Raw genomic sequence first — 144,179 nt, 5'->3', positions numbered from 1 at the left:
AGGGTATTAAATGACATGCTATTGTGATCTTCATATTCTTTTCTTTACAGGAATCTTCAAGGACCAGCATAATGGGAACTTCACTTGGGAACACATCCCTATGACCGTTAAAATTCACGAGGCCAGTATGTCTCTACATTTCTTTTAAATTTATTGTTGTTGATCTTTTTCTTGTTGAAATGCAATTGACCCTTGAACAACATGAGTTTGAACTGTGTAGGTTCACTTACACACAGATTTTTTTTCCAATAAATTCAAACTATAGTATTATGTGATCCATGGTTGGTTGACTCTATGGATGTGGAACCATGGATGTGGAGGGTTGACTGTAAAGCCATATGTGGATTTTCAATTGCATGGGATCAGTGCCCTAACCCCCATATTTTTCAAGGGTCAAATATATAGTTGATGTACAATATTATGTTAGTTTTAGATATACTGCATAATGATTCGATGTTTGTATACATTATGATTGGAGAAGGAAATGGCAGCCCACTCCAGTATTCTTGTCAAGAAAATCCCATGGACAGGAACCTGGTGGACTATGGTCGACAGGATCCATAGAATCGCAAAGAGTCAGGCACAGCTGAGTGACTGAACACACACATACATGCATTATGAGGTGATCACCATAGTTTGGTAAATGCCTGTCCCATACAAAGTTATTATATTATTATTGGCCATATTCCTTATGCTGTATATGATATTCCTGTACTTATTATTATATAACTGGAGATTTGTGTCTCTCAATTCTCTTCACCTATTTTGCTAACTTCTCATCCCCTCCTTTCAGGCTACCACTCATTTGTTCTTTGTGTCTCTGACTCTGATTTTTTTTTCATTTATTTTTCCTTTAAGATTCCACATGTAAGATTATACAATATTTGTCTTTCTCTGAGTTATTTCAAATAGCGTAATACTCTCTAGATCCATCCATGTGATTGCAAATGGCAAAAATTTTCATATTTTTGTGGCTAATATATTATATATTCCCACAAACCTTGCCCAGGGGTTCCTTTTTCTCCCCATCCTTGCCAACACTTATATTGTTTTTTGGATAATAGCCTTTGTATCATGTGGGAGGTGGTATATCATTGTGGTTTTGATTTGCATTTCTCTGGTGGTTAGTGATGTTGAAATGTCTTTTCATGTATCTGTTGATCATCCATATGTATTTTTTGGAAAAGTGTCTATTCAGGTGCTTTGTCTATTTTAAGTGGGTTGTATGATTTTCTATTTGAATTCTTTATTTATTTTGGATATTAATCCTTATTGGATTTATCCCATTCAGAGACTGCCTTTTTGTTTGCTGATAGTTTCCATTGCTGTGCAAAAGCTTTTAACTTGATATAGTCCCATTTGTCTATTTTTGCTTTTATTTCCTTTGCCTTAGGAGACATATTAAAAAAATATTGCTAAGACTGACGTCAAAGAGAGTACGGTCTATGTCTTCTAGAAGTTTTATGATTTCAAGTTTTACATTTAGGTCTTTTATTCATTTTGAGTTAATTTCTGTATTGGGTCTGAGAAAGTAGTCCAATTTGATTCTTTACAGGTAGTTGTTCAGTTTTCCCAACACCATTTATTAAAGAGGCTATCTTTCCCCTATTGTATATTCTTGCCTCCTTTGTCATAGATGAATTGACTGTATAAATGTAGGTTCATTTCTGGACACTCTATTCTGTTCCACTGATCTATTTATCTGTTTCTGTGTCATGCTGTTTGATTAGTGTAACTCTGTAGTATATAGTAAATCCCCTACCTATGTCACTTTGCTTTGAAGACCTGGTGGAATTGGAGGCTCAGAGAAAGGATGAAGAGAGACACCATGGAAGAAGTAACTGAAGAAATGAAGAGATTCACAACACAAGAAATGGTAAGAGGATTTATTTATCTTTTATTTGAGGAGGTAATGTTAGTTTTTCTAGGACCCAAAAATGTCATTTTTAGGACCCAGATGTAGAATGGTACATGAAATTTGAAGCAGCTGTTCAGAATGCAATCCAGTGCAACTGTGTCACGTATAATGAGAAAAAAGATCTGCTACCCAGACATCACTGGATCACTTTTTCAAGAGTGTAGATAGAATTGAATCCAGCATGGGACCAGAACTTGTATCATCAACATCAGGTGTGAGTGAAACTGCAGCTTGCCCTCCATCCCGTATTGCCAGTGATCCTTTAGCTCTACCATCTTCCACCTCCTTTCCCTCCTCTAGTGAGTAACTCTCCTTGCCTGTTCACTTAAAGCCAACCCCTAAATGCCGGTTATTGTACTGTCCTACTGTACTTTTCAAGGTATTTCACCATAATATTAACAATGTTCTATTTTTTAAATTTGTTTTATCTATTATTTGTATGAAAATTATTATAAACCTATTACAGTACAGTACTATATAGCTGATTGTGTCAGTGGGGTACTTAGGCAACTTTGTTGGAGTTACAGACAAACTGAATTTACAAATGTGCTCTCAGAACACAACTCATTCATATGCAGAGGACTTACTGTAGCCTGACATCAGGGAACATGACACCTCCAGCTTTACTCTTCTTTCTCAAAATTGTTTTGCCTATTTGGGGTCTTTTTTGTTCTTCCCTGGTAGCTCAGATGGTAAAGCATCTGCCTACAATGCTGGAGACCTGGGTTCAGTCTCTAGGTTGGGAAGATCTCCTGGAGAAGGAAATAGCAACCCACTTCAGTGGGTTTTTCTTGCCTGGAAAATCCCATGGATGGAGGAGTCTGGTAGGCTACTGTCCATGTAAAGAGTCGGACACAAATGAGTGCCTTCCCTTTTTCACTTTTCTTTTGTGTTCTTATAAACATTTTATAATTCTTTGTTTTGGTTTTGTGAAAAAAATGCTGTTGATATTTTGATAGGGATTGCATTTAATCTGTAGATTGCCTTGGGTAGTATGATCATTTTAACAGTATTAATTCTTCCAATCCATAGGAAGAGAATATCTTTTCATCTTGTTGTGTTATCTTTAATTACTTTAATCAATTCTCATAGTTTTCAAAAGTACAGATTTTTCTGCTCAGCTTGGGTAATTTCCAATACTCTCTTCCAGCTTGCTAATCCATTTCTCTAAATCAGTTCATCTCCTGTAGATTCCTTCTAGAGGATTTTTTAATTTCAGTTATTGTATTCTTTGGCTCTATTTGATTCTTTATATTTTTTAATACTTTTAAAAAATTCTCACTGTGCTCAACCATTTTTTAAATTAATATAAATTTATTTATTTTAATTGGAGGTTAATTACTTTACAATATTGTATTGGTTTTGCCATACATCAACATGAATCTCCTGAGTTCACTGGGCATCTTTGAGATCATTTCCAGGAACTCTTTATTGGGTTGATTATTTATCTCCACTTCATTTTTTTTTTTAAGATTATGACTTAATCCTTTGTTTGGGACACATTCTTCTGTCAACTCATTTTGCCTACTTCTCTGTGTTTATTTGTATCCATTATTAGTTTGGTGGTGTTTTGCAATCTTGGAGAAGTGACCCTATGTAGAAGACATCTACTGGGGCCCAGAAGCACACTACCCTCCAGTCACCAGAGCTATATGCTCTAGGAGGGTCCCCTGTGTGGGCTCTGTGGCTCTGGTAGGGTTAACTATTGTGGGTATGCTGATAGGCAGGGCTGGTCCCTGGCCTCATTTGCTGCCATGCCCTGCCTTGTGCAGTGTCTGCTGGCCCTTTTGGTCAGCAGGACCAGTCCTGTGGCAGCTGGCCTTGGCAGCCAAGAGGGCCAGGTCTGGTGCTGGTTCACCAGTGGATGGGGCCAAGTCCCTGCTAGGTTGCCTCACGTCCTGGATGTTCTGGGACTGGGTGAGGGTCTGCTGGTGGGCAGGTAAGCCTTCAGCCCTAATAAGACAGAGGGAGGACTCCAAAATGGTGCTGGTCAGCACCAGTGTCTTTGTAGCAGAATAGGCTCCCCAAAATGTTTGCTGTCAGCTTTCAAGTCTCCAGGAGGAGCCCCACTGGCCTTCTGCCTCTCTGGAAGGATCTCCAAGATCATCAAGTGGGTCTGACTCAGGCTTCTTTCAAACTAGTGCCTCTTTGCTGGGTCTCAGAGCACATGAGATTTTGTGTGCAGCACTTAAGAGTGGAGCTTGGGGAATTCCCTGGTTGACCAGTGGTTAACAATCTGTCTGCCATTGCAGGGGACATGGATTTGATTCCTGGTCCAGAGAGCTAAGATCCCACATGTCACAGGGAAACTAAGCCCACATGCTACAACTCCTGAAATCCATGCACCCTAGAGCCCCTGCTGCAAGAAGAGAAGCCACCACTGTGAGAAGCTCATGAACTGCAACTAGAGAGTACAGCTGCTTGCTACAGCTAGAGAAAGCCCATGCTCAGCAACAAAGTAATAGTGAAGCAAAAACCAAAGGTCAGGAAGCAACAGTTAGAACTGGACATGGAACAACAGACTGGTTCCAAATAGGAAAAGGAGTATGTCAAGGCTGTATATTGTCACCCTACTTATTTAACTTATATGCAGAGTACATCATGAGAAACGCTGGGCTGGAGGAAACACAAGCTGGAATCAAGATTGCCGGGAGAAGTATCAATAACCTCAGATATGCAGATGACACCACCCTTATGGCAGAAAGTGAAGAGGAACTAAAAGCTTCTTGATGAAAGTGAAAGAGGAGAGTGAAAAAGTTGGCTTAAAGCTCAACATTTCAGAAAACAAAGATCATGGCATCTGGCCCCATCACTTCATGGTAAATAGATGGGCAAACAGTGGAAACAGTGTCAGACTTTATTTTTTTGGGCTCCAAAATCACTTCAGATGGTGATTGCAGCCAGGAAATTAAAAGATGCTTACTCCTTAGAAGGAAGGTTATGACCAACCTAGATAGCATATTAAAGAGCAGAGACATTCCTTTGCTAACAAATGTCTGTCTAGTCAAGGCTATGGTTTTTCCAGTGGTCATGTATGAATATGAGAGTTGGACTGTGAAGAAAGCTGAGTGCTGAAGAATTGATGCTTTTTGCACCCAACATAGGAGCACCGCAATATGTAAGACAAATGCTAACAAGTATGAAAGGGGAAATTAACAAAATAACACAATAATAATGGGAGACTTTAATCCCCCACTCACACCTATGGACAGATCAACTAAAAAGAAAATTAACAAAGAAATGCAAACTTTAAATGATACAACAGACCAGTTAGACCTAATTGATATCTATAAGACATTTCACTCCAAAACAATGAATTTCATCTTTTTCTCAAGTGCTCACGGAACCTTCTCCAGGATAGATCACATCCTGGGCCATAAATCTACCCTTGGTAAATTCAAAAAAATCAAAATCATTCCAAGCATCTTTTCTGACCATAATGCATTAAGATTAGATCTCAATTACAGGAGAAAAACTATTAAAAATTCCAACATATGGAGGCTGAACAACACGCTTCTGAATAACCAACAAATCACAGAAGCAATCAAAAAAGAAATCAAAATATGCGTAGAAATGAATGAAAAGGAAAACACAACAACCAAAAACCTGTGGGACACTATAAAAGCCGTGCTAAGAGGAAAGTTCATAGCAATACAGGCATACTTCAAGAAACAATGAAAAAGTCAAATAAATAACCTAACTCTACACCTAAAGCAGCTAGAAAAGGAAGAAATGGAGAACCCCAGAGTTAGCAGAAGGAAAGAAATCTTAAAAATTAGGGCAGAAATAAATGCAAAAGAAACAAAAGAGACCATAGCAAAAATCAGCAAAGCCAAAAGCTGGTTCTTTGAAAGGATAAATAAAATTGACAAACCATTAGCCAGACTCATCAAGAAGCAAAGGGAGAAAAATCAAATCAATAAAATTAGAAATGAAAATGGAGAGATCACAACAGACAACACAGAAATACAAAAGATCATAAGAGACTACTATCAGCAATTATATGCCAATAAAATGGACAACGTGGAAGAAATGGACAAATTCTTAGAAAAGTGCAACTTTCCAAAACTGAGCCAAGAAGAAATAGAAAATCTTAACAGACCCATCACAAGCACGAAAATTGAAACTGTAATCAGAAAACTTCCAGCAAACAAAAGCCCAGGTCCAGATGGCTTCACAGCTGAATTCTACTAAAAATTTCGAGAAGAGCTAACACCTATCCTACTCAAACTCTTCCAGAAAATTGCAGAGGAAGGTAAACTTCCAAACTCATTCTCTGAGGCCACCATTACCCTAACACCAAAACCTGACAAAGAAGCCACAAAAAAAGAAAACTACAGGCCAATATCACTGATGAACATAGATGCAAAAATCCTCAACAAAGTTCTAGCAATCAGAATCCAACAGCACATTAAAAAGATCATACTCGATGACCAAGTGGGCTTTATCCCAGGGATGCAAGGATTATTCAATACCCGCAAATCAATCGATGTAATTCACAACATTAACAAATTGAAAAATAAAAGCCATATGATTATCTCAATAGATGCAGAGAAGGCCTTTGACAAAATTCAACATCCATTTATGATAAAAACTCTCCAGAAAGCAGGAATAGAAGGAACATACCTCAACATAATAAAAGCTATATATGACAAACCCACAGCAAACATTATCCTCAATGGTGAAAAATTGAAAGCATTTCCCCTAAAGTCAGGAACAAGACAAGGGTGCCCACTTTCACCACTACTATTCAACATAGTTCTGGAAGTTTTGGCCACAGCAATCAGAGCAGAAAAAGAAATAAAAGGAATCCAAATTGAAAAAGAAGAAGTAAAACTCTCACTGTTTGCAGATGACATGATCCTCTACATGGAAAACCCTAAAGACTCCACCAGAAAATTACTAGAGCTAATCAATGAATATAGTAAAGTTGCAGGATATAAAATCAACACACAGAAATCCCTTGCTCTCCTATACACTAATAATGAGAAAGTAGAAAAAGTAATTAAGGAAACAATTCTGTTCACCATTGCAACAAAAAGAATAAAATACTTAGGAATATATCTACCTAAAGAAACAAAAGACCTATATATAGAAAACTATAAAACACTGATGAAATAAATCAAAGAGGACACTAATAGATGGAGAAGTATACCATGCTCATGGATCAGAAGAATCAATATAGTGAAAATGAGTATACTACCCAAAGCAATCTACAGATTCAATGAAATCCCTATCAAGCTACCAGCGGTATTTTTCACAGAACTAGAACAAATAATTTCACAATTTGTATGGAAATACAAAAATCCTCGAATTGCCAAAGCAATCTTGAGAAAGAAGAATGGAACTGGAGGAATCAACTTGCCTGACTTCAGGCTCTACTACAAAGCCACAGTCATCACGACAGTATGGTACTGGCACAAAGACAGACATATAGATCAATGGAACAAAATAGAAAGCCCAGAGATCAATCCACACACATATGGACACCTTAACTTCGACAAAGGAGGCAAGAATATTCAATGGAGTAACGACAATCTCTTTAACAAGTGGTGCTGGGAAAACGGGTCAACCACTTGTAAAAGGATGAAACTAGATCACTTTCTAACACCACACACAAAAATAAACTCAAAATGGATTAAAGATCTAAATGTAAGACCAGAAACTATAAAACTCCTAGAGGAGAACATAGGCAAAACACTCTCAAACATAAATCACAGCAGGATCCTCTATGATACACCTCCCAGAATTCTGGAAATAAAAGCAAAAATAAACAAATGGGATCTAATTAAAATTAAAAGCTTCTGCGCAACAAAGGGAACTATAAGCAAGGTGAAAAGACAGCCTTCTGAATGGGAGAAAATAATAGCAAATGAAGCAACTGACAAACAACTAATCTCAAAAATATACAAACAACTTATGCAGCTCAACTCCAGAAAAATAAATGACCCAGTCAAAAAATGGGCCAAAGAACTAAATAGATATTTCTCCAGAGAAGATATACAGATGGCTAACAAACACATGATAAGATGCTCAATGTCACTCATTATTAGAGAAATGCAAATCAAGACCACAATGAGGTACCACTTCACACCAGTCAGAATGGCTGTGATCCAAAAGTCTGCAAGCAATAAATGCTGGAGAGGATGTGGAGAAAAGGGAACCCTTTTACACTGTTTTTGGGAATGCAAACCAGTACAGCCACTATGGAGAACAGTGTGGAGATTCCTTAAAAAATTGCGAATAGAACTGCCTTATGACCCAGCAATCCCACTTCTGGGCATACACACCGAGGAAACCAGAATTGAAAGAGACACATGTACCCCAATGTTCATCGCAGCACTGTTTATAATAGCCAGGACATGGAAACAACCTAGATGTCCATCAGCAGATGAATGGATAAGAAAGCTGTGGTACATATACACAATGGAGTATTACTCAGCCGTTAAAAAGAATTCATTTGAATCAGTTCTGATGAGATGGATGAAACTGGAGCCGATTATACAGAGTGAAGTAAGCCAGAAAGAAAAACACCAATACAGTATACTAACACATATATATGGAATTTAGGAAGATGGCAATGACGACCCTGTATGCAAGACAGGGAAAGAGATACAGATGTGTATAACGGACTTTTGGACTCAGAGGGAGAGGGAGAGGGTGGGATGATTTGGGAGAATGACATTCTAACATGTATACTATCATGTGAATTGAATCGCCAGTCTATGTCTGACGCAGGATGCAGCATGCTTGGGGCTGGTGCATGGGGATGACCCAGAAAGATGTTATGGGGAGGGAGGTGGGAGGGGGGTTCATGTTTGGGAATGCATGTAAGAATTAAAGATTTTAAAATAAAAAAAAAAAAAGTAAAAATTGAAAAAAAAAAAAAAAAAAAAAAACTGCCTTATGACCCAGCAATCCCATTGCTGGGCATACACACTGAGGAAACCAGAATAGAAAAGAGACACATATACCCCAATGTTCATCACAGCACTGTTTATATTAGCCAGGACATGTAAACAACCTAGATATCCATCAGCAGATGAATGGATAAGACAGCTGTAGTACATATACACAATGGAGTATTACTCAGCTATTAAAAAGAATACATTTGAATCAGTTCTAATGAGATGGATGAAACTAGAGCCAATTATACAGAGTGAAGTAAGCCAGAAAGAAAAATGCCAATACAGTATACTAACACATATATATGGAATTTAGAAAGATGGTAATGATAACCCTGTATGCAAGACAGCAAAAGAGACACAGATGTGTATAGAGGACTTTTGGACTCAGAGGGAGAGGGAGAGGGTGGGATGATATGGGAGAACGGCATTGAAACATGTATACTATCATGTAAGAAATGAATCACCAGTCTATGTTCGATGCAGGATGCAGGATGCTTGGGGCTGGTGCTCGGGGATGATCTGGAGGGATGATGTGGGGTGGGAGGTGGGAGGAGGGTTCATGTTTGAGAGCTCATATACACCCATGGCGGATTCATGTCAATGTATGCCAAAACCAGTACAGTATTGTAAAGTAAAATAAAGTAAAAATAAAAATTAAAAAAAAAAATAAATAAACTGTGGTGTTGGAGAAGACTCTTGAGAGTCCCTTGGACTTCAAGGAGATGCAACCAGTCCATTCTAAAGGAGATCAGTCCTGGGTGTTCTTTGGAAAGAATGATGCTAAAGCTAAAACTCCTGTACTTTGGCCACCTCATTCAAAGAGTTGCCTCATTGGGAAAGACTGATGCTGGGAGGGACTGGGGGCAGGATGAGAAGGGGACGACAGGATGAGATGGCTGGATGATATCACCAACTCAATGGACATGGGTTTGGATGAACTCTGGGAGTTGGTGATGGACAGGGAGGCCTGGGGTGCTGCAGTTCACGGGGTTGCAAAGAGTCAGACACGACTGAGCGACTGAAATGAACTGAACTGAACTTTATATATATATGTATACATATATATAGAAAGAGAGAGAGACACAGAGAGAGGCATCTGTTTCCTACAACCATCTGACTCCCAGATGCAATCCCCAAGACCGTCAAAGCAGATGTTCTAGGGGTTCATCTTCCCAGTGCAAGACCCCTTGAGTAGGGAACCGAACATGGGGCTCAATTCACTCACTCCTTCGGGAGAACCTCTGAAGTTATAATTATCCTCCTGTTGTCGGTTGCCCAGCTGGAGGTGTGAGTCTTGACTAATCAGCCTCTCTGTGCCTCGTATCCATCTCACTGTTGTTCCTTCTTAACGTCTTTAGTTGTAGACTTTTATTTCTGCTAGCCTTCTGGTCATTCTTATGGATATTTGCACTGCACATAGCTGTAATTTGGTGTGCCATGGGAGGAGGTGAGCTCAGTGTCTTCCTACTCTGCCATCTGGCTACACCTCTGTCTCTCTACCTTTTTTAAATGGACAGCAGCTAACACTGGGTCATGGGAGAGAGGGCAGGGCCTGGGGACAAAATGTGATTGGCCTTGTCTCTTTGAATTTGGGCATGTGTCCTCCACATCTTACATCCTTCACATCTGCTCTTGATTGTTGTGTAATTTACTGTAAAGCCCTGGAGTGGCATAGCTGTGTGAAGGGTAAGAATTAGGGTTGGTTTGTGGCTGCTGATTGGCAGGCCATCCATCACACTGAGGGGAAATTGCTCTTTTAAGTAGAACTAGTGAATTGTTTTTGGCCTGGATCTAAGTCAGGCAGCCTCTTGGAACATTGACAGAGTGTGCAGCCCTGGGCTGGATCCATCATCGGTCATTCATTGCTGCCGAAAGTGTCACACTTTGCAAATATGCCATGGACAGGCCATTTGACAAGTAGGGAAAAGCAGTCATGGTGCCTTCATGTTGGCTTCCTAACAAAGATGTTCCAGGGCCTTCTGGCTGCTAACTGACTCATCTGGTTATGCTCAGTGTCACGCTGGGTCCAGTTTCTTTTAAGATGGCCAATAGCCGTTCAGTCACTCTCTCGTTCTCCAATTTATTCACACAATGGTCCCTAATCGGTTGATTTTTGCCCTTCAAGGGACATTTGGCAATGTCTAGAGACAGTTTTGACTGTCACAACTGGAAGGTGCCATAGCATCTAGTGAGTAGAGGCCAGATATGTTTAAACACATACAATGCACGGGGCAGCCCCCACAACAAGCATTATCTGGGCCAGATTGTCAACAATGCCCAAGCTGGAAAAGTGCATTCATCCACTGAAGGGTCAACAAACAATGATTAGGTGCCAGTGATGGCCAAGAACTAGCCAACACAGAAGGTACCTTCATCTAGCTCAAGAGTTTTGAGGAACTCCCAGCCTCAGTGTCCCTGTAGCTACTCAGACCCAGTAATTCTCATTCTAATATTGGCTCCCTGGCCAAATGGGAAGTCAGCCCAGGCGCAGATGGTGTCAGGCAGGTGCAGGTGGGCCCAGGTGTGGAGGCTGACCTTGGAGTAAAAGAGTACTAAAGTAGTAGAGAACCATGGAGTGCAGGATTTTGGCCGTGCCTGAGGGGGAAGCATGGCGTGGAGGCTAATTAACTCAGAAGTCAGGATTTAGTCCTGCCCCACCCCTTGCTGGCTACGTGGTTCTGGAAATGTTGCTTCACTCTTAGTTTTCTTACCTATAAAATGGGGACTTTGAAAACACTGCATGTCTGGTGTTGTTATGAGGATCACACACACTAGTACATGTGGAGATGTTGCAATATCTCAAAGAAATTGGGGCTTCTTTTCCCCATAAAGCTGGGGATGTGAGTATTTAGTAACATTCTGACCCCATCCTTTCTGAAGCTGAGTTCTTCCTTAGAATGTTGTCATTTGCACTTTCATTTGTTTCCTTTGGACTGTGTGAGTGGGAAATCAAATGATCTACTGGAGGCCCAGACTTACCTCCTGTGTTTCCCTTTGGCTCCAAACCCCTTGGCAGGAAGACCCTGCCCTGTCAGTTGGAATCTGAGGAAGAAGGAAAACTCAGGGATATGGATCCCATCTTTGTTTAAAACTTTGATATTTTGTTGATCATGGAGTTTTTGCATCAGTTAAGATTAAAAATTGCACTAAAATAGCATGTATCAGACTTCCCTGATGGCTCAGTGGTAAAGAATCTGCCTACCCATGCAGGAGACATGGGTTTGATCCCTGGTCCCAAGAACATCCCTCATGCCGAGGGACAACTAAGTCCATCTACCACAACTACTGAGCCTGTGCTCTAGAGTCTGAAAACTGCAACTACTGAAGCCTGCTCGCCTAGAGCCCATTCTCTGCAACAAGAGAAGCCCTCATATGGTGACTAGAGAGTAGCCCTCATTCACCTGCTGCTGCTGCTGCTGCTGCTAAGTCGCTTCAGTCATGTCCGACTCTGTGCGTTCCACAGACGGCAGCCTACTAGGCTCTCCCATCCCTGGGATTCTCCAGGAAAGAACACTGGAGTGGGTTGCCATTTCCTTCTCCAATGCATGAAACTGAAAAGCAAAAGTGAAGTCGTTCAGTCGTGCCCGACTCTTAGCAACCCCATGGACTGCATGCAGCCTACCAGGCTCCTCCGTCCATGGGATTTTCCAGGCAGAGTACTGGAGTGGGGTGCCATTGCCTTCTCCGAGCCCTCACTCACCACAACTAGGGAAAAGCCTGAGCAACAATGAAGATCCAGCACAGCCAAAAATAAATAAATTAATTAAAAATATCATTTATCTGTATTACTGAGATTTTTGACATCCCTGAATTTTGCTCCTAGGGCAAGTGGCTCACTCGCTTCACCTGGTTCAAGTTCTGTCAAAGGCATCCAGCAGGTGGGTCTTCCCTCACTGTAACTGCTCCCCGTATCCGCCCACCTCCCTCTTCCTCTCAGCTTCACCATGACCTGGCTCTGTCTTCACCTACATCTTCCCTGTCATTATTTCCCTTACTCTCCCCATGCCCACTCCATCTCTAATCTTTTTTTTTTTTTAATACAACCATTTGTATTTATATTTGTTTATTTAATTGACTGCCCTGCATGGCATTTGGGATCTTAGTTCCCTGATCAGGGATTAAACCCACGCCTCCTGCACTGGAAGCTCAGTCTTTTTATATATATATATATATTTATTTATTTATTTTAATTGGAAGCTAATTACTTTACAGTATTATAGTGGTTTTGCCATACCTTGACATGAATCTGCCACAGGTGTACATGTGTTCCCCATCCTGAACCCCCCTTCCCACCTCTCTCCCCATCCCATCCCTCTGGGTCATCCCAGTGCACCAGCCCCGAGAACTGTGTCTCATGCATCGAACCTGGACTGGCTATCCATTTCACATATGATAATATACATGTTTCAGTGCTATTCTCCCAAATCATCCCACCCTTGCTCTCTCCCACAGAGTCCAAAAGACTATTCTATATATTTGTGTTTCTTTTCCTGTCTCGCATATAGGGTTATCATTACCATCTTTCTAAATTCCATTTATATGCGTTAGTATACTGTATTGGTGTTTTTCTTTCTGGTTTACTTCACTCTGTATAATAGGCTCCAGTTTCATCTACCTCATTAGAACTGATTCAAACGTATTCTTTTTAATGGCTGAGTAATATTCCATTGTGTATATGTACCACAGCTTTCTTATTCATTCATCTGCTGATGGACATCTAGGTTGCTTCCATGTCCTGGCTATTATAAACAGTGCTGCAATGAACATTGGGGTACATGTGTCTCTTTCAATTCTGGTTTTCTTGGTGTGTATGCCCAGCAATGGGATTGCTGGGTCATAAGGCAGTTCTATTTCCAGTTTTTTTTCAGGAATCTCCACACTGTTCTCCATAGTGGCTGTACTGGTTTGCATTCCCACCAACAGTGTAAGAGGGTTCCCTCTTCTCCACACCCTCTCCAGCATTTATTGCTTGTAGACTTTTGGATCGCAGCCATTCTGACTGGAGTGAAATGGTACCTCATTGTGGTTTTGATTTGTATTTCTCTGATAATGAGTGATGTTGAGCATCTTTTCATGTGTTTGTTAGCCATCTGTATGTCTTCTTTGGAGAAGTGTCTGTTTAGTTCTTTGGACCATTTTTTGATTGTGTCATTTATTTTTCTGGAATTGAGCTGCAGGAGTCGGGAAGCACAGTCTTAACCACTGGACGAGGAGGGCAGTCCCCCATTCTCCAATCTTAATGGAATCCAAACCCAAGTGTGCAGCATCCTGTGTGATGGTAGGAAAGACAAAGCTTGGGAGAGTGTGTGGCTGGGGGAACCTCGACAGAGCTGCTTCAGGATACCTGTTGGAGAATGCTAATCAACCTGGAGAGCCCACTGCCATCTTGTGGGAACCATGGGGCTCCTGCCTTCAGAACCTGGAATTCTTAGGCTGCTTTGTTGGCTGGAGACCAAAGTGACCATTGACGTGTGCCTTGCTCTGTATCCCTCACATCTCTGTTGCAGGGGATCCACAGTCCAGGATCTGGAGGTGCCTTACCAGGGAGTAGAACTAAGCTGCTGGCATCATGGAATGTTCCTTCCCACTTTCAGGCAGCAGAGTCTGATGTACAGGTCTCACCCCCCGCTCCCAGTGCAGACAGAGAATCTTTCACATGCCAGTAGGTCCTATTTGCTCATTTCCACAGCACTGGCTGGTCTGGGTGATCTTAGCAGAGGGATGGCCTTCTTCTGGCATCAAGTTCTGGGGGAAAGGACTGCCAGCAGAAGGGGAACTAAGAGCCCGCTCCCGACAGTGATGGCCTCACTGGAAAAATCACATTGGAGCCAGGACTTTGTAGCCACTTCAGACCCTAGGCACCTCATAGAGGGTTACTGCCTAGGGTGAGCTTCAGAGCCTTGTTGACAATAAGCTCTGTGTTTAATATGACCAGTCTATTCCTTGCCAGTTGAAGGAGCTGGAGGAGTCCTATTAAGTCTGGCAGGTGAAAGTACCAAGGAACACATCAGTGGTAGTGGAGACAAGCTTCCCATGGGGTCTTGGTCTGGTGCTGCTTTGCTCCACTCTTTGCTGGAGAGGGGCCAGCTGGTGCCAAGGCTCCTGCCTGTTAGCTCAGTCCAATCCACCTGCCCTGTGAAGAGGCCCAGCTTCGGCCACACCAGAGTGTTCACTTGGAATAAATGGTATTTACCCACTGGCCGAAGATCATAGGCCAGGACTCTGTGCTTCTCCCCCTAGCCCACTGGATTTGGATCCTCTCTGAACCACATCCCAGGCCATTCCTCTTTCCTCTGAGTGCCCAGTTGTCCAGCTGAGGGTTTTGTGTCTCTCATTTACCTACAGCTGTAGTCTCCTGACCTGGTTTCACTGTGTCACCTCATCCTCTTTCTAAAGGGTAATTCTGATCTTGGCCTCAAACTCTTGGCTTGATCACACAGTGAAGTCCCCAGGTGGTAGTCCAGCTCCTGACAGCCTCTCCAGCCTCATCTCTGGATGATCTGGCAACACTGAGCCAGGTGTGGTTCTCTGCCTAGTCTGTCTTTCTCCTATTCCATGTGTTTTCTTTTTACTTTTCTGACGGCATCACTTGTAGCACAAAGCTTTTAATTTTGAAATAGTCCAGTTTATCTATTTTTTCTTTTGTTGCTTGTGTTTTCCTGTGCCATATCTTTAAAAATTGCCTAATCCAAGGTTATGAAGATTTACACTTATGCTTTTAAAAAGGGGTTTATAATTTTATTTTTTACACTTCAGGTTTATAAGAGATTTTGATTTAATTTTTGTGTATAATAAAAGGAAGGGGTACAAATTTATTCTTTTGCATGTGGAAATCCATTTCTAGGGCTGTTTGTTGAAGAGACTATATTTTGCCAATTGAACTGTCATGGCATCCTTGTTGAAAATCACTTCACCATGAATGGAAGGTTTATTTTATTTATAGACTCTCAATTCTTTTCCATTGATCTACATGTCTGTCCTTATGCTAATAACCCACTATCTTGTTTACTGTAGCTTTGTAGTAAGTTCTGAAATCAAAAGTGTGACTTTTTCAACTTTATTCTTTTTTAAGATAGTTTTGGCTAATCTGGTTCCTTTGCATTTTTGTATGGATATTTTTATGAGCTGAATTGTCTCCTGTCCACACTTGTCCTTCCTGCCCAACCTGTGTGTTGAAACTCTAACCCCCGATCGCACTATACTGGGAGATAGGGCCTTTAAGGAAGTAATTAAGGTTAAATGAGGTCGTAAGAATGAGGCCCTAATCCAGGGGGCTTTGCTGGTGGCTAAGTGGTAAAGAACCAACCTGCAATACAGGAGCCACTGGTTTAATTGCTGGGTCAGAAATATCCCCTGGAAAAGGAAATGACAACCCATTCCAGTATTCTTGCCTGGGAAATCCTATGAACAGAGGAGCCTGGTGGGTTACATTTCATGGGGTCACAAGAGTCGGACATGACTTAGTGACCAACCACCACCAGCATCTAATCCAATAGTATTGGTGTCCTTATAAGAACAGAAAGGGGCACCAAAGGTCTCTCTCTCTCTCTTTGCACACAAAGGAGAGGCCATGTGAGGACACAGTGAGAAGACAACCATTTGCAAGCCAGGAAGAGAACCCTCATCAGAAACTGAATTTGCCAGCACCTTGATCATGGACTTCTATCTGTGAATAAATGTTGCTTAAGCTAGGCAGTTGTGGCATTTTGTTACGGCAGCTCTGGAAGACTAATACACTGCCTTTTGATTTGAGTATTTTATTAATGTACATGTCAGTTGTCATTGAACTGGTTGGACTTCTGTCTGCTATTTTACTCTTTTATTTTATATCTCATGTCCATGGCCCAGGGCTGGTATCTTGCTTAACAATAATGGGATCCAGACTCTTCCTTTTGCACTTTAATATCTTCCAAGATGCCTGGTCCAGCTCCATCCCCCAGGTCCACATTCTAGTCAGTGGGAAAAGTGGGGAGGGGGAAGGAGAGTACAGATGCTTCTTTTTAAGACAGTACCTGAATGTTGCGATGTTACATTGGTTAGATCTTGGCCACAGCTAACTGCAAGAAGGGTAGGGTACCAGCTAAAACTCAGGGGTTTTGTTATTTAAGAAGGAAGGTATTGATTCAATGGCAGTCAGTGTCATACCCAGTGTGTGCCAGATATTGTGCAGCCTCTGGGGATTCTTGACTGAGCAAAACTACTTGAGCCCTTTCCTGGAGCACCAGCTAGAACTATCCATTTTAGAAATTACCCCAAGAACTGCATGTTTGTGGGCCTGCTCTGGGTCTGTTTCTTACTTAGTACCCGGAAACGGACATTCACAAGGCTACGGTTTTGGAAGAGATGGGACGAAAATCATGTCCTTCCAATAATTTCCTTTCCACTGCATTTGTCATAGCAGAAGTAAAAATATATACCCAAGCTCACAGGGCACCTGTGGGCTTGATTCAGAGGAATGGAGAGAAAGAGTGAACTTGTGTTGAGAACCTACTCTGCATCAGGCCCTGACTCCTTGGTCTCTCATCCCATCCCTGCCTCTCCCTCCACAAACACACACAGAGTTGAGAAGTAGCTACCATTGTCCTTATTTCACCAAAGAAAAGCCAGAGATTCAGAGGTTAAACTGAGTGTGCAGAGGTGGAGCAGGAGTGCAGTGCAGACCCTGCTTGTCTGGGCTGTAGGTGTCTGGAGCTGTCTGGGGTGAGGTGCGTGTGAGACAGTGGGTGACATGTGTAATGCCATCTGTATCTGGTGTGTGTGTTGGGGAGTGGGGTGAAGAGAGGTGGGAGCAGGGGCCTCAACTATGTGCACTCACTGTCAACTTTTCTAATGCTTTGAATAAATAACAGGCTGATTAAATTCAGAAAGATTAAGTTGGGAGGGAGCATAAACACCAGCGAGAATAAAGTGAAGAATTCAGCGGAATCTCAGAGGTTATGAAAATGGACTGAAAACAACAAAGTGAAATTCAAGCTTAAAAGCAGATTTGATGAGAGACTTACAAGGTGCCAGGGGTGATAGAAGTGGCAGCAGGGAATCTTATCCAAGTCTTGATTTGAGCCCACAATAGCCAACAAATGCCAGCCAGGCATTATGATGGGTTGACATCATGGGCAGGAAGGACAGATGCCACTGCAGCCCCAGGCAAGTTCTCTGCTTTCTCAGAGATGGACACCTGGAGAGCCTCATGTGCGCTCATGGACCTGGGAAGATGAAACAGGGAGCAAGATCTCACATGTTAGTCAGGAACTAAAGGATACCAGTGGAGAGGTGATTGTCCAAGGAAATGAAAATATATGCAGATTTCAGAAGTCCCGATTAATCTTTCTACTCAGATGGTTGGGGGAGAGGGGAAGATTGTGGTGCGATGGGTTGACACAGAGCCTGGTTTTGACCTCACATAGTTATTAAATCTTTCTGTTTCTTAGTTTCTAATCTGTCCAATGGAGGCTGTGAGGCAGAAGGGAAGATGAGTCTGGGCTGCTAGTGGAACCTCTCTATGGAGCTGGAGGAAGGCGAGAAAGGAGCTCTAGAGGGTAGAAGCAATAGTACCCACTGGCCTTCTGTTTGGGCTGGAGCAAGAAGAGCAGATTGTCTTGTTTAGGTTCCCCAGAAGCAGACCCTGAGGCAAAGTTCTGTGAGCCTAAGCAACACTAGCTGGAAGTAGGGAAGTGAGACCAGGAAGGGAGGGAGTCTTGGTTATCAAGCAGTTTAGCACTCTGGGCAGTTGGATTTGTTCCCACTGGAGCGCTTTGTTCTCAGTGCAGAATGCTCTCCTCAGGATTACCCAGCTCCAGGCACAAGGGAGCCTGGGTATATATATGTCAACTCCTATTTGTTGAGGGCTGTCCTCCAGAGGTCAATTCCCCAGCACCCTTGTGCTCTGGCACTGAGAAAAAACCTCTAGGCTGCCCTCAGGATGCAGAAGCTGGTTGCTGGGATTGGCCAGGAAGCCCTAAAGTGGCAAGAGAAGAGGACCTGTGTGTGTGTATGTGTGGTAGGGGGACAGGTGGAGTGTGCAGCACTGGAGAGGGCAGAGGGCAGGTGTCTGGGGGATTTGTCCTAAGGTCACAGTAGATACCTGGCCAAGGACACATGATGGGGACCATGATGTCCTCCTGTTCAATGGGAGAAAAATGAGGGTGTATCTTTGGAGAGAAACTGGATACTGTGAGTGATGACTTGTGTGTCTACTTCACTGGGAAAATTAGACTCAGAAAAAATTGTCAAAAGTGAGCATCTCTCACTGGCCCAGCCACAGCTAGGCATTCCAGTTGTCCTGGGAAACTAGTGCTGTGGTTAAGAGGACACACCTCAGGATACCTAAGTGGCTCTGGCACATCCAAGGTGTGTGCCTCGATCATATCATTCCACTTATTGATGTCTCTGGTTCCTAATCTGCAGTATGGATTAATGACAGTCTTTACTTTCGAGAGTTTTTGTGAGAATAGAGGTGTAATCATAAAGCCTTTAGAAGAGAGCTTGGTGCAAGATAGAATTTCCTCAGGCATTTGCTATTGTCATTCAATAGCGTGGTGGAGACCATTCAGGAGATTGAAGCCCAGTGATTTCATCCCAGAAGGTGCAGGCACAGAAGTCAGCTCTGCGGTTGGGGAAGCTGTCTGGGCATGGGTGGCTTGGGCCAGGCGGCAAAGGCTTCGGGGAAAGGCTGTGAGCACATGACAGGGTGGTGCTCCTGCTCGTCACTGGGAGGGACTCTGACCTGACGGGTGCAGCCTTGCCTTGCTTTGAGTGATGTGCTTGCTGCCTCACATGGGAGGAGGGAGTGGAGGAAGCAGAGGGGGTGGGCTTCATCATTGCACAGGGGGCTTCACGGAGAAACGGCAGAGAAGAGGGGTTTTTGTGGTAGAAGAAACAAGGCAAAGGAAATAGCTGGAACTGACTCTCAGGGGCTCTTCTAGAACCCGACTGTGAGGAGGGCCATGGAGGCCCTGTGGGTCTGCAAGGCTTCTTTAGAAGTGAAAGCTTGGTCTGGCTCTGATGACAGGCTGTGAGTACACCAGCATGGCTCAGCAGAGCATTGTCTGGTAAGTTTTCTTTCTCCTTCCATCATTATTTTCAGCCACTCTCAGACTCCCCCCTCCTCTGTCCCTAAATGACATCTTATGTGGATCTTTTAGATTTCTAATCAATTCAATGATTCTCAGTCCGTGAGAGCAGTTGAAATTCCAGTCTGAGCCTGACAGAGGTCCCCTCCTCTGCTGTCTTGCAGGCTCCAGGCCTGAGTGCCAAGAGAGGGGGTAGGTGTGGGTGGAGGCAGTCCTCCTTTGTCCCTTCTCCTCCTCCATCGCTGCACATGGGATGCCTGATTCTGGGGTGGCTTCTCCCTCAGGAGGACCTTTGGGGTTGGGGAGGGGGAGAATGTCAAGAATTGTGAAGGATTTGAACTTTTTGTCATCATCACAAGCTAACATTAATTGTCAATTAAGTGGATGTTGATAAAAGACACGAGACTCCTGGGTCAGAGATAAAGGACAGTGTATCACTTGTAACAGTGGTAATAGCCAGAGTATCAACCCTTTTGTGCCTGTTCCCCGAGCCCCAGTTTTCACAGGAGACTGTGAAGAGGACCAAATGGCCCCTGTATATACAGTGGGTTGCATAACAGGAGAGGAATCCTGAGCTCAGAGCATCCAAATCTTTTATAATGGGGAGTAACTGTGCCTGCCCCCTGCTCTACTGTGAGATATTCTCTATCTTACTGGTCAATAAGAATGCCTGCCTTTGCTCTGGAGGACTGCTATTTTTATCTATCAAGGCTGTTCTGTACCTAAACATCCTTGAAAAGAAAGATTGTTATTGTTGTTTAGTCACTAACTGATTTCTGACTCTTTACGACCCCATGGCCTGCAACACACCAGGCTTCCCTGTCCTTCACTGTCTCCCAGAGTTTGCTCAGATTTTTGTCCATGGAGTTAGTGATGCCATCCAACCATCTCATCCTTTGCTGCCCCTCTTCTCCCTTTGCCTTCAATCTTTCCCAGCATCAGGGTCTTTTCCAATGATTCGGCTCTTAGCAAAAGGTGGCCGAAGTATTGCAGCTTCAGCATCAGTCCTTCCAATGAATATTCAGGGTTGATTTCCTTTAGGTTTGACAGATTTGATCTCCTTGCAGTCCAAGGGACTCTCAAGAGTCTTCTCCAGCACTATCACTATTTTCACTATCTTGCAAAGATAGCCTAGAACAAAAGAGTCAGAAAGCACCTCATTTTCTAGATAGGCTGAGATATGAGCCATCCATGTGTCTCCTGTGTGGCATCAAATGTACAGCAGCTTGAGTACTGTCCCAGGATGGGCTGCCTGGACATAGCTGGGTCTGGTTTCATCTTCTGCTTCTGGACTGCAGAGCTGTGGTGGGCTTTACATCCATGGTGTGTGGGGTTTCCTAGGGAAGGTATCTGCCTGGCTCTGGCCCTCTCCATCTCCAGGACTCCCAGAGAGAGTACAGCCATGCCTTCCTTCATCCTGCCAGGGTCCACATCCCAACCCCTTTTAGGGTGGGGTTTTACCTGCCTGGGCCAGCAGCCACCTGGTATTCTGCAGAGCCCTGGATCCTCTCCTCTCAACCCTAAGATTTCCCAACATGAATTCTGGGTGCTGCCAGAGTCTTTTCTGTCTCCCGAAAAGCATAGATACCTGGGACTGGGAGAGGGGATTTTGTATTCTCAATGTGTTATTTTTAGATCCCTTTGTGCTGTCATCATCGTAAACTTCAGGGAGTATCTTCGCTTTAGAAATCTTCAAGTGAGAAATGAGTCTTGGTTTCTACGTCCATGCATACACGTGTGTGTGCATGTATGCTCAGTAATGTCTGACTCAGGCTCCTCTGTCCGTGGAATTTTCCAAGCAAGAATATTGGAGTGGAGTGCCATTTCCTCCTCCAGGGGATTTTTTCCCAACCCAGGGATCAAACCCACTTCTCTTGTGTCTCTTGCATTGGCAGGCAGATTCTTTATCACTGGAGCCACCTGAAAAGCCTTTCCATGTCTACATTTAGCTCCAAAGTCTGGGGCACTCATCAAGCTTCCCCAGAACTGTGCTAGGACCCTGTTTTTTAAGGGATAGCTCTAGAGGGGCCCCCAAGCTTCTGCCTCACCAAGCTCCTAGCCAGGCACTCAGGTGCCAGGCTCTTTCTCTAGGGGAGGCCTCCGTCTGTGAGAGGTTCTCTTGGAAACTCCTCCTTAACTCTTTTGCTTTTCTGAGGAGGTAGGCAGTGGCTGTAGGCATTGTGTCCCTCCATGATCCCTGTTCATCTTGATTACTATGTGGTACCCTACTTTTTCCCTTCCTCCTCACACAGAGTCAGGGGAGTTGGCAGTTAGTCATGAAATGACTGTCCCACAACCAATGACTGGTTGGATGACCTGGCTTCTGTATTCAGCCAGGATGGGCACAGGCATGGCCTAAAGGTCTGGGGCCTGAGAAGACAGACCTGTGGCAGGTGTGCAAGTAATTGTTTCAATAAAATCACTGAAGAAGAGGAAATCTCCCTCCTGAAACATCCCCATTTTGTGGGAGGGGTTGGGGGAAAACTAGGTCAAGCGATGGTCCCTGAACACCAGGAAGCCACCTTCCACGGAAATTACCTGCCTTGGAAATTGGGTCATGCTTGCACTGTTGGGACCTGGGAGCTCCCCAAGCTCATCTACTCAGTCCTGCCCCCCAACTCCCCTCCCAGCAGCAGTGAGTGTCCAAGGCTGGACTATTTTTAGCCACTTTATCAGCTGGTCATGTTCAGAGGCTTCTAGAACTGCAAAGGTCTGGCCCAGCCTACTCCCAGGCCTTGGAGAGTTGGTGGACTCGACCTCACCATGTAAATGGGGTCTCAGAGTGAGCCTACTGAGGAGCTGAGTGCCGCACTATCCCCCAGACTTAAGCACACAGCTGATCAGCATCTTCCTAATGGAAACCTCCAGAAGCCCCAGATCCTGAACCAGCCTGTGATGCACTCCGTGCCATGGATGCACTCATGTACAATGTGCTCACTTCTACTATATCCCACACTGCGTCTGCCTCCAGTTAATCCAGACCATCCAGAGCTTCCTATATCTGCCAGGCTGTACCTGAGCACACACTGGAATGCCCTTCCTTCTACCTGCCTGTCACAAACATTTCTATTCACAAACGCTGTTCAGACATCCTATTTTCTGACTACTTCATCCAAGCATCACACACTGAAAGAATGTGTTTAAATGTGAGTCTCCCCTGTTAGGCTGAGGCTCCTCAAGGCCTTAAGCCAGAGCTTGGCATGTCATAGGGACCCTAAAACATATATATCAGGCAGACCTTACAAAGACCATCTGTAGAGTGAGTATGGTGATCTCTAGGGTGTTGGGAATTCACGAGTTTGTGGAAAATACATACTTTCCTTAGCATGGGAGAGCTTCTTCCTGCTGCAGCATTGGTTTCTGGTCCCAGCAGAGTTCCTGGCGGACAGCTTCTGTAAAGGGAAGGAGGATGGGGCCTCTGTCAGGTTTAGTGTAAGCGAGTTCCAAGAATTTCAGGGTTGAGCAAAGAAAAAGGTATGACCACAAGGTGGCAGTAAAACACACAAATTTGGTTTGGAAGACAGTTTGGCAGGTTTTTTTATTTATTTATTTTTTTTCCCCACACTGTTGGTGTTCTCAAGGCAAAAATACTGAAGTGGTTTGCCATTCCCTTCTCCAATGGACCACATTTTGTCAGAGAATTGATGCTTTTGAACTGTGGTGTTGGAGAAGACTCTTGAGAGTCCCTTGGACTGCAAGGAGATCCAACCAGTCCATTCTAAAGGAAATCAGTCCTGAATGTTCATTGGAAGGACTGATGTTGGAGCTGAAACTCCAATACTTTGGCCACCTGATGCGAACAGCTGAACTCATTTGAAAATTCCCTGATTCTGGGAAAGATTGAAGGCGAGAAGAGAAGGGGATGACGGAGGATGAGATGGTTGGATGGCATCACTAACTCAATGGACATGAGTTTGAGTAAGCTCCGGGAGTTGGTGATGGACAGGGAGGCCTGGCGTGCTGCAGTCCATGGGGTTGCGAAGAGTCAGACACGACTGGGCAGCTGAACTGAACTGAACTTGATATGTTTTTCTGTGAGAATGTTTGACACGGGTTTGCCTCTGAAGATGTTTCTGGCACTAGGGGGACTCCCCTGCAAACCTCCCCACTCCCTGCCACCCCGAAAAAGAAGGCAAGGAAACTCCTGAGAGGGAGATAGGGAGGGAGTTTATGTTCTAGGTGGTGTTGCCCAGCAGTCTGGAAATCAGAGAGATCCAAAGGGCAGCGGAGTCTTGAGATGGTTATAACTTGGGGTTTAACTTATTATGGCCAGCAGATGGTAAGTGCAATTTTACCCAGTGAAAGGAGTGCAAAGGAGACAGGCTCTAAATGGCTAAAAATTCTGCTCGCTTGGATAGTGTTTGAAACAATTGGAGGTACAAAAATGTGAGTTACACACAGGTGGGCTTTTGAGCGAATGGGTCACAGCATGCTGTGAAGAAGTACATAATATAGGGGCCAAAATTCAGAAGCCATCTTTGGCTCATTTAGATAACACTTGGAGGGGAGGGGGAAGGACTCAGTGGAGGTCTGCATTGTCTGTTCTTGGTCTTAAATATTCTGCAGACTACCTTGATGTGGTCCAGGGAATCCCTGTGTTTATTTACCTTGTATTTCTCTTTTTTTTTTTTTACTGAAGTATAGTTGATTTACCACTTTATGTTAGTTCAGGTGTACTCCATATTGCATCAATATTTTTGTAGATTATACTCCATTTAAAGTTACTACAAAATACTTTTTGGATTTCAGGACATTTCAACACATATTAACTGAGCTTCTACTGTGTGCCTGGCATGAAGAAATGCAACAATGAGTAAGATACAATGCCATCTCTCAAAGAGCTCACAACTAGTGACAGTAACAGACCACAGGTAGTCTGTGTGATGCATGATATCCATAAGGAAGGAGCAAATGGCAATCTTGGGCAGCAGGGGGATCCAAGATCGTGCAGGGCCTGGGCATTGCAGAATTTAGAATGTAGAGCTGATGGGCTCAGACAGAGCTGTCTCAGTTCAGAGGGGGCTGGTTGACTCTGCTGGCTTTTAGCGTCGTAGTCTGTATCCTATGCCAAACCGCTTCCCCGCGTCCCCCTCCCCCCCCACCTCATAATCAAGGGGGAGGGCCTGGAATGTGGAGCCTGTTGTTTCCTGTTAGTTGCATCACAGCTATGCATTCTTTTGCAAACCACTTTTCCTTAACGACTCTCAGGGTCCATTTCTGTAAACTTGGGTTAAAAATCTGCTTTATCTGCATAACCTTTAAATGATGGCACATCCCAGGGCTGATGCTTGGCCATTTCTCCCTTTATAGTCTCTCCCAAGGTGAAGTCTGGTCTCAAAGCTCAAAGTGTCATTTTTGTGCTGACAGTCCTCAAATTTGTATCTTCAGCCCTGAGTCCCTGGCCTCACCCTTGAGTTCTAGACTTATATGTCCAACTATGTTCAGGTTCATAATTCCTTATCCTGCACTTGGTACCGGGTGTGTTTTGGAATCTAGAGCCTTTAAATTGTAGAGAGGAGAAGGAAATGGCAACCCAGTCCAGTACTCTTGTCTGGAAAATTCCATGGATGGAGGAGCCTGGTGGGCTACACAGTCCATGGGGTCACAAAGAGTTGGAGATGCCTTAGTGACTTCACTAATGCCCCCCACAAGATGGGTTATAGCATCCTGTAACCAAACATATTGATATTTCTGCAGCAAAATATGAATATTCACCCTAAGTGGCATAAAAAATCTGTAAATAACCTCATTTTATATCATGTCAGAATTTGCTAGTAAATGAATTATTGAAGCACCTTTTGTATTTCAGAGTTTTTTGGAATTTGGAATTGCAGATAAGGCTGTGTGGACCTGTACTTTCTCTCCATTTATTGTTTGATAGGCAATCCAAACTTAACACACTCAGAATGTGACTTTTGATTTTACCCACCCCACTCCACTCTGGGAAGCAGGGGTGGGGAGAGGGTGGCGAAAAAACCAGGCTGGGCTGGGGGTGGTGCTGTGTGAGTGAGGGAGGGAATCGGGAGGACATTACAAGCAAAGACACTGTGTCTGGGAGTGTCGTGTTGCACGAGCATGGCTGGGCTGGGCAGCTGGGTCTGGGGTGTTTCCTGGGGTGGCCACAAGCAGATGCAACCAGAGGGATAAAGGCTGACAAGGAGCTGGATGTCCTTGGGGCAGGGCCAGGTGATGAACCAAGTACCAGGCTGTGGCCTGGAGTTTAATCCAGTATTTAGAGCTGAGAATAAGACCTTTTGGAAAAAATAAAAGCAAATATGGATGATGTGAACAGGTGCAGGGCATGTCAGGATTGGGGCAGGGTGGAGGTAGGCAGAGGGCTTTACTTCCTGGGTGCATGGGGGCTCAGCAAGTCTGGAGGTGCTGTTTGGATTAAAGCCCAGGGGAAGCTGGGTTGAGCAGATCAAGGTGAATGGGGAAGTGGATATCTGGAGGATGTGAGAGGGTCCTACAGTGGAACCATGAGCTGCTAGCTGGAGGGATCCTTTCTCAGAGGGTGGACATGGTAGTCAGAAGGGGCCCAAGAGCCAGTTGGGGAATTGTGGGGGAAAAGACCCCCATAAAAAATCAAGACTCATGCCTTTATGAGAACTGCATTGCAAGAAAGAGAAGAGGATGCCCACCACCCAGCCCCGAAGGCTACCACAGCCCCCATCGTAAACACAGAAAAATTATTGGTTTAGGATTAGCAGACTTCAGGGAAGTAATTAGAAAGAGGTACTGTGACATACTTTGAAATGAGTCCTAGTACTTCTTTAGCAAGACATTGATGACCTATAAACAGGGATAGTGGGGTTTGTACCTGGAGCAGAGGGCTGAGGTTGCAGTTTGGAGCATGTGTTTGGAGCCCTGTCTCAGGAAGAGGGTGGTGGTCTCATAAGGGTCCATGACAAATGCAGGAGAGCATACACTTCCTTACAGACCCGCAGCAGGAGGAACTCTCTCTGAAGGATACAGATGCCCAAGCCCAAGGCTCACTCTGAATAACTCCACCCACTCTCTCCTGTCCAATTAGAAAATGAGAAGACCCAGCATGTGGGTCACGGTGGCCCCGTGCTCTGGCCTGAGGCTGCCTCTGCCCCCTCTGAACTCAGGGAGACCCCAGCAACCACTGCCAGAGAGTCAGCCGTGATCTCTGCTGCCTCAGCAAAGCCCCAGTCACCACAGAGAACACAGCTCTTCCCTGGAGGCTGCATGTCACTGGTGTATAAATGGGCCGTCACACCCCATCAGTCCTGGGTACAGCTATGTGTTGTGTTTATCATCCACTTCTGGAATTCTCTCTCTCTCTCTCTGCAACCCCATCCTTCCTGCCTTCCAAGGCTATTCCAGGTCTGGAACCCTTAAAATCAATCTGCACAACCACAACTCCATTGGTGCTGGGGCAAAATTGATTGCCTCGCCCATGTTCCTGGCTTATAGCTCTTTCCTGCCTGTCAGGAACAATTTAGAATCTGGTCTTTGGCCTACATTTGCTCAGCTCTTCCCTCCCCTGTGCTGGGGGGAGGGCTTTCCTTCCCCAGGTAGATACTCTGGCTCCAGAAGAGCAAAGTCAGTAAAGCTGGGAGAAGATAAGCAAACTGTAGATTCAACCTGGGTGGGTTTAATTCATGGCAAATCATGCCTAAGGAGTGGGGGAGATGGGGAAGTGATGACAGGGAGGAGAAGAGGAAGGTTCGCTCTGGGGGATGGAGAAGAGGAGGAGTAGGAGTAATAGGGTGACTCATGTTGAATTTGGAGCCTGATATTCCACAAGGCAAGAAATTAAAATAACTTCCCATTTCACTTAGTTCTGGTTTCTGAGCTCTGGTTCTTGGATGAGGCCATTTGGGCCTCTGAGTTCCTTAGAGTTGCCATCATGTCTGATTCTTTAAGTGCTGGGCTAGCTAGACTTGTCCTAACCAGACAGTGTGTTGCTGAGGGTAGGAATCATGCTTCACCTTGTCTACCTCAGGGAGAGACCGAGACTTCTGAGAATCTTGCAAAGGCTAGTGATGTCTAGAACAGACTCTGTGACCCTTCTGTTCCCTGGTTGGGCTCAGCATCCCCCAACCGATCCAGGGCACCAGCATTCAGTGGCATAGATCTTCTGAGCTAGAAATCTTTTTGTTTGGCAGTTCTGCTTTTGAACTGTGGTGTTGGAGAAGACTCTTGAGAGTCCCTTGGACTGCAAGGAGATCCAACCAGTCCATCCTAAAGGAGATCAGTCTGGGTGTTCATTGGAGGGACTGATGTTGAAGCTGAAACTCCAACACTTTGGTCACCTGATGTGGAGAACTGACTCATTTGAAAAGACCCTGATGCTGGGAAAGATTGAGGGCAGGAGGAGAAGGGGATGATAGAGGATGAGATGGTTGGATGGCATCACCAACACAATAGACATGAGTTTGGGTGGACTCCAGGAGTTGGTGATGGACAGTAGGGCTGGCATGCTGCGGTTCATGGGGTAGCAAAGAGTCAGACACCACTGAGCGACTGAACTGAACTGAGAGCTGTAAGTGATTCTAGAAATCAGGCTCACTTGATTTGAGAACAGTGTTGGAGATGGTGTTATGGACCCAATGTGTGTGTCCTCCCCAAATTCCTATGTTGAAGACCTAACCCTCAGCAGGATGGTTATTAGGAGAAGGGGCCTTTGAGAGGTAGTCAGGTATAGATGAGGCCATGACGGTGGGGCCCCCTCAAGTGGCTTAGTGTCCTTTTAAGAAGGAAAAAAGCCCAGAGCCCACTCTTCCCACCATGTCAGGACATAATCAGAAGCCACATATCTGTAAACTGTTAAGAAGATCCTCACCAGTCAGTGAATCTGCCAAGGCCTTAATTTTGAACTTCCCAGCCTCCAGAACTGCGAGAAATCATTGTTTGTGTAATCAACTCGATTCCTGGTATTTTTATTTTAGTCACCCAGTTTACTAAGACAGATGGCCTGAGGCCAAGAATTGGGAAGATGGTTCCATCCTCTTCTGGTTACTGAGAGATTACCACTCCTCTTGCTACTCCTCCTCTGTCTCTCCTCTACCTTGAGACAAACACTCAGGACAGGTTCGGGGGACCCAGAGTTGGGTCAATCTCAGGATTGTCCTTTGGGCTCATTAGGCAAAGATGGGAATCAGCTAGACCTGCCTGGGGGCTCCAGTAGGGGCCCAGGGCTTGAAAACATTCCCCACCATCCTCCTGCCAGGACATGGGCATATCAGCTCCTTTATGAGCATTAGCTTTAGGGACCCAGCTGGAGAGTGGCAGAGTCTACAGCGTGGGACTGTCTGAGCCTGATATACCTACTTTGAGGCTGCTGCCTCACTTTGCCTCTGTTACTTGAAGTCTGTTTATGCTAAATGGGTTTTCTCACTTTGTGAGGATCTTTAAAAGTCTGGAGTACAACAGAGAGATGGTTCCTGATTCCTTATTACCACTAACTCAGCCTACCTTAGGAAGGCTGTGGGGTAGGGCTGTGACTCTGGGGTCTGCGAAGGGCCAGTCTTTGATCCCACATCCCTGGAACTTCCTTTGCCAGGGGGAATCTCTGCTTTGCTACATCTTGCCCTGGTAATAAAAACCAAGCACCGCCAAAGGAAATCAAGAAGCAGCAGTCATGAAGTCTATGTGTGAGATTTATGAAGAAGATAGTTGCAGTCTTCTAGGGGCTTCCCTGATGGCTCAAATGTTACACCTATGGCTAATTCATGTTGCCATACATGTTGATGTATGGCAGAAATAAAACTAATATTGTACAGCAATTATCCTTCAATTTGTTATTGTTGTTCTTCAGTCTCTCAGTTGTGTCCAGCACTTTGCGACTCTATGAATGGCAGCATGCCAGGCTTCCCTGTCCTTCACTGTCTCCTAGAGTTTGCTCAACTCTTGTTCTTTGAGTCAGTGATGCCATCCAACCATCTCTTCCTCTGTAGTCCCCTTCTCTTCCTGCCTTCAATCTTTTCCAGCATCAGGGTCTTTCCCAATGAATCAGCTCTTTGCATCAGGTGGACAAAGTATTGGAGCTTCAGTATCAGTTCTTCCAATGAGTATTCATGTTTGATTTCCTTTAGGATTTTCTGGTTTGATCTCCTTGCACTCCAAGGGGCTCTCAAGAATCGTCTCCACTGATGTTATGGGCCGTGTGGGCTCACTTCCAAGGTGGTTCCTCTGTTTAACTTCTTCTGTTTGCTGGTTTTTAGGCTCACTAGTTCAGTCGCGCTGTGGGGAGGGGGATGCTGCAAACAAATAGCACTGTCGTGTACACAGTATCTCTGCCCCGCTTGACCTGTCCTTTCTCGCGGCGCACAAACCGCTCCGGCTCTACGATGCTCAGCCGGGAACCGTCTGGGGCCGGCCCTAGGCTGCGTGCACTTCCCCGGTCCAAGCCACTCAGGTTCGGCCCTCAGGCAGCCCTCAGAGGCACAAATGCGGCTGGGACTGCGCTTTGTGCCCTTCCCAGGTCCGAGTAGCTCAGGGGTTTGGCGAGCGCGATCGCCGGGGCTTGTCACCTTTTCCGCCGCTGCCGCTCAGCTCTCTGGGTGGACCGCTGGCGCACCCCGTGAGGCAGACTGTGACTGTCCAGCACCCCCAGAAGTCTTAGCAAAGGAGCCTGCTTGCAGTTAGGTAAGTAAAGTCTCTCCGGGTCTGCAATTGCCCCTTTCCAGTCCTTTCGGCTCTGGCTGCCTGTCCCCGGCGGGGAATGGTCTGCAGCCGGCTTTTTCTGTTCCGTCCTTTGTTCTGTGCTGGGTCCTGGCGGTGTCTTATGTTTGAGCTTTTCGCATGGTAGCTATCCCACAGTCTGGGTTGCTAGCCCAAGTTAGATCGTTCTGGTGGAGCGTGGGGCGTTCGTGCCCGATTCTTGCAAAGCTCTGCAGCCCGCGCCTCCCGCGCGTCCCTGCCCTGCCCCCACTTCCCAATGGCGGATGCAGGCGTCTGTGCTGCTTTTCCGCTGGGGGAGTTACTGGTGGGCTTGTAATCTCTTGGTTTTAATTATTTATCTATTTTTCCTTCCTGTTATGTTGCCTCTGTGTTTCCAAGGCTCGCCACAGACTCGGCAGGGAGAGTGTTTCCTGGTGCTTGGAAACCTCTCTTCTTAAAATTCCCTTCCCGGGACAGGCTTCCCTTCCCAGGACGGAGCTCCCTCCCCACCTCCTTTGTCTCCTTTTTCGTCTTTTATATTTTTTCCTACCTGATTTTGAAGACAATGGTCTGCTTTTCTGGTTGCCTGATGTCCTCTGCCAGCCTACAGAAGTTGTTTTGCGGAGTTTGCTCGGCGTTGAAATGTTCTTTTGAGGAATTTGTGAGGGAGAACGTGATCTTCCCGTCCTATTCCTCCGCCATCAGGCTCTACTACAAAGCCACAGTCATCAAGACAGTATGGTACTGGCACAAAGACAGACATATAGATCAATGGAACAAAATAGAAAGCCCAGAGATAAATCCACACATATGGACACCTTATCTTTGACAAAGGAGGCAAGAATATACAATGGAGTAAAGACAATCTCTTTAACAAGTGGTGCTGGGAAAACTGGTCAACCACTTGTAAAAGAATGAAACTAGATCACTTTCTAACACCGCACACAAAAATAAACTCAAAATGGATTAAAGATCTAAATGTAAGATCAGAAACTATAAAACTCCTAGAGGAGAACATAGGCAAAACACTCTCAGACATAAATCACAGCAGGATCCTCTATGATCCACCTCCCAGAATTCTGGAAATAAAAGCAAAAATAAACAAATGGGATCTAATTAAAATTAAAAGCTTCTGCACAACAAAGGAAAATATAAGCAAGGTGAAAAGACAGCCTTCTGAATGGGAGAAAATAATAGCAAATGAAGCAACTGACAAACAACTAATTTCAAAAATATACAAGCAACTTCTGCAGCTCAACTCCAGAAAATAAACGACCCAATCAAAAAATGGGCCAAAGAACTAAATAGACATTTCTCCAAAGAAGACATACGGATGGCTAACAAACACATGAAAAGATGCTCAACTTCACTCATTATTAGAGAAATGCAAATCAAAACCACAATGAGGTACCACTTCACACCAGTCAGAATGGCTGCGATCCAAAAATCTGCAAGCAATAAATGCTGGAGAGGGTGTGGAGAAAAGGGAACCCTCCTACACTGTTGGTGGGAATGCAAACTAGTACAGCCACTATGGAAAACAGTGTGGAGATTCCTTAAAAATTGCAAATAGAACTACCTTATGACCCAGCAATCAGAAGAGACACATGTACCCCAATGTTCATCGCAGCACTGTTTATAATAGCCAGGACATGGAAACAACCTAGATGTCCATCAGCAGATGAATGGATAAGAAAGCTGTGGTACATATACACAATGGAGTATTACTCAGCCGTTAAAAGAATTCATTTGAATCAGTAAGCCAGAAAGAAAAACACCAATACAGTATACTAACACATATATATGGAATTTAGGAAGATGGCAATGACGACCCTGTATGCAAGACAGGGAAAGAGACACAGATGTGTATAACGGACTTTTGGACTCAGAGGGAGAGGGAGAGGGTGGGATGATTTGGGAGAATGGCATTCTAACATGTATACTATCATGTGAATTGAATCGCCAGTCTATGTCTGACGCAGGATGCAGCATGCTTGGGGCTGGTGCATGGGGATGACCCAGAAAGATGTTATGGGGAGGGAGGTGGGAGGGAGGTTCATGTTTGGGAATGCATGTAAGATTTAAACGATTTTAAAATTTAAAAATAAAAAAAAAAAAAAAGAATCGTCTCCAATACCACATTTTGAAAGCATCAATTCTTCAGCACCCAGCCTTTTTTATGGTCCTATTCTCACATTCATCCATGACTACTGGAAAAACCATAGTTTTGACTATATGGACCTTTGTCAGCAAAGTAAAGTCTTGGCTTTTTAATACACTGTCTAAGTTTGTCATAGTATTTCTTCCAAGGAGCAAGTGTCTTTTAATTTCATGACTGCAGTCACCATCCACAGTGATTTTGGAGGCCAAGAAAATAAAATCTGTCACTGTTTCCATTATTTTCCCATCTATTTCCCATGAAGTGATGGGACTGGATGCCATGATCTTAGCTTTCTGAATGTTGCATTTTAAGCCAGCTTTTTCACTCACCTCTTTCACTGTCATCAAGAGGCTCTTTAGTTCTTTGCTTTCTGCTATTAGGGTGGTATCATCTGTGTATCTGAGGTTATTGATATTTCTCTGGCAATCTTAATTCCAGCTTGTGCTTCATCCAGAGCAGCATTTCACATGATGTGCTCTGCATTTAAGTTAAATAAGCAGGGAGACAATATACAGCCTTTCCGTACTCCTTTCCCAATTGTGAACCTGTCCATGTTCCATGTTCTTCAATAAAAAATAAATTAAAAAGAAAAGAATCTGTCTGCAATGCAGGAGACTGGGTTCAATCACTGGTTAGGGATAATCCCCTGGAGAAGAGAATGGCTACCCATTCTAGTATTCTTGCCTGGAAAATCCCATGGACAGAGGAGCCTGGTGGGTTACATTTCATGGGGTCACAAAGAGTCGAAGACGACTGAGTAACTAACAGATTCTTTCACTTTAATTTAGCTGCAATCTACATTACATTTAAGTTGTGACCTTTTACATTCTGTCATTCCTCCAGCCCAGGTTCCTCTAATGAGCTTCTGTCTCTTTCATTTTTCTTTTGTTTTCCCCAGATCCCTGCATGATGGACTGTTTGACTTCTATCTCTCCAGCAGGGTCCAGCCCCACTCACCCTCCAGGAATCAGTCCCTTATGCATGTCTGGAGCACATCCTCCAAGTCTGCCCTGCCACCATTGGTCTCTCACCGCATTAGAATGCATCTTGAGCTTGGGTACTCAGGCTTCAGAATCATTTTTCATTGAACAGAAGAGTCTCTGTCAGCTCTGGAAACCATGGTAGCATCTCCTTCTGTGGGGATCACTTGAGTGCCCAGAGAGTGCTGGAGAGAGGAGATAGGGTGGGGAAGACTCGTAGGGAACTCCCACAAAGCCCCAGGGGATTTTCCATCCTATTTCATTTTAATCTGATGATAACACTGTTCGCATTTTAGAGATGAATTGGGATATGGAGAAACTCTAAGAACATTTTGGGCTCCAAAGCTGGACAGGTCTGATGAAACCACAATCTTTCATTTCCTAGATAGGAAGCAAGAAATTGATCTTTCCAAGCCTCAGTTTTCCTACCTGTTAGATGAGGCCATAGTACAGAGCTCACAGAATGTTGAAGGATGCAGTAGGGGATTCCTGCTATGATGGTACCAGGGCATAAAACCTGTGGCATGGGCACATAATTGTTTATTGTCATATTCTCAGTCTTCCTCATATATTCCCTTAAATGTCAGCCTTCAAGAATCCATTGAGAAAGCAGTAGAAAGGACACCTAAACCTGAAGACTACCCCTGTGTGGTGCCTTTGTCTTGTCAGAGATTTTCTCATAAAAGCTTCAAATGTAGCCACTTTACAGATGAGGAAACTGAATTCTAGTTTTAACAATGAATTAATAGCAGACTTGGGCCTCAGAAAAATGCTCTGGCTCTGATCCCTCTGACTTCACAAAATTTGTGTTTAACAGGTGCCTAGTAGATACTAGCTGAATGACTGTGGCAATTCCAAACAGTGATTCTTAACATGTTATCACTGGACCAAAGACATTGGCATCCCCCAGGAATCAGTTTAAAGTGCAGTCTCTTGGGTCCCATCCCAAACCTAGTCGATCAGAAACTCTAGGGGTTGGGCCCAGCCATAAGTATTCTTAAAAGTCAGTAACAGAGGAATAATAAAGAAGATGTACATATATACAATAGAATGTTTCTCAGCCATAAAATGAATGAAACAAATAGGACCTAATTAAACTTAAAAGTTTTTACACAACAAAGAAAATCATAAACAAGATGAAAAGGACAACCCCCAGAATGGAAGAAATATTTACAAACAAAGCAGCTGACAAAAGATTGAGCTCCAAAATATATAAGCAGCTCATGCAGCTCAATATTTAAAAAAAAATGAAAAAATGAGTAGAAGACCTAAACAGACATTTCTTTAAAGAAGATATACAGATGCCAACAAACACATGGAAAATGCTCATATTGCTCATTATCAGAGGAATGCAAATCAAAACTAAAATGAAGTGTCAACTCATACCAGTCAGAATGGCCATAATCAAAAAATCTACAAATAAATTTTGGAGAGGATGTGGAGAGAAGAGAACCTTCTTGCACTGTTGGTGGGACTATAAATTGATACAATTGATACAAAGAACAGTATGGAGTTTCTTGAAAAACTAAAAATAAAACTACCATATGACCCAGAAATCCCACTACTGGGTATATGCCCTGAGAAAACCATAATTCAAAAGGACACATGTGCTCCAATGTTCACTGCAGCACTATTTACAATAGTCTGGACATGGAAGCAACCTAGATGTCCATCAACAGATGAATGGATAAAGAAGATGTGGTATATGTATAAAATGGAATATTACTCAGCCATATAAAGGAATGAAATTGGGTCATTTGTAGTGGTGTGGACGAACCTAGAGTCTGTCATACAAAGTGAAGCAAGTCAGGAAGAGAAAAACAAATATTGCATATTAACGAATATATATGGAATCTAGAAAAATGGTACTGATGAACCTATTTGTAGGACAAGAATAGAGATGCAGATGTAGAGACCCAACTCGTGGATGTGGGGGGTGGAGGAGGAAGGAGATGGTGGGATGAATTGAAAGAGTGTCAGTGACATATATACACTGCCTTGTGTAAAGTAGATAGCAAGTGGAAATCTGCTGTAGAGCACAGGGAGCTCACTGCAGTGCTCTGTGGTGACCTAAAGAAGCCGAATGGGGGAATGGGAGGGAAGCTCTAGAGGAAGGGAATATATGTATACATATATACATATACTTAAACTGAGTTACAAACTGGAATCAAGATTGCTGGGAGAAATATCAACGACCTCAGATATGCAGATGATACCATTCTAATGGAGAAAGCAAAGAGGAACTAAAGAGCCTCTGATGATGATGAAAGAGGAGAGTGAAAAAGCTGGCTTAAAAATCAACATTCAAAAACTAAGATCATGGCATCCAGTCCCATCACTTCATGGCAAATAGAAGGAGAAAAAGTGGAATCAGTGACAGATTTTCTATTTAGGGGCTCCAAAATCACTGCAGATGGTGACTGCAGCCATGAAATTAGACTTGCTTCTTGGAAGGAAGGCCACAACCTTCTAGGCCAAACCTAGACAGCATATAAAAAACAGAGACCTCACTTTGCTGACAAAGGTCCATATAGTCAGAGCTATGGTTTTCCCAGTAGTTATGTACAGATGTGGGAGTTGGACCATAAAAGAAGGCTGAGTACAGTCCTAAGGGAGATCAGTCCTGAAAACTCATTGGAAGGACTGATGCTGAAACTGAAGCTCCAATACTTTGGCCACCTGATGTGAAGAGTTCACTGGACTCATTGGAAAAGACCCTGATGTTAGGAAAGATTGAAGGCAGAAGGAAAAGACAGCAGAGGATGAGATGGCTGGACAGCATCACCAGTTCAATGAACTTGGGTGAACTCCAGGAGACAGTGAGGGACAGACAGGCCTGGCCTGCTGCAATCCATGAGGTCACAAAGAGTCAGACATGACTTAGTGCCTGAACAACAACAACATAACTGATTCACGGTGTAGTACAGCAGAAATCAATACAACATTGTAAAGATATTATACTCCAACTAAAAAAAAGATATCACAGTTAGGGGTGGGGGTTAGACAAAAGTAGTCAAAAAGTACAAACTTCCAGTTACAAAATAAAAGTGTACTAGCAACTGTCTTTCTCTTTTTGACTTAGTTCACATAGTATAATAATCTCTAGATGTATCTGTGTCACAGCAAATGGCATTATTTCATTTTTTATGACCAAGTAGTATTCCATTGTATATATGTACCATGTCTTCTTCATTCATTCATCAGTCAATGAATGTTTAGATTGTTTACATGTCTTGGTTATTGTCAATAGTGGTGCTATGAACATAGGGATGGGGTGCATGTATTTTTCTCTGGATATATGCCCAGGAGTAAGATTGCTAGAACATATGGAAGCTACAGTTTTGGTTTTTGAAGGAACCTCCATACTGTTTTCCATAGTGGCTGTACCAATTTACATTCCCACCAACAGTGTAGGAGGGTTCCTTTTCTCTACACCCTCTTCAGCATTTGTTATTTGTAGACTGAAAAATTATTGTAATAAATGATTTATCCAGGAATCTGTGCTTAATCACAGGGCATCAGTGCCCATGGCCCTGCTGTAAAATCTCTGTGCAAGCTCTGCCGGTGATGGTGAGGGACAGGCTGGACACACCGAGTGATGCCTGCCTCTTGCTGGCGAGAGAATAGCCTGAGCTGGGGGTGACACACATGTGACGTTCCTGGACATTCTTGGTCCAGCAGGGGACATCGAGCACAGCAGGACAGCCCCAGCAAGACCTCCTGCCCTTGGCCCTGGAATGGGTGCCTTGGTTGGCCAGTTGGCTGCCTCACCTTGCCCTGTAAGAGAATCTTCCTTGTCTGTTTCTGCAGACACCTAGGGCTGTTGCAACTAAGTTACCATGAAGTGGGAGGCTTAAAAGGACGAGAATCTAGTCTTTCACAGTATGGGAGCCTGAAGTCCAAACTCAAGGTGTGGGAGGGCCTCACTCCCTCTGGAGGTGCTGGAGCAGAAGGCTTCCCTGCCTCCTCTAGCTCCTGGTGCTGTCAGTATTTCTCAGCTTCCTTGGCTGGAGGCCATATCACGCCAGTCTCTGCCTCACTCCTCCTGTTGCTTTCTCCTCTGTGTCTGTCTCCTCTTCTCTCTCTCTCTCATGTGTCTCATTAGGATGCTTGTCACTGGACTTAGGGTCTTCCAAAATAATCTAGGATGTCTCTTTATCTTAAGATCCTTACCTTTAACTTCATGTGCAAAGGCCTTTTCTCCAAATAAGGTAACCCTTGAAGGAAATGGCAACCCACTCCAGTACTCTTGGCTGGAAAATCCCATGGATGGAGGAGCCTGGTAGGCTACAGTCCATGGGGTCACAAAGAGTCAGACATGACTGAGCGACTTGTCTTTCTGGAGCTAGGCCGTGGACATATCATTTTGGGGGCCACTGTTCAGCCCATTGGTGGGGGACTAGGGGAGGACTTCCCTGTTGAGTGCTGCATTACTCTAGGCTGCTGACTCTGACTGGTGTGTGTTACACAACCTCCAGTTTGCTCTAAGGCTTGAGCAATCAGAGCCTACTATTTGCAAGAACTGGAGTCTCCTTGGCAACATGATTCCCTTATATGACTTTGATTGAAGGCAAATCTATTACAATTATTAAGCACAGTGGCCTGATAATCAACACAGAGAAACTTGTTGCCATGGTCCTTTAACCTGGATTCAGCCTTAGTACTTTTATCTTGGTCCCCAAATTATTTCTTCTATCTTGACAGTGTTGTGCTGGATAGACCCACTTCTGGATCCTCTGGCTGGTTCTCTACAAAGGGATCAATAAAAATGGTGAGTATAGTCTGAGGAATGGTTAAAAAAGATACGGTACATATACACAGTGGAATATAACTCAGCCATCAAAGAACAAGATAAAGCCATTTGCAGCAATATAGATAGATCTGGAGATTGTCATACTGAGTGAAGTAAGTCAGACACAGAAAGACAAGTATCATGATATCACTTATCTGTAGAATCTAAAAAAAGGGTACAAATGAACTTATTTACAAAACAAGAGTAGTCATGGGTGTGGAAAACAAACTTATGGTTACCAGGTGATAAAACGGGGATGTATTGAGAGACTGGGATTTATGTATACACACTACACTACTATATATAAAATAGGTAACTTATAAGCACCTACTGTATAGCACAAAGAACTCTCCCAGTACTCTGTAATGGTCTATATGGGAAAAGAGTCTTAAAAAAAAAAAAAAAAGAGTGAATGTATGTATATGTATAACTGATTCACTTTGCTGTAGACCTGAAACTAACACAAAATTTTAAATCAATTATACTCCAATAAAATCTTTTGGAAAATGGTAGGATGGGAGGTGGGAAGAGACTCAAGTGAGTGCGAGAGACCCAGAAGTCAGCCTTATCCCAGTCCTCTGGCTTCTCCTGTGTCTCAACCAGACTTGTCACTAAATCTTTTCTATCCTCTGTCTTTGGTGTTTCTAACATTGATTTAGAGATGGAGAATCTGGCTTTTGCAAACTTGCCAGCAACATGATTACCTGATTCTCAGCCATCTGGGATTGTTGGCTGTGAGCACAAAGGACTTCTCAGTAAGCTATCTGATGTATTCTTTCTGCTTTTGAATGGACCATCTGGACCAAAGCTTGTGTGTGAAGGGTTGGGGAGGACAGGGGAGGTAGTACACTGAAGGCAGTGAGCAATATACCAACATTCTGGTATTTTGGAATCAGGTGCCCTGAAGTTCCATTCCTGGTAGACTAGTGATCTAAGTCCTAAGATATATTCAGCAACAGTTTAATCATTTGCTTTGCAACAACATAAGGAAAACCGCCAACTTCCTATGTGGACAAGAAAGAATCCTCACTGTCACTCACCTCATTTAGACTTGTCTCATCCCACATTTTTAGGGTTTGTCTCATAGCACCTCACTTACAGAAACCCATTTCTGTGCTAGAATCCTTGATTGTAGGGATAGAACTTTAATACTAAGTAGCTTAAGAAGGCAGTTTATTGGTGATGTCTAGAGGCAGTATTAATTTCAGGCATGGCTGGATCCAGGGACTCTTATATTCTAGTCTTAAATATTATGCTCCAGATAAAATGACTGCTTGTTGAGCATAAATATGATAAAGTCCCATTTTACTTTTTAAATTGAGATAAAATTTATATCCTGAAAACTACACAAGTCATAATTGTGTAATCCACTGTGTCGTGACTAATGCCTCTACTTGAAGACATAAAAAATTCCATCATTCCAGAAAGTTCCCTCATGTCCCTTTCTAATCAGTCTTCACCTGCTGTAGGCAATCCCTCTTCCAACTTCTACTACCATAGATCAGCTTTGCTTTTTCTTGGACTTCATGTAAATGGAAGCTTACAGTATGCATTCTCTTGTGCCTAGCTTCTTTCATTAAATAAAATGTTTTTGAGATTCTTCCTCACTGTTTCATCTATGAATATACCACACTTTAAAAAAATTTTCCCATTGATTAGCAAATCTGAGTTATTTTAAGCTTTTGTATATTTTGATTAAAATTTCAAGAAAAATATTTTACAAATCTTTTGGTGAATACTTAGGAGGAGAATTATAGTGTCATACAAATGCAGGTGTAGAAAAAAATTCCAGAGTAATCTACAAAGTGGTTTTTACTACTGTGTAGTCCCACCTACAACATGTGAAAGTTTCAGTTGTCCACATGCTCACCAACCTGTGGTGTTGTCAGTCCTTCACTTTTAGCCACTGTAATGGGTATAGAGTAGTGTTTCACGGTTTTAATTTCCACTCCCTTGAATAAATGATCTTTAATATTTTTATGTATTTATTTACAATCTGAATATCTTCTTCTGTGAACTATCTGCTCAAGGCTTTTAGCTATTTTTTAGTTATCTTTTTGTATTGATTTGTAGAGCTCTAAAAATGCATTCTGGATATAAATCCTTTCTTATATCTGTCTTGTGAGTATTTCCCCCAGTCTATGGCTTGCTTTTTCATTTTCTGAATAGTTTCTTTGGATTAACAAATATTTAAAAATTTTAATGAAGTCTCAATTCATTTTCTTTCCTTTTTGTTTAATAAATTTTGCATCTTTTCTAAGAAATGTTTGTATATCCCAAAGCTGAGAACATATTTTCCTAAAAATGTTAAATTTAAACTATTTTTTAAGTTTGTAATCCATCTCAATGTGTGTGTGTTGTGTGTGTGTGTGTACATGTTGTGTGAAGTAGCGATTGAGATTTTTTTTCCATATATTGATCCAGTTCCAGCACTAATTTTTGAAGAGAATTTCCATTAAGCTCATCTGGCATCTTTGTCAAAAATCAATTGACTATGATTGTGTGATTCTATACTGCCTATTCTGTTCCACTGAGCTATCTTTGCATAAATATATGCTACAATGTCTTATTTACTGTGTGTGCATGCATGCTAAGTCTCTTCAGTTGTATTCGACTCTGTGCAACCCTATGTACTGTTGCCAGTGCCAGGCTCTTTGTCAGTGGGATTCTCTAAGAAAGATACTGGGGTGGGTTGCCATTCCTTCCTCCAGCTTAATTACTGTAGCTTTATAATAAATCTTGAAATCAGATGATGTGAGTCACCCAATCTTTGTCATTTGTTTCAAGACTGTTTTGGTTCCTCCAGGTTCTTTTCATTTCCAAATAAATTTTTTTGAAAAGATGTCAATTTCTACCAAAAACATTTAAATTTTTATTTAAATTGCATTGAATCTATTGATTGATTTAGTGAATTGACATTTTAACAATACAGACTCTATCAAATCATGGCATAGTATATTTTTGCTGTTTATTTAGTCTTCAGTTTTTCCCAGCGATGTTTTATAGTTTTATTGTAGAGGTTTGGGGCGTTCATTGTTATATTTATACTTCTTTTAACTTTTTTGATTTTTTTTGTAAATGGCATGTTTCTCAAACTAAATTTTCAATTTTCTTCTGCCAATATATAGAAATGCAACTGATTTTGACTTTGTACCTTGTGATTGATAAGTTTAGGTGTTTAAGTATTTTGTAGGTTGCTTAGGATTTCCTTCTAATAATCACAAAACCCTGAAAATACAGTTCTGCTTCTTGTTTCCAATTTTTATGGTATTTCTCTTTCTTGTGTAATGATTGCATTAGAAAAATCATCATAAAATTATATGGATTTAGAATTATCTTTTGGGGGTGTTTTTTATTATAAGTTAAATTTTTAAAATAAATATAGGTGTGATTATCAGCAGGAGAAAGAAATGGCAGCCCACTCCAGTATTCTTGCCTGGAGAATCCCAGGGACAGAGGAGCCTGGTGGGCTGCCAGGGGTTGCACAGAGTCAGACACGACTGAAGCAGCAGCAGCGGTTATCAGCCTCCAAGATGGCCATCAGTGACCTTCACCTCCTGGTGTTCACAGCTCTGTTTACTCCCCTCCAGTATTTTACTGTGGTGGGTCTGTGTGACTAATTGCATATGGCAGATTTGATGGTATGTCCACTTAGGAAGAGATGATAAAGCACAGTAGTTTCTATCTATCATTTGCCCTGGGGAAAGCCAGGAGCGATGTTGTAAGGACACTCAAGCAGTTGTAGAGATGCCCATGTGACAAAGAATAGAGACTTCCTGCCCACAGTCAGTGAGCAGCTGAGGCCGGCCAACAGTCATATGAATAGTCAAGTTTTGAAATGCCTGCAGCCCTGACTGACAACTTGACTGAAACCTTGTGAGAGGTCCTGAATGAGAACCACCTGGACCTGAGTGAGGCTACACCTGAGCCCTTCACCCTCAGAAATTTCTGAGATGCATTCTTTTTTTTTTTTTTTTTTTTGCCTTAATCTTCTAACTTTTGGGATAACTTTTATTATGCAGAAATAAATAACAAAATAGAGCTATTCAGATTTTCATTTTTTTCTTGTGTCAGTTTTGATTTTTTTCAAGGAATTTGCTTATTTCATCAAAGCTGTCAAATTTGCAAAAAATTGTTCATAGTATTTTGTTGGTTTCTTTTAATGTCTGTAGGATCTGTACTGGTATTCCTTCTTTCATTTTTTGACATTTAAAAAGTTACATTTTCTTTTTTTCCAATAGAGTTATAGACTTTTAATCTTTTAAAGACTATCTCTTGGTTTCATTATAATTTTTCTGTTTTGTCTATTTTCAATTTTATTGATTTCTGTTTATAACCTCCTTTATCTATTCACTCTGTTTTTACTTTGCTTCTCTTTTTTTGAGTTTAAGGTGGAAACTTAGAACACTGAAATAATACTTTTCTTCTTTTCTAATATAAGCAATTACAACTATAAATTTGTTTCTAAGCATCGCTTTAGCTATCTGTGTTCCACAAATACTATTTGATATGTTGTGTTTTTATCATTATTTAATTAAATTTCACTCATGATTTTTTTTTAACACATGGACTACTTAGTAATATATTGTTTATTTTCAAAATCTTTGGAATTTGTAGATTTTTTTGCTATTAATTTCTGAATTAATCATGTTATGGATGCAAGACACTTTCTGTAAGATTTTAATATTTTGACATTTATCAAGATATGTTTACATTTTTAGTCCTGAGATGTGGTCCATTTTGAAGAACATTCCTTGTGTCCTGAAAAGTAATGTGTATTCTTTAGTCTTCAAATGTCAGTTAGGTCAAGTTGATTGAGAGAGTTGTTTAAAATTTTTGTATCCTTATAATTTTATTTTATTTTTAAGTCAACTGTGCTGTGCTTAGTCGCTCGGTTGTATCTGACTCTTCGCGACCTCATAGACTGTAGCCCATCAGGCTCCTCTGTCCGTGGGGATTCTCCAGGCAAGAATACTGGAGTGGATTGCCATGCCTTCATCCAGGAGATATTCCCAAGACAAGGATAGAACCCAGGTCTCTAGCATTGCAAGTGAATTCTTTACTATCTGAGCCACCATGGAAGCCCTAAAGTCAATTGCTGAAAAGTGATATTACAGCCTCAACTATGATTGTAAATTTATTTATTTCTATACTAATTCTGTCAGATTTTAGCTTATACATATTGAAGCTCCATTATTAGGAAATTATAACATTAACAATTTTCTTGTCTCCCTAATGAACTGCCTAATTAACTTCTTAATGAACTCACAGAAAGTCACTATTTATCTTTGGCAATGATTCCTGTCTTGAGGTCTATTTTGTATGATATTAATATAGCTTTACCAGTTTTCTTACACTTATTGTTTGCTCAGTCTATTTTTCCATCATATTACTTTAACTTGCTTCCTTGTGGTATACTATAGCGGTTGTGTTTCAGCCTTCTCTTTTTCTATTTGTTTTTCATTTCTTTCTTCCTTACCTCTTATTCCCCTTTTAACTTTTTGAAGATTAATTGTATGTAACATGGATTTTATTTTCCCTGGTAGCTTTTTAAGATTCTCTCCTAATTCTTAATTTTTGATGGTTTGCCTCTCATGTATCTAGGTAAAATTTCCTTTGTCTTCATCCTTCTCAGGATTCACTAAACTTCTTGGACATCCAGATTGATGTTCAAATTCTTTTTTCCTGTCCCATCTTTCTCTCTCCTTTTGAGACTAAATATATATATGTTAAGCTGCTTGATATTTTCCCATAGGTCATCAAGGATGTGTTTATTACTACTTTTCAATGTTTTCTCCGTTATTAAAGTTGGACTTTTATTGATCTGTTTTCAAGTTCACTTCTCCCTTCATTGACAGTTTCCAATCAGCTGTTAAATCCATCCAATAATCTTTGCATTTTTAGAGATTATACTTTTTGTTTCAAGGTTTCCGTTTGTTTCCTTTTTACAGTCTTCACTTCTCTGCTGAGGTTCCCAATTTGTTCACTCATGTCAATATTTTCCTCTGTGTTTTTAAGTATACTACTATTAGTTGTTTTAAACTCTACTAAGTCCATCATCTGGGTCATTTTAGGATCTGTTTCTATTGGCTTATTTTTCGTTGATTATGGCTTACTTTTCCCTAGTTCCTCACATGTTTAGTAATTTCTATTGAAAACTAGACACTGGGATGCTATAGGTATCTGAATTATATTTTATTCTATAGTCAAAGAGTATAAAGTAATTTTGATTATTGGTGTCCATGATATTTTTCTAGAGGGACCTAGGAATAGGAAATAAGGAATAGGAATAATATGATCAGGTAAAGTTTTTATGAATTGATACTTAACCAAAGACCTGGAGGATGAGAAGTAAATATGCAAGAATAAAAAATATAATCTTTATGAAGGGATTATATAAGAGATTGATAGCCAGGATTTTTTTCAGTTTCAGTAGCTGTTCTCTGAAATGTTATTCAGTTGCATCAAACTATTTTACAGAGTGAAAAACTTATTTAATTATTTATGGTACATCCTTCAACTAATTTGTTCCTTGAAATTCATTAAGAAGCAATGTCACTCAACTTTACAAATTTTATAACTTTATTTGAAATGTTATCAAAGCTTGAATGTGTGATTATAAACTACTTCAAAGAACTTTGAGGTGAACATCCTTATGACCTTACTCTTCAGCAGTGTTTTTCAAACTGTGGTTCATAAATAGTGGGCACTAAAGTCGATGTGGTGGACTGTGACTAAAAAGGTGATATAGTTCAGTTCAGTTCAGTCACTCAGTCGTGTCTGACTCTTTGCAACCCCATGAATCGCATAGAAAATAAGTGAAGCCGGTGGCTCAGAGATAAAGAATCCGCCTGCAGTGCAGGAGATGCAAGAGATGCTGGCTAGATCCCTGGGTGGAAGATCCCCTGGAGAAGGAAATGGCAACCAACCCCAGTATTCTTGCTCGGAAAATCCCACAGATGGAGGAGCCTGGCAGGCTACAGTCCATAGGGTCACAAAGAGTCAGTCAGACACAACTGAATGACTAAACACAGAAACACACAGAATAGAAAATACTAGATACATTTCATGTAATGATGAATATTGTTTTGTGATACTTTGTTTTGTAGTGTGTGTATGCCTGTGTGTTTTGAACTATGATCTAAAATGTATTTCTTAGATTGATTACTAAAGTTCTGAAAAATAATGCACCATGTTATAGAACTATGCAGCTTTCTATGTCATGGGATAATCAGGAACAAACCAAGATAACAGGGCACTAAAATCTATTCATTCATATTGTAATCTAGATGTGATCTCAGAAGGGAGGGAGGGGTGTGGAGAGGATGGGCATTTAGTAAGCTATTTATTCATTCTCTTATCCCTCCATCTACTTATTCATTTGATAAGCTCTTATTGAGTTCTATCACTGATCAATCATAGTGCTAACATTAAAGGATATAAGAAAGAAAGAAAAAGGAAAAGATCGAAGAAAGAAATGATAGTTTCTCTAAGGAATTTCATAGTTTAGATGGCAGAGAGCAAAGTAGACAGATATTATGTTATAGTGTGATTAATCCTATGGTACAGACATTGTAGAAATGCCTATGTGTTCCTGGATGGGAGTCTTGAAGGACTTCCAGGCAGAGTTGATGCCTATGGTAACTACTAAAGTTTAAATAGGTATGTCTTAGTCAATTCAGGCTACTATAACAAGATATGGTAGACTGGTGGCTTAAGCAACAGAAATTTATTTCTCACGGTTCTGGGGACTTGGAAGTCTGAGATCAGGGTACCAGCAGATCCTATGTCTGGTTGTGACCCTTTTCTCTGTTTGTTGTATGCTCGTATGATAAGGATCAGTCAGTTCAGTTCAGTTCAGTCGCTCGGTCGTGTCCGACTGTTTACAACCCCGTGAATCGCAGCACACCAGGCCTCCCTGTCCATCACAACTCCCAGAGTTCTTTCAGACTCACGTGCATCGAGTCGGTGATGCCATCCAGCCATCTCATCCTCTGTCATCCCCTTCTCCTCCTGCTCCCAATCCCTCCCAGCATCAGAGTCTTTTTCAATGAGTCAACTCTTCGCGTGAGGTGTCCAAAGTATTGGAGTTTCAGCTTTAGCATCATTCCTTCCAAAGAACACCCAGGGCTGATCTCCTTTAGAATGGACTGGTTGGATCTCCTTGCAGTCCAAGGGACTCTCAAGAGTCTTCTCCAACACCACAGTTCAAAAGCTTCAATTCTTATGCGCTCAGCCTTCTTCACAGTCCAACTCTCACATCCATACATGACTACTGGAAAAACCATAGCCTTGACTAGACAGACATTTGTTGGCAAAGTAATGTCTCTGCTTTTGAATATGCTATCTAGTTTGGTCATAACTTTCCTTCCAAGGAGTAAGTGTCTTTTAATTTCATGGCTGCAGTCACCATCTGCAGTGATTTTGGAGCCCAAAAAGATAAAGTCTGACACTGTTTCCACTGTTTCCCCATCTATTTCCCATGAAGTGATGGGACCAGATGCCGTGATCTTCATTTTCTGAATGTCGAGCTTTAAGCCAACTTTTTCACTCTCCTCTTTCACTTTCATCAAGAGGCTCTTTAGTTCCTCTTCACTTTCTGCCATAAGGGTGGTGTCACCTGCATATCTGAGGTTATTGATATTTCTCCTGGCAATCTTGATTCCAGCTTATGCTTCTTCCAGGCCAGTGTTTCTCATGATGTGCTCTGCATATAAGTTAAATAAGCAGGGTGACAATATACAGCCTTGACGTACTCCTTTTCCTATTTGGATGGTGAGCTCTAATCTCTTTCTATTCTTTTTTTTTTTTCTTCTGCACTATGCAGCATGTGGAATCTTAGTTCTTGGAGCAGAGATCAAATTCCAGCCCCCTGCAGTGAAAGCAGGGAGTCTTAACCACTGGACTGCCAGGGAACATTCCATCATGGGGGCTCCACCTTCATGACCTCATCTAAACCTAATTACATATCAAATGTCCCACTTCCTAGGGGATTAGTTTTTGACATATGAATTTTGAGAGGACACAAACACGCAGTTCATACCAAGAAATTTTCAGGCAAAGAAGATGGGAAAGTATGTTCTACAAAGATGGAGTGATACCTGCATAGCACAGAAGCAAGAGGGAGAAAAGAGTTTAGGGGGCCAGGCACAAATGTGAGTGGAGAATGTGGGACATCTGAGACTAAAAAAAGCGATGGAGAAACTTGACCTTTATGATAGATTGTGATTTTAAAAAATCAGAGTAGAAATAATAGAAACAATTGGTGGTGGCCAGCCTAGAAGCATGGAAGTTGGTGCAGAGGATACCGGAGGGGACTCTAGTCCTAGGCTGGAAAGAAGGATGTATTTGAGGGAATCTGAGCAAGTGTAATTTAAGAATCACATGACTGATAGGATGAGTACAAGGGTGCATGAGAACAAGATGCCTAAGAGGACTTCTCGACCACTATGTGTGGTCTCAGGGGATGTTAGTGCCATTCTCTGAGAACACATATAGGAGAAGTAAGAAGTTTAGGAGGAAATGTCATCTGTTGAACTGGGTGCTGGCACCCAACCAGTTGAAGAAGCCCAGAGGACAGATGGACTCCCAGGCATGAATGGATTTCAGAGGCATGAATTTTGGAATTCACATCAAACAGTTAGAGTTTGGAGTATCAACATGGCTAGCCCTGTCCAGACTTCAGGAGTCAGTCAGCTGGAGAAAATGGGGAAGCCCATAAATCATCATAGATAAAAGAACAATTTTTCAGGCCCTTATTTACAGTGGTTTTAGTGTGCTACATTTCTAGGGAAATATATGTTCTTGTCACCCAACTGCAAGAGAAGTAAATGAGCTTGAATCACACGAGTAAGTTTAAATGCCAGCCTGAAATTTAGTAAGCTACTTTGCACCTTCCTCATCCCCGTCTTCTTCCTCATTAAAAGGGTGCCATTTTCCCTGTGTTTTGGGGTATAGATTAAAACAAGGCTGGTTGTGAATTAAGAAAAAAGAATGACACAGTCAAAGAAAAGAGACATTCTTATTATGAGAGTGGATATTCAGTGATCCTTGCTAAATATCACATCCTGTTGGAAACCTGGAGAAAAGCCAGGTGATGGAGAATTTGGGTCTCCACTTATCCTCAGTTAGCCCCTGACCTGGAGAAGGCAATGGCAACTCACTCCAGTACTCTTGCCTGGAAAATCCCATGGACAGAGGAGCCTGGTAGGCTGCGGTCCATGGGGTCGCTAAGGTCGGACACAACTGAGTGACTTCACTTTCACTGTTCACTTTCATGCATTGGAGAAGAAAATGGCAACCCACTCCAGTGTTCTTGCCTGGAGAATCCAGGGAAGGGGGAGCCTGTTGGGCTGCCATCTATGGGGTCGCACAGAGTCGGACACGACTGAAGCGACTTAGCAGCAGCAGCAGCCTCTGACCTAGAAATTGCTAGGATTTTAGGGGCTACAGCTATTACATGAGACTCTTGTATGTTAGCTACTTTGGGGCAGGGTTTTGTCTTTCTTATTTACCACTGTATTCCCAAGCCTGAGTGCCATGCCTGTGGCATAATAAGTGAATGAGCTGGACACCATTCTATAGTGATTAGCAATCTGGTTTGAGTCTTGACCTTAGATTCCTTCTCTAAAAACAGAGCTGCTGTGAGGATTAAATGAGATAGAATGCAATGTGCTTGGTAATGGGCTTGGCATAGGGTAACCATACAATAATTCAAGATGTTGCTGTCATTATTGTTGTTGTTTTTATTGTTATTGTCTGTTCTTTGTAGGTCTCCACAATAAGCTGGTTGATCAATCAGGTGAAACGCTCTACATTTCAGCTTCTTCCTTTGTGAAATGGCAATTGTTATTGTTGGCTTGCCTATCTCTGGGTTGGTTATTGATTATAAAATGATAGATGAATGGACACAGATTGGATCTTACTGTCTTACTCTTGAGAGAATGGTGATTCAGAGGGATCAAGGAACTTAGAGTGAGTGGCACAGCCAAATGAGATATGAATGAGAGAATATTCTGGAAGGTAAAATTCATAAGCAAAAACTAATAAAATATTAACACGGCGTCGTGGAGTCCAAAGGGCATGGGCTTTAGACTCATGCTGGCTTCATTGACAATTCCAACTTCTCCTGTGCTGGGTACATGAGCGTAGGCTTCTCATGGATGTTTCCTGGACCGCACATGAAAACAAGAGTGTGAGGCTGAGTCACTGGCGGCTGTGAAGATAAAAGAGAGGAGGGTGTGTGGAAAGGCCAAGTGAAACCCCTCACACAGCAGGTGTTCGTCTGTACTGTTGCTAGTTTATGATACAACTAACAAGGGAGCAGACTGGGCTATGAATATGGGTCTACTGGCAGCAATTTTAAGTCTCTCTTTCATTGAGAAAAATTGTGTGTCACATGGAGAAACCTGGGGTGCCTTTAGCACAGGGGGATCAATGTCAGAATTGTGGGCCAAGGATGCAGGGATGCTGTCGTCCCCTAAAACCACCTCACCTCCAGCAGAGGGGCTTTGGCCAAAGCCACTGTGCAGGAAGGACCCTTAAGAACATCTGTATTAAGTATCCGCACCCTCCACATCTGACCCATCTCAAAGCTGCTGTGCAGTCAGTTTTATAATGCCTAAGGGCACCCAGATGTCAGCCAAATACCAGACTGGACTCTGAGTCATTCCGCTTGGATTCATATCCCAGCTCTGCAGCTTCATAGCTGCACCTCAGTTTCCTCATCTGTACTGTGGGTTCAGCAATAGAACATATCTTATGGGTTAATGTTTCAAAACATGTGACCTGGGAATCAATATGCAAATATTTGGTATTTATGGGGGCTTCCCAGGTGACTCAGTGGTAAAGAATCTGCATACCAGTGCAGGAGACACAGGAGATGTGGGTTCGATCCCTGGGTTGCAAAGATCCCCTGAAGGAGGAAATGACAACCCACTCCAGTATCCTTGCCTAAAAAATCCCATGGACAGAGGAGCCTGGTGAGTTACAGTCTGTGGGGTTGCAAAGAGTTGAACATGACTGAGCTGCTAAGCTTGCACAGTATTTATGACTGTTGCTGTCAAAAGGTGGTTAGAAGAACAGCATTCCTGGTGTAAAGAGACTTTCAGCCGCATCATTCTGTGATAGGGCCTGCCACTTCTCCATCCACCTGGATGTTTGTTAATAGTGGGCATCAGAAGGGCACAAGGGTTCTCAGTGCCCAAGGCAACTGGCTGATAAGTGGTAAACCAGGACTCTCCCCAAGGTCTGCTTTTTTGGAAATTCAGTCTACTTGTGACATCTTAATATTTTGTGTAACCTACAGTCAGGAGGATGACTGTCACCCCCAAAGTTTGTCTCTGCAGACAGAGCCCAGCCACCTGAAGGTTTTGAGCCTCCATTTAGTGAGAACCTCAGGAGGCTGCATTCATGGAGGCTGGCCCCCAGTTGCCAATCTTTTTGGTTTGTAGATGTCAGTGAGTTGCCAACTCTCCATTGAGGAATACCATCATCTCCAATGCCCTCACACTGGCAGTATCAGCAAGAAGTGGGCTGGAGGGTTGGGATGGATGGTTGTGAATAACCCCCTGGGCTGGAGTGGGTCTGAATCCAGCTGGGGCCCAGAGCATCTGAGTTCAGTAAACCTTTGCTGCATGGGGACAGGCCGGTGGTGTGTCCTTCCCAGCAGCACATCTGGCCATGACCCAGCTCACCTTGAGATGGGCCTGGCAGGCTGAGGAAAACACGTGCTATGTGCCGGGCATCTCATGCTTCCCTCCTGGAGGGAAACTCAGAAATCTCTTTCTTGTCCTCCCTACTTCACAGGCTCTGTAGGGGTCCTAGTGTCTCTGCTGACATCTGAGTGACAGCTCAGGTACCATTCCTCACCCTCACCTCCAGGGTGGGCAGTTTGGGGGGTGAAGTTTGCTCTTTGAGTTTCTCTCCATATTCCAAGTAAGGTCCTGCAAGGTCTGTGGGGCTCCTGTTCCCACTGTGGTGAGGAGCTTTCGAGAGCTCACCATCCATACCATCACGATGAACCAGAGGCCCCAGATCAAAGAAGAACTGCCTATGAGAACACCCCAGAACCAGCATCAATCTGCAAATAGGGCCCCTCCACAGGATAGGAGCTGCTGAGCTCTAGGCAGCAATTCAGAGACCTCAGAGTCAGGAAGCAGTTAATTTGCAATGTGATAAGGAATAAAAGAACTATTAATAATGTGCTTTGCCAACTTGATTCTGGCCCCATTAAACTTTTCCTTACCTTATTTCACACTCCATTTCCAAAGCACCCTCTTTTTCTCTCTCCCCACCTTTAATGGTTCTAGCAAAACTGGGCCCAAATGAAGTCTGGCAGCATAAATTTAAGACAGTGTCTGGCTGACGTGAACAGAAGCTCTCATGTTCAGGAGAATTCTTGGGGTGGCTGGAGACATAAATCTAGCTTCCAGACTGTCCAGTGGATTCTGCAGGCAGGCAGGGGGAGCTGAGAGTGCCTTGCTGTGACAGTCATGAGCAATGGCACCTCAGCAGTTCCCAGGCTACTCAAGTGTGAAACAGCTCATCCCAAGGGCAGGTCATGCATTTCTTCCCTCGTTTTTTCATTCACATCATCCACTGGCCCTGGACCTACTGTATGTTTCATATTCCTTATAGGTGGGTGTCCCCTCCCTTCATCCTTCATTGCAGATGAAGACGCTGAATGAAGCTCGTTGGGTATCAGTGACTCACTTGAGCTCACCTGACCTGAGGGAGCAGTGAAGGAATAAGAAGAAATCCGTTCTATTCCTCCCCAATACCATCTTTAATTGTTTTTGGTGAAATTTCCCTCCTTTGCAACATCATGAACTCAATGAATTGTCTTTAGTTGGTAAGACACATGCTCGCTCTACCCTGGAATTCACTTCCTGGTCTGTCCCCAGGCACTTCCTGGTTGTGTGTATAGAGCTGTTCTTCACCTGTCCCACCTGTGATTTTTGTCCACCATGGTGTTGAATCAAATCTGGGTCCCCCTGGCTTCATTGTGAAGTCATATAGCTAGGACCTGAGGCTCTAGAGTCCCTGTTTGGGGCTCAGAGTGACATGAGGCAGGTATGGGGCCCAATCAATTTGGTTTCAAACCTGCCGAGCTAAGCTGGGCCTGGGGTGGGTAGATTCAGGCCTGGGGCAAAGATGGGGAAAATAATAGGAGAGCAAAAAGAGGCCTGTGTGGGAAGGAATGAGTGGAGTGGAAAGAAAGCTCAGATTCTCTATGTACAACTCCAGGGCTTCCTGCGGCCCTTCCTGGTCAAAGGTAACTGCTTGGTCATTCCTGGGTCTGACCTCTACTTGGACTAAATTTGGACACTCTAAACTCTGAGGCCTCAGTTTGATGCTGGGATTTTTTTTTTGTTATCAATGCTCTTCCTTTTGTCTTATTTGCTCATTCTCTTCTCACCTTTCAATATCCTCTTAGGTTTCCTTTCCCTTGACATTACCCTTCAAAGTGGTGTGGCTGTTTGAGGCAAATCTTGGTGTTTCTAATGCTAGTGATGATATTACTATTGATTTTTGTGTCACTGTTGGTAGTGGTGATGGAGGGGATAGCAGTGTTATTTTTGGTGCAGGTGTTGGTGGTATTCTTGTGGGTGGGGTGTGTGTTGGTTTGGTGTTGGTGGTAGAGGTAACAGTGGTAATGGTGTCGCTAGTGGTGATTGTGGTAGTGTTGATGGTGTTGGTGGTAATGGTGATGGTGATATTACTGTTGGTGGCTATGGTGGTGGTATGGTTATAATGCTGCTGGTGGTGGTGGTATTGTTGGTAATAGTGACAAGGTGGGTAGTGGTGATGGTTATGATGATGGTGGTCATTGTAGTGATGAGTGCTGAGCCTCTGAAAGCATAGAGGCTTTGGAATCAGATAGACATGTGGGCCAATACTGACTGCTGTGAATTATTTAGTGTCTCTGAACCTCTGTTTCTGCATCTATAAAGTGAGGATAATAATGAGATGGGCTGAGACTTGAGACCCTGCTTCAGTGCTTACATCAGGGCACACCTCTCCACCAGCAACAAAATACAACAAAACTATATGGGACTAAAAATAACTGTGCTGTGAGGCAAATTCTCAACAAAAGATACAAAGACACCAAAAAAACACAACTGCCACTTTCAAAGAGCCTGGAGCAAAAACAGGGTGTCAGGAACAAAAACAGAGTGTTAAGAGCAAAAACAGGGTACTGTGCATGCCCCTTGCATACAACACCACCATGGACCTAAGCCACCCCTCCAGCCTGACACTTGGACACATCTCAAACTCACCCAACATTGGGGATAAGTGAGGGAACCTGTTTATTCTTGCTACAATCTGCTGCAGCAGGGGCCCCAGTAAAGCCTTGCCTGAATTTCTTGTCTGGCCTCTCAGTTCAGTTCAGTTGCTCAGTAGTGTCTGATTGTTTGTTGACCCCATGGACTGCAGCATGCCAGGCCTCCCTGTCCATTGCCAACTCCTGGAGGATGGACTTTAGGATGGGCTGGTTGAATCTCCTTCCAGTCCAAGGGACTCCCAAGAATCTTCTCCAACACCACAGTTCAAAAGCATCAATTCTTTGGAGCTCAGCTTCGTTTATAATCCAACTCTTACACCCATACTTGACTACTGGAAAAACCATAGCTTTGACTAGATGGACCTTTGTCAGCAAAGTAATGTCTCTGCTTTTTAATATGCTGTCTAGGTTGCTCATAACTTTTCTTCCCAGGAGCAAGTGTCTTTTAATTTCGTGGTTGCAGTCTGCAGTCACCATCTGCAGTGATTTTGGAGCCCCCCAAAATAAAGTCTCTCACTGTTTCCACTGTTTCCCCATGTATTTGTCATGAAGTGATGGGACCAGATGCCATGATCTTAGTTTTCTGAATGTTGAGTTTTAAGCCAACTTTTTCACCCTCTTCTTTCACTTTCATCAGGAGGCTGTTTAGTTCTTCTTTGCTTTCTGCCATAAGGGTGGCGTCATCTGCATAACTGAGGTTATTGATATTCTCCTGGCAATCATGATTCCAGCTAGTGCTTCATTCAGCCCAACGTTTCTCATGATGTACTCTGCATATAAGTTAAATAAACAGTGACAATATACAGCCTTGACATACTACTTTCCCTGTTTGGAACCAGTTTGTTGTTCCATGTCCAGTTCTAACTGTTGCTTCCTGACCTGTATACAGATTTCTCAAGAGGCAGGTCAGGTGGTCTGGTATTCCCATCTCTTTCAGAATTTTCCAGTTTGTTATGGTCCACACAGTCAAAGCCTTTGGCATAGTCAATAAAGCAGAAAGTAGATATCTTTCTGGAACTCTCTTTCTTTTTCAATGATCCAGTGGATGTTGGCAATTTGATCTCTGGTTCCTCTGCCTTTTCTAAATGCAGCTTGAACATCTGAAAGTTCATGTACTGTTGAAGCCTGGCTTGGAGAATTTTGAGCATTACTTTACTAGTGTGTGAGATGAGTGCAATTATGCAGTAGTTTGAGCATTCTTTGTCATTGCCTTTCTTTGGGGTTGAAATGAAAATTGATCTTTTCCAGTCCTGTGGCCAGTGCTGAGTTTTCCAAGTTTGTTGGCATATTGAGTGCAGCACTTTCACAGCATCATCTTTTAGGATTTGAAATAGCTCCACTGGAATTCCATCACCTCCACTAGCTTTGTTTGTAGTGATGCTTCCTAAGGCCTCCTTGACTTCACATTCCAGAACGTCTGGCTCTAGGTCTGGCCTCTAGTCATTTTCTAATGTTTGGGAAAGGTCAAGAACCCTGGTCAGTATCAATAATATGTGATGTCATGAGAATTAAGGATAGTGTGTATGTTCTACCCACTCCCCCAAAAGTCTGAGGACTCCTTGTCCTTCTCCCTGGGTATGAGGGCCTGGGCAATGTCAGTATCCTTCAGGCAAGAGATGACCTCAAGATTAATAAGAAGCCATTGAGCCTCTTTGGCCAGGGGTTTGGCAATCATGTTCTAGTGTGACCTTGACTACTCTCATTCCCATAAAAGACCATCTTAAGATGTGAATCAGTTCAGTTCAGTTTGGTCGTTCAGTCGTGTCCGAGTCTTTACAACTCTGTTTGAGAGCAAGGTCCAGTTTTTCTACCACTCATATTACCCTACAGTGAATGGTGCAATGTCATGTCTAGCCCAGAAGTCAACCATGTTGCTCCACAACCTTGAGATCAAATAGACTTGTCTCATTCTCTCAACCCCATGACTTGGGGTGACTCTCCAGGACTTTTGGATTTCCCTGCATCTTACTCTGTCTTGGGCCCCTGGTCTTTATAGTCCATCTCTGCATGATAATGTCAGGTAAGGAAACTGCCCCTCCAAGTGCCACAGAGGATCCACTCCCACAATATGTTTGGGAACAAAGTAGACCTCATGGCTGGTAGCCCTCAGTGAATTACCTAAACATCCTTACTGGTCATTTCTGTTCCTCAATACAACACCCTCTTGGCTGCCTCCATCCATCTCTCACCATAGGGCCTTCTCCCACTGACACATTGCCCTGCAGAATCTGGCATCTCCTGCTTGTTCCCTTTCCTCCATCATGCGGACTACCAGTTCCGTTCCTCCATCTTCAACTGATCAAGGCCCATCTGTATGGAACACAGCTAGTTTTATCAGTGACAGAAGACCCTTCCCTTATTGATTATACCTAGATGGCTAGGAGTTAAACTGAAGCCTCTCTCTTAGAGGACAAGGATTCTGTCCATCCCTGCCCTTTCCTCTCAGGTTCTGCCAACACCCCAGGCCTCACTGAGCTGGCTACTTCCTAGGACTTCCTCCAACCAGGCCTCTTTCCATCCTGAAGACTTTTGTCTTTAAGGAGAGTAAAAAGCTGGCTCAGGTGTGACGTGGAGTCAAGGCTATTAGTCCCCGAATCCCCTGCATCAGACCCTTCTTGGTTGCTCAGTCCCACTGCTGTGGTTCTCCCCCAGCCCATTCAGTAAACACACATGACAAGGCCCTGCACTACTCCTCTGGAAGCCTTGTGTGCCAGAGGAAGGCACCTCCGGCCAACACAGAAGTATTTACATCTAGCCCATTATTGACTCTCTGCTTAATCAGGCCTTTAGGGTGGCCGTTTCTGAAGCCAACAGAGCTGCATCTCTCAATGACTTTACTTCCCTAGAAACCTCAGATACCTCTCTGTGCATTTCCCAACCCTAGCTGGTCCTCTCTTTAGAAGAGGTGGTAATGATGGTGATAGTGATGATGAAAGAGAAAGTGAAGGTTGCTCAGTCGAGTTCAACTCTTTGTGACCCCATGGACTGTACAGTCCATGGACTTCTCCAGGCCAGAATACTGGAGTGGGTAGCTGTTCCCTTCTCTGGGGCATCTTCCAAACCCAGGGATCAAACCCAGGCCTCCCCAATTGCAGGCAGATTCTTTACCAGCTGAGCTACCAGGGAAGCCCCAATGATGATGACCACTATTTAATCATCACCTGCTCATCCTAGCAATTTATTTAATCCTCACAGCAACTTTGCTGCCCTGGTAGTGGCACTTTACAAGTAGGAGACTGAAGCCCAGAGAGGTACAGGGTGTTGCCTTAGTCTTGGAGTTGAAAACTGGTAGAGTCAGGCATCCAAACCAGGTCCTTTTGAGTCTGGAACCCTGCTGGCTCTTCACTTTCACAGACCACAGCAGACTGAGCCTCTCCAAGTTCATGGGTCAGGGGATCAGGATTGCTTAAAGCAATCTGTGGTTTACTAACCCTAATCCCTTTAAGATTTCCTGGATTCAAAACAAAATTAAAATGATATATGGAATATTTTGCTCCTTTCTAAAGTATATAAACCCAGAGTGGAAGTGTTGGGGGATTTTTTCTGCAGGTTTGAGGGAAGGGACCAACATTTACTCAGAGTCCACGTTTTGACATATGCTTTTTGGGTATTGCAAAATGTCATCCTTGCATTGGGCCTAAAGTCTAGTTTTTTGTCCCTGTCTTACAAATGAGCCAACTGAGCTTCAGGAAGCAGTATCTTTCATGTCGGTGCTGTGACTCCAGAGTCTGTGTGTTCATCATTGCCTTGCTGTGCTGCACCTTCTAAAGTGGATGTAAGAACTCCTGCACTGAGGACTGAGAGGATGGGTACTCCCACTGATGCCTGTGCCGGATTTCCCGGAATGGGGGCACAGCGATGGCACCATTGCTGCTGTTTGGAAGGAGGACACCTGCTCAGAGATTCAAGGCATTGGCTGTAGTCCACTCTGGGGGACTCAGTCTTTGAACCCTGTGTCCTTTCCTCTGTCTGTTTTCCTTTCTTTGGGGCTTTTCTTTTTCTCTCAGTCTCATGGCAAACAGACAAATGACAAAGACGCTGACTCTCGTCTGTGGCTTCTCATATCAGGTCTCAGGAACATGCTTCAGTAGCCAAGTGGTCTCTCACACTTTCCCTATACCTGCTCCTGATTCCTCCTCCTCTTGTCCAGCCACCTGGTTACACAGTAGAGCCAGGCGGGAAACAAGATAGGCGATGTGCATATAATCCCACTTCCCAAGAAGGGGAGGAGGAGTCACCATCTCTCCATCAGCTGCTTAGGGAACACTCCATGTTCCAATGACCTACTGTTGCAACAGAAACTACCCCAGACTAGGGGCTTAAAGCAGCACTTGTTTTACTCTGCTCATGATCTGAGGGTCAGCAGTTTGGTTCTGCTCCATGCGGCCATGACTGGTGGGATTCAGCTGGCAGCTGAAGGTCCCAGGAAGGTTTTACTTACATGGCTGGTGCCTGGCAGAGTGTGGGGTGTGAGGTGTAGTGTAGGGGACTGTCTGGGCTTAGCTAGGCCCCTTCTCTTCTCTGTGGAGTTACAGGGCCTCTCCAAGTGGTGCCCCTATCCAGGTAGCAGGATTTCTTACATGCAGACTCAGGGCTCCAGTGAGTGTCCCAAGAGATGAGATATTGAGGTTGCCAGTCTCAAATCCTAGGCCTGGAAACTGACACAGCATCACTTTGACACATTTAACTGATGAAGGCATTCACAGAACCCATCAATTCCAGGGGGACAAACAAAGTCACACCTCATGAAAGAAGAAACATAGAATTTGTGGGCATTTTAATCCACCACAACACTGAAAAATATATCAGGTGCTCACATGCCTCTCAGGGTCTTGCTTTTCATATGTTCCCTTATCCTGACACCAGCCAAGCGTCTCCTTGTACTTGTGAGATGGGAGTGTCCTTATTGATAGTATGAGGAATAAGATAGTCAAAACTGCTTTCGCATGCAGATTCACAACTCAGAAATCTGTTTGCCCTTAATGGGGTGTGCAGAGGTAGCATGGACGAATAATTTAAATTTCTCACTATGGTTGTTTAGGACGTTGTACTTGATATTTCAAATTCAACTCAAAAAAAAAAAAAGTGACTGGAAATATTGAGGACTAAAAATCCATTGATTTTTTTCTTTTGAGAATGACTTCCATCCTTCCTTTCTGTCTTCCTTTATTGTTTTCTATTGAAGTATAGTTGGCATAATATTATGTTAGATTCAGGAGTCCATTCTCTTCTTTTTATAAAAAATTATTTTATTGCAGTATATTGATTTGCAGTATTTTGTTAATTTCTTCTGCATTCAGTCACTTCTTAATAATCTCCTTTGAATCCACCATTTCTGTAAGTATTCAAATCTTCAAAGATTTCTATTACTTTATTGCCATTCTCTCTGTTTGCCACTTTCATAGGCAAAAGCTATATCATCATTTCATTTCATTCCAAACCATTCCGTCCAAATTAGCCCATTCCATCTCTGCTTTTCCAGCCAGCCAAGTTCAACAAACCCCATTCCAGCTATTCCACACCATCCACCTCTAGAGGTTCCATTGGACCTAGGTTTCTCTGTTTGTGGGGTGGTGATGTGACTTGGAGACTTCTTATTGCACCACATCAGCTGGCATATGCTGTCTTGTTGTTTTCTTTCCTGCTGGTGGATTTGTGTTATCAGCCTGAACCATCTTTACAATGTTCCTTATCACACTTTATCTTATGATTTCAGCATCCATTCATAGCCATTACCTAGATTCACTATTTCATTAGGAGTTGCAAAATGGTGCTCTTAAAATTCCCTCAAACCTGTTGCACTTACTAGCAGGCATTCTTTAATAAAGAGCGATTTATGAATATTTGTTACTTTATGAAATATTCATTACTCTAAACTTCAGTTTACACAGGAAGGATAGAAAAATGCTTGGTTCTTGGCTTTTATCATTTTTTAGAAAAATGACTTCATTTCCTTGCAGCCTCCTACAGGGATCAATGAGGTTTTTTGTTTGTTTTTGTAAAATGATGAACTCAGATTTAAAAAAAATCTTAATCGACAACCAAAATTCACTAATTATTGGAAAGAGGATACAAGAAAACAGTAGGCACAGGGCCAGTACTACAACATTGGTCTCTTGCATTGATTTGCATCATCAAATGCAGTTTCAAAAAAACAAGTCCCTTTTTCTGAACTGGGTCATGTTTCAGAGTGACAGATAAGATATAATGATGTGTGAAGTACAAGTCAGTGCAAAGAAAGCCACTTATATTTTGTACTTGGTATTTATATTTCATGATTCACTTAGGTTAAGAGCTTACATGACTATATCTTATTCTTTGGCCTGCTCTATCCCATGAATCCATAATCCCATATTTATTTATAATAAACAACATAGATAGCTCAAATATATACTGCTAAAAAATTCTTTTATTGTGACTTTCTTATTGTTCTACTGAGAAATCCTATCAAAGCCCATATGGGGATGGCTAGACAAAGTCAAAGGAGAGTAGCAAGTTTGGGAGTTGCTGTTGACACCATTCTTTTTATATCACAAGGAAGTTAGGTCAGATTTTTTGGATTCAAATTCAGTCTCCACTGCCTGTGAGCTGTGTGACTTTGCATAAGTTGTAGAACTCCTAAAAGCCTTCATGACTCATCTGAGGAGTGGGATAAAATCTAGTTCATGGAGTTCATGATAATCAAATAAGACAGTCTTGTAAGATCACTTATCACAGTGACTTCTATAGATGCATAAAAAACACGGGTACCAGCCTTGAGGGTAAACACTTGATAATACATAGCCATACTGGTTCAGCAACATACTAAATAAATTTATAGGTACAACAGAAGGTTAGTTCTGTCTGTTTCATTTTCACAGATGTATTCCATCCCCTGGGATAGTGACCAAGTACAGAGCAGAGATTCGATAAGCATTTCTTGCATGTATGAGTGAATGAATGAATGAATACATATAACTTTGTAACAGAAAGTAGGGTATGGCTGCTTGCCACTCAAAAGTCAATAAAGTGGGAAGTCTGGTAGAAGGAAAGTTTGCTTTATTTTGAATGAGAGCAACCAGTAGGGTAGGTGGACCCCTGTCCAAAGGCCAACTCTCCTCAGGTGACAATCAGTGGGTGTGAGCTTTTATAGGCTGAGGAAAGGGGCTACATGTAGGAACAGCACAGTCATCCCTGACAGTCATCCTAAAATTAGACATAGGCAGTCTCATCAGTGTCATCTTGATTATTTTAAGTACAGTTAGTCTTCAGTTCCATGATCATTATTTTTTCATTTCCTTGAGGCCATTTCTCAGAATTGTGGCAGCTTATGTCCTGGTTACAGTCTGGTCATCATGTAGTTAACTTCTTCCACTTGATAAGGGTTTCAGCATCTATAAGACTGTTAATAGGACATAGCTGAGAGTATTATCTCTAGGCCTTGAGCAGGAACTAAATGTCCTTGACTATGCTTAATGACTATATTATTATTCTGTGGTTTCCTTTGACTGTTTTCCTTTGTTTCTGCATTTTCTCCTTCTTTGGTTAAACTTATTTTTTGGCTAAAGTTTTTCCAGAGATGAAAGGCAGGCAGAAGACATGAAGAGCAAGGATCATAGGCTCCTGCTCCATTTCAACTTGGGTACAATGTGAAGTGAAGTGAAAGTCGCTCAGTTGTGTCCAACTGTCCATGACCCCATGTATACAGTCTATGGAATTCTCCAGGCCAGAACACTGGAGTGGGTGGCCTTTCCCTTCTTCAGGGGATCTCTCCCAATGCAGGGATTGAACCCAGGTCTCCCACATTGCAGGTGGATTCTTTACCAGCTGAGCCACAAGAGAAGCTCTTGGGTACAATGGCTTCATCCAATTGTCTGTATTCCTTTCCAGAATACCTACCACCTTGAAATTAAATGATTACTTGATTTTTACACAGGTTTTTACATTTTGCCATGTATGGATGCATTCAGACTTTTTTTCCTTTCTTCACTATGGTAAATACACATAACATAAAGTTCCCCATTTTAAAGTGTACACTGCAGTGATATTTAGCACATTCATAATGTTGTGAAACCATCATCACTATTCAGTTTCAGAGCCTCCTTACTGTCATCAGTGGAAACCCCCTGCTCATTAAACCATGACTCCTTACTTCCCCTGCCTCCTGTCAGCCCCCAAGCAACCACAGTTCTGCTTTCTGTCTGTGTGATTTGCTTACTCTGGGCCTTTTCCATTACAGAATCAGACCAGCCAGTCCTAAAGGAAATCAACCTGAATACTCATTGGAAGGACTGTTGTCGAAGCTGAAGCTCCAATACTTTGGCCGCTTGATGCGAAGAGCCAACTCACTGGAAAAGACCCTGATGCTGGGCAAGATTGAAGGCAGGAGGAGAAGCGGGCAGGAGAGAATGAGATGGTTGGATGGCATCACCGATTCAATGGACATGAACTTGGACAGACTCCTGGAGATCATAAGGACAGGAAGGCCTGATGTGTTCCAGTCCATGGGGTCACAGAGTCAGACACGACTTGGCAACTGAACAACAACAGTATGTGAACTTTCATGTTTGACTTCTTATTAGTAAGTTATTTGAGAATAGTTTTAGATTTACAAAAAAGTTGAAGAGACATACAGAGAATTCTCATATACTCTGCATTCTGTGATGGATGTTTTGTAACATGTATTTCATGTATTCAATTCATTCCAGAGTTTATTCCTCTTTGAGGCTTGGATTGCCCCCATCTTTGGCTAGTAGGAACCCTCATAAGTTGACTTCTTGTCTTTTTCTGATGACATGTTTATGAACTTAAATGTAATGTCTTTTATGATAACATCTAGAAGCCAACTGTGAATTGGAAACTGTGGTTTGGGTGGGGAAGGAGAGTTGACTGGAGGGATAAACTTTAGATAAGTTAAAAAAAAAAGGATGCTAATTCAATTTCTAGGGAAAATAACATTTTATGCTCTAGAGTTTTGAACTCTGACAGGTTGGCTTCCACTGGGCCTGAGATTTCATCCTTATTAATAAACCTAGGCTGGCTTCCCTCCTCCCCTGTTCTGTGCCCATATGAGGAGCCAGACCCTGCTGGATTTTCTCTGCCCATGATAAGTGTTGCCTTTTCTCAGAGCTCATCAGCCTCAGGCCCTTGGGCTTATAAGAAAGAACTGCAGGGCGCCAGGTTTCTCTGCTTCATTGGGAAGAACTGCTGCAGTTTCCCACGTGCAGCATTGGGGAAAGCAGATCCAAACTAATCTGCCTGGTGAGCATTGCCCAGCCCTGTCTGTGGAGTGAAGACGAGCCAGAGGAGGAGGATGCCAACACAGGAGGATGATGCCAACAGAGGAGGATGATGCCAACAGAAGAGGATGATGCCAACAGAGGAGGTGCCTGTGCAGGAATGTGCTTTGTGTTGCAATTTTGCAGTTACTTCCTCCTTTGATCCCCACTATAAGAACTTTTAAGTGTCTTTGAATAGCGAAAGATAGGCAGTGTAGGGTAAGAGGTGAGGATGGCCCAGTCTTTGTCTGCAAGGAGTTTGCAAGGAAAGGGTTAAGCAGCACTGCCAAGCCATCTAATAGTGGTTGTTGGAGGACAAGATCCATATCGTGGGTTGGGCTATATGGGAGGAGGTCAGAGAGGGAGGCTGAATCACTATTGTAATCAGCATCCCCAGGAGCAAGACTCTGCTAGGCTGTGGTGTGCATCCACACATTGATGCCTGGGGAAGCATTTCTAGGTCCCTGGTGTGCATATACGACCGTTGATCTCTACCCAGAACAATCAGCAATGATGTTAGCAGAGACGTCATGGATTAAAGAGATCACCTGTATATTCATGGGGACAGTGAGTAAGCAGGAAGGTGCAATGGCCAGCATGCGCTTTGGGGCCCAATCATGACCCTAGACAGCCCTCCAAGTCGTCCCAGTCAAAGGGAAACTCCTCTTCTCTCTCCGATTGTTTTGAGAATGCAGTGAGAACATGAATGAGCCTGGCTCCAGGCAGGTGCTCCATAATGCTGGTGGCCATCAGTAGAAGTTTGTTGAATACACCTAAGAGTAATGATGTGGCACAGCCGGTTCCCTTCAAGTGAAGCATCTTGGGTGAGATATCCATGGTCACTGTGACAAGAGAGATGCACAGTGCATCTAAACATGCAGCTCAAGACCACGAGAGACACAGGGGAAGAGGAGAAGGTCTGCACACAATGCGAGGTCCCTAGACTCTGCTGCAGGCTCTGCTCTCCAGCTTTGGGGTTCCAGTGGTATGGGGGCTATGTGCCCACGGATTTCTGGGAACTGTGGACCTTGTGCCCCCACCTGGTGATGGTGAAACCAAAACGAAGAGAAATCTTTGGTTGGCCTTCCCTGGAAGGCAGAAGCTCATCCAGCACCTAATGCTGATCCACCAATGACCTGATAGACCCACATATGGAGGCCTGTGCAAGAAGCTCTCCCATCATTCCAGTGAAGCAGGAAACAGCCATGTGAAGGTGATTCATATAAGATGATATATAACTAGGGTTTCTTAGAAGAGGGAGTCCTGAGCTGTGTAGGATTTGTATGGAGTCAGCAGAGAGGAAAGACATTCTAGGTATATGACATGAAAATGCACTGGACTTGGATCAGGAGACCTGGCTTGTATCTTGGCTGCACAACTTACTAGCTGTGTGACCTTGCTTGAGTCACTTAACCTCACTGAGCCTTGGTTTCTTCATCTGTACTATGGACATGATAATTCATTCTGATAATGGTTGTCTTCAGGATTAAATGAGATTGGCTTTAAAGAGCATCCTGGTCAGTGCCTGGGACCTAGAAAGCACTCAGGAAATGGCAACTCTGTGGGAAACAAAGCACAGGGAGAAAGCAGGGCGCCACTCAGGGACCTTGGGCAGGACCTACTAGTGGGCTTCTGAAACTACATTTAAAAGTTTGTGTATCAGCTCTCCTTTTCTGGAGTGAAGATATCATAGATTTTTAAAAAAGTAATAATTAAAAACATGTTTATTTTTGGCTGTGCTAAGTCTTTGTTGCTGTGCGAGGGCTTTCTCTAGTTGTGGTGAGCGGGGGTTACTCTCTAGTTGCAGTGCTCAGACTTCTTACTGCTGTAACTTCTCTTGCTGCAGAGCATGCGATCCAGGGCGTGCAGGCTTCAGTAGGTGTGGTATGCAGGCTCTAGAGCAGTGGTCCCCAACCTTTTTGGCACCAGGGACTGTGCCAAAAGACTATGGGTGGTGGGGGGAGGATGGTTCAGGCAGTGCGACTGATGGGGAGCAGTAGATGACACTTCCACTCACCTCCTGCTGACCCGGTTCATAACAGGCACAGACAGGTACCATGGGTGGCACACAGGCTCAGTGGTTGCAACTCATGGGATCTAGAGCGTGGGTTCAATAGTTGTGGCACATGGACTTAGTTGCTCACAGCATGTCAAGTCTCCCGAATCAGGGATCAACCCAGGTCCCCTGCATTGGCAGGCAGATTCTTAACCAGTGGACTGTCTGGGAAATGATGATTTCGTAGATTTATCAGATTCTCAAGAGTCTGTAACCAGAAAAGATATAGAACCATCAATGTAGAGCTTTAGACTTTCCAAGGTATAACTTCCCATTAACTCATTTGAACACACATGAGTCCCATGTGATAAGTTGAGCAGTTATTACTATTATTTATGTTTGATGGTTGAAATAACGGTCTTAGGGTCCCAGGACCATGGCAGTCACTGAACTCTTGTGGGTAGCGTCTTCACCATCTTTCCCTTTTCCCCTTCTCAAGAGTTTCAGATTCCCATTGGAGTTTCATGTGCTTTCATAAAAGCAGGCTATTTCCCAAGACTGAGTGAGTTCAGGGCCCAGGAATGTTGAACAGCACATTCAAGCTCAGTGGCTGCTGATTGGTCCAAGCATGAACATGAGACCCAGTGGTCCAACTAGAGTGAATCCTCCAATTGTAACCATAAATTCTTGGACATGTATTTTATCTTTCTTTGGACTATATGTAGGTAAGACAGTCAGTTCAGTCACTCAGTCATGTCCGGCTCTTTGCAACGCCATGGACTGCAGAACACCAGGCTTCCCTGTGCATCACCAGCTCCCGGAGTTTACTCAGACTCATACCCATCGAGTTGGTGATGCCATCCAACCATCTCATCCTCTGTCATCCCCTTCTCCTCCTGCCCTCAGTCTTTCCCAGCATCAGGGTCTCTTACAATGAGTCAGCTCTTCACATCAGGTGGCCAAATTATTGGAGTTTCAGCTTCAGCATCAGTCCTTCCAATGAATATTCAGGACTGATTTCCTTTAGGATGGACTCGTTGGATCTCCTTGCTGTCCAAGGGACTCTCAAGAGTCTTCTCCAACACCACAGTTCAAAAGCATCACTTCTTTGGTGCTTAGCTTTCTTTATAGCCCAACTCTCACATCCATATGTGATTATTGGAAAAACCATATCTTTGACTAGATGGACCTTTGTTGGCAAATAATGTCTCTGCTTTTTAATATGCTTTCAAGGTTGGTCATAACTTTTCTTCCAAGGAGCAAGCATCTTTTAATTTCATGGCTGCAGTCACCATCTGCAGTGATTTTGGAGCCCAAAAAAATAAAGTCTGACACTGTTTCCACTGTTTCCCATCTATTTCCCATGAAGTGATGGGACCAGATGCCATGATTTTAGTTTTCTGAATGTTGAATTTTAAGCCAACTTTTTCACTCTCCTCTTTCACTTTCATCAAGAACCTCTTTAGTTCTTTGCTTTCTGCCATAAGGGTGGTGTTATCTGTATATCTGAGGTTATTGATATTTCTCCTGGAAATCTTGATTCCAGCTTGTGCTTCATCCACCCCAGCTTGTGCTTTCTCATGAGGTGCTCTGCATATAAGTTAAATAAGCAGGGTGACAATATACAGCCTTGATGTACTCCTTTCCCAATTTGGAACCAGTCTGTTCCATGTCCAGTTCTAACTGTTGCTTCCTGACCTGAATACAGATTTCTCAGGAGGCAGGTAAGGTGGTCTGGTATTCCCATATTTTGAAGAATTTTCCACAGTTAGTTTTTATCTACACAGTTAAAGGCTTATTCAATAAAGCAGAAGTAGATGTTTTTCTGGAAGTCTCTTGCTTCTTCGAAGATCCAACAGACATTGGCAATTTGATCTCTGGTTCCTCTGCCTTTTCTAAATCCAATTTGAACATCTGGAAGTTCTTGGTTCACATACTATTGAAGCCTGGCTTGGAAAATTCTGAGCATTATGTTGCTAGCATGTGAGATAAGTGCAACTGTGTGGTAGTTTGAGCATTCTTTGGCATTGCTTTTCTTTGGGATTGGAATGAAAACTGACCTTTTCCAGTCCTGTGGCCACTGCTGAGTTTTCCAAATTTGCTGACATATTGAGTGCAACACTCTCACAGCATCATCTTTTAGGATTTGAAATAGCTCAACTGGAATTCCATCACCTCCACTAGCTTTGTTTGTAGTGAGGCTTCCTAAGGCCCACTTGACTTTGCACTCCAGGATGTCTGGCTCTAGGTGAGTGATGATACCATCTTGCTTGTCTGGGTCATGAAGCTCTATTTTGTATAGTTCTGTGTATTCCATATGTAGGTAAAGGGGTTGCTATAGTCACTTTATTCCCATGAGCAAAGGGGTCTTGGGAGGCAAGTTGGCCCAGAGGAAGTAGAGAATCACAGAGAACAGTTTGTCTGAATTAACTCTGGGCTTCTTCATATATCATGAATTATACATTTTCTATTATTTGCAACCCAAACCTTCCAGTCAATATAGGTGCCTCAACCAAGGTCATTCAAGGCATTGTTGACAAAACTAGGTCAAGAATCCCACATTTTCTGGTTCTCATTAACAACCATTTAGCTCAACCCTTCACCAGTTGGCCATGACCTTCCCCAGATTTGTTGACATCTTTACTTGCCTCAGCTCTTGAGAGAGAAGTTCCTATGAATTTTCTTCTTGATGGGAAAACAACTTCTTTCAAATTTAGGTTCTAAAATCCTACATGGCTTCTCCTACAAATTCCAAGAAAGAACTTACATAACTAAGATTTGGAGAACTCATCTACCCCTTCCAGCAACTCCTGACCTTTCCAAGTTTAGACAGAAGGGATTAGCAGAGTTACTATTCTGCCCACACTCTGCTCTCTCCTCCATTAAATGCACAACTAGTGCCCTCTGTGGGCAAGTCCCATGCTGGTTGTGGACTGCAGAAAGCATATACAGTGCTTCCACCAATGAAAGACTTCCTACAGTTGGTAAGCACATAGAATGCTTAGTGAATGCAAGTGTGAGAAGGTAGAAACTGCTCATTCAGACGGATGAGGTGTGTCCTCAGGGATCTGCCAGCACCTGGTTAGCACCTGGCCCTGCTGGCGAGCCAAAGTCCACACACAGCTGTGGAAAAGCCCTTGCATATCTGCACCATGTGCTGTAATGGACTGATGTAGCTTCAACTTGGGCAGGACTTTGGCTGGAGCGATGGAACCTTGGGCAAGTGCATGAAGTGCTCAGAACCTTAGTTTTCCATATAATAAATATATACACTCCCTTCACATTGCTCTTGTGTTTACTAAGATAATGTCAGTGAATGCATGTTTTACTAGCAGCCAGGAAATGCTTTATAGATATAAATAACATTTTCTGTGTTACCCTTATAGCACTATGCCCCCATCCAAATTCATAAAAAAAAGAATATCTTCCCCTTAAAACTGTAGACTGAACATTATTAGGAAAGAAAATCATCATTTCTTACATCACCCCTCCCCTAAATCACAAAGTTTAACCCCAGGGATATATTAGCATGCTGTGTGTCTTTAGGATCATACTGTCTGCCATTTCTGCAGTTGATATGGGGCCAGCTGAGGGGAGGAATGAGCTGACTTGCCCTAAACCTGGCTCTGTGTTTATCAGTTGCTGTGTGATCCTGGGCAATACACTTTACCACTCTGAGCCTCGGTTTCCTCTTCCATAAAATGGAGATAATTTTTACTTATTGCTATGATTTTGGCAAAGGTTTTGCTAGAGTTGGGTAGAGGTCAGCTTTTTCCAAAGCAGCAATCTCGCTGGGTCAGATGTATGTTTCTTTGTTTGTGTTGTCTGTTCTCTTAGATGTGAATGCATATTCTACCCATTGGGGCACTTTGGGATTGATTAGGAGCAAAGGAACATGAAAAAAAAGAGCTCAAACAAATAGTAGCACCAGGCCCCAGGAGAAGTCCAGCCACATTGGTGACTCTCAGGCGGCCAGCATGGCTTCGAGAGTTATGAGCTCTTCACCTGCCAGGTATTAATAAGAGCATGGCTTCCCCCAGGACTGGCTGCTTTTCCAGGGCCTGTGGGCAGCAGCAGGCTCAAGTAGGACATGGGGCCTGAAAAGAAGAGATATCCTCCCAGGCATTGCCAATAGTGTGGTGTTAGCTAAGGCCCCGGGGGAGTGATGGGCAGGGAAACAGACTGAGATGGAGGTCTCTGTGTAGGTAGTGCTCTCGAGCAGAGGAGAGTGTGGTCAGATATAGGGGAGAGCTCAGCTGAGTACAGCCCCAACAGAGGCCTGAACAGATCCATGGAGATACTCTGAGGCTGGGCTGGCCCTTCAGAAATGCCCCTAATTGAGGAAAGGGGGCCTTTGTACCCTAAGTTGTTGGACGCGATATGGACTTTCTCCAGGGAGGGAATCATCTTGGGGGAGACAGAACCTTCTGGCAATACTCCAAAAGGATCTTGGCTGTGAACCCCGTTAAGTGAAGACATTGGTCAGCATTCAGGATCTGGGGGTGCTCTCACTGCCTACTGCTGTGACATGGAGCCTGAACTGAATCTGGCAGAGCTGTCGTTCAGGGTCCCTGAGTGCCTGTGTCTTCTTAACTCTCACAGGAGATGGGGCAGAGGATGGAAGGCACATGCCACTCTGATCCCCAGTGAGGTTATCCCTTTAACTTTGTAAATATCCAGTGAAAGGATAAGCCTGTCATAAAGAAAAGAAACTGCAGTGAATGTTCTGGGAAACTAGCCAAGGAGGAAACTGCTGGAAGAAAACTTGCTGGTGTCCAGGGATTGCCATATTGGGGCTTACCCCAGATGGCCAGGCATGGGGACCCACACATGAACCCTTCCCTTTACCTCTTGTTACTCATAAGATAGATAGTAACCTGTGCTTGGCAGACCCAGCCATTGAGTTTCTTCTGATGTTAGTTTCCATTGCTTAACCCCACTCTTCTTTATTTAATTTATCTAGTATTTGTTTATATCTCACTGTGGAAGGTAAGCTTTTAGTACAGAAACATTAGGCTCTGTGTCTATCTCCCCTCTCCTACCATCTCAATAAAGTTAAATTATAATTTCAAGTTAAATCAATATTCTCTTGTTTGATACTATGATTATGTAAATATTGTTCATAACTGATGTTAGTTAGGTTGCATAATTACATTTCATTTCTCGTGCAGTGTTTAACTTTTCTGAGAGCTAATTACTGACTTAAAAATGGATTAGTTTTATATGTATTTGTGACTCACTCTTCCCATACCTGTGGGCTATCTGCAAGCCTCTCTCAATATGGTCTGGCAATTAGGTACTCTGTTAGTTTTTGGCAACTTCCCTCTTGGAGCCCTCCATCCTCAAACATCCATCTGGACAGGTTGTTACAGGCCACCTACACAGCTGTTTCTCAGAGACTCCTCTTCACTATCCTTATCTGAGCTTTACAAAGGTCTGAGAAAGTGTTTGAGATGTGAGAAAAAAAAAAATTATTGGCTCCTAAAATAAAATTGCAAATTAGAAATAAACAAACATTTAATTAAATTGCATGCTATCGTGTCAACTAGTCAATTGCAACTCAACTCAGCTCATTCCTCTAAGCAGCACTCTGATCCAAGCTGCACACATGGCTGGATCCTGAGAGGTCCCTGAAGATACCCATAATGCAGTTCTCCATTTCCTTCTTGGGGATGGAGCTTCTGTAGCAAACAAAATGGTTTGCATGGCACTGATTCAAACCAATGTTTGCAGAAAAGTTTAAACCAAAGAGAAGCCCAGACTTTTGGGAATTATCTTCTTGCTATTCTCATATCTAACTCCTTGGTTCATTTTCTCACCTGCCAGTGTAACCACTCTTAGTTCTCTGGTGTGATCCACCATGCAGTTTCTAAGATGACTGACTATTTTCTAGCTCCATCCTTTATCTTTCCTCCTTGGACAAGGGATTCTATAGATGATCTCATAGGTGTCATCTTTGTTGACTGAAGTGGTCTCCAGTTCCTCCTAGGTTTAGCTCCTCCTTCAGCCCCAAGGTAGATCAAGAAGGCAATTTTTCCTGTTTTTCATTCCAATAAGGGTATATTGTCACATGGTTCTGGTCATCTTCCCTTCACTCTCCAGATTCATTTTCTACCCTTCTTTACAATGCTTTCAGTCATAGGAAGCTGGCCTGTACCAACTGCCCAATCCCGTCTCTCCTGCCCTCTGCTTCCAGTTGGATTTGGCTAATGGGGGCTCTGCAGGAGATCTGCAGGCAGGATCAGAGTGAGGGCAGGGCTGCTGCTATCAAGTTGACCTCTTAAACAGATCTTTGGCTCTCGAAGTTTCTCCCTCCTCTTGCCAGCTAACCATGTAGCTTTTCTAATGTGAAAAAAAGACACAGGCATGAGTCTTTCTGACTATGTAGAGGCTAAACCTCAGGAAAGAGAAATGTCATATTCTTTCCGTAACTTAATTTTTATTTTATGTCTCCATTTTGCTGAGAATATACATATATGATTTAAGTCAAATTGGTCTTCCTTTATTTTCCTTGGGTTTGGACCTAATTTGGGGTGTTATAAGTTTGGTAGTTAAAAGATCTCAGTGTTATTTGCTCATAGCAGACTTTATTGAGATGCATGTAGTCCTAGCCTTAGTGGTCAGTCTACTTTGACTAGTCATTGGCTAGTGACTCAGTACTGAGTCACACCATGTTGTCTAGGTTATTTCAGGCCTCCTTTGCTACCCTAAACATAACATATTATGTTGAATTTACCTTGGGGCTGTGCCTAGGAAAGGGGACAGATTGTCTGCTCAGTTCTTGACTATCTCAACCCTAGTTGAGGGTTTTGTTATTTTTCACGCAGAAAGGAGCTTTATTTCTAAGGGACTTCAGAAATGTCAACTCTCAACCTTTCCCCCTATACTGTGAAACTCTTCACTAGTTTGAGAAGTAGAGAATGGGAAACCCTGATTCATGTCTTCCTGGATGTTCCTACTGTATATGCCCTGAGCTCTTTCTCTTCTGGGTGGGACTGTAGATTTTGGAAAGTCAAAATCCAGATATGAGCTGAATTCTTCAGGAGAAAAGTTGGAGGGATTAGGAAGACCAAGAAACATACTCAAGGGAAAAATAAATTATTCTTTAAAAGTTCCCTCCTGCTTCCACCCCACCCCTGACTGTGCCTCTTGGGTAATATGAGGGATAACAGCTAAGAAGTGGTAAGAAATCATTGGCTGAACACTCTACGCCTTAGAAGAGGAGAAATGGAGAGTGGAGGTTCTGGAAGGGCCCCTGGGGAGATGAAGGACTGGTTTTTTGGAACTCAGCTCTATCGTGGGGCTGCCAGAAACATCCACCAAGAATGAGGTCCTAGGTTGGAATTGGGTAGGACTGAGGTATACTTGAGAGGCCAGGAATAGGGAAAGCAGAGGGCAGTGACATCTGTACCTGAAAGAATGAGAAGACAGCTTGTTATCAAGTTTGAAGACTGAGCCCAAAGCCCTGAAAAAGGGGCAACACCATCCCACCAACTTTTATGGAGGTCTTGTGACATGCTGGGCCCTAACTGTTGCTCATTTAGTTTTCCCAATTGCTCAGTGCATACTGTGCAATATTATCCCCACTTCTTTGGTGAGAAAACTAAGAACAAAGAGCTTGGTTCCCTAACCAGGATCACCAAGCTGTAACATATGACTGCAGTTCTATCTGGTTCTAAACTTGGGTCTCAATTATTCCCAACTACCTGCTCTGATTAGTGCAGCAGAGAAATGGAGAGACTGAGTCAGTGACAGCTTCAAGAATGAGGTGACAGTGATAAGAATAGTGCCAATAAATGTTAATGTTAATGTTAAAGACTAAACGTCATTAGTCTTAATGCCTTCTCCAAATCCTCACTTCCCTGTACATTTTTGGAAGCAAAGACTGAGTCACTCAGTTAGGAGGGTGTCTTGCACAAGGCAAACTAAACAATTACCACTACTGCAACTGCCCTCCATTTGAGTTCAATTAAGGCATGAATTCTTCAGTACATGCTTGCTCTTAGCTATACCAGGACTTTATTCAAAAGTCACTCTAGGGTTGATCTTCAAAAGAATTCTGTTTTATGAGAAGAGCTCATATAACTCAAATTAAAAAAACACACAAATAAAAGACAAATAATCTTCAAAATAATGGGCAGAAGATCTAAATTCACATTTCTCCAAAAAAGACATACAGATGGCCAACAGGCACATGAAAACATGGTCAATCTAACTAATTATTAGAGAAATGCAAATAAAAACTATCACCTCACACCAGTCAAAATGACCACCATCAAAAAAGTCTACAAATGATAAATGCTGAAGAAAAGGGAACTCTCCTACATTGTTGGTAGGAATGTAAAGTGGTGCAGCCACTATGGAAAATAATACGGAGTTTCCTTAAAAAACTAAAAATAGAACTAATATATGATCCAGCAGTCTCACTCTTCAAACATATATCTGGAAAAGACAGAAACTGATTTGAAAAGATACATGCACCCCAATGTTCATAGCAGTACTATTTACAATAGCTAAGATGTGGAAGCAATCTGAATATCCATTGACAAATGAATGGATAAAGAAGATGCGGTATATATGTACAACACAATATTAACCAGCCATAAAAAAGAATGAAATAATGATATTTGCAGAAACATGATTGAACCCAAAGATTATCATACTAAGTAAAGTAAGCCAAATAAAGAAAGACATATAATATGATATCACTTATATTCGGAATCTAGAAAATATCTTAATGAACTTATTTGCAAAATAGAAACGGACTTATTGACATAGAAAACAAACTCATTTCTACCAAAAGGGAAAGAAGGTGAAGGATAAATTAGGAGTTTGGGATTAACAGATACACAGTACAAAAAGCAGACAAACAAGGACCTACTGTATCATATAGGGAACTATATTCAATATCTTGTAACAGCCTGTGTGGAAAAGAATCTTGTAAAAGCCTAATAAAAAAGAATCAGGTGTATATATATATATATATATCTGAATTTCTTGACTGTATCACTGAAACTAACAGCATTGTAAATTAAGAATACTTCAATAAAAAAAGAATTCTATTGAATTAGACATTGGAAAAATGATGGAAGAGGCAGCTCCAAGCTGTCGTTCCCTTACATAAGCTTTAAAACCAAGTGAAAACTTAAGGAACCAACTGTACTGGAATTCTAGGAAAAAAAAAATGATTACATACAGAAACTAAGTGAATACTAAATTAAGAAAAAGGCAACTTAAAAATGTTCTTGTATTAAAAAAAAAAAAAACACCTGTCAAAACACTAGCTAACCACAAGCTAAAGAAAAGAGACTTCATCGACCACACAAGACAGATAATGCAGCCTGCAAAAAAAACTGTTGAAAAGTAACTTACAGAGACTACAACAATCAGGAAAAGTTAGCAAATGCTAAGGTAAGCCCTGGGATTTCTTTGGAGGAAATGATGCTGAAGCTGAAACTCCAGTACTTTGGCCAACTCATGTGAAGAGTTGACTCATTGGATAAGACTCTGATGCTAGGAGGGATTGGGGGCAAGAGGAGAAGGGGACAACAGAGGATGAGATGGCTCGATGGCATCACTGAATCGATGGGCGTGAGTCTGAGTAAACTCCAGGAGTTGGTGATAGACAGGAAGGCCTGGCATGCTGCAGTTCATGGGGTCGCAAAGAGTTGGACACGACTGAGCGACTGAACTGAATTGAACTGAACTGAACTGAAGGTAAAGGGAGAATTTAATTTGCAAAGTTACTGTATTATAATACTCAAATTTCTGGTGTTCAACAACAACAACAATCAACAAAAAAATCAGAAGGCATACAAAGAAACAGGAACAAATATTCCATCAAAGAATAAAATAAGTAGTAAGAAACCATCCCAGAGGAAGATTAGACATTGAACTTACTAGACAAAGAATTTTGTGTGTGTGTCTGTCCATATCAATTTTATTTGTTTATTTATTTCCTCTTTTTATTATTACTATTTTTTCTACTCTACAATATTGTATTGGTTTTGCCATACATTGACATGAATCCACCATGGGTGTACATGTGTTCCCCATCCTGAATCCCTCTCCCACCTCCCTCCCCATCTCATCTCTCTGTGTCATCACAGTGCACCAGACCAGAGCACCCTGTATCATGCATGGAACCTGGACTAGTGATTTGTTTCACATATGATAATTTACATGTTTCAATGCCATTCTCCCATATCATCCCACCCTTGCCCTCTCCCACAGAGTCCAAAAGACTGTTCTATACATCTGTGTCTCTTTTGCTGTCTCTCATACAGGGTTATCGTTACCATCTTTCTAAATTCCATATATATGCATTAGTATACTGTATTGGTGTTTTTCTTTCTGGCTTACTTCACTCTGTATAATAGGCTCCAGTTTCATCCACCTCATTAGAAACTGATTCAAATGCATTCTTTTTAATGGCTGAGTAATATTCCATTGTTTATATATACCACAGCTTTCTTATCCATTCATCTGCTGATGGACTTCTATGTTGCTTCCATGTCCTGGCTATTATAAACAGTGCTGCAATGAACATTGGGGTACATGTGTCTCTTTCAATTCTGCTTTCCTCAGTGTGTATGCCCAGAGGTGGGATTGCTAGGTCATATGGCAGTTCTGTTTCCTGTTTTTTCAGGAATCTCCATACTGTTCTCCATAGTGGCTGTACTAGCTTGCATTCCCACCAACAGTGTAAGAGGGTTCCCTTCTCACCACACCCTCTCCGGCATTTATTGCTTGTAGATTTTTGGATTGCAGCCATTCTGACTGGCATGAAATGGTACCTTATTGTGGTTTTGGTTTGCATTTCTCTGATAATCAGTGACACTGAGCATCTTTTCATGTGTTTGCTAGCCATCTGTATGTCTTCTTTGGAGAAATGTCTGTTTAGTTCTTTGGCCCACTTTTTGATTGGGTCGTTTGTTTTCCTGGAATTGAGCTGCAGGAGTTGCTTGTATATTTTTGAGATTAATTCTTTGTCTGTTGGTTCGTTTGCTATTATTTTCTCCCATTCAGAAGGCTGTCTTTTAACCTTGCTTATAGTTTCCTTTGCTGTGCAGAAGCTTTTAATTTTAATTAGGTCCCATTTATTTTTGCTTTAATTTCCAATATTCTGGGAGATGGGTCATTGAGAATCCTGCTGTGGTTTATGTCAGAGAGTGTTTTGCCTGTTTTCCTCTAGGAGTTTTATAGATTCTGGTCTTACTTTTAGATCTTTAATCCATTTTGAGTTTATTTTTGTGTGTGGTGTTAGAAAGTGTTCTAGTTTCATCCTTTTACAAGTGGTTGACCAGTTTTCCCAGCACCACTTGTTAAAGAGATTGTCTTTTCTCCATTGTATATTCTTGCCTCCTTTGTCAAAGATAAGGTGTCCATTGGTCCATAGGTATCTCTGGGCTTTCTATTTTGTGCCATTGATCTATATGTCTGTCTTTGTGCCAGTACCATACTGCCTTGATGACTGTGGCTTTGTAGTAGAGCCTGAAGTCAAGCAGGTTGATTCCTCCAGTTCCATTCTTCTTTATCAAGATTGCTTTGGCTATTCAAGGTTTTTTGTATTTCCATACAAATTGTGAAACTATTTGTTCTAGCTCTGTGAAAAATACCGTTGGTAGTTTGATAGGGATTGCATTGAATCAATAGATTGCTTTGGTTAGTATATTCATTTTCACTATATTGATTCTTCTGATCCATGAACATGGCATATTTCTCCATCTATTAGTGTCCTCTTTGATTTCTTTCACCAGTGTTATATAGTTTTCTATATATAGGTCTTTTGTTTCTTTGGGTAGATATATTCTTAAGAGGAACCAGAGATCAAACTGCCAACATCTGCTGGATCATGGAAAAGGAAGAGAGTTCCAGAAAAACATCTATTTTTGTTTTATTGACTATGCCAAAGCCTTTTACTGTGCAGATCACAATAAACTGTGGAAAATTCTGAAAGAGATGGGAATACCAGATCACCTGACCTGCCTCTTGAGAAACCTATATGCAGGTCAGGAAGCAAAAGTTTGAACTGGACATGGAACAACAGACTGGCTCCAAATAGGAAAAGGAGTACGTCAAGGCTGTATATTGTCACCCTGCTTATTTAACTTCTATGCAGAGTACATCATGAGAAGCACTGGGCTGGAAGAAGCACAAGCTGGAATCAAGATTGCCAGGAGAAATATCAATAACCTCAGATATGCAGATGGCACCACCCTTATGGCAGAAAGTGAAGAGGAACTAAAAAGCCTCTTGGCGAAAGTGAGAGTAGAGTGAAAAAGTTGGCTTAAAGCTCAACATTCAGAAAATGAAGATCATGGCATCTGCTTCCATCACTTCATGGGAAATAGATGGGGAAACAGTGGAAACAGTGTCAGACTTTATTTTTGGGGGGCTCCAAAATCACTGCAGATGGTGACTGCAGCCATGAAATTAAAAGATGCTTACTCCTTGGAAGGAAAGTTATGACCAACCTAGATAGCATATTGAAAAGCAGAGACATTACTTCCCCAACAAAGGTCCATCTAGTCAAGGCAATTGTTTTTCTAGCGGTCATGTATGGATGTGAGAGTTGGACTGTGAAGAAAGCTGAGCGCCGAAGAACTGATGCTTTTGAACTGTGGTGTTGGAGAAGACTCTTGAGAGTTCCTTGGGTTGCAAGGAGATCCAACCAGTCCATTCTAAAGGAAATCAGTCCTGGGTGTTCACTGGAAGGACTGATGCTAAAGCTGAAACTCCAATACTTTGGCCACCTCATGTGAAGAGGTGGAAAGTCATTGGAAAAGACTCTGATGCTGGGAGGGATTGGGGGCAGGAGGAGAAGGGGATGACAGAGAGATGAAATGGCTGGATGGCATCACCAACTCAATGGACATGAGTTTGAGTGAACTCTGGGAGTTGGTGATGGACAGGGAGGCCTGGTGTGCTTCAGTTCATGGGGTCGCAAAGAGTTGGACCCGACTGAACTGAACTGATTCCTAAGTATTTTATTCTTTTCACTCCAATGGTGAATGGAATTGTTTCCTTAATTTCTCTTTCTGTTTTCTCATTGTTAGTGTATAGGAATACAAGGGATTTCTGTGTGTTGATATTATAATCTGCAACTTTACTATATTCCTTGATTAGGTCTAGTAATTTTCTGGTGGAGTCTTTAGGGTTTTCTATGTAGTGGATCATGTCATCTGCAAACAGTGAGAGTTTTACCTCTTCTTTTCCAATCTGGATTCCTTTTATTTCTTTTTCTGCTCTGATTGCTGTGTCCAAAACTTCCAAAACTATGTTGAATAGTAGTGGTGAGAGTGGGCACCCTTGTCTTGTTCCTGACTTTAGGGGAAATGCTTTCAATTTTTCACCATTGAGGGTAATGTTTGCTGTGAGTTTGTCATATATCGCTTTTATTATGATGAGGTTTGTTCCTTCTATTCCTGCTTTCTAGAGGGTTTTTATCATAAATGGATGTTGAATTTTGTCAAAGGCTTTCTCTGCATGTATTGAGATAATCATTTTTCAATTTGTTAATGTGGTGTATTACATTGATTGATTTGTGGATATTGAAGAATCCTTGCCTCCCTGGGGTAAAGCCCACTTGGTCATGATGTGTGATCTTTTTAATATGTTGTTGGATTCTGTTTGCTAGAATTTTGTTAAAGATTTTTGCATCTATGTTCATCAGTGATATTGGCCTGTAGTTTTCTTTTTTTCTAGCATCTTTTGACAAAGACTTTTAAACAACTGTCTTAAAATATGCTCCAGAGTAAATAGAAAAATATGGACAAAGACTTTCAAAAAATCAAAAAGTGAAGTAAGAAAAATGAGAATATCAATAATGACATATAAACTAGTCAATAAAAAAAAAAAAAACAAATTCTGGAGGTGACAAGTACAATGACTAAAAAGAAAACAAACTAGTAGAGTTCAACAGCAGATTTCACCAGGCAAAAGAAAGTATCAGTAAATTTGAAGATGGGAAAATTGAAATCATCAGCTATGTGGAACAAGAGGAAAAATAACAAAGAAATACGAACAGAGCCTAAGGGATATATGAGACACTATCAGGGACAACAATATATCATGGAAGTCCCAGAAGGAAAAGACAAAGAGAAAGGAACACAACGAATATTTCACGAAATGATGTTTTCTTTGTCAAACATTGTCAAGAAAGTGAAATGATAAATTACAGAATGGAAGAAGGTATTTAAGAATCAGAAAAGTGTTTACTGTCTAGAATTTATAAAGAACTCCTACAACTCAACAACAAGGCAAATAACACTAGTTGTTGGTAAAAACAATTGGGAAAAATGAGTACATGATTTGGATAGACATTTCTTAAAAGAATATATATAAATGGTTAATATATATCTCATGAAAAACTGCTCAACATCATTAGTCATTGCATGCATGCATGATAAATCCCTTCAGTTGTGTCCAACTCTCATCAGGTTCCCTATCCATGGGATTCTGCAGGCAAGAATATTGGAGTGGGTTGCCATGACCTCCTCCAGGGGATCTTCTTGACCCAGGAATCAAACTGGCATCTCTTAAGTCCCCTGCATTGGCAGGCAGGTTCTTTATCATTAGTGCCACCTGGGAAGTCGCATTAGTCATTGCTGCTGCTGCTGCTGCTGCTGCTGCTGCTCAGTTACTTCAGTCGTGTCCGACTCTGTGAGACCCCATAACCCCACCAGGCTCCCCCATCTCTGGGATTCTCCAGGCAAGAACACTGGAGTAGGTTTCCATTTCCTTCTCCAATGTATGAAAGTGAAAAGTGAAAGTGAAGTCGCTCAGTCGTGTCTGACTCTTAGCAACCCCATGGACTGCAGCCTACCAGGCTCCTCCACCCATGGGATTTTCCAGGCAAGAGTACTGGAGTGGGGTGCCATTGCCTTCTGGGAAATACAAATCAGAAACACTTTAAGTTGCCACTTCATTCCCATTAAAATGTCTATAATTTAAGAAAAAAAAACAAGTATTGATGAAGATATGGAGAAACTGAAACATTTATACACTACAGGATGGGAATGTATGTTGATTTAGCCACTGTGGAAAACAGGTTGGCAGTTCTACAGAAAGCTAAATGTAGGATTGCCCTATGGCTCAGCAATTCTACTTTTAGGTATATACCCCAAGTAATTGAAAACAGGAACTCATTCAGATACTTGTATGCCAATGCTCGTTGCAGCATTATTTCCAATGGCCAACAAGTGGAAACAATTCAAGTGTCCAACAACAGAGGAATGGGAAAGCTAAATGGGGTGTATACAAACAATGGAATATTTTTCAGCTATAAAAGGAATTGAGTTCTAATGCATGTCAAGACATAGATGAATCTTGGAAACATACTAAGTGAAATAAGCAAGACAAAAAAGGATGAGTATTATATAATTCCACTTATATGAAATAGCAACATGAAACAGATTAGAGTTCACGAGGGGCTGGGAGATTGCTTGATGATTACAGTTTCTCTCTGGGATGATGAAATATTTTTGGAAGTATATAGTAGTGATGATTGCAGAATACTGTGAATTTAATGAATGTCACTGAACTCTACACTGAAGAAATGGTTAAAATGGCAAATTTTATGTTTTATATATATATTATCATGATTTAAACAATTAAAAAATAAAAGAAAAATACATCAGGAACATTGTTTCTTCCTTTTTCCCACTACATGTTCAGTTTGTTTCAGGAGTCTAATCCTCCTTAGTCTATCCACATAATTAGCATCCAGGACCAGACAAGGGAAAGAGCTGTCCAATCACATGGTCCCATCTCCCTTTCCCTTTGCCTATGATTGGCTTTGGAAGACAGGTTTAAGCTAATAAGTGCAGAGGATTATTTAACGACTGTTATGGGTGCGGCAGCATTGGTCAGGTAGCCTAAATGGCCCAATCAGACTGAAAAGAAGAATATTCATTCTATTGTTAAGAGGTTCATTTTCTTTCTCCTTTCTTCCTGACAAATATTGAGTGGGGTGTATTGCATTTTCTACCTAAATGCTTCGTGATGGAGATATAGTGTGGGGTAGGACTAGTTTTTTGAAGAGTGAATAATCTTTTCTCTTCTATTCCTCCACACCTCACTATGAATATTCTAAAGACAATCAAGGTCATCCATGTTTGGGATCTGTAGCACGTAGTTTTCACTGTATATTCTACTCTGCCCGAGCCAAAGGAAAAGCGTAACTGAGACTCTTGTGAGGGACATGTTTTCCAGCCACCCCCCTGCCTCCCCGGCCCCCACTCCTGCTGAGATGGGGCCTGTTATTTCCCTGCTGCTGAGGAAGGCGAGATCACTTCTTTCTGGAGCCTTGGGGAGCCTCTCCAACACAGCTGAAATCCAGAGTTCCTGTAAAGTAAGTCACAGGCACTTTGGGGAAATGGCCTGCTCATTTGTTTTGACATTGAAGAATAAAATGCAGAGGGAGAAAACAGAGGGAATACTGGCTTTGTTGTTGTGACAACCTCATATGCCAAGTGCCACAGTACATGCCTCAGTTGAGCTTCCTGCTGTGTGATTGATTCTACCTGCCTAGTTCTCCCCTGGGTCCCCTCCATTGGAGACAGGCCAGCAGGGTCTGTCTGGGCATGCTTATCTGGATGTGTATTTGTTTTTTCATTTCCTCTATCTTCACTGTGGGGAAAATGGCAAGAAGGCTCACATCCTCACCGTTCTGTCCCAGTGTTTCTCATTCCATTGATGTTACTAGTGAACAATGGAGCTGCCACTCATGGCTATCTCTCTGACATCAATCAGCTTCCCTGGGGGAAAAAAAAATGTATTATTGAATAAATAATGTGAGGATAACTGAGTAGCCATGTAGGGAAAAAGTAAAGCTAGAACAACAATCCAACTTTACCACAAAATAAATTTCACATGGGCAAGAGTTTTAAACAGAATGGAATAAAACCATGAAACAACACAAAGAAAGTATGCTAACAAACTGGAACACTGTGACAAAGTGGACACATTTTAAAACAGTTATAAAATGCTATGATTGAAAGAAATATGAAACTCTAACATTCCCACAGACTCTAAATAAAGAGAAAGGATAGTTAAATACCTCCTTTCCCCCAAAAGACCCAAGACCAGATAATTTTTGAGTTCTGCTAAGCTATCAATGACAAGACATTTCTTATCTCATACCATTATTCCAGAAAGTAGAAAAGGATATCAAGACACTCATAGTTTAACCACAATTCCAAAACTGCACAAGTACAAAGTGAGAAAATTGTAGGCTCATTTCACTTTTAGAATAAACAGAAATCTTAATTTCATTTTGGAATCAAATTCAACATACATTAACAAGTTCATTCAACATGCTCAATGAAGGTTTTTCTCAAGGGTGTAAATAAAATGAAACAAACCTCTCAATGTAATTATATCAATATAGGCAGGAAAAAATTGATAAAGTCCAGAACATCATTATTTTCTAATTTAAAAATGCATGAATGGATAATATACTCACAAAAATATATATAAATCATAAATGTGTTGATCAGATAATTTTCATAAACTGAAAAGCATCCATGCAACCAGCACCCGCAGCCCTAAATGTCATCATTGCATCTCTTTCTTTCAGCTCTGACAAGGGCAATACTTAATGTCCTTGTTTTGTTCAGTTTAGCCATTCTAATAAGTTGAAAACCATTCAACAATGAAAAACATTTTAGCAAGGTATTGTATCAGGAAAAAAACTTCCTTAATTTGGTGGAGTTTATAAACCAAAAGCCTACAACAAACACTATACTTAATGCAGAAATTTTAGATCCATTTCCTTTAGAGTCAAGAAGAAATTAAGAATGACCTCTTTTCTTGCCAGATTTTACATGGTATTGATGGTTCTGGAAAATACCATCAGATAAAAAAAGAATAAAATTTATAAAAATTGGAAAGATTGCATAAAATTCTTACAGATAATTTTCTACATAGAAAACACACCAGAATAAATAGAAAATAATTAAATCTAAGATGAGCACTCCTTGAGGTTGTTAGATATTAATACAAGGACAATTTATAAAATATCAGTAGCATTTATCTTCAATGTCAAGAAAATTCAAGTTAAACAAAGGACTGAAAGGTATGTGGATTCTACTTGGGCTGTTACTTATGGAAGAGCATATTTCTCCTCTGGACACTCTCTGAGCCTTATGCCTACTCCTGGGTATTAATATTGTCTGCCCAGGGACTGAATAATCCAGTTTCTCACTGGACAAAAGTCACAACTTCCATCTCAGTGCATACATCAGCAGCATCCCATCAGGACCTGTGAGTTCACAGCAGGCACCTGTCAAGGTGAATGCATATTTTTCCCACAGTATTTTTGTGGTTTTTCCAAATGGCCACCTTTTAGCCAGGAACATTTTTAGTTGGGAAGCTTAGTCTGGGCAATAGGACCTACTGTCCTTTCTGATCCTCAGTGTCCCATGAAGTAGCCCTCTGTTAGCATACAGATAACCAAAGTGGCAGCCTCATTTTTCTTTTCAATTTTATGATGCTTGTAGGTCACCTTTGATCAGCCAGGGCCTAGAACTGAATTTCAGTTGTTCCTAGGGATCTGATGCTGTTCTTTGAACATGCTGATAAATGCCAAGATTTAAAATGGGCCTTGGAAAAAGATGCACAATAAATACTTAATTCAAGCTGAGACACAGGCATCAGATGTATTTATCTGGGCAGTAAAATATTTAAATGCCATGCTGCTAAGCTGCTGGTGCACATGGATGACATACTTTTTTATGTCCACAAAGGGGGAAAAAAAAAAAAAGACCCCAAGGACTTCAAACTGATTGTTTACCTGAGCCTAGAAGAGTGAAAAGAGATGAGCAAAACTTCTGTGGGCATGTAGAATTGTTTCTACTGATGCATTAAAGCGACACAGCTCATAACAGCTTTTTGCAGAGCTCACCTGCTTAGGGGTGATGGGAGGACTGATGAGGAGGAAATTTCTGCATGATAGGGAAGCCTCAGCAGCAGTCAAGTGTTTCAAATCATTAGTGCTGCAACTTTGAACTGGTTCAAAATTAGCCTTAATTATTAACCTTCTTTAATATTTCAGAGTATCTATAATAAAAGAACCATGGTGCATTTAATTTATAGTTATGCAGTCAGAGTCTGTTAGACCTGAAAAGGGCTCTGATCATCTTAGGCAGCTGCTGGCTCATGAGCTTTTATCTTTCTCAGGATAACTGATAGAGGCTGCTGTTTCTCTCTGTAGCAGTGCTCTTGATGGCAGTGTTTCTCGTGGTTGAATTGTGGGAGTGAGCCATGGGGAAAGGGTGGCCTTACTGTCGTTCAGTCACAAAGTCATGTCTAACTCTTTGTGACCCCATGAAGTGCAGCATGCCAGGCTTCCCTGTCCTCCACTATCTCCCAGAGTTTGCTCAAACTCATGTCTGTTGAGTCAGTGATGCCACCCAGCTATCTCTTCCTGATTGGGTTGCTTGTGAGTTACAAAGTCTCTGTTGTGTTGAATTTGAAAAATGCCCCATTTAGGAGATCTCAAATGAAAAAAGAATTCATTCAGAATTAATCCATCATTTATTTTATTTATTGATGTTTCTCAGTACACAAGCAAGGGACAATGGACCAATGTTTGGTAACTTCATCATTAACTCCTTCCCTGAATTCCAAATGCACGGTGTATGTCCAACAGACATCTCAAAATTACTTTGGCTGAAACAGGACTCGATTTATTCTCTCCATTCATCCAGTCTACTCCTCCACGAGTATTTACCACTGCAAGAAAGGATATTTACCACTATAAGAAAGAATATCACAGTTTTTAGTGGAGACTGCATGGATGGTGGTCTATGCCATGAGCTGCTGAAATATTTGGTAATAGTACCACCTGTGATATCTCAAAAATAGACAATTACCCAAGTAATTAAACACTCCTAGTTTAAAGGAAACAATTCATAAAGCAGAATGCTAATAGTGTGTGTTGGCTGCTGTTGGCTGAAAATAAAAGATACTGGAGTCAAAAAATCTAGGGACTGCTGCAGTTGGATGAGGCAATGGATTTTCAGTTCTAAACAGTAAAAATTGAGAAATGCTTGCGCAAAAGAGGCAGTTAGAACTCAGGCTCAAAAGAGGCAGTTAGAACTAGAACTAGGACCAAAGCAAGGATTTGCTCATCACATCCACTATTTAAGACATCTGAATGGAGTTAAGATGATGATCCATAACACTTTTTAATTGGCCAAAAGAATCCATGGAAAAGCACCAAGTGTTAGATACCTGAAGTTAAGAAGGGTGGGTGGAAGGCATTTCTCAAGAAAGCTCATGTGACAATGGTGCATGGAGTTGATTAGAATTAAATTGGTTTTGCCATACATTGACATGAATCCACCACGGGTGTACATGCATTCCCAAACATGAACCCCCTCCCACCTCCCTCCCCACAGCATCCCTCTGGGTCATCCCTGTGCACCAGCCCCAAGCATGGATGTAGTCAGTGAGAACATCAGACAAGGAAGGTCCTCCCCAAAGGGCAGAGCCAAGGGTCCCTGAAGCCCCTCCTCTGGAACAGAGGTAGGACCTGGTTAAGGAACTGTCTCCTTTCTGGGTAAGGGGTTCCCTTTAAGACTATCCAGCAGGATTTCAGAATCCCAGTGGGTCAGTGTGGCCATATGTTTTCCACTCTCCCTGTTTCCTAGTGGAAGCATGTTGCTTCAATTCCTGTTCCTCTACTGTGTGTCTGTGCATTGGAGGAGGAAGGACAGATTTTATTTTGGGTTAATGGATCCTGGATCTAGAGGAGCCATGTCTGGACTCCATGTGCTGATGGCCCCATATTATTACCTGGTGTAGAGACTCTTACAGGAGCCTGGAGTTTGTGTCTGGAAGGGGCCCCTAAATTTTCATTTGCCTCATGTGGTCTAAACACAATCCTTGAATAAATGAATGAAGGGCTAAGTGAATTAATGACTGGGTTTCTTGAAGCCTGCTCCATGGACCTGGGAAAATGAAAATGAATGTGTAGGCCCAGGAGGGACTGACATCAAAGGAAGTAGAGTGTGGGGGACAAAGTATCAGAACACAGAGACAGAAAAGTTGGGTATAAGCAGGATTGTGGCTAATGGGAGCCAGTTTGTATCATCCAGAGGTGGCAGCCATGGGATCCTCATGGACAGGGCTCACTGGCTCATAGGTCCAACATCCTTCTTTCCTTGCAGTACCAGATTCTTCTAAAGGCCTTGTCAACCACCCACCAAGGGGCAGAGGGTGGCTTCCCAGCCATGATGTGTAGCAGGAGGCAGGGTAAGATTAAGTGGTTGCAGGAGAGGGTATGACCTTTGAGGACTCTCCTAGAGCCAAGTTGTGACTTGGCCTGTGGCTTATGGACCCACTCTGCTGACTTGTGTGTGAAACCTGTCAATCCTATGAGATGACTCACTCTAGGGCTGTACATACCTGATGACTCCCATGCTGGTGATTCACACCAAGATGACACACACCAGTGACTCACACTTAGGAACAACTTACCCAGGATCTCTCAGTACAGAAGTCGTCTGAGCGTTAGTTTGTTTTTTGTTTGTTTTATTTTTTTCTTTTCTATTATAGTACCTCATTGCCTTGTAACTCAGTTGGTAAAGAATCTGCCTACAGTGCAAGAGACCCAGGTTTGAGTCCCAGGTTGGGAAGGGTCCCTGGAGAAGGAAATGGCGACCAACTCCAGTATTCTTGCCTAGAGAATCCCATGGACAGATGAGCCTGACAGGCTATAGTCCATAGCGCCACAAGAGTCAGACACAACTTAGTGACTAAACCACCGCCACCACCTCGTTGCCTATCTATAGTCTATATATAATAGTTTGCATCCGCTAATCCCAAGCTCCCACTTCATCCCTCCTCCACCCCTGCCTTGGCAGCCAAGTCTGTTTTCTATGTCTGTGAGTTTGTTTCTATTTTGAAGGTAAGGTCATTTGTGTCATAGTCTAGATTCTGCACATAAGTGATGTCACATGGTATTTGTTTTTCTCTTTCTGAGCTCCTTTACTTAGTACAATAATCTCAAGTTACATCCACATTGTTGCAAATGGCATTATTTTGTTCTTTTTTATGACTGAGTAGTATTCTACTATATATATATATATATATGTATATACACATATATACATATATATACATATATATATACCCCACATCTTCTTTATCCATTCATTTGTCAATTAAACACTTAGGTTGTTTCCATGTCTTAGCTATTGTGAACAGTGTCTGAACTTTATTTTGATGTGGTGTGAAGCATTGCCTTTTCTGGGTTTTCTTGGTGATGGACATTGTGGCCGCCACTCACAGTGATGAGCAGTGGACCACAGCCTAGACAGTTCTGAATTGCCCGCTTCATTTTCATTCCTGGCATTACTGGTCCTCCAATAAGGACCTTTGTAAAAAACATTGTCTGGGCCTGAACTATCTGCTTGAATTGTAACCCAGGGAAGAAAGGAAGTGGGGGCTAATGATCCTAAGCCACAGGAACCCCCTCCAATCAGGCATGGGGTGTTCTGGAAAGCCCTAGGAGATCTTCAGTGAGAGACTCTAGGATGATTTATCATGTGAGTACTCCAGTGGCCAGGTACCTTGGGAAGTTCATGAGATGGAGAGCTCGTAGAAGGGATCAGAGAAGCCTGCTTCACACAGTCCTCTGGATTATCTCCTATAAGTTCAAATTCTCAAGAAACCTCCACATCAGGCAAGGCCAAGCTGAGCTTTGGAGTCAGACAGGCCTGGGCTCATGGCTCTACCCTTATCTAGTTGATTGGAGGCTCTGCAAGGTCATGTGGGCCTCTCACCTAATTTTTACCACCTCCAATTATATTTCAATTACATGGTTATGGAAAGATTGTGTGAAAAGTGCTGGATACAGAGCATATACTCAGCAACTGCCCTAGGGTAAAGGAGGAAGTGTTAAAGGCCCCATTTCAGGGATCATAGGATGCGGGCCTTGAGCAGATCTTAAAAGTTCTCATCACACACACACAAATTGTGGTGGTCATTTCACAACGTGTACAAATATTGAATCATGTTGTATACTTGAAACTAATATAATGTTACCTGTGGGATGTATTGGATCCTAAAACTAGAAGTTCAGGGCAAGAGGGCTCAGATATTCAGACAAGGCCAAGTGGCTCAGAGGATGTCACCAGGAGGCTCTTCGCACTTGGCAGCTTGGCCTTCCTTTGGGTATACTTTTCCCAGGCACATGACATACATGGTCCTCATAGCCCCAGCCCTGGTAGATTCTGAGCACCTGTGACTCCTCTACCCAGTGACCATGGAGCCCTGCCCAGGAGATGCTCCACATATCAGCTCTGCCGCAGTGGCGATCACTCTGATTGGCCAGCTCAGATCACATGTCTGCTGCATAGGCAGGAAAGGCAGCTGGGGATCCATTTGTGCTCAGAGGCTGGGGGAGGAAGTGCTGTCCCACAAGCTGGGCCCCACACTTTGGGACAGGAATCTTACAATCACAGTCACATCTTCAGAAAAGGGAACAAGTGACTTGGGAACATTTCCATGTGCTCGGGACCCAGTAAGATATTTAAAGGAAGACAGAGACGCTTGATGGAGTAGAGGTGTCTTTCCTATTACCTAGACACTTGAAGAGAAGAGGAACACAGAATTTAGGGGCAGGAGAGAAAGAGACCAGGTTGAGAAACAGAAAATTGAGATTTTTCTAAAACATCCAGGTGAACTCTGTAAAAATACCCCCATGCAACCCTGAGAAATGTCCTCAGAGCCCAGCAATCCCGAGACCACAATTTAAAACTTTCCGCTCTAGTTCTGTGGTTTCTAGTACTTAATGTTAAAGACTGAGTTTGAGTTTGCATTTCGCAAATTGCTTCCTGCCTCATTTTGCTTTTCCACAGTGACTCAGGGAATTGCCCTCCTTATGTAGTATCTTATGGTGGCTGGTTTCCTTCCATCTTTTTTAAATAATGCATTTCCACTTAGTTTCAGCTGTCTTCTGGGATTAATTAGTGACTGCACAAGTTACATGAGGCTTAGGTGGCCAGTACCTCTTGACAGATGGCTCCGGAAAAAAAAAAGGGAAATTATTGCAGAGATGGTAATTGTGATTTTATGAATGTGAGAAGTTTATGAAATGCCTTCAGGGTTGAAGCTCCTACCTAAGTTCTGGGGGCCTCTGAGCCCCATGGCTGGGCAGAGGCCATTTACCCTCCTTCTGAACTCTGGTTGGAAATGGTATTTCCTATAATATGGAAGACAAGGAAAAAAAGGAAAGAAATAAAGAAATTTGATTTATACACAAGACTTCTGCTCCATAATTATGGTCTAGAATTAATTGAATACCCTGTAGCTTTTTGTACTGTATATGCTAATGATGACCAAAAATGGATTCTCTTCTGTATTTCTTTATTAATTTATCTTAAAGTGACATATTGTGAATAACAACCCTCTATACTGCTGGACTAGGCAACTTTATAATTTGCAATTCAAGCTGTTTATTCTATTCAATTTGTTTAGGTAATTTATTTTTCTAGGAAGGGAAAAAAGACCAAAATTAAAGGAACTAACAGTCCCTGTTGCCAGAAAGTACTAGGGCTCTGGAGTGAATAAATACTCCTGAAATGAGCTGATGGTGACCTTGTGTAGGGAACTCAGTGAGCGGTCATGCTAGTTTTATTTTATGGACCATATTGAATTAATTTAATTATGGAATATCAGTGCTCTGCCTGGTAATTAGCATTGCGGAGACTTCTCCAAGCATGAGCTCCAGTGACGAGCAGGGTTGTGCGGTTGCCAGGGTGCCATCTTGCAGATGTGGACACTGACCCAAGGTGATCCATCTGAGACAGGAGGCCAAGTGGTTAGCTCCCTGGGGTGACAGTTTGGGAGTTCTTACTTCGTCCTTTCAGTATTCCAGCCTCTCTGTTCCCTGAGAAATGGATTCAGGAGTCAGGCAGAAGGAGGTCAATATAGCATCTTATTTCTTGCCATATTATAATTTATTGCAATTTTATTATGTAATCTAATTGTTAGTTTTCAGCTATGGGAAAACTTAACCATTTGTGTCCAGCTGAGAAGGCATGTCAGCACTTCACCCCCAAGTCAGATGGTACCTGCCAAACCATTGTCATACTACCCACCCCAGCCCCCGTGCCCTGCTCATAGAACTCAGCCTTCCCAGCCTTGCTAAAAGCAGACACAAAGACCTTCTCTGCAGGCTCTGGTCAAGTCCTTCTGTTGCCACAGTGACCATTTAAAACCTTCTCATCTTACTCCCCTCATCTCAGCTGATGGTCGACCTCTTCTTCTGCCAAGTAATTGGGAGACTTCATCAGACAGGATTCCCTGCACCCCAGTGAGTTAACAAGCTGAACTGTGTCCAGCTTGGCCCCTCTCTCTCCCTCCTCCCTCCCTTTTCTCTCAGTGAGGATAGCCCACTGTTCACAGCAAATCCCCCATATGTTCTGGGTTCTGATGCTTCCTGCCTCCTTGGGGAATTTGACTCCTTTGACTTCATCCCTTCTCTATAGTATATCCTCATACCTCTTGGTGTTGGTTCCTTCCCAACAGTGCTTATTTATTTATTTATTTTATTATTGAAACATAGTTGCTTTACATTGTTGTGTTAGTTTCTGCTGTACAACAAAATTGTGTATAGACACACATATCCCCTCCTTCTTGAACCTCCCTCCCACTTCTTACCCCAATGCACCCCACTCCTCTAGATCATCACAGAGCACGGAGCTGAGCTCCTGTGCTTTACCCCTACAGCATTTAAATCCACTCAAGTCCAGTAACATTAAGAAAATCCACTCTGATTCATCTTTTTCCAGCTCCTGCCCTCCCTTTCACAACTGAGGGCTTTTTCTCCTCTCACTGGTTTCTGCATCCATGAAGTTGGCATCTGGCCTCATCCCTCCACTGAAACTCGGGCCAAGGGCCATTCTCAGTGATCCTTTTACTGATGTTGTGGCCTTGGTCCCTCATAGTGGAGAGTGTAGTTTGAGAGTAGGTTAGGAGCTTGAGGTCATAACCTCTCTGTGCTCTGGTTTTCTCATCTGTTCAAAAGGAGTAATGATAGTGTACAATGGAGGTGCTCAGAATATCTCACAAGCACTGGCATCTCACAAGCACTCAGTAAGGGGTATTGATTATGATCACTGACCATTCCCTTAAGGGCTTGCCCAGTGGCTCAGTGGTAAAAGAATCTGCGTGAAATACAGGAGGTGCTGGAGACTGGTGCTGGATCGATCCCTGGATCAGAAAGATCCCCTGGAGAAGGAAATGGAGAGAGGATCCTGGTGGGCTATAGTCCATAGGGTCATGAAGTGTTAGACACGACTGAGGCACTCACGCACACAACAGTCATAAGTGCTTCACAGGTGGCTACGGTCCACGGGGTCACAAAGAGTCTAACATGAAGGTGTATGCACACGCATACAGCTACTCCCACCTAAACTCCGTGCTCATGCTTCAGACTGATCATGGGGTGTGTTTCTCTCCTGATCTTAACTCTTCAGCACCAAGCCATCTTCCTCAGCCTGCTCTCTTCCTGTGAAGGCATCCACCAGATACCGGCTCTTGGTCCTGTGTTCTCCTGTAGCACCCAGAGCTGATTAATAACCAAACCCCTTCTAGAACTTTCTTTATATTTGTAAACTCTGTCTACTGTACTTTGCCCTCACCACCAGAACCTGGGAGCCCCTGTATCCTGACTGCCTCTTTCCTCTTGATTTTGGATCCATTTTTGGAGTGACTTTTCTGTGTCCCCATGCTGCATGGTCCCTTCAGTGGCTCCTCTGCTCCAGAGAGGACATGACCTTCTCCGGAGTCCCCAAAAGAAGGGGACTGTGACCTGCCTCCACTGCTCCTCTAGCCCAGGCCTCTAGGTCTGCCCCTCAGCTCCACTCTAGGTGTAGCTACGTTGAGCTGTCGGCAGTCATATGTATATGGAAACAGTTGGCTGGAAACAGTCTCCCAGGGGTTCCAGACGGAGCATGTGATTACCCTCCTCAGCCAGCAGCCTGTGGGCTGCACGGGAGCCAGAGGGACTGAGCTAGATCCTGGACTATCTGAAGATGTTCTTGTTGGCAGCACACAGTTATGGGCTCAGCCCAGGTCACACCCTGCTGCCAACTTCAAGGAATTCAATGTATCCAGTGGAAATAGAGTGTGAACCACAAATGTAATTTAAAATCTTTTCTTAGCCACATTAACGACAACAACCACAAAAAAAGTAAAAGACCCAGGTGAAATCAATTATAATAATATATTTTAGTTAACCCAATATACCAAAAAATATTAATTCAGGGTATAATAAATAGAAAAGATATTTATGAGCTTTTTATATACATAATTTTTGCATGAAGTGTTCTACATCTAGTGTGCATTTTTAACTCACAGTACACCTCAGTCCAGGATGTCATACTTCAAGGCTCACTGACCATTTGGGCCCAGTGGTTGTGGCATGGACCGCATGGTCTGGTCAGCTCACAGGAGAGGGAGGCATAACTTTCTGCACCTCTGTTCCCTGGGCCCTGAGGAGGGAGGGTGGCAGTGTTGTCCACAAGTTTGCTGGGAGCAGTCAAGTAGGTAAGTGTCCATGGTATCTATTAAGATAATCCATAAAGTTTTTCTTTGCCATATTTTTTTTGATGATAAAAATGTTCTATATTTTTATTTATTTTAAAAAAATAATTAATTTATTTTAATTAGAGGCTAATTACTTTACAATATTATAGTGGTTTTTGCCATACATTGACATGAATCAGCCATGGGGGTACATGTGTTCCCCATCCTGAACCTTCCTCCCCATCCCATCACTCAGGGTCATCCCAGTGCACCAGCCCTGAACACCCTGTCTCATGCATCAAACCTGGACTGGCGATCTATTTCACATATGATAATATACATGTTTCAGTGCTAGTCTCTCAAATCATCCCACCCTTTCCCACAGAGTCCAAAAGTCTGTTATTTGCATCTGTGTCTCTTTTGCTGTCTCGCATATGCGGTCATCCTTACCATCTTTCTAAACTCCATATATATGCGTTAATATACTGTATTGGTGTTTTTCTTTCTGACTTACTTCACTCTATATAATAGGGTCCAGTTTCATCCACTTCATTAGAACTGATTCAAATGCGTATTTAATATTCCATTGTGTGTATGTACCACAGCTTTCTTATCCATTCATCTGCTGATGGACATCTAGGTTGCTTCCATGTCCTGGCTATTATAAACAGTGCTGCAATAAACACTGGGGTACACGTGTCTCTTTCAATCCTGGTTTCCTTGGTGTGTATGCCCAGCAGTGGGATTGTTGGGTCGTATGGCAGTTCTCTTTCCAGTTTAAGGAATCCCCACACTATTCTCCATAGTGGCTGTTGTAGCCCTGTTTCCCCTTCTGTGGGCCCCTGTTACCCTTCAAAGCATCCATTTATTCAGAGAATAAGGCCTCAAACCATCAGAGAGAACAGAGAAGTGACTGCATATCTAAATATTAATTACTGCATTTTTGAGTGATTCCTCTGTGCCTGATACTTTTGAGAACTTTACTGTATTACTTCACTGTTATCTTCATTTCACTGATGTGTTCATTGAGACCCAGAGATGTTCATCAACTTGCCAAATTCACACAGAAGTTGGAGGAGTTGAGATGGGGAATTTGGCTGTTTGGCTTCTTCTCTATGCTCCCTATCGTTAAAAAAATGTTCATATAAAGTCAGTCCTCATTCTGGCCAAAGCACATGGGATGTACCAGGGCTTGGTATTGAATGAAGGGATAAGAGATTTGTACAGCTCCTGGGTTTTGGATGTCTGAAAAGAGGTAACAGCCCCAATGATGTTAAGTCTAGACCATAAAAAATATAGAAGGTGGATAGAAGAGGCATAAAAGGCCCTTTTCCCATCACAAAGATGAAAACCAGCTGAAAATTCAAGAGAGTAGGGTGGCTACTAGTAGTGGCTAGAAACCCAGCTAAATCTGGGGTGTCCAAAGCAGAAGACATGTGTTTTCTCCGCTGCACTTTCTCCTGCACTTTCTCCCCTACCATGGATCCTTGTTACCCTGGGAGCGTCAATTGGTCCAATTTCAGACCTCCAGTGGAGAGGAGTCAGCAGGAGGCAGAAGAGCTCTGGGCAGGGGGCCTGCAGCAGCCTCACTGACTTGTTCTCAGCACTCCAATAACAAGGAGCAGACCACAGATACCACCTATGAGGATAGGGATTAGGCTGGAGGATCCAAAGAACCTGGTTTGGTAAAAGACTGTGGTGAGCTGGGATCAACTCAGGAGCAGCCAGGAGGGGTGGTCCCAGGGCTGAGTGGAGAAAGATGGCCAAAGGAATGTCCCTGGCTCCTGAAAAGAGTGCAGAGAGCCCTGTGACCCCACCTACCAAGCCTAGATGCCCAAGGGACCTGTGGTACCCCAGCCTCGTTTTCTGCCATTATCATTTAATGGAGATAACTTATGGCCCTTCATCCTTGAGTAAGGTAGGGCTCAGGATCAGCTGGGCTGGGCTGGATGCACATCCCATGAGATTCGGGATCTCAAGCATAGAGGTTGTTGGTTCCCATCCTGACACCTGAGGTGGGCCAGCTGCTGTGCTGGAGTCTCACTGGCCACAGCAGAGAGGTCCCTGCTGGTGACGGGGCCTCCCTGCTCACTCCATCTCCACCCCAAGCTGAGGAGTCCAGAAGAGGGAAGGAGGGAAGGAAGAGAAGAGAGGGAGAACAAGAGAATGAGAATGAGCCTTTTTTTTTTTTAATCCTCCTTAAAGGGGCAATCACCCGAATAACACTGGGGCCAGGTGAGGGCAGGGATGGAGAAAAACATTTCTGATGCTCATTCATCCTGAAATACGTGGGTCAGACAGTTGACTCCACTGATGCTGCCAGAATTCATCTCAAAGAGAGGCAGGCACAGAGAAATATTCCAGGTACATGGAGCCATCAGGAAACGCAAGCCCCATAGGCCAAGACACTGAGGGCGGGCTTGCAGGTGAATCCCTTCAGCAATGCAGCAGCCCTGGGTTGGGCCCTACCCCAGTCCTCCGGAGGCTCAGGTAGCTTCTGGCATGAGCAGGGCAAGTGCCCAGCACTGAGTGGGAGGACCCACTGAGGCTCTCCTCCCCATGCAGGGCAGGTAAAAGAACTCATCCCGGGGCAGATTTGTTTTTGGTAGTCTAGCAGGGCCTTCAAACCAGAGTTTTCTGTAAAGCCCATGTGTTTCCCACTGCCTCCCACTGTCATCTCCAAGTCCCAGAAGTAAAAAAATCAAAGTTACGTCCATACAATGCCAAGTCCTTGCAAGTGGAGAGAGCCTGTTTGTTCAGATGCAGAAGTTGGTTTCCATTCCCTCGGTGGAGCCAGGCCAGCAAAGCACAGGGACAGGGCTGGGACATCCTTGCTCTGCTGTGTACAATGAAGGCTGCAGTGTGTGTCCTGGCCCACAGTAGTGGCTACCATGAAACAGGCTGCTTTTAAATCACCCAAGGGCATCAGGGGGCACTGGGCTGGGGAGTGGGGTCCCCTGTGGTTCACCAGAGGCGCTGAGGCAGTGCCCCAGCCCTCGCTGGGCTGCCAGCCACGGGGAGCATGAAGTCCTAATTTCATGGCTGATAAAACTCCCTGTACACGAGACTTCACAGACAAATGAGAGCACTGCTCTTCTCCTTTTAATATGACATTTATTTTCTCCTTTCCTTGAGAGCGGGACATGTTCTAGCCTTCCCTGATACCGGCCCCTGTGGCCATGTGTGGGGGACCAGGGCTTCAGTGATGAGAGTGGGACACCAGACGGTGACACACTGGCTCCTGGCACCCAGGCACTTGGGAGCAGAGCCAGGTCCTGCTCCCCTCCAGGGACATATGGGGCTGGTGTGACGGTCCCTGGGGTGTGTGTCAGAGGCTCCCTGTCATCCTAGAGGATTTGTCCTGCTGGGGTGTGAAACAACAGGGCTTAGTGTGATGGAGAAATGGTGTCATCATTAAGGAATCTCCATACTGCTCTCCATAATGGCTATGTCAGTTCACATTCTCACCAATAATGTAGGAGGGTTGCCTTTTCTCCACATCTTCTCCTTTTGCACAGCAAAGAAAACAATAAATAAGATTAAAAGACAACCCTCAGAATGGGAGAAAATAATTGCGAATGAAAAATAACTGACAAAGGATTAATTTCCAGAATATATAAGCAGCTCATACAGCTCAATAGCAGGAAAACAAAAAGCCCAATCAAAAAATGGGCAGAAGATCTAAATAGTTATTTCTCAAAGAAGATATACAGATGGCCAATAAACATATGAAAAAATCCTCAACATCACTGATTATTAGAGAAATGCAAATCAAAACTACAATGAGGTATCACCTCACACCAGTCAGAATGGCCAGCATTAAAAAACCTATGTATCTATTTATGTGTCTCTGTATCCATGTGCGTGTGTGTTTATGTATATGTATCTATCTCTATCTATCTATTTATCTATATACCTACTTATCTGTCTTTTACTGCTTTTGCTTCCCTAGACAACTCTGACTAGTACAGTGTGGAAACTGTCTTTTTAAGGGAAAATCATTTGGGCAGGAGGTGAAGGACCGGGCTGGAGGGCATGTCCCAGGTGGCAAAGGAGGGGCCACTTCCTGACCTGGAGCATCAGGAGCCGGGAGTTGCCAAGGCAGTGCCTCACAGAACAGACCTCCACAGCCCAGTGGTCCTTGTGCCCGGCTGCATTACTTTTGCTCTAAGAGAGCCGGGGTATGAGTCTTTCCCTCCTTTCCCTGCAAAATTGGCGGGGTAGGTGCACAGAGAGGAAGTCAATACTGGGTTATTTCTCTGACATGCGGAGAACTCACTCCTTGGGCACCTGGAACAGCTGGCTCACACCTTCCCGGGATGTATTACTGGTGTTGGTGTTGTCAGAAAGGGAGCTCTGGGCACTGAGTGGGCCCCAGACTGGTGGTGGGTCAGCTCTCCTCCTGCTTCCCCCAGGGTTGGCAGTGGGGAATGATGGACAGGGGGGTTTTCAGGACTGGACAGGGCTCTAGAAAGTTCAATGCTTCCTTAGGTGACGCAGATGTGGTAAAACATAGGAGAGAGCTCCAAATGGGGATGCTGGGAGTGGGGAGGGGGATGAGGAGCTGCAGAGTCAGGGTTAGGTTTGCGGTTGGGATTAGTGCTGTGGGGCCAGTGTGAGAGTCAGCCTTTGCCTGCTCAGATCACTTAGCGTTGAGCAGACGGAACTGAGCGTCAGCTTACCCGTGTTTCTAACCACTGTCTTGAGGGCACACACTCAATGAATTTTATGCTCAGAGAACACAAAATCACCCTCTGTTTCTAGAGAGCATGGAGTAATCTTAAGCTTCCACACCTCATCTACACCATTACCTCTGCCATGAGCGCCTCCTCACAATCCCCACTCCTTCCCTCTGGCTTCCTTGCTTCTTCCTCTTTACCATGCAGTCAAATCCAGTATTTCAAAGATTTCTGTCCAGGTCACATCCACACTGATACTGTCCTTGAGCCCCAGATCACCCTCAGCCAGCTGTGAAGCCTTGTAATTTTACAGTAGCTTGTATCACTCTGCATTGCAGTTGCCTCCCCAGCCCTTTTCGGACTTTTAAAATCAGACAGTGAGCATCTTGTGGACAAGGGTTGTTACTCCCTCCAGCTGAGGAAGTGTGCAGTAACACACAGGGGTGGACACATGACCTTTTCTACACCCGAGAGGCCACCTCTGAGCCAAGAGACCTAGAGTCAGAGGATTCTTACTGAAACCCAGCTTAAATACCTCCAGCTGCTGCCAGACAACACCTTGGGTTTCTGCATCCAAGAGTGAGAACAAGCGGTTCTAGCCACTAGTCAAGGGCTTTGAAAATTTTTGACAACAATGCCACTGTAAGAAGCTAGTGCTACATGGCAAGCCAGGACAGGTATGCACATAAATGAAAACAAAGTTTCACCAGCTAGCACTTACTCTATACTTCTACATAGTTCTATTCTTTTTTCTTTTTTTCTTAAAGAACTGGTCACGACCCACTAACTCAACTTTGGGGCCACTAGTGGTAACCTGCACTGACTGGCAGATGGCTCCCTACCCCTGCACACTGTCTATGGATTGGCATCTATGTCTAAATCCTTCTCTCCAGGATAGCTGGGCAGTGTGTATGTGTGTGCATATACATTTCTTTACATGTGCAGGAACTTGTGCGTATAGGGGGATGTGAGCGTCTCAAGTGAGTGTGTGCTGGTGAACATGCTTGCTGGGTGTTGATGAGTTGTGTGGGTTAATGCTGCTCTTAGGGTAGAACACAGTTGATGCTTTTTAGTCTGTTCTTCCAGCTCTCCATCCATCCGTCAATTAGTTGAGTTCTTGCCATGTACCTGGTGCTGTGCTGGGTGCTAGGAAAAGTGCAGTGCACAAGACAGGCATCTTTTAACACACTGTTCACAATCTAGGCCTGTTCTGTTCTCAGTTTCTAAATGTAATCAGCTATACATGGTGGCCTTCCCTGAATCTGCCTGCAATACAGGAGACCCAGGTTCGATCCCTGGTTCGGAAAGATCCTATGGAGGAGGAAATGGCTACTCACTCCAGTATTCCTGCTTGGGAAAGCCCATGGACAGAGGATCCCAGAGGGCCACAGTTCGTGAGGTTGCAAAGAGTCAGACATGACTTTGTGACTAGCACTTTAGCTTCACTTTTCAGATACATGGTGAGAGGTTGCCACCCTGGATGGGATTTCAGCTTCTCCAACTCAGTACTTTGCAGCCACAGTGGACTCCTGGGGCCAGGAGGACAGAGAGTGAGTGGGGGAGGATGACTGCAAGGACCTCCCACCAGCGCATCATCTACTTGGGGTGGGGGGTGGGGTGGGGTGGGGGTGCCCTGGTTGAGCCTCAGCCCAAAAGTCATGTTCCCCCAATGTGACTCACCACCTGGCCCGAGCTCACTCGTCCCTCTTCTCCACTCACTGCTGCTCCAAACGCCTCCCCAGACGTCTGGGCACCTCTGGAACTGCACACACATTCCCTGTGCTGGGAGGGAGGTCCCTGACCCTCAAGGTACACGGCCAGACACTGCTCCTCCTTCAGAACCAGCTTTTATAGATCAGCCCTGAGGAAAGCCTTGCCTCCCTCCACACCTCCCCAGAGCTCCTTATCCCCATTGCTGCAGAACAAGTTTGAGTGATGCCTGAGCTGGGCTCCTCAGCCATCACCCCCTGCCCTGCACTCCTGGAGCCAGAGGCAGGAGCAGCCACGCCCTTGTCCACATCCCCTGCCTGGTACAGTGCAGGCTCAAACACATTTTTCTAATTGGGTTAATGCCCACCAGAGCTGATGCTGGCATTATAGATGGCTCTCAGCAGGTGAGGGGCATCTGGGGATCAGGGCCTTATTCTAATCACACCTCAGTCCTCACAGACCTCGACTAGTCAGCCTGGCATAAATCTAGCCTCCAGCAAACACTGGCTGCTTGGTTTAACACAAGTTACTCAACTTGCTCGTGCCTCAGTTTTCTCACCTTAAAAATGGACACAGTGACTGCCTCCCATGTGTGGGAAGCAGCATGTTTGGGAAGCCCTCTGTGTGTGTGTGTGTGTGTGTGTGTGTGTGTGTGTGTGTGTGTGTGGTCCTGCACACTAACTCGTGGCTGTAACTGTCCTTAAGAAAAGCAGGCATCCAAGCCACTCTAGTCCCTGGCGCATCCACCCTGCCCCCTCGTGTCTCCCACATCCATTTTCCACACTCAAGCCTTCCACACAAATCATCTGCTTGCTCTTGTATTTCTGTTTCTCCCTGGGCAGTTAGGACAAAGCAGATTTACATAAGAGGAGCCTACCAGTGGAACAGAAGCAGGAAATCAGGATGGAAATAATTACAAATTAAAACCTGTCACTTCTGCTGGGTCCATTGCCTCGTCTCCTGGTGGTTGAGGTCAGCTCCCTTCGGAGAGGTCTCTGTGCGGGAGTCAGGGTGCGTGCCCTGTGTAGTCAGCTCTCCCCTTTTTCTGTGGGAACTGCCTGGTGGCATTCATGCATTCATTCATTTGACAAGGATTTGTGAAGACCATAGCAATGTGTCTGGCAGCGTCCAGGGTCTGCAGTTGGTGCTACCAAGAAGACTGGTCTGATCTAACTTGATTAGGAATAGTGACAGTTAGACCCTTTCAATGTCGAGGTGTTATGAGGCGCTGGCTCTTAAGAAGAGGGAGGGCTGGGCAAACTGTCTGCTGAGACCAGGAGCAGAGGGACGGCTGGTACTTGTGAAAGGCTTGGAGGCAGAGTGCAGGCCTGGACAGAGAGGGCCCGGCAGAGAGCTAGGTAGAGGATTCTCAGGATGGATGCATTTGATGGCTGGAGTTGGGAGAACAATAGATTTCTCAGGAGTAGCCCTCATGGAAGGGAGAGGACAGAGTAGGACAGGACAGTGAAGTCTTCAGGCCATGGTGAGATCTTGAGTGTGCCAACCCACGGGAGCAGGATGGGGAGCACTCCAGATCACAGGATCTGTCTCTCCAGGGTCCTGCACTGGGAAAATGCCTCATTCACCTGCAGGGAGGCAGCTGAGAAAGTGGAGTTACCTTGTCCTGAAGGCTGAGCAGACCTGAAGGAATTAGTGGGGCTGCCAGTGAACCCCACTCAAGGCACTGAGTCTTTCCTTGGAAGGGGTCTGATTGGTGAGTCTCTATGTCTGCCATAAAAAGAAGTGAGTTTTGTTGGTCAAAAAGAGGGGAAGCAACTCTGCCGTCTACACCCTAGCCCTCAGGTTCCAGAAGCTTCTGAAGACAGGTCTGCCTGGTGTAGAGGATAGGAACACAGTAGCCATGCAGCCTGGGGCTGTCCAGAGATCGGGAGGTGGGATCAGGGTCTTCACTGAAGGAGGACACTGGAATCCATGGGCAGGGCTGGAAAAGAATCCTTGGTTGCCTCCCAGCCTCAGGGCCTGCCACAGGTTGCTGGACAATGGGTTTGGATGGGGTGCCCCGAAGTCCCTGTACAAGTGGGGATAAGGGGACAGGTTTGTGCAGACTGAAGCCCCTGGGGACCTCCCACCTTGAGACACTTTGGGCTGGTATAGGTACTACTGTGGCTTCCCAGCTGCCTCAGCAGGTAAAGAACCCGCCTGCAATGCAGGAGACTCAGGAGATGTGAGTTCAGTCCCTGGGTTGGGAAAATCCTCTGCAGGAGGGCTGGCAACCCACTCCAGTATTCTTGCCTGGAGAATCCCATGGACAGAGAAGCCTGGTGGGCTGTAATCCATAAGGTCTCAAAGAATCTAACATGACTGAAGCGACTGAATAAGCACGCAGCACTGCTGTGGAGTGTCTGTTCATATCATTTTAAAATAAAACACTGGGGAAAATGCTTGGTTCTTATTTTAGACATGGGGGATGGTATCTCACCTGTCATTCCTTAGAACCAATTACCTGGGGAGTTGCTGTAACATATGTGCTGACCAGTTGAGATGTTCAGTCTGTGGGCAAGGAACGTGGCCTGTACTCCAGTTCTGCAAGGATCTGCCCATCATCCGCTGCAACCACCCTGAAGGGAATTCAAGATGGAGAAAAACAGGACACTGGCCCTAGACAGGATGCACATCAAAGGAATAATTTCAATAAGCCCAGACTCCTGCATCTTTCTATAGGAAAGCACTAAAGTTATTAACTCAAGATGTCTGGGGTTTTGTGTGTATGTGTGTATCATTAGCTTTTGATGTTTGACCACATGGGTTTTTTGTTTGGTTTTGTTTGTTTTTTAGCAAAAACTCCTGTGTATCCTGGCTCCTCCCTTATCTCTTCGGAGCAGTTCTGCAGAGCTACCGAGAGGCTGTCTCCCAGGCTATAGTTCTCAGTAAAGTCCCCAAATAAAAACTTAACACCCAACTTTTAAGTCATGTGTTTTCCTTCAGTTGACAAGACCCAGGGTAGATTATGAGAAGAAAACTGGCAATGGAGGGGGCCTGCAGTTCTCCTAACAGTCCTGCTGCACTAACTCTGCCAGAGGGCATAACGTGACTCTGGGCGCAGTGTTGAAACGACTGCACTGAGGCACAGGGAAGTCAGCGAAAGTGGATGCACACGGCAGTGGGAGGAGAGAGCCCAGCTGGAGCTTGGCAGCAGTGTGACCACTGGGATGTGAATGCAGGAACAGGAATCCCGGAGCCTCATGGCTGTCGAACGAGAGGACAGACTTGGGACAACCACAGATGCAGGAAAGTGCAGGGAGAAATCTCAGAGAGGAGAGAGACTGGGAGTCAGGGACAAATTCTGTGGATAAACCGCCCAGATCGCTATGCAAGGAGTCCGGTTGAGGCTAACAGAGTCAAACAGAAATTTCATGCCCCCTACCACTGCGAAGACAGCTCTCAGCATGAGTCTGTCCATGTTGATCACCTGATCAGCAGAAGAAGAGGAAACTTCATGTTGAGGAGCCCGAAAAGTTCTGGGGATGCTGAGCTTGGAAACAGGCAGGGAGGGGAGATGGTTAGTGACCATCACTCCTTCAAGGTCACTGTGTGTGATGGGAGCAGACATGCCATGGGATCTCAAGGGTGAGATGGGCTCTCTGAGTTGATGTTACAGGCAGATAGTTCCCAGTTCCAGTTAAACATTTGCTAAGAAGCAGAGGTCCAGTGACATGGTAGGGAGAGTGTTGTGGGCAGCATGGTGATGGAGGGAATGCAGACAAACATTCTGGAGAGGCTCTGAGATCAGATGGCCCTGGGTTTGGATCCCATTCAGATGTAGATATTGTTGTTGTTTAGTCACTAAGTCGTTTTGTGACCCCATGGACTGTAGCCCACTGGGTTCCTCTGTCCATGGGATTTCCCAGGCATGAATACTGGAGTGGATAGCCATTTCCATCTCCAGGGGATCTTCCTGATCCATGGATTGAACCTGTGTCTCTTGCATTGGCAGGCAGATTCTTTACCATTGAGCCACCAGGGAAGCCCGTAGATACACATACCTCAATTCTTAAAAAAAAAAAAAAAAAATTGACCTTCTTGGGAATTGGATTTGCTTGGGCCTGGGACACACACGACATGCTCAGTAAGAAATGAGACTGAACAGCAGCACATTTGCAGAAGCAGCGCAGCTGGTTCCAAGCTTCCGCTGACTCCTGGATAGGATTGGTGAGGTCAGACTCTGGGTGCCTGCCCTGAGAGGGGACCCAGATCTCCCACCTGATAGCCAGTCCACCTGTTTCACCGGCCCCTGGAGTTGTGCATCCAAGGCACCACCTCTCCCGGTTAAATGAAGGGTGGAGGTTCCTCATGTTCTCTCTCCTGTGCACAAATTCAGAAAGGGCAAACTAACCGGAAAATTAAGGTGACTGGTGGTGCTCGCAGGACAGCAGAGATGAAATGGATCTGACTGCACAGACAGGGAAGAGAAAATGAGCTCTGGGGCCTCCTCACCCCACTTTGATCATCGAAGAGGCTGTGAGGGTCACAGACAAGGAGCCCTTCTGTAATCAAACACCATTTTAAACTGATGGAACCCTTTTAATTGAGCTGCACTGAAATCTGCCAGGCTCCCTGGAATCAAGGGAGTGAGAAGTCGATTGTGGGAACTTGGGGAGGATGCAGGTCGTATTATTATCACTGGAGGCTGAACAAAGCCATCCTGAGCTCTGCTCTGTGATGATCACCACAGTTAATTAACACAGCTCCTTGAACTACTCTGTCCCAGGGAGAGGGAGAGGCCAGCAGGAGGAACAGGCTGGCAGTTAATAACCTGCTTCTCCCCCAGCTCCCACCCTAGCCCCAGGACTGAAGTCTCCCAGCCCTCAGGAACCCCAGGTTGGACTCCCCTGTTTTGGATTCCCTGCCCCTGGGTCCGTCCACCCCTCCTCCTTGTCCTGGGGCCAGAGGGTGGTGTCAGCTCCAGAGCAGGTGGGTGGATCTAAGAGGTGGAGCCCACCCCTGGGAACTTCTGTGCCAAGAAAGGTCACCAGCAAACGGTCCTCTCACCGGCATTTGTCCTGAGTACCTACCATGGGTTGAGCACTCAGGGGACCAAAAGGAGACATGCACTTTAGCTGAGTCCTGGTGGTCATAGGAGAGACAGATGCTGGAGGTAACCTGGCTGAGAGGGGAGCTCCCGGGTAGCGACCGCCGGGAGGAGAATGAAGGAGCTGGACTCTGTTGACTAAAAAATATAGTCACAACCTGAAAGTAGGCAGTTTATTTTATCTGGTGGGAATGCTTAGGACTCTGAGCCCAGGAGACAGTAGCTTGGAGTTTTCTCAGTAGCTCTCAGAAAACTGCTCCAAGGAGGCAGGAGGGGAAGTCAGGCTTTATACAAGTCTGCAACAAAGGGAGCCAACAGTCTGAACATAAAAAGTCAGGCATGAAGTTAAGGAATTTAGCATTTGTTGCAATGGAAGATGCAAGCCTCTGGGCTCACTAAATTCATTCTTTTCATCTGCACCTCAGCTTTCTGGGGCCAAATCCTCTTTCCTTGTTCACCTTGCTTCTGGCATTCCCCCAGCTCCTCAGTGGGGTAGCAGCATCCGGCAGTGTTGGGAGCCCTCATTCACTTTTGGAGGCCAGGAATCGCTGATGGCTGTGACATTTCTTGTTGATTAATATGGCAGAAGATATTTCCACTTCACAACTCCCAGGCCTGGGGTAGGACTAGGACCCAAGGAGGAGAAGTGGCAGCCGTGAGACAGCCGGGGACAGATTCCAGAAGTGGAAAAGGCAAGCACAGACATGTGGAGCGGGAGAAGTACTTAGTGTGCTTCAGGTGCAAAAGGCAGGGTGAGAGCGGACCAGGTCCGTGCTTCCCACAAGGCCTTGTGGGCAGGATAAGCAGTCTGACTTTTTATTCTAAGTGAAATGTTTGAAAATAGCCACAAAACAGTCCATTAATTGGCTTGGCTCACTCTGTGCATGCATTTATTTTGCTGTCCATTCATTCGCGTGCTCGCGCACTCATTATCACACGCCTATTATGTATGCATTCTGAGGTTTGTTTATCCCATTCCCTTCCCTATTGACTTTCAGTAATCACTTTTCAAAGGGGTGCTGGCGGCTTCTAGGTCAAGATAGCGCTGTGGCAGGGAGTGAGCACTAGAGGGCGCACACAGCACGCGCATGCCGCCATTCGCGCCGTGGCTCCGCGGGCGGCGCCGGGGAGAACAATCCCAGAGAATTCGGATCTCCTCGGCAGTTATTCATCCTGGTTCTTCCACTCCCTGCTGCATAGATGGGCCAACTGAGGCCCGCGGAATGGGCGTGGCTTGTACAGGGTTACTCGGCGCAGAAAGGGCTTAGCGGGCAGGGGAGGTGGGGGCTTTTGCGCAGAGCCGGGTAGCTTCAGGGTGAGGGCTAGGGTGCCCGGAGGCCAGGAGTAAGCGTGGCCAGGCTCGTTCCTGATGCCCGGCGGCACAGAGCCCATGGGTGGCTGTTCCAGCTGGGGTGCACCCCTCTGGAAGGAAGGGAATGGGGGAAGCCTTGGCGGCTCAGCCTGGGCCAGTCACGCAGACCGTGGAGCTGGCGGTGCGGGAGGCGGACCTGGGTCCTGAGGGTTGGAGGGCTTGCGCCGCCCGCATCCCTGCCCCTCACCTCCCACCCCGCGTGGCCCCAGGCGCACTGCCCTTCCTCTCTGGTCCACAGTGCTATCCCGGCTGAACAAACAGTGAGAACCAGAGAGGTCGGGTGATTTGCTCAAGTCTGCCCAGCGAGAAAGCAGCGGAAGGCTGAACCTTCTCAGCCCAGCAGCCAGAACTCAGCTCCCGGGCGGGTGGAGATGCGGCTGGAGTCAGATCCTGGGCTGGGCTCTGAGGAACAGTGACCTGGAACGGTGACAACGGCCAGCGTTTCCCGCAGGCCCACCCCTCCTGGAAATCCCTAGGTCCCTAGAGGTGGGGCCAGGAGAGTGGAGAGTGGCTGCCTGCTTTGGGGAGGTCTGAGGCGGGCGCGGGTGTGTGTCGGAGGGGGCGGGGGACCGGGGGGCGAAGCTGGGCTGAAGGGCTGGGGAGGCGCTGTGCCTGGTTTTTGTCCGCATACCCCTCTGTGACTTGGGTCTGGACATGCTGCCCTTTCGACTCCTGTAGGTTCTTCCGAAGTCCCGTCCCGGGAAACTGCAGGTCACCAGATTCGGAATTAAAAACATCAGGCGGCTGGTCCTTTTCCCCTGTAAACTCGGGCGCCGGGTATGGATGGAACCGGGCCATGTGGCCCTGGAGTGGGGTTCTCCTTGTGCTTCAGGGGTGCTGTTGAACCCAGATGGGCTCTGGGCCCAGTTTACCATCTACCCCTATCCCGCCCAATCTGAGCCTCATCTTTTTTTTTGTCAAACTCTACGCCTCCAGCCCCATGGCATCCCCGTGGTCCCCATGGGTGGCTTCTCCACCAGAATGGATTCTGCCGTGCTCCAGCGCTCACCACTCACTTGCCCACTTCTGTACCCTTGCTTACCCCTCCTGGAAACATCCCTCCCCTCCTGCCTGGGGCTGTTGATCTCCTCCCCTCCAGTGGAGATGGGGTGTGTAGTCAGAACTCTGAGGTCCTCTCCCATCCCCCACTGCCCTCCTCTTGCCCCAGTCACCGTGGCCCAGTCACTGCTGTTTGTTGACACCTTGCCTTGCACCTGTGCTGGGATCTGCTCCACCTCCTCAGTGTGTCATCTTCCACCTGATGATCTGCCTCATACACTCATACACGCTGGCCACAGCTTTCTTGGCCTCCTTGTCTCTGCAGACCATCGCTGGGAGTGTAGGCCCACCAGCCATGCCTGCATCCCTTTGGATCCTGGATATTACTGAGACTCTCCAACCCTTCCCTCAGCTCTCTGCCCCTCAGCCACTTTGTGACCTCAGCTCCCTCCTGCTCCACACCCACCCAGGCAGCACCCCTTTCTGTCTCCCAACCCAACTTAGAGTTCTCTGTGATCCATCCTTTCAGTGTTGCTTCCCTATCCCCATGGGTGCTCTCATCTCTGCTTTCCTCCAGCAAGTGTGGAAAAGCCCCATTCCTGGGGCAAGCCTACCTCCCCTCTGCCTTCTGCCAACCTGCTCCTGCACAACCGGGCACTGTGTCATAGGCGCCAGTGAATTCATCATCCCTGACTGCAGGTGGGGTTCCCCCTCTTCTCCTTGTTGCCACCTGGAACTTGGGTATGATGTCTGGAGCTCCTGCAGCCATCTTGGACCATTTGGCTACTAGAGAAGTTAAGACCCTATGCTAAGGAGAGTGGAGCAGAAAGGTAGGGGGCCTAGTCACAATGAAGCTTTGGACAATGCACCCCATGGACTTCACTTATGGGACAGGGGACAAATCCTCTGCCTTGTTAAAGCCACTGTTGTCAGATGGTTTTACTGGCAGCTGAGAGTGTGATCTGGGGCAGTGAGGGCATCCCTGGACCTGTGGCTGTGGGAGGCATGGTCAGGAGGTGTTTGGGGGACAGCTGGTGAGGGCCAGGGTGGAGGAGTGAGGGGCAGACCTCAGTGGTCTGAGCAGGGGTGGGAACTGCCTGAGAGAGCTGAGCCCAGAGTTTGACAGCACGAGAAGCTTGTGATAGGAAGCAGGGGAGCCCCTCCTCACCCACAGGGACCCCAGCACACGCTGGGGTCAGGGCAAAGGCAGTGGCTTCTGTGCAGGCAGGTTTGGAAAGTTGCTTCACCGTGGGGCCGGGGGCAGGGCACTTTGTGCTCAGCTGTGTCAGGGTAACTGCTCAGAAGCTGGTTCTGTTTCCTCTTGTTCCTCCCCCCAGCCCTAGACCCAAAGATGAAGGAGTCTCAGTCTCCTTTCGCATCGCAGGAGATGCTGTGAGGATGGAACAAGATAATGCCTATGGAACATCCATCACCTTACCGTGTCTGGCACCTTCCCCATCCCTCACGTGACCCTCAGAGAGAGTGTCTTACAGGAAAGATTGCATGAAGGACAGTGGCGTCTATAATGCTCATAGGCTTTGGGGACGTGCTGACCTGCCTCATGGTCCTGCCTCTTCTACTCACTCTCCCAGGGACCTTGACCAATTTCTTTTACTCTCTGATGTCGTTCCTCCATCTGTGAAAGTGAAAGTCGCTCAGTTGTGTCCAACTCTGCAATCCCATGGACTATACAGTCCATGGAATTCTCCAGGGCAGAACATTGGAGTGGGTAGCCTTTCCCTTCTCCAAGGGATCTTCCTAACCCAGGGATTGAAGCCTGGTCTCCTGCATTGCAGACAGATTCTTTACCAGCTGAACCACAAGGGAAGCCCAAGAATACTAGAGTGGGTAGCCTATCCCTTTTCCAGCAGATCTTCCCTATCCAGGAATTGAACCAGGGTTTCCTGCACTGCAGGCAGATTCTTTCCCAACTGAGCAATCAGGGAAGCCCCCATCTGTAATACAGGGCTAACAACTCAGAATATCTGTGCAGAGATTCAGTGAGCATCCTTTCCTGTGAATACTTCTCTTCTTAGTTGGCAGGGCAAGTGGAGGGGAGGGAAAGAAATAAAGGACAACAGTGGAATGGGAAAGACTAGAGATCTCTTCAAGAAAATTAAAAATACATTAGGGAACATTTCATGCAAAGACAGGCACAATAAAGAACAGAAATAGTATGGACCAAATAAGCAGAAGATATTAAGAAGAGTAGGCAAGAATACATAGAAGGACTATACAAAAAAGATCTTCATGACCCAGATAACCACAATAGTGTGATCACTCACCTAGAGCCAGATTTCCTGGAATGCAGAGTCAAGTGGACTTTGGACTTAGGAAGCATTACTATGAACAAAGCTAGTGGAGGTGATGGAATTCCAGTGGAGCTATTTCAAATCCTAAAAGATGATGCTGTAAAAGTGTTGCACTCAATATGCCAGCAAATTTGGAAAACTCAGCAGTGGCCACAGGACTGGAAAAGTTCAGTTTTCATTCCAGTTCCAAAGAAAGGCAAGGCAAAAGAATGCTCAAACTACCGCACAATTGCACTCATCTCACACGCTAGTAAAGTAATGCTCAAAATTCTCCAAGCCAGGCTTCAGCAGTATGTGAACCATGAACTTCCCAATGTTCAATCTGGATTTAAGAAAAGGCAGAGGAATCAGAGATCACATTGCGAACATCCAATGGATCATGGAAAAAGCAAGAGAGTTCCAGAAAAACATCCACTTCTGCTTCATTGACTGTGCCAAAGCCTTTGACTGTGTAGATCAAAACAAACTGTTGAAAATTCTTCAAGACATGGAAATACCAGACCACCTGACCTGCCTCCTGAGAAATCTGTATTCAGGTCAGTATGGAACTGTTAGAACTGGACATGGAACAACAGACTGGTTCCAGATAGGAAAAGGAGTACATCAAGACTGTATATTGTCACCCTGCTTATTTAACATATATGCAGAGTACATCATGAGACACGCTGGGCTGGATGAAGCACAAGCTGAAATCAAGGTTGCCGGGAGAAATATCAATAACCTCAGATATGCAGATGACACCACCCTTATGGCAGAAAGTGAAGAAGAACTAAAGAGCCTCTTGATGAAAATGAAAGAGGAGAGTGAAAAAGTCGGCTTAAAACTGAACATTCAGAAAATTAAGATCATGACATCTAGTCCCATCACTTCATGGCAAAAAGATGGAGAAACAATGGAAACAGTGTCAGACTTTATTTTGGGGGCCTCCAAAATTACTGCAGATGGTGACTGCAGCCATAAAATTAAAAGATGCTTGCTCCTTGAAAGAAAAGCTATGACACACCCAGACAGCATGTTAAAAAGCAGAGACATTACTTTGCCAATAAAGGTCCATCTAGTCAAAGCTATGGTTTTTCCAGTAGTTGTGTATGGATGTGAGAGTGTATGGAAAGCTGAGCACTGAGGAGTTGATGCTTTTGACCTGTGGTGTTGGAGAAGACTCTTGAGAGTCTCTTAGACTGCAAGGAGGTCCAACCAGTCCATCCTAAAGGAGATCAGTCCTGAATATTCATTGGAAGGACTGATGCTGAAACTGAAACCCCAATATTTTGGCCACCTGATGTGAAGAGCTGACTCATTTGAAAAGACGCTGATGCTGCGAAAGATTGAAGGCGGGAGGAGAAGGGGACAACAGAGGATGAGATGGTTGGATGGCATCACCAACTCAGTGGACATGAGTTTGAGTAAGCTCCAAAAGTTGTTGGTGATGGACAGGGAAGCCTGGCATGCTGCAGTCCATGGGGATGCAAAGTGTCAGACATTGAGCAACTGAACTGAGGCCTGACACATTGGCTGCTCAACCACCCGCCTCCCCTCTGCCAGACACCATGTAAACTCGCCAGTATCTGCTTGTAAACAGGCTGATGGCCCAAACTTTGAAATGGCTGATGAGGAATTTTTCAAGGGAATTCTGTATAATTCATCTTTGGAATTAGGAGTCCTCAACATAGAGTAAGAACTGTTCCAAAAATAATCATGCTTTGTGGATGCCCCACACTTGTAGAGTCTATAGAATAAAGATACAAAGAATGGGGTTGAACCACCTGGTTATGTTGATGGTTAGGGTTAGGGTTATGGAAGGCCTGGGGGCATGAAGTGGATAGAGCTGGCCATCGAGAGGGTCAGTGTGAGCATGTCCCCAACCTCGAGATGCCAAAATCGTAAAGAAGAAGCTGGCTGCCCTTTATGACCTCTTCCACCTAAAACAGAAGGGCTGGGGGAGATAAGATGCCTGTAAGGCCCTGTTTCCATCAGCTGAGGCACCAGGATGGTAATGTCCTGCTTCTTTGCTTGACCCCTGCTGGTCCTGTGAGCAGGGCATGGTCAGATGGAGGCTGTGGCTTTAGCAAGCATGGCTCCCTTTGGAAACAGATTCCCAGCTGGGCCAGGTCTGAGCCCACGTCTGAGGCTGAGTCTGTGCTTTGTCCCTGAATGCTACCTGTGCTGCTGCCCTTGGAAGAGGGTGTAGGGCCTCCAGGACCACCACCCCATGGGCATCTCCAGGACTGCTGGCCCCTGGGCAGGACACTTCCCTTCCAGGAAGGAGCCCCGACTACCCCAGAACCAATTCCACCCTTGTTTAGAAGGGAAAGCATCTTCCCTTTTGGCTCAGATGGTAAACATCCCACCTGCAATGCAGGAGACGCAGGTTTCATTCCTGGATTAGGAAGATCTCCTGGAGAAGGGAATGGCAACCCACTCCAGTATTCTTGCCTGGAGAATCCCGGACAGAGGAGCCATGGACAGAGGAGCCTGGTGGGCTACAGTCTATAGGGTCGCAAAGATTCGGACACAACTGAGCGACTATCAGTTTAGAAGGGGAATGTGCTCATTACTGGAACCCAGTTGAGAGGGGTGGGGAAAGAGTCATAGAGGTGCAGCAACAGCTGTGAAGGGAAATCTTTTCACTCAATTTGCCATAGAATAGTCATCCTCTGTGCTAAGGTGATGCCAGGAGAGGTGGTGACGTTGCATGGTGACTGTGGAGTGGCTGGCCCACTGTCTCCTAAATCAGGGCTGGTTGACACAGGTGTGGTTTTGGTCTCCAGAGTCCATCATGCCCCATCTGTGTGTAAGCTGCTGAATCTCAGTTTCCGCTTCCAGGGCCTAGTTGCTGCCTGGCTGCCCAGGACTCCTTAGGGAATCCACGACAACCTCAGAGTGGAGCAGGATCTCAGATGCCTAGGGCAGTTCTGGGTACTCAGTGCCTGGACTCTTTCCTAAGGCGGTTGCATCAGGGAGTGGGAGGATCCACGCCAGCCAGGACAGTGAGACATTGCAGGTTCTGCAGCCACGGAAGCATGCAGGCAGTGGCACGGGAAGAGTTTTCCAGAAACCAAAGCCCATTTCTTTGAGTACAGAGGCACGTCTCTGCCTGTGTGTTTCTGCCTGCCTGTGGCTGTCTGCCCACATTGATGTTGAATGGAAGTGGGTGGTGATATTTTGACATGGTAACAAATGTAGCTTTCATTCTTGGTAATCTTTCTTTTAGAATTTAGAACACTCTCCTCCCATCTCAGCTCTTGACATTGAAGAGGGTTGGACCCACTTACCTACTGTGGAAAAAGAAGCAACAATGGACAAATGAAAAAGATACTTGGCTGCAGGCTCCTGGGGTGAAGGGGCAGCAGCCACGTCAGATAAACGTGGCACTGCAGGGATAGGAAGATCTTGGTCTTCTTCCTGAGCCTGGGCAGGTAGAGGGGGCTTAAGTGAGTGAGTGAAGTTTGCTCAGTCATATCCGACTCTTTGCAAGCCCATGGACAACACAGTCCATGGAATTCTCCAGGCCAGAACACTGGAGTGCCTTTCCCTTGTCCAAGGGATCTTCCCAACCCAGGGATCAAACCCAGGTCTCCCGCACTACAGGCGGATTCTTTAACAGCTTGCTGCTGCTGCTGCTGCTAAGTCGCTTCAATTGTGTCTGACTCTGCGACCCCATAGATGGCAGCCCACCAGGCTCCCCCGTCCCTGAGATTCTCCAGGCAAGAATACTGGAGTGGGTTGCCATTTCTTTCTCCAATGGATGAAAGTCAAAAGTGAAAGTGAAGTCTCTCAGGTGTGTCTGACTCCTAGCGACCCCATGGATTGCAGCCTACCAGGCTCCTCCGTCCTTGGGATTTTCCAGGCAAGAGTACTGGAGTGGGTTGCCATTGCCTTCTCTGCTTTACCAGCTTGGGAGGCAGTGAATCCCTCTAAGCCCCCTCCTTCCCACCTTCCCTCAGCCTGATACATAGAGTAGACCTGGTCACAGAAGGGTCTAGGCTGAGAGGGCCTGGGAAATCCATGGGATGTTCCAGAATGGGGCAGAAGGAGCCAAGAAGGGGTACCCACTGGATGGGGAGAAGATGTTCTAGAGAGGGGAGCCTGGAGCCTGGGTGGGAAAGCACCTTCTCATTCCGGTAGAAAAGAGACAGGCTGGGTGCTTGTCAGCTCAGCAGCTGTCAGCATCTCTGAGGGCCACAGTCTGGGACCAGACACCATCCACTCAGGCCTGGGTGGGATTTATTAATTTTCAGAGCTCAGACACTGCCCTGGTGAGCAACAGAGAAAGCACACTGGGGAGAAAAAGCCTCATATACATAAAATACATATGATTAGTCTTTTCTGGAATTGACAGGATGGAGACTTGAGACAGAAATTATATTCAGTTATAGAAACGGTTGGAAGATATGTACTTATTTTTATTTAATTATTTGCAATTATATATATGTATGAATGCATGCTGCTGCTGCTAATTCGCTTCAGTCATGTCTGACTCTGTGCGACCCCATTGATGGCAGCCCACCAGGCTCCCCCATCCCTGGGATTCTCCAGGCAAGAACACTGGAGTGGGTTGCCATTTCCTTCTCCAATGGATGAAAGTCAAAAGTGAAAGGGAAGTTGCTCAGTCGTGTCCGCCGACTCTTCGCGACCCCATGGATTGCAGCCCACCAGGCTCCTCCATCCATGGGACTTTCCAGGCAAGAGTACTGGAGTGGGGTGGTATGAATGTGTATATATATATATATATATATATATATATATACACACACATATATGTATACTTTCCAGATTCTTCAGGCAAAAATACTGGAGTGGGTTGCCATGTCCTCCTCCAGAGGCTCTTTTCAAATGAAGGATTGAACCCAACTTTCTCACATCTCTTGCATTGAGAAGTGGATTCTTTGCCACTAGTGCCCACCTGGGAAGTTGTATATATAGACCAGTTATATGTAAATAAAATTATTTTCTAGTTTTGTATATGTATTCAGATTTTTTTTTCATTATAGGTAATTACAAGATATTGAGCAGAGTTCCCTGTGCTATACAGTAGGTCCTTGTTGGTTACTACTACTAAGTCGCTTCAGTCGTGTCCAACTCTGTGCGACCCCATAGACGGCAGCCCACCAGGCTCCCCCGTCCCTGGGATTCTCAAGGCAAGAACGCTGGAGTGGGTTGCCATTTCCTTCTCCAATGTAAAATGAAAGTGAAGTGAAAGTGAAGTCGCTCACTCATGTCCGACCCTCAGTGACCCCATGGACTGCAGCCCTCCAGGCTCCTCCATCTATGGGACTTTACAGGCAAGAGTACTGGAGTGGGGTGCCACTGCCTTGTTGGTTACCTATTTTATATATAGTAGGCACTAGGCACTCTGTGTCCCTAGGAGGTCAGAGTAGACTTTTCTTTACCCCTCACCCCCAGTTTTGCACCCTGGCAGCTCAGTGAGCACTGCTTAGCTTCACCAGGAGTCTAGCCTTCACCATAGGTTGTATGTTGAAGATCTTTAAATACAAGCAGTGTTTGACATTAGGAATTTTTTTTTTTTTTCTTTTCAGGCAAGACTCTACTGAGGTCCCTACTGCAGCAGGTAGGAGCAAGAAGCAGCAGGTTCCCTTGCTCACTCACTGGCTGAGTGGGGGCAAGCTGGCTCCTTCTATGGGGTTAGGATAGGGGTGTGTCCAGGGTTGGGGCTGGAGGGGTGGCTTAGGTGATTTGCCCACAGCTCTGGTGGTGTTGAGTGCAGGGGGCATGCACAGTACCCTGTTTTTGCTCCCAACATCCTGTTTTTGCTCCAGGCTCTTCAGAAGTGGCAGTTGGATTTTTTGGTCTCGTTATCTTTGGTCCAAAATTTGCCTCAACTGGGCATGCATGCAATTATTTTTATTTTCTACCTTGTTTTACATACATGCACCCTTACCAAGTGTAATAATACTCTTTTATGGAAATTTTAAAAAATGCATTGCATTCTTCTTAGTTCAGTGAACACGATTTGACCCAACAGGACTGACTGTTCCCTGATGCCAGGCCCACTACTCCTTCTTCAGATGACACTTCTTGTGGCTGTCAGCTGACCAGCTCTGTTAGGATGGAGGAGGGCAGAGGTTATGGAAGCCCAGTAGTGGCCTCAGAATGATTGGCTCCTCCAAGTCTGCATTTGAGGGCGGGGCCTGTCACACCCTCAGCCTCGGTCTGTTCTCTGCTGCCCATCATCCATCTCTTGGACTTGCTGTGCAGCTGCAGGGGTGGGTGGCCACGATGCCTGGTGCAGAATGAATGTTCAGTGGAGGGTACCTGGTTTAATTATTATTTATTGTTGCCCAAAAATAAACAAAGGTAGTCAGAGGAAACAAATTAAGAAAATACCTTCAAGTTTAAAAGAGAGAGATTATGAAAACAATTGAGAGGATAAAATAGTGTTTAGCTATGTTTCTCTGTTTTATACAGTATTGGCCAACTCCATGCTAAGATGAAAATGTCAATATTATTTACATTTTGTCCTGTATATCCTCTTGTACCTTTCTGTTACTTATTTTTAATATTATCACGACATACAATATTCTTATTCAGTAAGCAAAATTCCTATAGTTGTTGAGTGTTGCCTGTAGATGTAAACAGATTCATTGCTGACCTCCAGATTTTAAATAATTTTTCCATTTCCAAATTCTTTATTTATTTTTCTATATTATTATTCTTTTTGATGGAAATATAGTTGATGTACAATACTATATGTTATTTGTTGTTTAGTCATTCAGCCGTGTTGGACTCTTTGCAGTCCCGTGGATTGCAGCATGCCAGGCTTCCCTGTCCTTCACCATCTCCTGGAGCTTGCTCAGACTCATGTTCATTGAGTTGGTGATGACATCCAACCATCTTGTCCACTGTCATCCCCTTCTCCTTCTGCCTTCTATCTTTCCCAGCATCAGGGTCTTTTCCAATAAGTTGGCTCTTTGCATCAGTTTCCCAAAGTACTGGAGTTTCAGCTTCAGCATCAGTCCTTCCAATGAACATCCAGGACTGATCTCCTTTAGGATGGACTGGTTGGATGTCCTTGCAGTCCAAAGGACTCTCAAGAGTCTTCTCCAACACCACAGTTCAAAAGCACCAATTCTTTGGTGCTCAGCCTTCTTTATGGTCCACATCTATTCATGACTACTGGAAAAACCATAGCTTTGGGTATATGGACCTTTGTTGGCAAAGTAATGTCTCTGCTTTTTAATATACTGTCTAGGTTTGTCATAGCTTTTCTTCCAAAGAGCAAGTGTCTTTTAATTTCATGGCTGCAGTTTCACCATCTGCAGTGATTTTGGAGCCCAGGAAAATAAAGTCTGTCATTGTTTCCATTGTTTCCCCATCTATTTGCCATGAAGTGATGGGACTGGATACTATGATCTTCATTTTTTGAATGTTGAGTTTTAAGCCAGCCTTTTCACTCTCCTCTTTCTCCTTCATCAAGAGGCTCTTTAATTCCTCTTCTCTTTCTGCAATAGGGTGATGTCATCTGCATATCTGAGGTTATTGATATTTCTCCTGGCAATCTGATTTCAGCTTGTGCTTCATCCAGCCAGACATTTTGTATGATGTACTCTACATAGAAGTTAAATAAGCAGAATGACAATATGTAGCTTTGACATACTCCTTTCCCAATTTTGACCCAGTCCGTTGTTCCATGTGATGTACAATATTGTTTGTTATAGATGTACAGTATAATGATTCACAATTTTAAAGGTTATAACCCATATATTTCCCATGTTGTACAATACATCCTTATAGCTTATTTTATACACAATAGTATGTACCTCTTCATCCCCTACCCCTGTATTGCCCTTCCTCCTTCCCTCTTTCCACAGGGTAGCCACTAGTTTGTTCTGAGTCTGTTTCTTTTCTGTTAATATTTTCTAGTTTGTTGAATTTTATAGATTCCACATGGAAGTTATATCATACTGTATTTATCTTTCTCTGCCTGATGTATTTCACTTGGCATAATGCCCTTAATGGTTCCCTGGTGGCAATGTGGGAGTCCTGGCTTTGATCCCTGAGTTGAGAAGATCCCCTGGAGGAGGGTATGGCAACCCACTTCAGTATTCTTGGCAGGAGAATCTCCATGGACAGAGGAGCCTGGCGGGCTAGTCTACGGGAGTAGCAAAGAGTTGGACACAACTGAGTGACTAAGCACACACGATGCCTTTAAGTCCATCCATATTGTTGCACATGGCAGGATTTCATTCTTTCTATGGCTGAGTAATATTCTATTGTGTATGTGTAATGTGTGTGTGTATAGCATCTTCTTTACCCATTCATCTGTTGATGGACACTTAGGTTGCTTCCATATCTTGGCTATTTTGAATAATACTGTTGTGAACACTGGGTCCAGATTCTTTAATTCTCTGCCTTAATTGTCCAGATTTTTTGTGAAATGTTTTCTTGAATAAAGATTTTTGGATTTAATAATCTCTGAGGTTATCATGATTGCATATATTAACCTATTTCCTAAGTGATTTAAAAAGATGTCTTGGCTTTTAACCCTATGTGATATCTTGGCTGAGTAGCCTACGCTTTTTTATTTCAGGACTTGTAGATGTTGCTCTGTTAACTTGACATTACTGTTACCATGGAGAAATTTGATACCAGATGTATATTTTTTATCTTTCTAGATTATTTATTGTCTGTCAGGATGCTTGAAAAATTCTTTCTTTTTTCCTTTTAGTTGTAATAGTTAACTAGAATATAAGATATTTCAACATTTTGTGCTTTGTTTATATTTCCTGGGTTAAAATGTGCTTTTTTAATATGTAGATTATTTTCCCCCTGAATTTCAGAGACTGTTTTGGAATAATTACATGGTCCATATTTTGGGAAGTGTTTTGATTGCTTTTGTCTTTTCCCTCATGATTATTTCTTTTGTTATCTTTCTGCTTTTCATCTGTTTTCACTATCCAGTTGCTTAACCTCCCTGAGCTGCATTATAGTCAGGATGGTGTGCTTGTTTCATAGGAAAGTTTCTAGAAATAAAAATCTTAATATAGGTAGAGCTCTTAAAACCATGCTCGGCCCCGAGCAAGTCATATGCAGATGACACTGATTATTATGTTTATAAATTTTTGTTTGATATTATTATTGTTCATCATAATGGAGTTGTTTACTCTTGAAATCAGACAGCTGCATGTTAGCTGTGTGACCTTGGACAAGATGCTAAACCTCTCTGTGCCTAATTTTCCTTCTTTGGTAAGCAGAAGTAATAGTTGTCTTTATCTCATATGACTGTAATGAAGATAAAGAGTTGATTTTGATAAAGGGTTTAGAACAGTGTTGGCACATAGAAATAGTTTGTGTGTTGTTAAATAAATATCTTCTCAAGCTTTTCCTGCAAATGAGCAATTAAAATCAGTGGTTTTATTCATTTCTCAGGGTTTCTAATGTACTATTAATTTTGTAATGATGTTGTTTTGTTGTTAACTTACTTTTGTATGTCTACTTTCCCTTTTTAAATTTTATCCTCTTTGTGAGTCCTCTTGTTTTATGCTTTAGGCCCTTTACAGTTGTTCTTAAAGTAGTTGCTATCAGCGGTTTAGTGATGCAGTTTCTGCCAGCCAATTCAGCTGGAAACCTGTTCTTTTTTTATCATTGCCTATCTGGCAATCTTTAAAAGCTCAGTACATTATCCAACCTACAGAGTAAGCCAGGAAAGTGCCTCTGAACTTAAATAAGGGCTTTACAATGTGGCTAATATATGCTGTTTCCTTCTTCCCACCTGACTGAAGGAAGCAAAACAGTCTCCCCAAAACTGAGTTGGTTCTAACACACTCCCATGCTTGCAGAGAAATATAAATTCTCTCAACTGTCTTATAGGCTTGAGAACAGCAAGGGTCAGGTTGGCTAATTTTAATTATATTCACTTAGCATGTCTTGAAGCCCATAAATCTAAATGCCAATAAATTAATATATCATGCTGAAGGCCTTCCAGCCACAGCATTAAATCAACTATGCAGGGAGTGCTGTGTGGAACAGGGCAAACTCCCAGAAGCTTGAGTATTTCAATTTCACTGTATTAATCTGTCATTAAAGGGGCCCTCAAGTCCCAGTGTCCATGTGTGTGACCGTGAGCAATGGTAATTCGCTAAGTATGAATTCAGCCCATTGTACCCTTGGCTTTTACACAGCTGTCCACCCACCAGTACCCCTGAGGGTGGATGCCAAGTTTTCCCTATCCAGGGGCATCATGCTTTCAGAGATGAGGTGATCCTTTTGTTGTAGGAGTGATATATTACATTGAATTAAGAGTTTGATCAGGCCTGGGATTAAGGTGTGGCAGGTAAGGAGCCAAATCTTGTCTATACCGCTTGCACTTTGTCCACTAAAAAAGATGTACAACTTGAGAATTGTGAGTTAAGCTTTATTTGGGGCAAAATGAGGATAGCTCTGAGAGACTGACTGCTCCAAAGCAGCAGTGGGGAAAGTCAATATATAAGGTTTTGGTGAAGGGGGAGTTTAATACCATGAAGCACTCAATTTACATAGGTTTTTTTGTTAGTCATGAGGGTCTGATGTCACCAGGAAGTGATTTAGTGCTTCTCTAGATATGAGACTTCCCTGGTGGCTCAGACCATAAACATCTGCTTGCAATGCAGGAGACCCGGGTTCGACCGCTGGGTTGGGAAGATCCCCCAGAGAAGGAAATAGCAACCCACTTCAGTACTCTCACCTGGAAAATCCCATGGACAGAGGAGCCTGGTAGCTACAGTCCATGGGGTTGCAAAGAGTCGGACACAACTGAGCGACTTCACTTTCACTTTTCACTTTCAGATATGAGGAGATACAAGGATTGAGATCATAAAATCTGTTCCTAAAAACATCCAACTATCTAAAGACCTGTCCCACCAGATTCCCTGGAGCACAGAGTGCCTCACTCTACCCTGCACTCCCTCAGGGGTTGGTGAAGGGCACCAGCGATAGCAGCAATCTCAGTAGAGGCAGATGGCAAATGCCTTCCTGTTCAGTCACTGGCAATTCTCTTGGTAAGTGGCAATTTGTACTTGAAAACTTGATGATGGAATCCTACTGTGTACACCCTACTTCACAGTTTGGTGAGTCAGACAACACCCAGGCTGTGATGGGCAGCTTAGGTCAGATGGTAGTTTGGTGGCCCAGTTAAGCATTGAGTCTCCACTAAGACTCAGTAGTGGTCCAAAAGCCATTACTCGAAAGGAGAATAGTTATCCATAGGTGATGGCAGAGCCTTACTCCACAATCTTAAAGGCCTAATCTGTGATTCACATAAAGGGTCCTAACAAAGTCTCCAAACAGCATCTCTATCCACCAGTGACACTCTAGCACGATTGACTCACTGGGTTATGTGGCCCAAATATCAGAGCAGCTTGCCCAGCAGCTGGACCTGTTGCAGCGCCTTCTTTGTACAAAACTTCACTCAAAACAAGCAGCCTTGGGGTCACTGAACTAGAGTAACATACCTTTGTTGCCTCCAAAATCCAAAGAGGTCCCTCGAGGTATGGCACCTTTTCTTTGTTAGTAGGGGCATTGGATGCAACAGTGTATCCCCTCACTTTAGAAGGGACAGCTCACCATGCCCTCAATCATTGCACCCCTACATCTGTTATTGAAGTGGACAGACCCTGAATTTTCATGGGATTTATTTATCGCTCTCTAGCATATAAGTGTTTTACCAATGTGTCTGGATTGGTTTCTACATCTTGCTCATTGGATCCAGTCAGCAAATGTCATCAGTGTAATAGACCAGTGTGTCCTATGGAAGAGAAAGACGATCAGGGTCCCTGGGACTAAATTGTAATGTAGGGCTGGAGAGTTGTTACATCCTTACTATTGCGGGCAGGAATCCCTCAGAGGAAACAGAGTAGCCATCATGGTCAACAAAAGAGTCCGAAATGCAGTACTTGGATGCAATCTCAAAAACAACAGAATGATCTCTGTTTATCTCCAAGGCAAATCATTCAATATCACAGTTATCCAAGTCTATGCCCCAACCAGTAATGCTGAAGAAACTGAAGTTGAATGGTTTTATGAAGACCTACAAGACTTTTTAGAACTAACACCCCAAAAAGATGTCCTTTTCAATACAGGGTACTGGAATGCAAAAGTAGGAAGTCAAGAAACATCTGGAGTAACAGGCAAATTTGGCCTTGGAATGCGGAATGAAGCAGGGCAAAGACTAATAGAGTTTTGCCAATAAAATGCACTAGTCATAGCAAACACCCTCTTCCAACAACACAAGAGAAGACTCTGCACATGGACATCACCAGATGGTCAACACCAAAATCAGATTGATTATCTTTTTTTGCAGCCAAAGAAGGAGAAGCTCTATAGAGTCAACAAAAACAAGACCAGGAGCTGACTGTGGCTCAGATCATGAACTCCTTATTACCAAATTCAGGCTCAAATTGAAGAAAGTAGGGAAAACCGCTAGACCATTCAGGTATGACCTCAATCAAATCCCTTATGATTACACAGTGGAAGTGAGAAATAGATTTAAGAGCCTAGATCTGATAGATAGAGTGCCTGATGATCTATGGAATGAGGTTCGTGACATTGTACAGGAGACAGGGATCAAGACCATCCCCATGGAAAAAAAATGAAAAAAAGCAAAATGGCTATCTGGGGTGGCCTTACAAATAGCTGTGAAAAGAAGAGAGGCGAAAAGCAAAGGAGAAAAGGAAAGATATAAGCACCTGAATGCAGAGTTCCAAAGAATAGCAAGAAGAGATAAGAAAGCCTTCTTCAGCAATCAATGCAAAGAAATAGAGGAAAAGAACAGAATGGGAAAGACTAGAGATCTCTTCAAGAAAATTAGAGATACCAAGGGAACATTTCATACAAAGATGGGCTCAATAAAGGACAGAAATGGTCTGGACCTAACAGAAGCAGAAAATATTAAGAAGAGGTGGCAAGAATACATGGAAGAACTGTACAAAAAGATCTTCACCACCCAGATAATCATGATGATGTGATCACTAATCAAGAGCCAGACATCTTGGAAAGTGAAGTCAAGTGGGCCTTAGCTTATGAACAAAGCTAGTGGAGGTGATGGAATTCCAGTTGAGCTATTTCAAATCCTGAAAGATGATGATGTGAAAGTGCTGCACTCAATATGCCAGCAAATTTGGAAAACTCAGCAGTGGTCACAGGACTGGAAAAGGTCAGTTTTCATTCTAATTCCAAAGAAAGGCAATGCCAAAGAATGCTCAAACTACTGCACAATTGCACTCATCTCACATGCTAGTAAAGTAATGCTCAAAATTCTCCAAGCCAGACTTCAACAATATGTGAACTGTGAACTCCCTGATGTTCAAGCTGGTTTTAGAAAAGGCAGAGGAACCAGAGATCAAATTGCCAACATCCGCTGGATCATGGAAAAAGCAAGAGAGTTCCAGAAAAACATCTATTTCTGCTTTATTGACTATGAGAAAGCCTTTGACTGTGTGGATCACAATAAACTGTGGAAAATTCTGAAAGAGATCGGAATACCAGACCACCTGACCTGCCTCTTGAGAAATCTGTATGCAGGTCAGGAAGCAACAGTTAGAACTGGACATGGAGCAACAGACTGGTTCCAAATAGGAAAAGGAGTATGTCAAGGCTGTATATTGTCACCCTGCTTATTTAACTTATATGCAGAGTACATCATGAGAAACTCTGGACTGGAAGAAACACAAGCTGGAAAAAAGATTGCTGGGAGAAATATCAATAACCTCAGATATGCAGATGACACCACCCTTATGGCAGAAAGTGAAGAGGAGCTAAAAAGCCTCTTGATGACAGTGAAAGAGGAGAGTGAAAAAGTTGGCTTAAAGCTCAACATTCAGAAAATGAAGATCATGGAATCCGGTCCCATCACTTCATGGGAAATAGATGGGGAAACAGTGTCAGACTCTATTTTGGGGGGCTCCAAAATCACTGCAAATGGTGACTGCAGCCATGAAATTAAAGAACGTTTACTCCTTGGAAGAAAAGTTATGACCAACCTAGATAGCATATTCAAAAGCATAGACATTACTTTGCCGACTTAAGGTCCGTCTAGTCAAGGCTATGGTTTTTCCAGTGGTCATGTATGGATGTGAGAGTTGGACTGTGAAGAAGGCTGAGCGCTGAAGAACTGATGCGTTTGAACTGTGGTGTTGGAGAAGACTCTTGAGAGTCCCTTGGACTGCAAGGAGATCCAACCAGTCCATTCTAAAGGAGATCAGCCCTGGGTGTTCTTTGGAAGGAATGATGCTAAAGCTGAAACTCCAGTACATTGGCCACCTCATGTGAAGAGTTGACTCATTGGAAAAGACTCTGATGCTGGGAGGGATTGGTGGCAGGAGGAGAATGGGACAACCAAGGATGAGATGGCTGGATGGCATCACTGACTCTATGGACTTGAGTCTGAGTGAATTCCGGGAGATGGTGATGGACAGGGAGGCCTGGTGTGCTGTGATTCATGGGGTCGCAAAGAGTTGGACACAACTGAGCGACTGAACTGAACTGAACTGAACTGAGGTGGGACAGTGAAGGTGTATTTCTGGCGTTGCCAGCTGAAAGCAAACTACATCTGGTGGTCTTCATTATCAGGGATGTAGAAAAAAGCACTTTGCAAAGCAATGGTTGCATACCAGGAACCAGGAGATGAGCTAATTTGCTCAAGCAACAAAACCACATCTGGTTCAACAGATGAAGTTAGAGTCACCCACCTGGCTAAGCTTGTGATAATCCACCGTCATTCTCTAAGGTCCATCTGCCCTCTGCCTAGGCCTCATGGGAGAGCTGGATGGGAATTTGGTGGGAATCATCACCCTCCGTGTACTTCAAGTCCTTGGCTGTGGCACTAATCTCTGCAATCCCTTGAGGCCTATCAAGGCATGTGGCATTGCTTTTGGTGTACTGTTTTCCTGGATAGAGGCAGTTTTAGTGGCTTCCATTTGGTCTTCCCAATAATTAAAGACCTTACAAGGAGATCCAACCAGTCCATCCTAAAGGAAATCAGTCCTGAATACTCATTGCAGGGACTGATGTTGAAGCTGAAACTCCAATACTTTGACCATCTGATGCAAAGAGCTGACTCTTTGGAAAAGACCCTGATGCTGTGAAAGATTGAAGGCAGGAGGGGAAGGGGATGACAGAGGATGAGATGGCTGGATGGCATCACCGACTCAATAGACATGAGTTTGAGTGGACTCCGGAAGTTGATGATGGACGGAGAGGCCTGATGTGCTGCAATTCATGGGGTCACAAAGAGTCAGACACGACTGAGCGACTGAACTGAACTACTCCATGGATCAGGGAATCAATTTGGAAATCCTGTCAGATCCTGGGTATGTCTGCTCCGATTATGCATTCTGGAATTGGGAAAGTAACCAGAGGACAAGGTTGTAGGCCCACCAGGCTCCTTGTAAGGTGAACCTGAGCAGTTCAGGGCTTGGCACTTAGCCAAGATCCAGTATTTGCTTGACCTCCATAAGTGGTTACTCTGCTGGTGACCCAGAGCAACGTTTTGGGTCTTCTAGAATGAGTGTTAGGTTAGAACCAGTGTCCAATAAACTCCCAAAGTCTGATTATTTCACTTTCTCCAGTTCACAGTCACCCTGGTAAGTGGCCATGGGTTCCTTTAGGGCAGGCTGAGAGAGAGAACAGTATTAATTTTTGGCAGGATAGAGGAATCCTTCCTCAAGAGCACTCAGATTCTCCTTCATTTGAGGGGTTCTGAGTCTGTTACCTGACATATCTGGGAATTGGTTGATTGGTGGGGGACTTTCTGCTTGGGTCATTCAAGGCAGACTTTGTTTAGTAGACCTAGAGTTATTTTTTTATTTTTATTTTTATGGACACATATTCTATTCTTTAAGATTAAATGCTGTGATAGACCTCGGAAGGGCAATAGCTGCAGAGACAATAATTCTGCCAGTGACAGGCGGCCGTTTAGCTGTTGTCCCTCTTTGAACCCGTTCACTTTTTGAAAAAAAATTTTATTGGCATATAGTTGATTTCCCGAGTCTTATGCTCACACAGATCAGGTCAGAATTTAGCAGGCTTCCCATCTGCTTCTTTTTTAGGGACACCATGATCATAGATCTCTGTGAGTTAGACCTTTCTGATCACTGCTTTGCATCGGCTGTCCATGGTGGTCACTAGCTGGGTATCAGAGGCTGTCCATGATCTGGCCTCCAACCTGCCTCTCAGTTTCCTTCTCTTCTTGCTCTGAGCTCTGGGCTCCACCCACACTGCAAAGCATGTGCCCTTCTTTCTCCCCCATTCATTTCAAGGTGCTGCCCTCTCTGTCCACCACTCTGTGATTCCACTGTGACCCTCAGACCTCTCGTACATTCCTCTGACCCTATACCTGACCCCAATGTTTGGTGCTTGCCTGTCTTCTTGCCTCTTCCCCAGTAGGCTGGGAAGTTCCCAAGGATTCATCATTGCATCTCCATACAGTCCCCAGCTTGGCACTCAGCCAGCTGTTGGCAAATGCTTCTTCAACAGAAGTCCTGATTTAAATTCTGGTGCCCAGGTGTCACCTGATCCCTCTCTGACTGACCTGTCCAGGTGAGAGGTGCAGACATTTCAGCGCATCCTCATGTGTTTAACTGAAACATAAAAGGCATATCCCCAAATTTCACTGAAGACTCTTTCTGTTCTGCATATGCAGTTGGTGGTGCTGGGGACTTGGCATACTCTGCACAATTTCTTCTTGTTGTTGTTGCTTTTGACAGCCTTTCCTGTCTGTCAACATGATTCCCTATAAATTGTTTTAATTTTTAAGGCATTTCACACTATATGAGGCTGGCAGGAGCATGGGGAGGGGAGGGGAGTGGAGGTGGGAAGGCCAAGCTCTGAGGCTTGTAAGACTGCTTGTGTTCAAATAGAATACTGGGAAGTGGCTGCCCCCTGGGCTAGGGCCTGAGATTAGCACTGGGCAGGAGCTGTAGTTAGAGGCAAGAAGTTGGCATTCCTGGGCTTTACCACTGCCCCCAGCTCCCAGTTCTGCATCCCTGGAAATTCCTGTGTCAAGCAGTGAATTATTCAACAGGACAAGGCAGGCAAACAAAGAGGAGAAAGTATTCACCTTAGCCCCAGCATGCAAGCATGCAGGTGAGCAGAGACTCCACAGTGGCAAGAAGCAGACACTTAGTGCAGAAACAAAAATATTTACAATGCAAATGATTATTAACCAGCCATATCCACCAGAAGCAAAAAAAATCAATGCACATTTTCCCTACTACTTTTGTTAGCCTACTGGTTTATTTATCTGTCTATCCTCATTGGGGTCCACTCTTGCAGCATATGTATTTGTTTGTTTGCTCTTTGAGATTCTGTGATTTGCTGTTATTTTTAAGGTTACATGTTGCATGTCATTTCACAAAAACTCATGGGACTTTATTTATGTATTTGCCCAGAAATTAAACTTTATAATATTCATTTATCTTACGAAGAAGTTGTTTCAATATTTAAAAGTTATGTCAAAGTTGGAGGAATCCATTATCATAGGCCTTTGCGGGGTTGGGGAATTTTATATTCTTATTTCAGAGTTTAGAAAAAAAACAACAGGGAATTTGTTTTTTCCTGTGATCGTTTCTGTAAGGAGATATATTAAAATATTGAGAGTGGGGTCTGTTTTCAGACTATGCCTCTTCTCTCTGTTCCCAGTGAATTGGAAGTTCTTGATGTCTCATCACAGAAAGAATTCAATGAGAGACAAAGTGATGAGTAAGATATGGATTTATTTAGAGAGAAACACACTCCGTAGAGTGTGGGCCATCTCAGAAAGTGAGAGGTCCCAAAATACGATGTGGTTAGTTTTATGCACTGGGTAATTTCACAGGCCAGTAATTGAGAGGATTATTTCAATTATTTAAGGGAAGGGGTGGAGATTTCCAGGAATTGGACCACTACCCACTTTTTGGCCTTTTGTGTTTAGCCTTGGAACTATGGTGCTTGTGGGTATTACAGTGAGCATATGATGAGGCTCAAGGTCCACTGGAAGTCAAGTCTTCCACCGTCTTGGACCTATTTGGTTCTAACCAGCTTTTGTCATGTCCTATGGCTATGTGTCATTCTTTTAAAGGTTGCGCCCTGCCACTTTCCCTTCTGTTTCATTTCCACCCTTGTCTTGCCCTTGTCCAAGTCCTCTAGGAGACTGGGAGCTTTGCTGAGTGATGCCCTTGTGGAATGAAAAAAATACATAATCTAAAACTTGAGAATTATGTGTTATTCAGCAAACATTCTGAGAACATAAACCCAGCCACTCAGATAGCTCTGTGAGATTGCTCTGAAGAGGTAAGGGAGGAGCTATGATCTATACGTGTTTTTACAACAAAGTTCAGGTAGTTGGAACATAAAAAGATTACTGTTAATTAATCATGCATTTAGCACTTCTCTAAGTGTGGGAAGATGCAAGAACCTGGGCTCACTGAAATCATTCCCTTGATGTGTACCTCAGCTCGCTGGGGCCAGCATCCTGTGTTTTCTCATCCTGAGTACATCAAGGTACATTGCTGGGGGTGGGTGTAGTGTCTGATGGCTGCAATATCCTTTGTTTACTGATATGTCAAGCAGCATTCTTAGTCCACATCCCGAAGAAGAGTCATTAAATTATCTCTTAAGGAAAGGGCAGAGGACAATACACCTCTTTGGATATCTTAAGTTTCTCTGTTGAATTCCCATCACTTAAAATAAACATCTCACTCTTCCCTTTAACATTGTACTGTCCATCATACAACTGGCTCTCCTTCCAAGGCTCTGTAGCAAACATATCCTTTGGGGCTGGTGCACTGGGATGACCCAGAGGGATGGTATGGGGAGGGAGGTGGGAGGGGGGTTTAGGACGGGGAACACGTGTACACCCGTGGCATATTCATGTTGATGTATGGCAAAACCAATACAATATTGTAATTAGCCTCCAATTAAAATAAATAAATTTAAATTTAAAAAAAGAAACCAAAAAAAAAAACCAAGAAATAGTCTTTTCTCAGACACCTTAATTTCATTTTACAACCTTTATCTCCGTTAATCTCATTCTCTTCTGTATTTATATTCTTTTATTTACATCCTTTATCTCTCTAGACTGCAAGCTATCTGACTGCAAGAACTGTGACTGGTCTTCACAAGACTAGTATAATTATTGCTAATGATAATAAACAGATGGCTTATCTATGTTTAATGGTTGAGTGAGCAAATGAATGAATGGGATCTCAGATCTTAATATCCTATAAAAAATGCTATATGTTATATATTTATTTTTAGCCTAACAGTTAGCTCAGAGACAAGGAACAGGCACTGGCCTATTTATTAATTTGCAAGGAATAAGCAACATTTTCTATTATGAAAAGAGCCTTTTATCTGACCACCATTTGTTGAATGTGTAAAGAAAGCATTATATTGAGATATGGGAAATGAGTGCTTTGGCTTTGCCCAAGGCTTGTTATAGGACATTTTGGAACCTGAGTATCAGGGAAAGAGTGTGAAGTCAGACAGATGTCTCAGTCATTCAGGTTTTACACAGGAGTAAAAGACCGGCTAAGCATGAACCAGACACTGTACGCACTAAATGACATTTGCAAGGTGTTGAGGGTGTTCTGGAGAATTTGAGGTTCTTGATGTCTCATTGCATAAAGAATTTAGTGAGAGACAAATGATAGGAAGATAGGTAAGATTTAGAAAGAAACATGCTCTACAGAATGTGGGCCATCTCTGAAGGTGAGAGAGACCCAAAACATGGTAGGGTTAGTTTTTATGGACTGGGTAATCTCATAGGCTGATGAGTGGCAGGAATATTCCAATTATTTTGAGGAAGGGGTGGAGATTTCCAGGAATCAGGCCACCGCCTGCTTTTTGGCCTTTTATGATTGGCCTCAGAACTGTCTTGAAGGGCTTTCCTGCTGGCTCAGATGGTAAAGAATCTGCTTGCAATGCAGGAGACCCAGGTTCGATCCCTGGGTTGGGAAGATTCCCCTGGAGAAGGGAATGGCTACCCACTCCAGTATTCTTGCCTGGAGAATTCCAAGCAGGCTACAGTCTATGGGGTCGCAAAGAGTTGAACATGACTAAGTGATTAACACTTTCATTTCGCCTTCAGAACTGTCATGATGGGTGTGTATTGCACACAATAATGTATTGCAATGAGAGTGTGATGAGGTTCAAGGTTCACTGGGAGTCAAAGCTTCCACTGTCATGGACCTGGTTGATTCTAACCAGATTTTGTCATGTTTCATGGCTATGTCAGTCTTCTAGAGGTTGTGCCTTGCCCTCTTTCCTCCTGTTTCAGGAGGGGTGGCTATGGAGAATGCTACAGAAATATAAAATTTACTCATAATTAGAATAGATTTAGCAAAGACTTCATGAATAAAAAACAAACTGGTCAAGGGAAGCTTGGCTTAGGAAGGGAGGCAGATGTGGTAACAGGAAGTTCTAAGTGGTTGAATGAGTACAAGGCCATATACTGTGTCCTGGGTTCTGGAGTCCTGAGCCGGCCTGTGGGAGTTTGAGCTGACTTTCCAGAAATGGCAACATCTGAGAGCTGAAAGGGAAATAAGAGTTTGCTGGAAAGATTAGCATTTGCTGGAGAAAGACATCCTTGGAATAGAGAACAGTACAGGATAAGTCCGAAAGTGTGTGTGCCCACATATGTGTGTGTGTGTGTGCACTCATGGGGAGGCCAAGGTGGTAGGGAGAACGAAGATGGTTCATTTGAGGACTTAGGGGTAGTTTAGTTTTGTTGGATAGTATTTAGTCTCAAAGAATACTGCACTCCTTATTCATCTCCCGCTGGTTCTGCAAGGGCTTGCCTGGGGCTCATAAAGGTGGATCACACGTGGTACTTTCACTTCCCAGCACACAGCTGTCATGTGGCTGTCATGTGCAAAGACTTCCTCTTGGTGCCAGGAACACAAAAGTGGGCAAAACACATGAAAACCCCTATTGCAATGGGGTTTTCATACAAAAACCAGACAAGAAACAAGTTAGAAAAATCTTGTATTGAGAGTCTGAGAGTGACCAGTACTAAGAAGAAAAGCAAAGCAGGACAAAAGATAGAAGATGTGAAGGATGGGCTGGGACTGCTACTTTCAACCAGGAGACCAAGGAAGCCCCCCTTGAGTGACATTGGAGTCGAGAGCTGAAAGAGGTGATGCTGAAGGTACTTGTCCGTGATGTTGGATGTGCGAATGAAATTCTACCCCCATAAGACCAGCACTGCAGATTCTCTCACCAAACAACCAGCTTTTCTCTGTGTGACAAAGTTCATTAAAACAGAGGCCGATGTAGGGATTCACCTGGCTAGATTACCAAGCTCCCTACCATTGTCTGAAGGCTGCTGCTTCTCTTGTCCTCAGGGTGGTGGCCGTTATAGGAGGATGTATGCCTTCAAATCTCCACGATGTTCCACATGCAGTGAGGAAAGCACTTCCTGACCTACAGGACTCGATCCCCTCAGGGTCCACATGTGGTTCTCTTATCTGGCTGAGTTGCTTGGCCTAGAACAGTCCTGTCCAATCAGACAACCTGTGATGAGAGTGTGTCATGGAGGGGTGGTGGAGGTCGGGTGTAGGGAAGGTTCTATATCTGTGTTCAGTTCAATCATTCAGTCATGTCCAACTCTTTGTGACCCCATGAATCACAGCATGCCAGGCCTCCCTGTCCATCACCAACTCCTGGAGTTCACTCAGACTCATGTCCATTGAATTGGTGATGCCATTCAGCCATCTCATCCTCTGTTGTCCCCTTCTCCTCCTGCCCCCAATCCCTCCCAGCATCAGGGTCTTTTCCAATGAGTCAACTCTTCCCATGAGGTGGCCAAAGTACTGGAGTTTCAGCTTTAGCATCAGTCCTTCCAATGAACACCCAGGGCTGGTCTCCTTTAGGATGGACTGGTTGGATCTCCTTGCAGTTCAAGGGACTCTCAAGAGTCTTCTCCAATACCACAGTTCAAAACTATCAATTTTTCAGTGCTCAGCTTTCTTCACAGTCCAACTCTCACATCCATACATGACCACTGGAAAAATCATAGCCTTGACTAGATGGACAGTGTTGCAAATACAGCTGGTATGACTGAGAATCTACATGTTAAATCAAATTTAAAGTTTAAAAAATTAAAATAGAAATAGCCACATAAGACTAATGGCTACTGTATTGGACCATGTATGTCTGGAGTAACCCTTGGGAGACCTGGAGGGCGGACCTCAAGTGTGCTGGTCTGGGGTGAGATTGGGAGCTCCTAGTTTTACCCTGGTTAAGGACTTCCCTCTAGGTGAGATATTCTTCTTAGTGTGTAGCTACTGGATAACATGCACATCCCTCTAGGACAAAAACTAATTTCTGGAGAGTTTGCAGCCTACACACCTAAGGTGAAAGCTCCACACCCACACTGGAGTTGGCAATGAGTATTCATTTTCTTATTCTCTTTTTTTCTTCACATTGTGCCCACTCAGTCTCTTAATGTCTTCTTAATGACCTGTCCCTTGGCCAGAGCAAGGCCAACAGGAGCTTTGAGGCATATCTTTGACTGTCTTTGGTGATAGGATGATGGGCTGGTTAAAATAACAGTGTAGCCTGTGTTGAAAAGGAGCAAAGAAGAAAGACAGGGCCAGGAAAAACCAAGCCAGAAACAGGTCCCTAAATGCAAGCCATGGTGATGAACATACTCTGCAGTTTTACCATAAGCTTGACTGCTGGTAGTCTAAGTAGACAACTTAGACTATGAGAGTAGAGTCTGGGCAGCTGCACAGCATGAGTGCAAGAGGAGCATACTGTGGTTAGAAGCATGGCTTTTAAATAGAACCTGTGTCACTCCAGCATCAAATGAGCACACTTGGACTCAGACTATGGTTTCTAAATGCCATTCTCCTCTAGAGGAAACTGCATTCCTTGGAGAAAGAGAACCCAAGGGCTAGGATAGGGAAAATACAAGATGAGCCTGGAACATTCTTGTGCTAGATTAGGACCATTTGAGCATCAATATGAATGGTAATAGTGATAGATTATTGGATATGAAAAAATAATAATCCCTGAGTTCCTACTGGTAATATGTGATTAGATGGGGGAAAAAAAGAAAAGCAGCTACAGTAGAAGCTCAACTCACAGGTGTGAAAGGAGTGATAGAAATGACAGGGCACCTTGACCACAGCTGATGATTCAGGTAAGAAGCAAGAATGGATGCTAAAGGGATGGGTGAAAGTTTGGTGGGACCCAGCCACTTACATACTTTGAAAGCATCTCCCCACAAGTTACTTATCAATTACAATGGGAAAAAAAGCTGAGTGGAGAAAGCCGGCAGGTATTGCCTTAACCAAATCATCAAAGTAACAGCACAAAAAAAGGGGCAATTGAGCATCATGTGCTTCCTGAAATCATGCGTTGAGAAAATATCATGTCCAAGGATTCCTAACTAAAACGCATGCTCTGAATTTTATTATGAGAAAACATTAGAAAGACCCAAATAAGGGAAATTCTGAGCCAAAAAATTCCACGCTACACTATTTAAAAATGTCAGTATAATAAAAGACAAGGAAAGGCCAAGAAATCATTTCATATTAAAAGAAATTAAAGAGATATGAAAATTCTGCACCAAAAAAAAAAAAGTAGCCAAGAAGAATATTGTTGGGAACTTTGTGAAATTTTAATAAGATCTGTAGAATAGAGGATACCATTTTGTATTGATGTTAAACTTCCTGATTTAGATAATCATGTTTTGGGTGTGTAAGTGAATGTTATTATTCTTAGGATTTTCATGTGTGCTGAAAAGGGATAAATGGACATGTCAGCAATATACTCCCAAATATTCAATAGTTGAGAGAGAGAGAGAGAATGATAAAGCAAAAACAAACTGAGGTGTTAGTAGTTGGTATATACAGGTTCTTTTAAATATTCTTTCATTTTTTTTCTGTGGATTTGAAATTACTAAAAAATTCCAGCCTTTGGTGTCAGATTGCCTGGTCTGAATCCAAGCACTGCTTGCTACTGACTAGCTGTGTGTCTGTGGGCAAGTTACTTCACCTCTCTGGACCTTGCCTTCTCCATCTCTAACATGAGAATAATAATACTGCCTTCTTCAGGGTTGTGATGAGATTGAAGAGTTAGTATATGTAAAGTGCTTGAATGGCTGGCGCCTGGCAAACTGTGGACTAATGGTGGTTGCTGTTCTTTGTTTCTAAGAGAGAAAATCATGGCAACTAGGAAGGTGAGACAGGGATTTCTCCTGAGACTCTCAGAATGGGGAATGCTCTGGGGGGAGGGGCACTTAATGTCCCTCTACCCAGGCTCTGTCATCATCCTGTGCCACTCACTCCTTGGCAGCACAGACAAGGGACCTGACTGCCTTTGAGTCTGCCACTGTCTAGCAGGTGACTTTTGACTTGTTAACTGACTCCTCTGAGCTTCAATGTCACCACAGACAGAGGGGTTACAATCCCCATCTCTAGGTTTTCACTGTAGCAAATAATTATCAGGCAATATTTAGGGAAAGGGCTTCCCAGGTGGCTCTAGTGGTAAAGAACCCGCCTGCTAATGCAGGAGATGTAAGAGACACGGACTCCATCTCTGGGTTGGGAAGATGCCCTGGAGGAGGGCATGGCAACCCACTCCAGTATTCTTGCCTGGAGAATCCCATGGACAGACGAGCCAGGCGGGCTACAGTCAATAGGGTTGCAAAGAATCAGACATGACTGAAGTGACTTAGCATGCATGCACGCATTTATGGAAAATGCTGAACGTGCCAGGCATTTGGGGTGGATTATCATCTAATCCTCAAAACAAATCTTTGAGGTAGGTACTATCATTATCTCAATTTTAGACTAAGACCATTAAGGTTTAGAGAAGTTAATTAAACTGCCTGAGGCTGCCCTTCCTCACACTACCCTCATTGTTCCTGGCTTCTCTGGCATCCTTGTCCCTGCTGTTGTTTCTCAGAGTTGACTCAGGCTGAGGCAGGGCCATGGCCAGAGCCAGGGGAGGAGAATTCCAGAATCTCCAAGGAGTTTGCTCCTTTACTTGAAGACTTTGAGGATATTCCTTAAGGGTGAGGAGATTTACACCCAGGCTCTAGCAATTGAGCCAGCCAAGTGATGTTCAGGGGATCAGCCTGCATTTCTGCTTCCCAAGAGCTGTTCTGTGTACCAGATATTTATAAACAATGCCAGCTATGGTGATCCCCTATCCTGCTGGGGGCCGGCTGCTCCTCCAAGTCTTCATTCAGGAGACTGGGGTTCAGACACCGGATGTGGTCTGCCTAAGGCCATTCGTTAGTACAGGGACCCCAGAGACTGGCTGGGTTTGGAAGGTGTGTGGGGAGAATGGTACTTGCCAGTTTTCCTCAATATCTGGAGACCACAGGAGACCCAAGAGATGGGAGGCATTCAGCTTGCAGTAAGAAAGATGCTTCCCACAGTTGGAACTTTCCTTAAGCAGTGACTTCCCCCTCCAGCAAGATTGCTGGCCAGAGTCTGGCTGGTCAGTGTGAGGGGTGCACAATGAGCGACACTAACTGAAGGCTGGACTTTCAGAGCCCCTGGATCTGAAAGGTAGAAGGCCAGACACTCAGTTCTTTGTATTTTAGTGAGAATTTGCTTCTCAGACTGGCAGTCCTGCCAGTTTTTCCTCTGAAATATCTCTGGAGTCTGTCCACTCCTCTTCACTTCCACAATCACATGCTCCAAGTGCCAGACTCCTGCGGCCAGGGCTTTCTAATTGATCTCCCAGCTTTCTATTTGGCCCTTTAGCCATCTTTCTCCAGTCTGCAGACAGGATGATTGTTTCAAAATGTGAAACTGTCAGTGCCCCCCCCCAACTCCCCCCGCCCCATCTTTGCATGCCTGTTTATCACTCTTAGAAGCCTCGCATTGCCCTCCTCTCATGTTCCTCCCCCCGCCCCATCTTTGCAAGGCCTTTTATCGCTCTTAGAAGCCTCGCATTGCCCCCCTCTCGTGTTCCTCCCCCCCCCTGCCCCTCCCCATCTTTGCAAGGCTTTTTATTGCTCTTGGAAGCCTCACATTGCCCCCCTCTCGTGTTCCTCACTCCTCCGTGCTGGCCTGTGGAGCAGATGTTTCTGGTGCAGTCTCACCCCAGGGCCTTTGCATGTGCTAGTCCTGCTCCTGATAACTCTCCACCACCTGCTTCCCTTCCACTTCCCCCAGGGAATGCCTTCCCAACCTTCAACTCTTAGCTCGGGCATTGCTTTCCATGGACGTTTTTTGAAGCACTCCTCCTCATTCCATCCTTAATAGCATTTATGTCTTATTATAATCACATACTATTTACATGCTTGTTTTTTCCTCCAGCAACTGGTCTCTGTCATCTGTGAGCTCCATGAGACCAGGCACCAGTCTGCTTTGCTCACCGCCTATCTCCAACACCTGGCAAAAGGATAGCTGCAACAGGCGTACCTGCTGCATTCATTAACTGGCAAAGCCTCGAGGCAATGAGGCCCAGGAGAGAGGATTTTGAGAGATGATCGGCTAACCTGCCCCTGCTGACAGGTAGGCTTCCAGGGGGCATTGGAGTTGGCTTCTGGCTGCCAGTGATGGCAGAAGGGCCCTGGCATGGGAAAGTCCTTCACCTGAGTACTGTTCCCTTGGGAGCAACTCACCTGTGACCTGTTGAGGGTGCAGTTACAAGTGAGGGGAGTGGGCTCAGACCTAGGACCCATGCAGGCACACTCCAGATTCTGCTCAGCTCAGGTCATTAAGGGTTCCCCTGACCCTTAACCACCTGAACAACCATTTATTCTTATCCTAGTAGTCTTCAGTACTTGTGTTATCATGCATTCATTCATTTCTTTGGGTATTTATGGTTTCATTCCTTCTTGAATATCAATTATATGGTCAAGAGGGATGAATTATATTCATCAAGACAACTGCTTTACAAGTAATAGAAAGAACCAGACCTTTTGGTTCTTCCCCTACCCCTATTCCATGTCCTCTGCCTGCCTTTTTTTTCTGTAGAAAAACTTTAGTCAAAGAACACATTTAATCAGAGAAATGAGAAAATGCAGAAGCAAAGGAAAACAAGTAAATAGGACAAAATAATAATAATTTAGTCATTAAGCAAATTCAAGGACCTTTAGTTCCTCCTTAAGGGCTGCGGAATATATTCTAAGCTATGTCCTTTGAGCTGTTTTATAGATACTGAAACACCCACCACGTGGAAGAAATTAACTATGTGATGACCAGACTGTAGCCATGACTTAACCTGCCACAGTTCTAAGAAATGGCCTCAAAGAAATGGGAACAAGACTGTAGCCATGACATAAGCTGCCACAATTCCGAGAACTGGCCCCAAAGAAATGGGAAAGAAATCTGGAACTGAAGATGAACTGTACTTAGAACAATCAAGATGATACTGATAGACACATGACCAGTTTCAAGATGACTGTCAGCTGACTATGCAGTTTCTGTATATAGCCTCCTTTCTCTGTCTATAAAAGCTCTTGCCCCCTGATTGTTGGGAGGAGGGAGAGTCAGCCTTGGGATGGGAGTCTGTCCTCCCCTCCCCACCCACTCCTCAATAGCCAGCCTACAAAATAAAGAAAACTTTCCTTTCTACCAACCTTGCCTCTTTATTGGCTTTAGAGTAGCAAGCAGCCAGATTCCACTTTAGGTAACAGTAATGCTAATTTGGATGAGTATTCTTATCTCCTTGTAAGAATAAAATGATAAGATGGTTTGATTTCAGCCATAATGATAAACTAGAAATCTTGCTACACTCTCTCCCTTTTGCTTGAGAATTGACAACCCCTACATCTAATTGATGGAAATGTGATCTTGTCAGTTACCTGTGCTAAGACCTGGGCTTCTGCTAACTCAGCTCTTCTAATTCAGCTAAATATTTAATGTGTGCCCAGTTCTTTTTCTTTCTTCCACCTCCAGTTGGTTTATCCTGCATCACAATCTAATTCCAACTTTCCTTTGTTAAATGGGCTTTCTTACAGAGCAGAATGCTTTGGAAGATTAAGTAATACACAGCAGTACTTCTCACCACTGTCAGACCCAATCCCCTCCTCATAGAAAATATTTTGTAACCCTTCCTTTGGGGCTCCCAGGTGGCACTATTGGTAAAGAACCCTCCAGCCAATGCAAAAGACGTAAAAGACCTGGGAGACATAAAAGACATGGGTTTGATCTCTGGACTGGGGAGATCCCCTGGAGGAGGGCATGGCAACACATTTCAGAATTCTTGCCTGGAGAATCCCATGGGGAGAGGAGCCTGTCAGGCTCAAGCTCATCAGAGTAGCAAAGAGTTGGACGTGACTTAGGTGCCTTAACATGCACGAACAAAACCCTTCCTTTACTGCACTGAAATGGAATTCAAAGATAGGATAGGGGATTCTCTTTGCTGGAAAGGGACTAAATCCTTTGTTGTGGGGTTGTATGTTTCTACCAATTCTCTTCTGGTTCTAGCAATCTCATCTCATCTCAATCTCCATCTTCTCTGTAAAGATTCTTCTATACACAGAAGAATCAATGCTAAATGGAAAATCAAACATTTAATTATTAGTTGGACAGCCCCTTACCCCACTATTTGCCTCTGTTTCCCCAAATGCACAATGCTTTAGTTGGCAGGGCTGGAGCACAAGGACTGGGAAAGTCCCAGCTATGACAAGAGAAAGTATGTGCCCTTTAAAAAGGCTATTTGCCCTAAACCTGTCACATAGGAATCTCAAGCCCACCTGGGTTTGGAAGACAAGGTTGAATAATCCCCTGAATGAATGAAGGTCCCTTCACAGCCTGAGGAACTCTATTGGGATCTGAGTGGGTGTGCACCCCAGAATGTATACTGGCAGCAGCAAAGTCCTGAGTTGGTGAGCATTTGAGGAGGCTTGGGGAAGTCTTAGGTCTCAGGATGTGCCTCTATGTTCTGCTTCAGGGATAGGTTATAATGGCCAGGCTTTGACTTTTACATGTGAGGGATCAGCTCTGGTTTCTGGGATACTGATACTGAAAACTTGGCCTCTGTGCACGAGTGGGGAATCAAATGTAAGAGACAGAGTTTTGGGTGAAGTAGAAAAGAGTAGCTTAATTTCTTTGCCAGGCAAAGGGGGACAGGGTAGACTCCTGCCCTTGAAAACTGTGTCTCCCAGTCTGGGAGGATTTGACGAGGAGTTTTATAGCAATAGTTCAAGGTTGGCATTGCTGATAAGATCAGGCTGTGTGCAGGGCCTACACTCCTTTAATCTGGCTTCAAGTAATCTCTTGATCAGCTTCTCTGGTTCCTTTAATATGGCCTCAAGTGGTCTTCTCTAGAATGAGGAATGATAACTCCATTTGTTGGGGGCTTCGGTTCTATAAAAGCTCAAAGATACTGTTATGTGTATCCCTTGAGGGGGGAACCGGAACCCTGCCCCAAGACTGCACTATTTTTTTAAATATAATTTTATTTATTATTTATTTTTGACTGTGCCGGGTCTCTATTGCTGCATAGGCTTTCTCTATTTGTGGAAAGCAGGGGCTACTCTCCAGTTGTGGTGTGTGGGATTCTCATTGTGGTGGCTTTTCTTGTTGTGGAGCGCAGGCCCTACCACACACTGGCTTCAGTAGTTAAGGTTCATGGACACCATAGTTGTGGCTTCTGGGCTCAAGAGTGCACGCTCAATAGTTTTGGCCCCTGGAATGTGGGGCCACATTGCTCCAGGACGTGTGGGATCATCTCAGATCAGGGATGGAACCTGTGTCTCCTGCACTGGCAGACATATTCCTTACCACTGAGCCCCCAGGGAAGCCGTAAGGTTGTATTATTGTTTCTTGGCTGCTCCTCCCTTATCTCTACATCTCCTCCCCTCCCTGATTAGCAGCTGTTTGAACCTGCCCTTTCAGACTCAAGGAAGTTCATGGAGGCTGGAGTCTGTTCCTTAACAAATAAGAAACAGAGAACACGGAAAAGTTTCTGTGCTCAGGAGCCCCTCAGGGTCCTGCGTGGTTTCAATATGAAAAAAGAGATCTCAAGGTGAAAGAGACTGCCACATAAGTTTGGGCCACCTCATTATCTGGGCATGTAGAGCCTATTTATTTCATGGAAAGCCATGTAGTTGAACCCAGCTTGGAAAAGCAACATTAACTGCATAAATTCCATATACTTACCTTTTAAAATGTGAGTTTATTATTTGCAGTCAATTCTCATTGCTATCTTCATAAAATTCTGAATTAAAGAACACATTCAGGTATTGCTACAGACTAACAATCTGGGTTGCTTGGACCCTAACCTGGCTCCTTGAATTAAACTCCAGGACCCCAGTAAGTGTTTTCACAAAACTTGAATTGGTCTGGATGCCTGTGCCTTAAATGTTATCTTTCTTGTCATCATGAGTCACCATTTTACTCATACAGGAAGTCCTAAATAAAATTCTCATAGACTTTAAGGACTCTCTTTAAGGGAAGATATCCCCAGATCTCCAGTTGGGAAGGGCAACCCTGCCTGATTTAGGCACAGGGGCAAGCTTCTTTGATCTAGTTAGTTCAAGTGCAGTAAGGCAGGAGAATCATAAAAATGGCATCGTTATTGGAAAGGAAAAAGTAAAACTACCTTATTTGAGGGAACATATCTATCCAAAAAATCCTAAAGAATCTTAAAATGAACACTAGAATAAGTGAGTTTAGCAAGTTTGCAGTCTATAAAATCAATGTACCAAATCAATTGCATTTCTATATATTAACAATAAACAAGCAGAAATTAGAATAAAATATCTTTGAACAACAAAAAATTAAATACTTTGGGATAAATTTAACCAAAAGAATGCAAGACACATACCTTGAAAACAAAATAAGAAACATTGCTAAGGGAAATTAAAGATCTAAATAAATGTAGACATAATTGTTGAGCATCAGTCAGAAGATTGAATGTTAGTTCTCTTCAAATAGATCTATAAATTCATGACATACATATCAAAACTCTTTCATTCATTAGGTTTATTTTGTAGAGATACACCACTATTTGGAGTTCATAGGGGTTAACTTTCTAAAATAGTGAGTGTCAGAGCTATGGTTTATAACAGCAGATAAGAGGAATCAGAGGATTTTAGAACCAGAAAGGACTTTTTTAAAGGTACTAATTTAACTTCACAGAGTAGCAATGAAAAAACCGAGATCAGGAGAGAGGAAGCAGCTTCCCAGGAACTCACTGTGAGTTAAATTGCTGACCTATCAGAGCAGAAACTGAACCGGTTGCTGAGTAACTAGCCTTTCCGTTCTTGTCTTTTCAAAAAAGATTTATTCCTAAAAACGGCTGCTTCTCATTACTTTATTTTTGCTGGGTGAGGAATTGAGACCATACAAGAAAATGATATTCTCCTTTCCCTCTCCAAACTCAAAGCGTGAATGAATATGGTAGATGAGTTGTCACTCACCTGAGATGGGCAGCATTAAACTACAATATGGAGCTGTACTAAAATACTTGATTTTGAAAGAGGAAATCACGTCTTGAGTCTGGGAAAAACACCTAGGCATAGAGAAAATGTAAAATCAGTCAACTTGAGAAAAACTATGGCAGCATCTAATTAACTGGCACTAACATGTGGAGTGGTAAATCACACATCTTTTTAAGTTTCTGGAGGACCTTCCAGCAGGAGATCCATTTGGCCTTTCACAGTGAGAGAGAGGGCTTCCCTTGCAACTCAGCTGGTAAACAATCTGCCTGCAATATGGGAGACCTGGGCTCGATCCCTGGGTTGGGAATATCCCCTGGAGAATGGAAAGTCTACCCACTCCAGTATGCTGGCCTGGAGAATTCCATGGACTGTGTAGTCCACGAGGTTGGAAAGAGTCAGACACGACTGAGCAACTTTCATTTTCAGTGAGAGAGATGGTCAGGCCACCTGAGAGTTTCTCACCAGCCCCCAAGGATGTGGGTCATGAAAGCTTGGAAGAGGGAGCTTTTTTGAAAATTAAACTTTTAATTTTAAGATAATTGTAGATTTACATGTAGCTTTAGAAATAATATAGAGATATCCATGGACGTTTTACCCAGTTTGCTGTAAGGTAGCCCCCTTGGAAAACTACAGTACAGTATTCTAAGCAAGGCATTGGCACTGATACAATCTAAAGGTCTTAATTAGATTTCCCCAGTTCTACTTGTACCTATGTGAGTACATGAGTGTATATGAGTGTGAGTGTGTGTACACGCACATTTAGATAACAATGTTATCTCATGTGTGGGTTCATATAGCCATCACCACAGTTTAGGTATAGAACAAATTCCATCAGCCTCAGGAACTCCTGGGTTACCCTTTTAAAAAATAGTTTATCGAGGTGGAATTCATATAAAATAAAATGAATCGATTGGGAGTTTGGGGTCAATAGATGCAAAGCAGTATACATAGAATGGATAAACAGCTAGGTCCTACTACATGGCACAGGGAACTATATTCAATATCCTGGGATAAACCATAATGGAGAAAATATGAAAAAGAGTGTATGCATATGTATGACTGAATCACTTTGCTATATAGCAGAAATTAACACAACATTGTATATCAACTATACTTTAATTAAAAATGAGAAAAAGTAAATTAACCATTTTAAAGTGAATAATTCAGTAGCATTTAATGCATTTACAATGTTTTGTAACTACCACTTCTATAAAAACAATTTCATCACTCTGAAGTAAAATTTCTTGCCCATTAATCAGTTTGTCCTTATACATTTTTCTTAGACTTTGACAAGAATCAATATGTCTTCTATCACTATGGATTTATTTATTCTAGATATTTATATAAATGGAATCACACAATATGTGAAATTTTGTGTCTCCTTTCCCTTACCATATGTTTTCAACATTCATTAACACTGTAGCATTTATCAATATTTCATTCACTTTTATGACAGTAATATTCCATTGTATCTATAGACCATGATTCATTTACCCAATCATCTCGTGATGGACATTTGTGCAGTTTCCATTTTTCGGTTATGTGGATACTGATGCTATGAACATGCATAAATATGTAACAGTATCTGTTTACAATTCTCTTGGGACTGGGGGTGGTGGTATATACTTGGGAATGAAACTGTGGATGATATATTAATTTAATGTTTAAAAATTTTAGGAAAAGTCAAATCATTTTTCACAGTGCCTGAACCATTTTACATTCCCACCAGCAATACATGAAGGGCCTAATTTTTCCACATCTTTAGCAATACTTTGCTGACAAGTGCTCAGTCGTTTCCAACTCTTTGAAACCCCATGGACTGTAGCCCACCAGGCTCTTGCCGTGGGATTTTCCAGGCAAGAATACTGAAGTGGGTTGCCATTTCCTTCTCCATGGGATTTTCCCAACCCAGGGATAGGTCCGTGGTCTCTCGTGTCTGCTGCACTGGTAGGTGGATTCTTTATCACTAACACCACGTGGCAACCCTTTGGGAGACTGTTTTTCATCTTATTTACCTGTTACAGGTGAATTAGTCTGCTGGGTCTTCAACATGTGAATTTTGAGAGGGAACACAATTCAATGCATAACCTGGGTCTATTTGGATTTTCTATTTCTTCTTGAGTCACTTTGATAGTCTGCATATTTCTAGGAATTTGTCTACTCATCTAAGTGATCTAATTTGCTGTTGTATAATTATTCATGGTATTCTCTTACATGCCTTTTAATTTTCATAAGGTTGGAAATAAATTCCCCACTTGCATTTCTGATTTTAGTTATCTGTGTCTTTGTCTCTTCTTTCCCTTTCCAGTCTACTTACATGATTTGTCAATTTTGATAATCTTTTCAAAGAACTCACTTTTGGTTTCATGGATTCTTCTGTTTTTCTATCCTCTATTTCATTGATCTCCAGAGTAGATAGTCAACAATGTTCCCAAAGGTGATGTTTACCTGGGTGAGTTCGGAATGAAACAGGAAAGAAAGAGACAGTTCTCCACACATGAGGAGATCCCAGGCTGATAGGGAAGACATGGCACAAATCTGGAAAACCATGGGGAAATTAGGATCCTGATTTCAGGACAAGGCCCCATGGTCCCTGTGCATGCTTTCATGCGGAGCTGTGGTCTGTTGAACCTCACAGCTAGCAATATACCATTGTAGGACAAAGCACAATCTATATATCCAGGCTCCTGTGACAAACATTTAGTTGTTCTAGTTTGGAGATACTACAGACAATACTGAAATGACCACATTTGAATACATCCTTTGTGCATGTATATACATATTTCTCTTAGGATTATGCCGATAACCGGACTTTGAGTAGATACTACCAGTCTTTCAAAGCAAGGTATGTATATATTTATATACTGGTGAAGGGGCTTCCTGGTGGCTCAACGGTAAAGAATCCACCTGCAGTGCAGGAGGCGCAGGAGCTGTGGGGTTCGATCCCTGGGCAGGGAAGATCCCCTGGAGGAGGGCGTGGCAAACCCATTCCAGTATTCTTGCCTGGAGACTCACACGGACAGAGGAGCCTGGAAGGCTGTAGTCCATAGGGTCACAAAAGAGTCTGACATGACTGAAGTGACTTAGCAGAGCATATATATTGATAAATCGATCCAGTTTCCTCAGTGCTTTAACCAGAACTGTGGCAAAGTCCTCAGTTCTCAAGTGATCTTGATGAAGCTGTTTGCTGCTACTGCTGCTGCTGCTAAGTCGCTTCAGTCGTATCCAACTCTGTGTGACCCCATAGATGGCAGCCCACCAGGCTCCTCTGTCCCTGGGATTCTCCAGGCAAGAACACTGGAGTGTGTTGCCATCTCCTTCTCCAATGCATGAAAGTGAAAAGTGAAAGTGAAGTCCCTCAGTTGTGTCCTACTCCTAGCGACCCCGCGGACTGCAGCCTACCAGGCTCCTTCACCCATGGGATTCTCCAGGCAAGAGGACTGGAGTGGGGTGCCATCGCCTTCTCCAGATGAAGCTGTTTACCACCCCCCAAATCAGCATAGTTGGCATGTGAAGGCCACACAAAATATTGGAAGGCTCATGAAAGGGCCTTGGGGCAAGAAATGTCTGTTGTTGAATCCTGCCTCTGTCACCGACTAGCTGTGAGGCCCTGAGCAAGTCACACAACTGTCCTGAGTTTGTTCCCTCATGATGAGGTTGAGTTCAGTGAGGCCCGATATCATTCCCTGGAGAAGGGAACGGCAAACCACTTCATTATTCTTGCCTTGAGAACCCCATGAACAGTATGAAAAGGCAAAAAGATAGGACACTGAAAGATGAATTACCCAGGTCGGTAGGTGCCCAGTATGCTGCTGGAGATCAGTGGAAAAATAACTCCAGAAAGAATGAAGGGACAGAGCCAAAGCAAAAACAACATCCAGTTGTGGATGTGACTGGTGATAGAAGCAAGGTCTGATGGTGTACAGAGCAATATTATGTAGGAACCTGGAATGTTAGATCCATGATTCAAAGCAAACTGGAAGTGGTCAAACACAAGATGGCAAGAGTGAACACTGACATTTTAGGAATCAGCAAACTAAGGTGGACTGGAATGGGTGAATTTAACTCAGATGACCACTGTATCTACTACTGCGGGCAGGAATCCCTTCAAAAAATTGGAGTAGCCATCACAGTCAACAAAAGAGTCCAAAATGCAGTACTTGGATGCAATCTCACAAACAACAG

General features: G+C 43.8%; 1 long non-coding RNA gene across 1 annotated transcript; it reads left to right on the top strand.

The window, feature by feature from the left end:
• Window positions 1-61,941: 61,941 nt before the first annotated feature.
• On the top strand, window positions 61,942-136,183 carry LOC121818727 (uncharacterized). The gene is made up of 3 exons (XR_006058797.2): window positions 61,942-62,274; window positions 134,917-135,114; window positions 135,760-136,183. It is a non-coding gene; the product is annotated as an uncharacterized LOC121818727 (long non-coding RNA).
• The last annotated feature ends 7,996 nt before the right edge of the window (window positions 136,184-144,179 follow it).

The sequence above is a fragment of the Ovis aries genome, chromosome 2 (genome assembly GCF_016772045.2).
Source record: "Ovis aries strain OAR_USU_Benz2616 breed Rambouillet chromosome 2, ARS-UI_Ramb_v3.0, whole genome shotgun sequence".
NCBI classification, from domain to species: domain Eukaryota; kingdom Metazoa; phylum Chordata; class Mammalia; order Artiodactyla; family Bovidae; genus Ovis; species Ovis aries.
The sequence above is the reverse complement of the archived record's forward strand: the minus strand, read 5'-3'. Positions and strand labels throughout refer to the sequence as shown.